Below are 144,179 nucleotides of genomic sequence, written 5' to 3'. Positions count from 1 at the left end.
AGTAGAAATAATTTTACAATAGAGTTGAACTAGCTGTATAGGCTAGTTAAAATAATTTTACAATATAGTTGACCTAGCTCTATAGCCTAATACAAATGATTTTACACAAGAGTTGAACTAGTTCTATAGCCTATTACAAATGATTTTACACTAGAGTTGAACTAGCTCTATAAGCTAGTTCAAATAATTTTACACTAGAGTTGTACTAGCTCTATAGCCTAGTACAAATAATTTTACACTAGAGTTGAACTAGCAATATAAGCTAGTTCAAACAATTTTACACTAGAGTTGCACTAGCTCTATAGCCTAGTTGAAATAATTTTACACTAGTGTTGAACTAGCTCTATAGCCTAGCATAAATAATCTTACACTAGAGTTGAACTAGCTCCATAAGCTAGTTCAAATAATTTTACACCAGAGTTGAACTAGCTCTATAGCCTAGTACAAATAATTCTACACTAGAGTTGAACTAGCTCTATAAGCTAGTTAAAATAGTTTTTCACTAGAGTTGAGCTAGCTCTATAAAATAGTTCAAATAATTTTACAATAGAGTTGACCTAGCTCTATAGCCTAATACAAATGATTTTACACTAGAGTTGAACTAGCTCTATAGCCTAGTACAAATAATTTTGCACTAGAGTTGAACCAGCTCTATAAGCTATTTCAAATAATTTTACACTAGAGTTGAACTAGCTCTATAAGCTAGTTGAAATAATTTTACACTAGAGTTGAACTAGCTCTATAGCCCAGTACAAATAATTTTACACCAGAGTTGAACTAGCTCTATAAGCTAGTTCAAATAATTTTACACTAGAGTTGAACTAGCTCCATAGCCTAGTGCAAATAATTTTATACTAGAGTTGAACTAGCTTTATAAGCTAGTTCAAATATTTTTACAATAGAGTTTACCTAGCTCTATAGCCTAGTACAAATAATTTTACACTAGAGTTGAACTAGCTCTATAGCCTAGTACAAATAATTTTACACTAGTGTTGAACTAGCTCTATAGCCTAGTACAAATAATTTTACACTAGAGTTGAACTAGCTCTATAGCCTAGTACAAATAATTTTACACTAGTGTTGAACTAGCTCTATAGCCACGTATAAATAATTTTACACTAGAGTTGAACTAGATCCATAAGCTAGTTCAAATAATTTTACACTATTGTTGAACTAGCTCTATAGCCTAGTATAAATAATTTTACACTAGAATTGAACTAGCTCCGTAAGCTAATTCAAATAATTTTACACTAGAGTTGAACTAGCTCTATAGCCTATTTCAAACAGTTTTACACTAGAGTTGAACTAGCTCTATAGCCTAGTACAAATAATTTTACACTAGAGTTGAACTAGCTCTATAAGCTAGTTGAAATAAATTTACACTAGAGTTGAACTAGCTCTATAGCCTAGTACAAATAATTTTACACTAGAGTTGAACTAGCTCTATAAGCTAGTTGAAATAATTTTGCACTAGAGTTGAACTAGCTCTATAAGCTAGTTGAAATAATTTTACACTACAGTTGAACTAGCTCCATAGCCTAGTACAAATAATTTTACACTAGAGTTGAACTAGCTTTATAAGCTAGTTCAAATAATTTTACATTAGAGTTGAACTAGCTCTATAGCCTAGTAGAAATAATTTTACAATAGAGTTGAACTAGCTCTATAGGCTAGTTAAAATTATTTTACAATAGAGTTGACCTAGCTCTATAGCCTAATACAAATGATTTTACACAAGAGTTGAACTAGTTCTATAGCCTATTACAAATGATTTTACACTAGAGTTGAACTAGCTCTATAAGCTAGTTCAAATAATTTTACACTAGAGTTGTACTAGCTCTATAGCCTAGTACAAATAATTTTACACTAGAGTTGAACTAGCAATATAAGCTAGTTCAAACAATTTTACACTAGAGTTGCACTAGCTCTAAAGCCTAGTTGAAATAATTTTACACTAGTGTTGAACTAGCTCTATAGCCTAGCATAAATAATCTTACACTAGAGTTGAACTAGCTCCATAAGCTAGTTCAAATAATTTTACACCAGAGTTGAACTAGCTCTATAGCCTAGTACAAATAATTTTACACTAGAGTTGAACTAGCTCTCTAAGCTAGTTAAAATAGTTTTTCACTAGAGTTGAGCTAGCTCTATAAAATAGTTCAAATAATTTTACAATAGAGTTGACCTAGCTCTATAGCCTAATACAAATGATTTTACACTAGAGTTGAACTAGCTCTATAGCCTAGTACAAATAATTTTGCACTAGAGTTGAACCAGCTCTATAAGCTATTTCAAATAATTTTACACTAGAATTGAACTAGCTCTATAAGCTAGTTGAAATAATTTTACACTAGAGTTGAACTAGCTCTATAGCCCAGTACAAATAATTTTACACCAGAGTTGAACTAGCTCTATAAGCTAGTTCAAATAATTTTACACTAGAGTTGAACTAGCTCCATAGCCTAGTGCAAATAATTTTATACTAGAGTTGAACTAGCTTTATAAGCTAGTTCAAATATTTTTACAATAGAGTTGACCTAGCTCTATAGCCTAGTACAAATAATTTTACACTAGAGTTGAACTAGCTCTATAGCCTAGTACAAATAATTTTACACTAGTGTTGAACTAGCTCTATAGCCTAGTACAAATAATTTTACACTAGAGTTGAACTAGCTCTATAGCCTAGTACAAATAATTTTACACTAGTGTTGAACTAGCTCTATAGCCACGTATAAATAATTTTACACTAGAGTTGAACTAGATCCATAAGCTAGTTCAAATAATTTTACACTAGTGTTGAACTAGCTCTATAGCCTAGTATAAATAATTTTACACTAGAATTGAACTAGCTCCATAAGCTAATTCAAATAATTTTACACGAGAGTTGCACTAGCTCTATAGCCTATTTCAAACAGTTTTACACTAGAGTTGAACTAGCTCTATAGCCTAGTACAAATAATTTTACACTAGAGTTGAACTAGCTCTATAAGCTAGTTGAAATAAATTTACACTAGAGTTGAACTAGCTCTATAGCCTAGTACAAATAATTTTACACTAGAGTTGAACTAGCTCTATAAGCTAGTTGAAATAATTTTGCACTAGAGTTGAACTAGCTCTATAAGCTAGTTGAAATAATTTTACACTAGACTTGAACTAGCTCCATAGCCTAGTACAAATAATTTTACACTAGAGTTGAACTAGCTTTATAAGCTAGTTCAAATAATTTTACATTAGAGTTGAACTAGCTCTATAGCCTAGTAGAAATAATTTTACAATAGAGTTGAACTAGCTCTATAGGCTAGTTAAAATAATTTTACAATAGAGTTGACCTAGCTCTATAGCCTAATACAAATGATTTTACACAAGAGTTGAACTAGTTCTATAGCCTATTACAAATGATTTTACACTAGAGTTGAACTAGCTCTATAAGCTAGTTCAAATAATTTTACACTAGAGTTGTACTAGCTCTATAGCCTAGTACAAATAATTTTACACTAGAGTTGAACTAGCAATATAAGCTAGTTCAAACAATTTTACACTAGAGTTGCACTAGCTCTATAGCCTAGTGAAAATAATTTTACACTAGAGTTGAGCTAGCTCTATAAGCTAGTTCAAATAATTTTACACTACAGTTGAACTAGCTCTATAAGCTAGTTCAAATAATTTTACACCAGAGTTGAACTAGCTCTATAGCTTAGTACAAATAATTTTACACTAGAGTTGAACTAGCTCTATAAGCTAGTTAAAATATTTTTTCACTAGAGTTGAGCTAGCTCTATAAAATAGTTCAAATAATTTTACAATAGAGTTGACCTAGCTCTATAGCCTCATACAAATGATTTTACACTAGAGTTGAACTAGCTCTATAGCCTAGTACAAATAATTTTGCACTAGAGTTGAACCAGCTCTATAAGCTATTTCAAATAATTTTACACTAGAGTTGAACTAGCTCTATAAGCTAGTTGAAATAATTTTACACTAGAGTTGAACTAGCTCTATAGCCTAGTACAAATAATTTTGCACTAGAGTTGAACTAGCTCTATAAGCTAGTTCAAATAATTTTACACTAGAGTTGAACTAGCTCCATAGCCTAGTGCAAAAAATTTATATACTAGAGTTGAACAAGCTTTATAAGCTAGTTCAAATATTTTTACAATAGAGTTGACCTAGCTCTATAGCCTAGTACAAATAATTTTACACTAGAGTTGAACTAGCTCTATAGCCTAGTACAAATAATTTTACACTAGTGTTGAACTAGCTCTATAGCCTAGTATAAATAATTTTACACTAGAGTTGAACTAGCTCCATAGGCTAGTTCAAATAATTTTACACTAGTGTTGAACTAGCTCTATAGCCTAGTATAAATAATTTTACACTAGAGTTGAACTAGCTCTATAGCCTAGTATAAATAATTTTACACTAGAGTTGAAGTTGCTCCATAAGCTAGTTGAAATAATTTTACACTAGTGTTGAACTAGCTCTATAGCCTAGTATAAATAATCTTACACTAGAGTTGAACTAGCTCCATAAGCTAGTTCAAATAATTTTACACTAGAGTTGAACTAGCTCTATAGCATAGTACAAGTAATTTTATACTAGAGTTGAACTAGCTCTATAAGCTAGTTCAAATAATTTTACACTAGAGTTGAACTAGCTCTATAGCCTAGTGCAAATAATTTTACACTAGAGTTGAACTAGCTCGATAAGCTAGTTCAAATAATTTTACACTAGAGTTGAACTAGCTCCATAGCCTAGTGCAAATAATTTTACACTAGAGTTGAACTAGCATTATAAGCTAGTTCAAATATTTTTACACTAGAGTTGAACTAGCTTATAATGCTAGTTCAACTCTAGTGTAAGAGTTGAACTAGCTCAATAGCCTAGTACAAATAATTTTACACTAGTGTTGAACTAGCTCTATAGCCTAGTATAAATAATTTTACACTAGAGTTGAAGTTGCTCCATAAGCTAGTTGAAATAATTTTACACTAGTGTTGAACTAGCTCTATAGCCTAGTATAAATAATCTTACACTAGAGTTGAACTAGCTCCATAAGCTAGTTCAAATAATTTTACACTAGAGTTGAACTAGCTCTATAGCATAGTACAAGTAATTTTATACTAGAGTTGAACTAGCTCTATAAGCTAGTTCAAATAATTTTACACTAGAGTTGAACTAGCTCTATAGCCTAGTGCAAATAATTTTACACTAGAGTTGAACTAGCTCGATAAGCTAGTTCAAATAATTTTACACTAGAGTTGAACTAGCTCCATAGCCTAGTGCAAATAATTTTACACTAGAGTTGAACTAGCATTATAAGCTAGTTCAAATATTTTTACACTAGAGTTGAACTAGCTTATAATGCTAGTTCAACTCTAGTGTAAGAGTTGAACTAGCTCAATAGCCTAGTACAAATAATTTTACACTAGTGTTGAACTAGCTCTATAGCCTAGTACAAATAATTTTACACTAGAGTTGAACTAGCTCTATAGCCTAGTACAAATAATTTTACACTAGTGTTGAACTAGCTCTATAGCCTCGTATAAATAATTTTACACTAGAGTTGAACTAGCTCCATAAGCTAATTCAAATAATTTTACACTGGAGTTGAACTAGCTCCATAGCCTAGTGCAAATAATTTTACACTAGAGTTGAACTAGCTTTATAAGCTAGTTCAAATATTTTTACAATAGATTTGACCTAGCTCTATATCCTAGTACAAATAATTTTACACTAGAGTTGAACTAGCTCTATAGCCTAGTACAAATAATTTTACACTAGTGTTGAACTAGCTCTATAGCCTAGTATAAATAATTTTACACTAGAGTTGAACTAGCTCCATAGGCTAGTTCAAACAATTTTACACTAGTGTTGAACTAGCTCTATAGCCTAGTATAAATAATTCTACACTAGAGTTGAACTAGCTCTATAGCCTAGTACAAATAATTTTACACTAGAGTTGAACCAGCTCTATAAGCTAGTTCAAATAATTTTACACTAGAGTTGAACTAGCTCTATAAGCTAGTTGAAATAAATTTACACTAGAGTTGAACTAGTTCTATAGCCTAGTACAAATAATTTTACACTAGAGTTGATCTAGCTCTATAAGCTAGTTCAAATAATTTTACACTAGAGTTGAACTAGCTCCATAGCCTAGTACAAATAATTTTATACTAGAGTTGAACTAGCTTTATAAGCTAGTTCAAATAATTTTACACTAGAGTTGAACTAGCTCTATAGCCTAGTAGAAATAATTTTACAATAGAGTTGAACTAGCTATATAAGGTTGTTAAAATAATTTTAAAATAGAGTTGAACTAGCTATATAGCCTAGTACAAATAATTTTACAATAGAGTTGAACTAGCTATACGCATGAAGCTGCCTCCTGCCCTCCTCCATAATTTCCATAAGTGTCCATCATTTCCAAACGCACAAGGACCTGCGCCTCAATCTCCTCCCTCGTTTCCCTCAGCCCTCTGCCATCTCTTCTCCATCCTCCCAAAGAACTCCTCCCAAAGAAACGGTGTTCCAAGCACGTCAGTCCTCGATTCCATTGAAGGAGACCATCCCCATCCATGCCCTTGCGCCAGAAGGTTCCCCTGCACACCATGGTTCCATTCAGGAAAGAAGGAACATGTCCCGTCGATCACACGCGAAGAATTCAGCATGTTTGTCTATACTGTTCATCGAGTTCGTCAGATCGATTCGTCGCACTCGATGAGCTTCTATCCAATTCCTTTTGTGCGACTTCAAAACATCATTCAAATTATTTCCTAGACATCATAGTTCCTCCTATTTTTATCGTTGGGCCCGTGGATGCTATCCGTCGCACCGTAGGTCATGGTCACATTTCCATTGTTTTTGTTCATCGTTCGATCTCCCCAGTAGAAGAAATGTTTTATATGGTTGTAGCAATCCCGTAGTGGAGTTAGGTTACTTGTTTGGTTAATCGAGTTTTGTTATAGATTTTTGGTTGTTTATCGGACTATTTATTAATATGTTATTTTCTTGTGTTCTTGATATGAGTAGGAGTGTGTGCTAGGTATCTCATAATTTGTGTGTCTCGTATATATTTGATTGCTTAATTTATTTATTTTACCGATTATAGTTATGTGATATTTCTTTTGTGGGGTATGTAGTCGTATGATATTACTATGTACAAGTTTCGGCAAATTATTATTATGTGTGGTAGTTGATCAGTGAACTTTTATGTTGGTTTGATATTTTTATATGTTCATGACATGCCTAGGAGTCGCTCATAATTATTTCATAATTTTAGATGTTAGATGTGACTGACTAGATTTATTGTAAGGATTTTTTTACTTACCTATTATATATTTGTAAATTGTCTCATGTGATATTGCTGTATAGCATGTAGCCCTATCTTATGCATGTGTACAATTTTTGTTGAATGTTCGCCATGCTTAAATTCAATAGGATTATTCTAGGCTTCGCTTTGTTCATTGAAGCATTAATTACTTCATGTCTTGTTTAGTTTTAATTATTGCTTAGTATTGATATATCTTAGATATGGTTCACATGTTCATTTCCATCCATGTCACATGTTATTTTATTGGTTTGAAATCATGCCATGCCTATGATAGTTGTTTAGGTATTTGTCATGTGTGTTCTTGCATAGTTTTCTTTATGCTAGGTTATAGATGTTAAATAAAGTGTTATATTACTTTAGAACAATTCCATTATAGTTTCCTGTGGCATAACACATTTTGTGTAGTTGTTCCTCTATTTTCGTACATGTCGCCATCCTAGATTACATTGTTGGTTCCTTTATGTCATAATTTAGGTCTTAGTGCTATATAGAATTTGTGCTCGTGGCATAGAACTTAGTTTATTACTTCTTAGTAATTATCCATTTACTTACCTAGGCAGTAGTTATGCAGGATGAATTGCTTGTCATATTTTGTTAGCACTTTCTCAAAGTCGTGTGTGTTCCATTGGATGCTTTACATGTGTTATATGAGTGTTAGTTTGTACTTTATGATCACACATATGGTTAGCCTTTGCCTGTTAGAGATACATGTTTCCAGTGTATGATCTCATATGACTTAAGTTTGATGCTTCATCAATAACCCGCATGATGATGCAACTGCATAACTAGATTGTATAGCATGTATGTAGCAGTTCATGTATTAGATCATGCCTAGTGGTGTATCTATGTCTTTGCAACTATAGATTGTAACAAATAGACGTGCATGTCATTTTCACTCATTCTAGTATAGTACGTTGCTTGATGTCATGATCTGGTTGTCTAACTTGCCTAAATGCTTAGTATGACATGGCCATGTGCTTATAGGACATAACTATGTCCATGTGCTTATATGAGATAACTAGTATGTAAGGTTGTGTGCTCTTGCCATTCTTGATGTTCATGTTAGTTGATATCAACTAAGTTATCTCATTGTTGCGAGTTGTATTATATTAGTATCATACTTTGGCATCTTGTGTGATGATCATTCATACTTAGCGTTATACATTTGTACCTAGTTATTACATTGTTGTATATCTAGATGCCGTCCATGCAAGTGATCTTTCATATTTTATGATATTCCAGGTGTTATAGTTGTACTTGTGTTGCTCTTATATGATTGACTTGTCTCACGTAGTATTATGAGTGCTTTATACTTGTTGTGATAGTTCATCTCATGTTTAGGATAGTTGTACATCCTTTTGTTCCATGTGTTGTATAGTTTCTTATTAATTCCTTTACAAATGAATTGGTTTGATATAATAGACTTGATCCTATTTATTTTAGTAATGTTTTATGGCTAGACCTAGATCAACTAAATCCATGTTGTTGAATGGTATTTGATTGCTTAACTAGTATGGTTTACAATGTTGGTTTAATTATCATATGGATTACTTGCTTTTGAATATAATAGATGATGTATATGTTTGGATGCTACTGATGACCATTATAAATATTTAGATTATGTCTAATTATTTATTTGTGGTTAACTTTTACCTTGAACATGTCATGTTGTGATTGCGTAGTTAAATGCATAAGGTGGTTCCATTCCATATGTGTTGTTGCCATTGTGTTGGTGTTATAGTAGTTCCTTAAGTCGTGATGTGTGGTGGGAACTATTAGTTAATATTAGAACGTTGGTATTGATCGCCAAGCCTTCCATAGTTGTGTCAACCTAAACCTTGTCACTATGTTGAATCCTCTCTACTTACCTCCCTATCATGCTATCTCATTTTAGAATCTCCATCTGATCGATATCTCGCTATCCATCCACTCTTAATTTGTTTTGGATGTTATTTGGTTTTACTATTGTTTTGGTATTTATTTGTTTTCCATTTGCTATCGTTACGACGATTAGGGAGTGGCGAGGTTGGACATGGACAGAAACAGGTTACCGAAGAAGGACACAACAACGAAGGCATGCCTCCTTCTTTGATCATACTTATCCTATGTTTACAAAATTGCATTGTGTTTTATGGTTACTATATGCATGCTATTTTAATTCTCGTAGCTACTGTGTCGATTGACACATTACCCTGATCCGCTTGTCGCCTATTCACTTGACACCCGAGTAGAATTATATAGTATTCTGGTAGATTAGAAATGCTTAGACATGCTTATTACCCTATAGGTGCTTTGTTGAATGTCCTTTTAGTCATTGACACTTGAAACTTATTTCTTGAGCTCGCTGAGCTAGGCAAGTTGGCCTTGTTGACCTTCTCTATCCTCTTCTACTCTGGGTGAAACTTACCATCTGAATAGTGGCGCAGGCGACAGCTGAATCAAGGATTGAAGGAGCGATTGGCTGCCCTTCACGAGTTGAAGGGGACAATCAGTCGTCCGTGCCGCTTAAGGCCTAATAAGTCTTGGATTTGAAGATTGTGATAACAGTACAGCCACATGCTATATGGGCACTGGCTTGGTCAAGTAAACTAGTCAGCCTTAGGTGTCGATGTCGCTGTACCGCAGATGGGATAGCTGCCTTGTGGGGAGTATCCTCGGCACAGATGGGGGGACCGGTTTGAGGACGTACTCTCAGTTCCGTGCGCCAGACCCGGTGGGCATGTCACATCTTTGGGGGATCTAGTCCAAAGACCTCGTCACAATCTCCCTGCTGGTATACCAGATGGTGTACTACGCTAGCGATGGCTAGTGGCAACAAGTCGGGATTGTGTCGTGTGGGTAAAGTGTACAACCTCTGCAGAGTGTAAAACTATTCGAATAGCCGTGTCCATGGTCAAGGACAGCACATGAATCTTTCTTGACATACAGGACCTGTTTTGCTTATTCCCTCTTTACCCCTATTCTTGGAACCTATGAAGAGTGTGAGTTGATCGAGGATCCTCACTTCGATGAAAGTTATTCTGGAGATAAAACACATTCTCATCAAAAACTGCTCTTATCCAACTGCTTTATTTGTCAAACAAAATTAGCTTTATGCAAATGAGCCATACAGCCTTCCTTTGAAGCCACATGTAGCTACTAGGTCCTTCCCCGTGGGAGGCATGTTGAGTACGTAATGTACTCATGGCAATAATTTGGTTGACAACAGAGTTACCTAGAGAAGAAGATGATGACTACGACTACTATGGCGATCTGTAGAAGTGAGGTCACGTGGACTACATCGACTGCCTGTGGCTGAGATGGAGTCACTACACATTGTACTTTCCTCTGTTTTTCTGAATGTAGTAAATGTCATGAGATATTTCGCTAGGTTTGTCTTGTGACAATATATATTACTTGTAATACTTTAATGTATTGTGCAATGATATCATTTCACTGTGTTGTCAACAATGATCCTGGGTTGACAAATATACACGGAACGATCTAGAAGCTAATTCCGGGTTCTCACAAACTAGTTCTATAAGATAGTTCAAATAATTTCACACTGGAGTTGAACTTGCTCTGTAGACTAATACAAATAATTTTGCACTAGAGTTGAACTAGCGTATAAGCTAATTCAAATAATTTCACACTACAGTTGAACTAGCTCTATAGCCTAGTACAAATAATTTTACACTAGAGTTGAACTAACTCTATAGCCTAGTACAAACAATTTTACACTAGAGTTGAACTAGCTCTTTAAGCTAGTTCAAATAATTTTACACTAGTGTTGAACTACCTCCATAGCCTAGTACAAATAATTTTACACTACAGTTGAACTAGCTATATAGCCTAATAAAAATAATTTTACACTAGAGTTGAACCAGCTCTATAAGCTAGTTTAAATAATTTTACACTAGAGTTGAACTAGCACTATAAGCTAGTTGAAATAAATTTACACTAGAGTTGAACAAGCTCTATAGCCAAGTACAAATAATTTTACACTAGAGTTGAACTAGCTCGATAAGGTAGTTCAAATAATTTTACACTAGAGTTGAACTAGCTCGATAAGGTAGTTCAAATAATTTTACACTAGAGTTGAACTATCTCTATAAACTAGTTGAAATAATTTTACACTAGAGTTGAACTAGCTCTATAGCCTAGTACAAATAATTTTACAGTAGAGTTGAACTAGCTCTATAGCCTAGTACAAATAATTTTACACTACAGTTGAACTAGCTCTATAACCATGTTTAAATAATTTTACACTAGAGTTGAACTAGCTCTATAGCCTAGTACAAATAATTTTACACTAGAGTTGCACTAGCTTTATAATCTATTTCAAATAATTTTACACTAGAGTTGAACTAGCTCTATAAGCTAGTTGAACTAATTTTACACTAGAGTTGCACTAGCTCTAGAGTCTAGTACAAATAATTTTACACTAGAGTTGAGCTAGCTCTATAACCTAGTTCAAATAATTTTACAGTACAATTGAACTAGCTCTATAAGCTAGTCCAAATAATTTTACACCGGAGTTGAACTAGCTCTATAGCCTAGTACAAATAATTTTACACTAGAGTTGAAGTAGCTCTATAAGCTAGTTAAAATAATTTTACACTAGAGTTGAGCTAGCTCTATAAGCTAGTTCAAATAATTTTACACTAGAGTTGTACTAGCTCTATAGCCTAGTACAAATAATTTTACACTAGAGTTAAACTAGCTCTATAAGCTAGTTGAAATAATTTTACACTAGAGTTGAACTAGCTATATAGCCTAAAACAAATAATTTTACACTAGAGTTGAACTAGCTCTATAAGCTAGTTGAACTAGCTCTATAAGCTAGTTGAACTAATTTTACACTAGAGTTGCACTAGCTCTATAGTCTAGTACAAATAATTTTACACTAGAGTTGAGGTAGCTCTATAAGCTAGTTCAAATAATTTTACAATATAGTTGAACTAGCTCTATAAGCTAGTCCAAATAATTTTACACCAGAGTTGAACTAGCTCTATAGCCTAGTACAAATAATTTTACACTAGAGTTGAATTAGCTCTATAAGCTAGTTAAAATAATTTTACACTAGAGTTGAGCTAGCTCTATAAGCTAGTTCAAATAATTTTACACTAGAGTTGTACTAGCTCTATAGCCTAATACAAATAATTTTACACTAGAGTTAAACTAGCTCTATAAGCTAGTTGAAATAATTTTACACTAGAGTTGAACTAGCTATATAGCCTAGTACAAATAATTTTACGCTAGAGTTGAATTAATTCTATAAGCTAGTTCAAATAATTTCACACTGGAGTTAAACAAGCTTTATAGCCTAGTACAAATAATTTTACACTAGAGTTGAACTTGCTCTATAAACTATTTCAAATAATTTTACACTAGAGTTGAACTAGCTCTATAGCCTAGTACAAATAATTTTACACTACAATTGAACTAGCTCTATAAGCTAGTTGAAATAATTTTACACTAGAGTTGAGCCATCTCTATAAACTAGTTCAAATAATTTTACTCTAGAGTTGAATTAGCTCTATAAGCTAGTTGAAATAAAGTTTTCACTAGAGTTGCACTAGCTCTATAGCCTAATACAAATAATTTGACACTAGAGTTGAACTAGCTTTATAAGCTAGTCTATACCTATACTAATTGCTGACTCCCTAGAAATTCTCACGTTAATTAGTAATTAGGGGCCGTTAATCTGGTGGGCAAAATTATTACGACGTAGATCAATCGTACCAGTTTCCACCTTAATAAAAAAATAAACATGCATTCTGCTCCTCTCTCCCAATCTCTCACGACTCCCATCTCCAAATATCTCACAATCTCTTACGACTCCCCTCTCCAAATATCTCCTCTAGGTTAGCAAAATAAAGAAAACACTTCCAATATCTCCCCTCACGTCCCAATATCTCTCCTCACGTCCCATGTATGCGGCCACGCCATGGCCGCCCAAGCCGTCGATCGATCGAGTCAGGCTTTGCTTCTCACACCCATGTACGTCACCGCCATGGATGCCCCAAGCCTTCTATCTCAATCAGCCAATCAAAATACATGTACAACACGACAGGCGGCGAATCTCTGCCTCTTCTGCTTCCAAAGCATATCTTCTGGACTGTGGTAGGAAACTGTCGCTCCCTTCTATCATTGAAAATAATTCCATTACCATCGTCTCTCTGTTCTCCCATACAAAAAGGTCCATTGTTTGATGCAAGAAGATTGGGTCGTGGATCAGGTATGCTCAAAAAGCTTATTCCTATGCATCATGTTTAGGTCGTCCATCAATAATCAATAAATTAAAGAAAACCGAGGCTAGGGCTGCCGTTGCCAAAGGATTTTCCTCTTGGAATACCAATGTAGACATGCAACCAAACCCTAGCTCATTCATGCCTGCCCTCAATGCCCGCCTCCACATGATTGATAAGGTCCGCCACTTTGATTTTTGATTACCAATGTTGTCGTGCACAACCAAAGCAGTCGCCCAATATTGGCGCAATCCCAGCCTCGACGACTCATCCGAGTGCTTCACCGAGATAGGCACGTATGAGGCATTGAGGCCCAACCGATTGGTGTTGCGAGTTAGATGAAACTATATGCAAGATACACATATGTACAGAAGCTAGCAAGCTGCTCAATCTATTTGTGCGCAGTCCAAAGTAGTCGCCCAATATTGGCGCAGTCCCAGACTCGACGACGCAGCCCAGTGCTTCACCGAGATACGCAGGTATGTCCAAAGCAGTCGCCCAATATTGGCGCCATCCCAGCCTCGACGACACAGCCGAGTGCTTCACCAAGATACGCACGTATGAGGCATTGAGGCCCAACTAATTGGTGTTGCGAGCTAGATGAAACTATATGCAAAATACACGTATGTACAGAAGAGGTAGCAAGCTGCTCGATCTATTTGTGCGCAGTCCAAAGCAGTCTCCCTATATTGGCGCAGCCGAGACTCGACAACGCAGCCGAGTGCTTCACCAAGATACGCATGCATGAGGCATAGAGGCCCAGCAGATTGGTGTTGCCAGACAGATGAAGCTATATCTAAAATACATGCATGTACAGAAGCTAGCAAGCTGCTCGATCTATTCCGCTGGAAGACTTAGGTATACAATGCAAATCCCTTAGATCAGTTTCGCAAAACAGACGCACACGAGGACACAGTACTTTGCCATAGAGACTTCTGACGTTACATGCTTGGTTGAATCTAGCTAGCCTGTACATGCACATATTTCATAGTACGGCAGGGAAGAACTTGGCCGATTCAACGACTGCGAGCGTGTTCTCGGTGGATTCTGATAATCTAGCTACGAGACTATGAGCGATGGTTTTCTTATTCCTGAAGATTTATAGATGCTTCAGTTATATGCATGCAAATGCAATCTGCATGGCAGTGGCTACATTTTGAAATTTGGAAGTTTATTGAGATCTGGGTAATAGATACCCTCAATCATGTGAGTGCTTAGCCAACAGGAGGTTTGTTCTATTGCACCAGTCTTTCATACTTGAAGTACAACACACTATGTTTCTTTTGATTTGTTCTTGCTTCTAGACTAGAGTGCATGCATATATATCATGTGTAAATAACTTCATTGTTTTCTTCTGACTTCTATGTACGTAAAGCACAACAGATGGCTCACTGGGACTGTTTCGGGGATGTGCATTGATTAATTATCACATCATTAGGAGATGGCTCTAACCTCATCTACATACTAGCTAGATATCTTTTTTCTTACTATCACAATCAGTTTTTGGAAGAACTTGGTCAATTCAATGAGTGCGAGCGTGTTCTCGGTAGATTGTTATCGTCTACAAGACTACGAGCGATGATCGTTTTATTCCTAAAGATTTATACATGCTTCAGTTTAATGCATGCAATCTGCATGGCAGTGGCTAGATTCAAATTTGGGAGTTTATTGAGATCAGAGTAATAGATACCTTCAATCATGTGAGTGCTTGGCCAACAGGAGGTTTGTTCTATTGTACCAGTCTTTCATATTTGAAGTAAAACACATTCTGTTTCTTTTGATTTGTCCTTGCTTCTAGACTAGAGTGCATGCATATATATCATCTGTAAATAACTTCATTATTTTCTTCTAACTTCTATGTGCGTAAAACACAACAGATGGCTCACTAGGACTGTTTCGGGGATGTGCGTTGATTAATTATCACATCATTAGGAGATGGCTCTAACCTCATCTACGTACTAGCTAGATATCTTTTTTCTGACAATCACAATCAGTTTTTGGAAGAACATGGTCAATTCAATGAGTGCGAGCGTGTTCTCGGTGGATTGTTATCGTCTACAAGACTACGAGTGATGATCGTTTTATTCCTGAAGATTTATACATGCTTCAGTTTAATGCATGCAATCTGCATGTTAGTGGCTAGATTCAAATTTGGGAGTTTATTGAGATCAGAGTAATAGATACCTTCAATCATGTGAGTGCTTGGTCAACAGGAGGTTTGTCGTATTGTACCAGTCTTTCATATTTGAAGTAAAACACATTATGTTTCTTTTGATTTGTGTTTGCTTCTAGACTAAAGTGCATGCATATATTTCATGTGTAAATAATTAAATTATTTTTTCTGGACTCTATGTACGCAGAACACAACATATGGCTCACTCGGACTGTTTCAGGGATGTGCATTGATTAATTATCACATCATTAGAAGATGGTTCTAAACTCATCTACGTACTTAATATGTATTTGTCAGTACTACAATCAGTTTTTGAATTCGGGCATGGGGAACTTAGTTTTGTTTTCATGGAAATAGGCCACACCTAATTCCGTAACCAGCGCTTGATTCCCTCAATCCTTTTTTTATCTCACATCACATGAATCGTGTTAAGCTCTTATATGCCTTCTAATTTGTCTTATTTTTCTTAGGTAGCCAAAGGATAATATTGTTGTTGGATGTTTGATCATGCTGGTATGTTTTTATCAAGTTTTCATAAGGTATTCATTTTTAATTGACCATTTTATCAAGGACTATATCTTATACTCTTTTTTATACTATTTAACAATCAAATTTCTAAGACATTAGTCAATATGGATTTCTAGAACTAACTATTGTTTAAACAGCTGCGTATATTATATGTTTTTGCAAGGGAATATAAGCATATATAAAATTATGAACTCTATTCTTAGAAGAACTTCGATCAAATTAGTTATTACATGATGAAAAATATTTAAAGACGTTTTCAACATAAATAGGCACAATTAACAGTATTTTCCATTTATATTTGATATCAAGCATATAAGATGTTCAAAAAATTCTGAAGTTATGTGATTATGAAAAAGTTTTTCGTAAAAATTCTCGGTTACCGTGCATTATCACTCGACCATGTCGAAAACTTTGCTATATATTAATATTCAAAGTTAGAGAAGTTTACCTGCGCATTTTATATGTGCCATGCATTTACTACAATATGCCAGTTTGAGTTTTAAATTGCATGATCATATATCATTGAAGATATACTAGCATACATGAAAAATATTTAGGGAAATGGAAATCAAATGGATCCACTAACCAAATTTTGTGTGGTTTAAACATATTCTAAATAGTTACCTGCATAAAATGTCACACCTATGCGAAATAAAGTAAGTAATGCATTCTATGGCTCCACATCCTTCCCAAATGAGACCAACAAACATATTATTAGGGAAATCCTTCACGCATAATTGCATCTTCATACAATGAATTTTGAGCAACTTAATAGATTATGGTTGTAGCATATACATTTCTTTTGTAAATACCAATGTCTATAAATGTATATGCTTCACAAACATCTCAACTGTAGTTATTCATAAAAGAAACCATATTCTTCATAATATAGATTGAAATAAAATATTAGATAACCGGCCCGTGCGAATGCACGGGTTGACAACTAGTATATAATTACTAATTGGAGGCACCATTAAAGTCGTCTCATTAATCCACATCATCAAAATTATCTAAACCGTTGGATTATAAAACTTACGTACAAGATAAAAGAAAAACTTATGTAAAACGGATGGTCCCATCCCATAAAAAAAGGCATCTGACACGTCCGTTGTTGTAATGGAACAAATAAAGCCTCCAACCGTTTGTGTAAAAAAAGAAGGAAAGTCGCCATCCCCTAAAAAACTCCCACGAAAAAGGAAAAACAAAATCCACGATCCTGCTGATCGCCAGTAAAAGTCTCCATCAAGAAAACGGCCGAATAAAATCTCCATGGACTCCTCCACTTTGACGTAGCCTCCCTCCTTTCAATCCTGCTCTCCTACCAATGGCCACTGGAGACAATTCTTCTCCATGAAATCAGGTGTGCGCTCTCGACTCTCCTAATCGTGTTTCTCTTGAACCTTTGAATCTCACCTTGCAAGCAATCCGTCAGCTATATTACGTGTTCCACCTCAAGCTTTCAATCTCAATTTTTAAGTAGAGCAACCAATCGTGTGTATGTACATCATCTGTTCTCCCCGCCATGGGCGGCGCCATTAGCAGTGTACCACCAAGCCCTGGCTGCCCTGCATCAATCTGAAAAATAGGTATGATCCAATCCATCTTCTCCTGTTGTAATCATGTTTCTCTCAACCTTGGAAAAATGATTGTTATCATCCATCGAACATAGGTGATTCTCTGTAAAAGGTTCAGATTTTGCACCGGCCAGTGTGTTGCTTAGTACGAGAGAAGGAAATAATCTGAGTACGTATATGTACACAGTACCAGCCATCAGGATACACCTATCGACGGGATCAAGGTAGCGGTGCTGCTTTAGCCTCCCTGCTCCATGCCTAGGTTGGCCATTGTACCTCCTGAATTTCGCCTCTTGCAGTGCCCAATGGAGAGGTGCAGCTTAGCCATCAACAATTTGATCCTTGGATTTGAAAACGAAGAATCCTCAGCAGCAAATGCATTGCGAGGCCAAGGGATCGCTAGCTATGTTTGCTAATGTAAATTCTCACGTGTCTTCTCTGATTTTGGTTATTTTGTACTTCTCCTGAAAATTACAAGGCCACTGTACCATGCAAATTCGATCCTCTATATAAATGAAACCCTTAAAAATCACTTCTCTTATCTAAATATCTTCGTCGGACATACTGTTACGCTCTTCTGAATTAGCAGAGATTTCGATGATAATTAATTTGCAAGAATGCCGAAGTCAGTACCATGTATTATATGTTATAAAGGAATTTGTGTGAGCAACTTATCTCTGCACAACTTTCTAGATAATTCATACAAGAGTTCTATTTTTCAAGTGCACTGCACAGTACACACAATGGTGCTAACTGTGGCGCACATACTAGATTCACTGATTTACTTCTCTCTTGCTGCACTGATATTTGTAGGCTTAAGATTGCTCAAGGAATATTCACCTTTTTTTAGAACATCTAGCAATAATCACATAGTTTGACAACTCTTACTATTCTTGCCCGTTAGTATCTCAGCTCCACTTTGGCTTTTTTTCCTCACTTATCTCTTGGTTTGTGATCAAATGTATTGTTATATCTTATGAAAATGAACGGACTGGACCTGTCTGCGGCTCTGCGCAACTTATGAGTATGGCAAAAGTGAGACCGGTTTGCAAAAAATGGAAAGAGGTAGTAAAACAGGGATTAATTGAACTCCTACTAACATATGATGCCCATTGTTTACATACCAGAATATATTTGGGAGCGACCAATTGTAGCTCTAAATTTCTATATGTCACCGAGTCTGGAACAGTAGTCCTCCAAACATGAAAATGTGCCTTTTGTTTTTAGTTTCTTGGAACAATGATCTGCTATTGTTCCACTGGATTTTTTTTATGCAAACATACAGATAAAAAGGGTTATTACTTAGGAACAAATCCTTTTGCCCTGGGACACAATATATATTTGTTACTATTGCATGTGTTATATCTTTCTAAATAAGTTATTCAAATAAAGCAAATGTGACTCTTAGCTTATGGATTGTTAAATTTAACACATAAGTTATGTTATGATACAATTTTCATTATCCTAACAAGTAAGGGGAACCGCCTCACAAGACTATCATGTTGAGGAGCTATAAGTAAACAGGTACATTTCAGATGTTGTGTCCTGGAAGAAGAAAGTTCCTCCATCAAATCCAATGCTTTCTGATACGAAACCCGACATGTTTTGGCCACACCGGCTGTGAGTTTGCTCAGATTATCTATTGTTATTAACATGCTCTCTGTATTTGGTATTTACCAATATTATCATTCAGAAATGCTTACTTGATTACAAAACTGCAGCTATGTTCAGCTATGAACTCCTAATTAAATTGCTGCGTTGTGTTCTTGATGACACGGTGTACCACCTTTTAGTGACTACACTTGGATAATACAGAATGAGTCCCAAGAAAATTCGTGTTTATGATATTAAGAAAATGCTAGCAACTCATGGCCTCATGTTTGTTTAGCTATTTGGTAGAATGACATGATTATATATACATCATGTTGTCGTCTCTGCCTTCAATAATTATGACCTATATTTGAGAATGTAATGTGCAGCTCAGTTTGTGGTTGTTTACATGATTGTGTATTTTTAAAATATTACTAACATATGATTTTATTTCACTGCAGAAAACATCTATACATTTAATATAGTTGCGAGAGTTATCGAATGTTGAAACTTCTTCAAAAGTCTGTAATAAGAAAATTTTATTTCTACCTGACCTTTTGGTACATGTCAAAGAAAATATCCACATTAACTTGATAATAAAACCAACACTATCATACCATTAAATAAATTGAAATGTTATATGTGTATATGGTTAAACGAACTATCTGTTGTGCTTTAATAATAGACTTCCAAGTGCTAAATACAAAGTATGATACTCCGTAGTTAGTTCTTTTTTAAAAAAGTATCTGACAAACCAATGTTTTTCAAATTGTTCTACTAAGTTGTAATATAAAAAACTAGCCCGTGCAGTAGCACGGGTTGACGACTAGTATACATAATTACGATCACGATGAACAAGATGCATAGGGTAATACTTTCGATGAAATTCCAGCTTCAATCTTTTATAGTCCCATGATCTCATATCATCACATAGCCTATACCATATCAATGCATCTCCCTTCAAAGATAAAGGGAAGACCTTCTTCTTAGCAACATCATCGGTTATACCTGCAAGCTTAAATAATCCACAAACTTCATCCACATATATTAAGTGCTCATCAGGATGCTTTGTTCCATCTCCTGTAAAAGGGTTAGCTAGCAGTCTTTCCATCATACCTGAAGGAAATTCAAAAGGAGTTTCATTTTCAATAGGTTCAGTAGGTTGAGGAGCAACTCTTTGCTCTACTGGACGGGGTGAAGATACCCCGAACAAGCCCCTCGGAGAATTACTTTCCATAGTAACAAGTGACAGTAAATTTCACCACACTATATAAATTTTTCCTTACCAAATTCCACCTACCAAAGGCGCTACACTCCCCGGCAATGGCACCAGAAAAGAGTCTTGATGACCCACAAGTATAGGGGATCTATCGTAGTCCTTTCGATTAGTAAGAGTGTCGAACCCAACGAGGAGCAGAAGGAAATGATAAGTGGTTTTCAGCAAGGTATTCTCTGCAAGTACTGAAATAAGTGGTAACAGATAGTTTTGTGATAGGATAATTGTAACGAGCAACAAGTAACAAAAGTAAATAAAGTGCAGCAAGGTGGCCCAATCCTTTTGTAGCAAAGGACAAGCCGGAACAAACTCTTATAATAGGAAAAGCGCTCCCGAGGACACATGGGAATATCGTCAAGCTAGTTTTCATCACGTTCATATGATTCACGTTCGATACTTTGATAATTTGATATGTGGGTGGACCGGTGCTTGGGTGTTGTTCTTACTTGAACAAGCATCCCACTTATGATTAACCTCTACTAGTCGTCAACCCGTGCATTCGCACGGGCCGGTTATCTAATATTTTATTTCAATCTATATTATGAAGAATATGGTTTCTTTTATGAATAACTAGTTGAGATGTTTGTGAAGCATATACATTTATAGACATTGGTATTTACAAAAGAAATGTATATGCTACAACCATAATCTATTAAGTTGCTCAAAATTCATTGTATGAAGATGCAATTATGCGTGAAGGATTTCCCTAATAATATGTTTGTTGGTCTCATTTGGGAAGGATGTGGAGCCATCGAATGCATTACTTACTTTATTACGCATAGGTGTGACATTTTATGCAGGCAACTATTTAGAATATGTTTAAACCACACAAAATTTGGTTAGTGGATCAATTTGATTTCCATTTCACTAAATATTTTTCATGTATGCTAGTATATCTTCAATGATATATGATCATGCAATTTAAAACTCAAACTGGCATATTGTAGTAAATGCATGGCACATATAAAATGCGCAGGTAAACTTCTCTAACTTTGAATATTAATATATAGCAAAGTTTTCGACATGGTCGAGTGATAATGCACGGTAACCGAGAATTTTTACGAAAAACTTTTTCATAATCACATAACTTTAGAATTTTTTGAACATCTTATATGCTTGATATCAAATATAAATGGAAAATACTGTTAATTGTGCCTATTTATGTTGAAAACGTCTTTAAATATTTTTCATCATGTAATAACTAATTTGATCGAAGTTCTTCTAAGAATAGAGTTCATAATTTTATATATGCTTATATTCCCTTGCAAAAACATATAATATATGCAGCTGTTTAAACAATAGTTAGTTCTAGAAATCCATATTGACTAATGTCTTAGAAATTTGATTGTTAAATAGTATAAAAAAGAGTATAAGATATAGTCCTTGATAAAATGGTCAATTAAAAATGAATACCTTATGAAAACTTGATAAAAACATACCAGCATGATCAAACATCCAACAACAGTATTATCCTTTGGCTACCTAAGAAAAATAAGACAAATTAGAAGGCATATAAGAGCTTAACACGATTCATGTGATGTGAGACAAAAAAAGGATTGAGGGAATCAAGCGCTGGTTACGGAATTAGGTGTGGCCTATTTCCATGAAAACAAAACTAAGTTCCCCATGCCCGAATTCAAAAACTGATTGTAGTACTGACAAATACATATTAAGTACGTAGATGAGTTTAGAACCATCTTCTAATGATGTGATAATTAATCAATGCACATCCCTGAAACAGTCCGAGTGAACCATATGTTGTGTTCTGCGTACATAGAGTCCAGAAAAAATAATTTAATTATTTACACATGAAATATATGCATGCACTTTAGTCTAGAAGCAAACACAAATCAAAAGAAACATAATGTGTTTTACTTCAAATATGAAAGACTGGTACAATACGACAAACCTCCTGTTGGCCAAGCACTCACATGATTGAAGGTATCTATTACTCTGATCTCAATAAACTCCCAAATTTGAATCTAGCCACTAACATGCAGATTGCATGCATTAAACTGAAGCATGTATAAATCTTCAGGAATAAAACGATCGTCACTCGTAGTCTTGTAGACGATAACAATCCACCGAGAACACGCTCGCACTCATTGAATTGACCATGTTCTTCCAAAAACTGATTGTGATAGTCAGAAAAAAGATATCTAGCTAGTACGTAGATGAGGTTAGAGCCATCTCCTAATGATGTGATAATTAATCAACGCACATCCCCGAAACAGTCCCAGTGAGCCATCTGTTGTGTTTTACGTACATAGAAGTCAGAAGAAAATAATGAAGTTATTTACAGATGATATATATGCATGCACTCTAGTCTAGAAGCAAGGACAAATCAAAAGAAACAGAATGTGTTTTACTTCAAATATGAAAGACTGGTACAATAGAACAAACCTCCTGTTGGCCAAGCACTCACATGATTGAAGGTATCTATTACTCTGATCTCAATAAACTCCCAAATTTGAATCTAGCCACTGCCATGCAGATTGCAAGCATTAAACTGAAGCATGTATAAATCTTTAAGAATAAAACGATCATCGCTCGTAGTCTTGTAGACGATAACAATCTACCGAGAACACGCTCGCACTCATTGAATTGACCAAGTTCTTCCAAAAACTGATTGTGATAGTAAGAAAAAAGATATCTAGCTAGTATGTAGATGAGGTTAGAGCCATCTCCTAATGATGTGATAATTAATCAATGCACATCCCCGAAACAGTCCCAGTGAGCCATCTGTTGTGCTTTACGTACATAGAAGTCAGAAGAAAACAATGAAGTTATTTACACATGATATATATGCATGCACTCTAGTCTAGAAGCAAGAACAAATCAAAAGAAACATAGTGTGTTGTACTTCAAGTATGAAAGACTGGTGCAATAGAACAAACCTCCTGTTGGCCAAGCACTCACATGATTGAGGGTATCTATTACCCAGATCTCAATAAACTTCCAAATTTCAAAATGTAGCCACTGCCATGCAGATTGCATTTGCATGCATATAACTGAAGCATCTATAAATCTTCAGGAATAAGAAAACCGTCGCTCATAGTCTCGTAGCTAGATTATCAAAATCCACCGAGAACACGCTCGCAGTCGTTGAATCGGCCAAGTTCTTCCCTGCCGTACTATGAAATATGTGCATGTACAGGCTAGCTAGATTCAACCAAGCATGTAACTTCAGAAGTCTCTATGGCAAAGTACTGTGTCCTCGTGTGCGTCTGTTTTGCGAAACTGATCTAAGGGATTTGCATTGTATACCTAAGTCTTCCAGCGGAATAGATGGAGCAGCTTGCTAGCTTCTGTACATGCATGTATTTTAGATATAGTTTCATCTGACTGGCAACACCAATCCGCTGGGCCTCTATGCCTCATGCATGCGTAACTTGGTGAAGCACTCGGCTGCGTTGTCGAGTCTCGGCTACGCCAATATAGGGCGACTGCTTTGGACTGCGCACAAATAGATCGAGCAGCTTGCTACCTCTTCTGTACATACGTGTATTTTGCATATAGTTTCATCTAGCTCGCAACACCAATTAGTTGGGCCTCAATGCCTCATACGTGCGTATCTTGGTGAAGCACTCGGCTGTGTCGTCGAGGCTGGGATGGCGCCAATATTGGGCGACTGCTTTGGACATACCTGCGTATCTCGGTGAAGCACTGGGCTGCGTCGTCGAGTCTGGGACTGCGCCAATATTGGGCGACTACTTTGGACTGCGCACAAATAGATTGAGCAGCTTGCTAGCTTCTGTATATATGTGTATCTTGCATATAGTTTCATCTAACTCGCAACACCAATCGGTTGGGCCTCAATGCCTCATACGTGCCTATCTCGGTGAAGCACTCGGATGAGTCGTCGAGGCTGGGATTGCGCCAATATTGGGCGACTGCTTTGGACTGTGCATGACAACATTGGTAATCAAAAATCAAAGTGGCGGACCTTATCAATCATGCGGAGGCGGGAATTGAGGGCAGGCATGAATGAGCTAGGGTTCGGTTGCATGTCTACATGGGTACTCCAAGAGGAAAATCCTTTGGCAACGGCAGCCCTAGCCTCGGTTTTCTTTAATTTATTGATTATTGATGGACGACCTGAACATGATGCATAGGAATAAGCTTTTTGAGCATACCTGATCCACGACCCAATCTTCTTACATCAAACAATGGACCTTTTTGTATGGGAGAACAGAGAGACGATGGTAATGGAATTATTTTCAATGATAGAAGGGAGCGACAGTTTCCTACCACAGTCCACAAGATTTGCTTTGGAAGCAGAAGAGGCAGAGATTCGCCGCCTGTCGTGTTGTACATGTATTTTGATTGGCTGATTGAGATAGAAGGCTTGGGGCAGCCATGGCGGTGACATACATGGGCGTGAGAAGCAAAGCCTGACTTGATCGATCGAAGGCTTGGGTGGCCATGGCGTGGCCGCATACATGGGACGTGAGGAGAGATATTGGGACGTGAGGGGAGATATTGGAAGTGTTTTCTTTATTTTGCTAACCTAGAGGAGATATTTGGAGAGGGGAGTCGTGAGAGATTGTGAGATATTTGGAGATGGGAGTCGTGAGAGATTGGGAGAGAAGAGTAGAACGCATGTTTATTTTTTTATTAAGGTGGAAACTGGTAGGATTGATCTATGCCGTAATAATTTGGCCCCACCAGATTAACGGCCCCTAATTACTAATTAACGTGAGAATTTCTAGGGAGTCAGCAATTAGTATAGGTATAGATATAGATAGATTGCAAGCATCCGCAACTACAACAAAAGTATTAAGGTAAACCTAACCATAACATGAAACATATGGATCCAAATCAGCGTCTTACGAAGCAACCCATAAACTAGGGTTTAAGCTTCTGTCACTCTAGTAACCCATCATCTACTTATTAATTCCCAATGCCTTCCTCTAGGCCCAAATAATGGTGAAGTGTTATGTAGTCGACGTTCACATAACACCACTAGAGGCTAGACAACATACATCTTATCAAAATATCAAACGAATACCAAATTCACATGACTACTAATAGCAAGACTTCTCCCTTGTCCTCAGGAACAAACGTAACTACTCACAAAGCATATTCATGTTCATAATCAGAGGGGTAATAATATGCATATAGGATCTCAACATATGATCTTCCACCAATTAAACCAACTAGCATCAACTACAAGGAGTAATCAACACTACTAGAAACCTACTAGCACCAATCCCGGGCTTTGAGACAAGAATTGGATACAAGAGATGAACTAGGGTTTGGAGATGAGATGGTGCTGGTGAAGATGTTGATGGAGATTGCCCTCTCCCGATGAGAGGAGCGTTGGTGATGACGATGGTGATGATTTCCCCCTCCCGGAGGGAAGTATCCCCGGCATAACAGCTCTGCCGGAGCTCTAGATTGGATCTGCCAAGGTTCCGCCTCGTGGCGGCGGAGTCTCGTCCCGAAAAGTTCCTTCTTATTTTTTTCTCATCGAAAGACTTCATATAGGAGAAGATGGACGTCGGAGAGCCACCAGGGGGCCCACGAGGTAGGGAGCGCGCCCCCCACCCTCGTGAGGAGGGTGTGGGCCCCCTGGCCTTCATCTTTGGCGAGGATTTTTCTTTATTTGTTTTAAGATGTTCCGTGGAGTTTCAGAACTTTTGAAGTTGCGCAAAATAGGTCTCTAATATTTGCTCCTTTTCCAGCCCAGAATTCTAGCTGCCAGCATTTTCCCTCCTTATGTAAACCTTATAAAATAAGAGAGAATAGCCATAAGTATTGTGACATAAAGTGAAATAACAGTCCATAATGCAATAAATATTGATATAAAAGCATGATACAAAATGGACGTATCACCCTTCATTATTGACCAAGTTCTGACCGGTGGAGCGTACCGTCTACGGGATCCATCGGATAATCGAATCGAGCCAAACCCATGGAACGCAGCCAGACTCCGAAGATTCTACGCCTAGCGCCGGACTATATGTTCGTCTCCTCACCCCCGTCAATTTTTTGCATATCTGTCTTTTTCTCTCTTCCTCTCCTTTTTTCTAATCCCGGCCCTAAAAGGCTAAACTTGTGTCTTGATTGCACAATCGTGTCGCGCTTGCCGCGCTCATTATACACGGGGGCTTCTTACACAGAAGCTTAATATAATTATTTTCTAGGCTTTATGTCCCGCACATATGTCATTCTTCCGCATGTATCTTTTTCGCCATTATATGCATCGATATGACTTAAGTTTTGGCCAAGATGGGTTGCCTGGCTCTTGTATTTATGCCCTATGTTCCCGTTAATTTGGCTAGGGCATAAGGGGAGCACCTCTGCGATTGTTACTGCCGGGTCAGCCGGATGTGTACCTCGGACTGGGTGAAGCCGAAAGCTAGCGTTCTTAAGGGAATATTCGGTCGGCGAACAAAAGATGATTTTTATTTAATTTGAAAAATACCCCCAGATGTTTACAGACTGCGTTCCTTTTCACAGTTCAGACATGCACATTAGGGCATGCATACCCAGGGAAAGGAACCATTAATGGAACTATTCTCCCTGGAAGATGTTTCTTACTACCCATGTAATATAATATAGCTAGTTGGGTACTTGTCTTTTCAAGCACTTATGAACCCTACGCCTGGTTTCCATGCATACCCCAGTTTTTATATAATCGAGCAGGTATTCTGATACACTCCGGACTATCTGGTCCAGAGGTCGAAGCGAAAAGGTCCGCCATGACAAATGATTTACAATCCGGCTAGGGACATTACATATGTCACTTGAAGTACACAGTCACTAAGACTGATTCAATTCTTCTTCTATACCATCCAAAAGGCTGTCTAGCCTACAATCCTATTGTGAATACTTTGCGGCTAATTCTACTTGATCATACACTAAACTGACGGCGATCTCCTTCCCATCAGGCCCCACAGGTCCGACCTCGGCCATGTGGTTTGGGTCCGCTTTGGTGTATCGCGTCTTCACCATAGCCCAGGCTTCCCTCGCAACTTGTCGGCAAGCTAATATGTTCCATAATCGGAAGCGCCGCCGTGCTCCCTCGAGCTTCTCAACAAGCTCTCACATGCCTCCCGGTAGGGATGCGGACGGCCACAAGGCTTGGGCAACACCCTGCATCACCTGCCAAACTTGCTCGTGCAGTTGTGAGAGCTCTGGTAGAAGATCACCCGAAGACCCGGGCATCTCTTCTGCGGGACGACCCATTAGCATACCCGCAAACACAACTCTATTAGTCGGCTTCATCGCCGAACTCCTTTAAAACTTTGTTCAAGCACTTACTAAAAATGCCGCGCCGAAGCCGCTTATTCTCCTTCACGGAGTCCGCCAGCTGGTCCCGGACATCTTTCAGTTCCTCGCCCAGCCGGGTATTGGCGTCTTGGAGATTGTTTTTCTCCTGCCTGACTCGCTTAAGAATGCGCTCACCAGCACTTAGCTGTCGATCAGTACGTGACGCATTCACCACTACGGCTTCCGGACTCACTCCGGGGTCATCTGCAACATCTATTGTTAGATTTGCATACATGCCGCATACTACCTGGTACCTCTCTTCTTTGCAAGGGAAACAGGTGTTACTAGAGGGACCCTTCTCGGACTCCCTCAACGTGGCAACAGCGGCCCCTAGCTGGGCCTTGTACTCTTCCAGCTCTTGAGACAATTGGGAATTCTTCTTCGTAAGAACCTACTCAAATAAATGATCCTTAAATCAGTTGTGTCAACTGTTTCAAGTCTCAGGGGCTACTAATACATATAATCGTCAGATTTACTTACCCGTATATCCCTTACATACTAATCCGTGGCTCTGTCTAGACCATTTTGAGAAGCACGGATGTACGCATCTCCAAAATTGAAGGCATCAAATGCCTCTGGTGAGAAACAAGCGTCACGGACTACGGCCCGGCGACGCCTGTGATTCATGGCGCTCTCCACTTCGGAATTCGTAGCGGATAGTCTGTCTGCATCCTTTGTAGGAGGAACATCCGGCGTCTGCCTCGCGTTAGCTTCTGCCTCTATGTCCGGCCCTGGAGCCCGACTGGTCGAGGCGTGATCGGCTGCCTCTCTGGATATAGTCCGGCGGGCGTTTTTTCTAGGAAACACGGATCTCGTTCTATTTTAATCAAAATGATGACCACGGAATGAGGTTTTGTGTTATACCTCAGTGTTGGCGTCTCCGTCCTGACCGCCTTCCTTTTTTGCCTACCCGGCTTCGGTGCCTCTTGTTGGCGAGTTGCTGCAAGTTTGGCACGGCGTCCCGAAGGCCTTCCCTTTAAGATACCATACGTGTACGGTAGGTGAAGTGCATAAAAGGGGATCCTTTTTTGGGAGTTGGGACTTTGGTTTTTCTTACGTGCGACGCTGGGAGTAGTCCCGGATAGTCGGCCGTTATGGCCACCATGGCGTCATCGCAGCTCAATTGTTAGAATTGCATGTCTATCACACGAATATGTCCGGATCCTCTTCAAGTCCGGGATCGAGGGCCCGGCTAGGGTCCTCGGGTTGTGGAGCTGGGCTGTTGACCTCCTTTATCTCTTTTCGCAGTTCCTGCCATGAAATGGCAAGGTGAGTACCTACGATGAACAGTGCGGGAAGGTTGAGAGTGAAAAGGGTACAACTCACCTAGCTTGGAGGGTTGTACATGGAGAATCCGTCCCGTGGTTTAATGTGGATGAACTCCTCTTCCTCTCCCTTGAACAACTCGGACAGAACTTTTGCTAAAGCAGCAGGTGAGTCCAGTCCCTTGCACCCGCAACGGGTGGCATCGTCTTCCCCGTTAAAACACCACAGGGGGTGCCCTCGATATTGAAGTGGTTGCACCCCCCGCATTATGCATATTGACATAACCTCGATTATTGTCAACCCTGATTAAGCCAGCGCTTTTATCTGGTTCATCAGATAAAGACTTCTCTGTTATCTTCCTCCTGGGGGCTCCATGGGTGCCAACTTTGACGTTTCTTCAGAGGAGCATTGTCGAACTCAGGAAGACCCCGCCGAACAGGTCTGGAAGAGGGACGTCCTCCATGTTAAACCACTCTGAAGGCCAGTCTTCGGATGTCTTCTTTGGAGTACTGGACGGGTATCCGGTCTCGGCGATGCGCCATATTTCAGCTCCGCCCACTAGATAAAGTGACCCCTTCTGTGTGCGGGGCACAAGGCAGAATAGCCTTTTCCACAGCTCAAACTGAGCCTCGCAGCCCAAAAACACCTTGCAAATGGCAACATAGCCGGCGATGTGTAATATGGAAGCAGGGGTGAAATTATGCAACTGGAGGCCGTAAAACTCCAGGAGTCCGTGGAGGAACGGATGAATTGAAAATCTGAGTCCCCTTAGTAAGTAAGGGACAAGGCATACCCGCTCCCCCTTGGAGGGATTGGGGAAGCTCTCTGCTTGCTCCCCGCCATTATAAGTGGCGAGCCTGGCTCGGACGGGGACCTGTTGACACCAGATTTTGGCACGGCGAAGAACTTAATTAAGATGGCCTCAAATGGAGAAGTGCTCAAAGTGAGAAACTTCCGTATCATCAAAAGGTAAAACTTTGATATTTGGGCCATAGTCATCCGGTCTCATCTCTAAGGCCGAAGTTGTGTTTGAAGTACTTAGATTTTGTATTCAGAACACTATTCGGCTGATTATGCCCCCAAGACTACCCCATATTGAAAACTGATCTACATGAATCGTCTTCGTCTCGTCAAAACGATCGATTTTGATATAAAGATCGTCTCAATCCGAGGTCATATGCAAAAGTTAGAGCCCGCACGGCGCGACCCTCCACTGAGCAAAAATATGACGCCCGGAACCAGACACATATGTGGGTATGTCTAATGTGCTGCGTGAATAATTAGCTGTCTTGCATGACCGGTTTGACCCTCGAGATGACCTCTGATGAAAAAACGTTCAACATGAAAGTTGTTCGCCTCGTCGAAACGGTCAAGACTGCTTTTGGGTTCGTTTCCATCCGAGGTCGTTTGTCACCACAAAAAGGACCCTCAAAGTACAACCAGTTTAAACCGAACAGTTTTAGAAAGTTCGGATTAAACCAGTCCGAATTTGACTAGGGTTTTGGACGTGAATTGATGTAATTTTCTTGTAAGAAAATCCTAGATAAATCCTTTGCTTGTACGGGAAGTCTATCCGCCTCTTATATATGTTGGGGGTGACGGCCGATTGAAACAACACACAATCGAACAAATCTATCTACATCTTTTACCTTTACTTTTTCTTCTCCCTTGTTCTTCTTCTTCCTCGTTCTTCGTTCGTTCTTCTTCATTGCAGGGTGGCGAACCTCGAGGCTCTAGGGGCGGTGAGGCCGACCTAGGGCAGTCCATAGCCGCCGCACGTCCAGACGGGGTCCCTCCCGGGCGCATGGGGTTTCGGGTCTACAAAAGCGCCCGCCGGATTGCTTGCGTACCGCGCTTCCGGCGGGTCTCCTTTGACGTGAGCTGCGGTGCATCACCCCCGGCATTGGAGGTACACGGTGACGTGTTCGTGTGCGAACACACTTTTTGGGGACTCCGCTGGGGACGAAGTGTTGAACGGTCTCCGGCCCGTTCTTGCTACGAAGAGATCGTCATCTAGGGTTTGACATCAACAAGGGTAATATGAATACCCAGTTCACTTATGTAGATGCAAATAATGCATATGTTGTTGCTAGATCGTCTAATGAGCATAATGTATCAGCTAGCCCTAGTTTTATCAATAATGTATCTAATTATGTGCAACAGCCTATTCAGAATAATCTTCATGCTTCAACTTCATATAATTTCAGCAACATGCAACATATGTATCCCAACTCCCATGCATCGGCAACCCCACAAATCTATATGCCGATGAAAAACATGATGAGTTCGGTTAATCAAGTTGAGATACCCCATCTAGGAACTTCCAATAGAATGCAACAAAGTGTTTCAACTTTTTATTCATCGACAAATAACTTGTACTTTGTTAATCCAAACGTGCCGGTGGATAGGGGAATTAGCCATGCTACTACTAGTTATTCGGCCAATTACCCTCAAACATCATATGCTACACCTCATGCTACTAATTTTCTGGCACCATATGCAACTGTTGATGTCCATAATTCGGCTCCCCACCTTCATGGTTAGGGCCGAATAAGTGAAACTTCTACAGGAGCACAAATGCCTTCACCTACTACCATGGCATATCATGTCCCCCCAACACAATTACAGAATTTCGGTGACATATCATTACCGAAAGAGTCTAAAAGTGTCGGGGGGCAATTCTATCCAGATTGGGTCATTAAGAAAAATCTTACGTCTTTTTGGGATGAATGCAATGTTTTTCTACATGAATTAATAAAAGAGGGAAAGCCTATTAATTCTACTGCAATCCAAGCTAGATTATGCCAAAAAGAGAAAGCATTGGGTGTGGATAGAATTATCAAAAAAGATGGTGATTCGGATAATAAAGTTATTTCGGCTATTGAAAAGACCGAATCAAATATTACATATGCCGAATCTATTCTAGAAAAACAGGATGACAAGGTGTTGGGGTGCTATTCGAAAGAGGAACAACCTATCGTTCAAGTAACGCAACTATCATGCTTTCCCAACGTGTTTGAAAAGGTATGTCTAGCAAGTGATTTACCTATCTTCCGATTTGGTCGCAACTTTATTGTTAATGCTTCTATAAGAGAAATTCTCATAAGTAATTTTGAAAGATCAAAGACGAAGGGAAATTTACTTGTTAGCAATAAAACTGTTATAGAACATATCGGTCAGCCTATTGTGCCATTTATAAAGACAGATAGTGACCTATTATTGCACCCAAAGTTTTCCCCATTGCTTTATCAAAATTTCATATCTAATTGGGTAGCTTTGCTTGTTTCTTACTTGGCTTGCACTTGGTCTCAACTGAGACATGTGTATTCTAACTATTTTTGTTTCAGAAATTTAAAGCCATGGTCAAATTCTTTTGAAAAATCTGATGCTAATATAATATCTTATCCAAATACATCAGAGATAGGGTGTAAAACACAATGCATAGCCGAATGGGGAGATTCTAAATCTGAACCATTTGTTTGCTCAACTCCAAAGCCGTTTGCACACCAAGATCGGCTAGAAAATATGAAGTATACCTTCAATTCAAGCATGTGTGATCAAATATTTGATTTGTTGCTGAAAAATAATTACATTAAAGTTCTTAATCACCATGTGAAGCCATCAATCCAAGGACGAATGTATTGCAAGTTGCATGATTCGTCCAAGCATAATTTTGAGGACTACAACATGTTTCGTCAAATAGTTAAATCGGCCATTGATAAAGGACGATTAAAATTTGTTGAAACACCAAGGGATGACCAGTCTAGTCTGATTGGTCCTAATGGAAAAAGGTTTTTGAATCGGCTGCTTCAAGACGATTCCTTTAAAGATGAGAAGGTAAAAACTACAGGTAATGGGATCAAGCTTCCAAGTAAAAAAGTTGTTCAAGAGCACAATGAAAATATTCTTGAAGGCATGAGTTCTATCAAAGATACAATGAAGACGCCAAGGACAAGGGGGCAACAGGAAAATCCATAGATCCATGCAAGTCAAGACAAAGGAGATAAAGGCCGCAATAAGCACAAGTGCAAGAAATCCAAGGTCACTTTTGCACAATTATTAGATAAATATCAAAAGAAGAGTGAAGAGAAAAGTGCTTATCCGCCAACTAATGGAAAAGCATCAAGATCACCCCCTAGGCGCAAACCCGAGGATTGGTATTGGAAAAATGAGAATTCTAATGCGGTATATTCATATCCATATTTTGTGCCGCCAATGCCAATGCTATGGATACCTTCCTATGATCATGTAAATGCATATCCACCGTGGGACAAGTATGATACAAGGGCGCATTCTTCATCTTATTTTAGACCATCTCACAAACATTATGCAGCTCCAAAAAGATCAACATGTGAACAATCACATGTCAAAGACCATTTCAATAATAAGGAATCGGTCCGGAGCTCAAGGAACAACAAAGAGGTGGTCAAACAAATTTATCGTGTTAAAAAAGATGGTCGTAAGAGTGCTACTTCAGATTTGATCTCAAATGAGAAGGAGCCAATTAAAGTATTGACATTGGCTACTAATGGCGATGAGGCAAGTCAATCAAGTACCAAATCTGAAGATAAGAAGTTGAGAGTGCTCATGGTAAAACAAGAATTGCCATTGCTTCAAACAAAATCACAGCCTGGGTGCCCACTCGGCTTATCATATTGGCAAAAGAAGAAATTACAAAAACTTAGTGCCCAAGAACTTGAAGAAAGGAATATGGCATGGGTTACCAAAGGAAGTATTCAAAATAATAATTATGTGCAAGCTTCCTGTCGGTGTCAAAACCGACGGATCTCGGGTAGGGGGTCCCGAACTATGCGTCTAGGCGGATGGTAACAGGAGACAAGGGACACGATGTTTTTACCCGGGTTCGGGCCCTCCCGATGGAGGTAAAACCCTACTCCTGCTTGATTAATATTGATGATATGGGTTGTACAAGAGTAGATCTACCACGAGATCAAGGAGGATAAACCCTAGAAGCTAGCCTATGGTATGATTGTTGTTCGTCCTACGGACTAAAACCCTCCGGTTTATATAGACACCGGAGAGGGCTAGGGTTACACAGAGTCGGTTACAATGGTAGGAGATCTACATATCCGTATCGCCAAGCTTGCCTTCCACGCCAAGGAAAGTCCCTTCTGGACACGGGGCAAAGTCTTCAATCTTGTATCTTCATAGTCTAGGAGTCCGGCCAAAGGTATAGTCTAGCTATCCGGACACCCCCTAATCCAGGACTCCCTCAGTAGCCCCTGAACCAGGCTTCAATGACGATGAGTCTGGCGCGCAGATTGTTGTGACACCCCAAAAATTTGGCCTTGTTTTAATGAATTAAAATTTTTGCCAGGAATTAAAACTTTGAATTTCTAAGCTCCATTTTGATTTTTAAATCATTTCCTTCCCTGTTATGATGAGTTTTTCCCAAAGAGAAAACTTTTCGAATATGTCATTGGACATACTTAATCTCTCAAGAGAAACTTACCCTTATTTAATATAACTAATTAAATAATTAAGTTGCTTGATCTTTACTTTCTTGAAAATGGTTTTTCAAGGTTAAATGGCCATATTTGAACTACAACCATTTGATAGATTCACTTAAAATTCCCACAAAAATTTGGAGATGTCATGTGATGTTTTTAAATCACTTTTATACAAAAATATCTTTTATTCATGAAATATTTTGGTCCAGAGTGCAATTTGCACTACAACCCATTTAAATAATTCTTTCTAGCCTCCACCAAAATTATGGGATATTGGTAGTAGCATATGATTCAACATTATGCAAAAACCTAGTGCTGTTCTTTGAAAAATTTGAGTGAATCAACCTCTTTTCCATTCTGGTCCAGCCTTGTGATTTCTACTGCAACCCTATTAAATTTTGCTCCAATGACCTTGTGCTTTCTCCTACTTGTAGTCCTCCATGTTAAACCCTTAAGTCCAGGAGCATGCACCTTTTGGATCATTTTTGGTTCATGAAATATTGCTATTTATTTCCTGTCCAGAATTTAAGTTTTGTAAAACTTGCACTAACAAGTTGCTGCATTTGACCAACTAACCCCACCACCCTCTTGTACATCCGAAGAGACCCCAATCTGGAAGTTTTGGCCACCCCAAGAGTTGCCTAGGTGCATGTGGCATTCTATCGAGCACCCTGTAGGCATGACCAGTTTTGACATGAGTTTTGGCATTTCACTGTGAGCTTGCACCTCTGATCAAACTAGCATGTCCACTAGACTCCCAGTTGCTCCTAACCTCGATCTGGTAAACCCCAACCTCACCTGCGACCTGTAGCATGCCCCGGCATTGTGTCGAACATCTCCCGTGCGTGCACTGGACGCGCCCAGAGCGCGCGTATTGCACGATGCCGCGCCCAGAGCGCGCGTATTGCACGATGCCGCGCCCGAGCCGACACGCTGGCCCCCCTGGCTTTGGCCCACACGGCAGCACCTCGCCACGCACTCCCCGCCTCGCAGCATCGCGCCAAACCACCCTGGCACGCTACAGCGCCGCCGCCAGGGCATTCTTGGGGGCACTCCGGCGTCCGCAGTGGCTCCAGCCACGGGCAGCGCCGCCCAAACCCCTCCCGCTCGCCACCTAGCCCCTGGAGCAGCGCGAGCTCATCCGCAGCCATGTCCTCTAGCGCTCGTCGCCGCCACGATGCCCTGCTGCTACAGAACGTCGGTTCGCCGGAAGCTTATCCACGGCCGCCGCGGAACCGCCTTGTCTCGCTTATAAATGGACGCCCCGGGCCGTTCCCGCACACTGGCAACCTCAGGCCACCCCAATGATGCTTCCCCAGCTCGCCAATCAACCCAGGAGAGCTTTCTTCCCCATCTCCGGTAACTCCTGCCGCCGCCACTGCCCCGGCCATTCCGGCACCACCAGGGCCTCCCCCTCTCCATTCTCTTCGCCAGAAACTTCCTCATCCTCCCGTGAACCCATCCCCCTACTCAATTTTGATCGGGAACCACCGTAGCCCCAAATCCATCTTGCTCCCAAAGCTTCCCTCCGCCGTGGAGCTCGCCGCCGGCGATATCCTCCACCTCCGACGACCCTACGACTACCGGAGTAACCACCTCGGCCCCCTGAATCCACTGGTGGCCTCAGCTTTCCGAACGGAGCCACCATTCGCCGGCGATGATCGCCGGAGCCCCGCTCCACTCGGGCAGAGGAGGGAGACGACGCGGGCGACTGGTCAAACCTGACCAGTGGGCCAGGCGGGCCCACCGTCAGAGACCCAGCGCCGGTCCACGTGGTTAAGTGGAGGAGTAAAGCCTCAAGTACGCCTCCTCTGCACCGAAAGCGTAATCTCGTTTGAAACGTTTTCTTTTTCTTTTTTTTTTAAAACAGATTTGACCAAATCTTTGACTGGCTATAACTTTTTAAATATAACTCCAAATGAGTTGATTCTTTTTCCTACCTTCCTCAAATTTGGTCTAGTTTATTTTAAGATTTATTTGAAAAATTTTCAAACAACTTTTTTGTACTGTTTTTGAAATGTGTGTTAATTCAAATATATTTTTAAATAGGATTTTGGGGAGAGAGAAGAAACTTTCAAAAGTTTTGGAGAGCACCTCACCCCTCCACAACTTAAAGGCAAGCATTCTGAACCCTGGCATAATGTTTTTGGTGTGTTATTTGACACGTTTATAACACCACCTTATTTCAGAGGACTTGTTATTTCATGTGACATGATCATTTGCATGGAAGCATATTAGTGATTTCCTTGCTGTTGGAAATGAATATTATTGTGATGGTAATCATCCTCATGTGCCTTGCATGCATGCCGGAAAGGAATCCGGGAAAGCCTCGGCCTTGGGTAGGCGTGAGCTTGTCGCCGGTCCCCGTCGGGACGGTTATGTCCGGTATGGCATGGTAAGGTATATTGAGTGGTGATTTTGTTGATTGAAATATATTTGTTTACATATCATGCAGGGAACTTATAAACCTCCTGAGTCGACCGTAGACCGAGTCTTGTTTCCAGTAACCCCCATACTTGCTATGTACTACCACTTGTCCCTGCCGCACGTAGGGTATGGTTCAGTAAGTCGTCAACCCCTTTCAAGCACACACCGTACAGAGAGGCCATGGTGGAAGATATCGGTTGTAGCCGGTAGGCATGGCACCTGGTCCGGGGGCATGGGTGTTTCCGGTTGGGACCAAGAGGGGAGGCCACCCCTTAGAGCGCGCGATATAAATTTGATACCATGCTACGCGAGGTTGTAGCCTCCCCACTTAGAGTTTTGCTTAACAAGTGTCGTGGGTGATTCCAGACACCGATGAGTTAAGCTGGTGTGTGCAAGTTAGGCGTGTTTTCAACTAAAAGACCGTAAACGGAATTAGTCCCGATGGACTAAAGGAATCCGTTACTAGTGGGTAAAGAGTACACCCTCTGCAGAGATTAAAACCTATTCGAATAGCCGTGTCCATGGTTAAGGATTACAGTCTGGGATGGGTCAAGTGTTGTTCTTAGTGTCGGTCTTCGGAGGAGAAATTGTTAAACCAGAACTTGGACCGTGACTTGTGACTTGTGAAGATTATGATTATTATCTTGTAATGGACTAACCCGTTGCATTAATTATATTATTGAGTATCCCTGGGACGGTTCTACCTCCTGGATATTCATTGTGATTATTTATCTTGTAAGCCCTTTATGTGGTGTCGCTCAGACGCCCGACTGTGGCATTTCTTTTAAAGCCCTTTATGTGGTGTCGCTCAGACGCCCGACTGTGGCATTTCTTTTAAAGCCCTTTATGTGGTGTCGCTCAGATGCCCGACTGTGGCATTTCTTTTAAAGCCCTTTATGTGGTGTCGCTCAGACGCCCGACTGTGGCATTTCTTTTAAAGCCCTTTATGTGGTGTCGCTCAGATGCCCGACTGTGGCATTTCTTTTAAAGCCCTTTATGTGGTGTCGCTCAGATGCCCGACTGTGGCATTTCTTTTAAAGCCCTTTATGTGGTGTCGCTCAGACGCCCGACTGTGGCATTTCTTTTAAAGCCCTTTATGTGGTGTCGCTCAGACGCCCGACTGTGGCATTTCTTTTAAAGCCCTTTATGTGGTGTCGCTCAGACGCCCGACTGTGGCATTTCTTTTAAAGCCCTTTATGTGGTGTCGCTCAGACGCCCGACTGTGGCATTTCTTTTAAAGCCCTTTATGTGGTGTCGCTCAGACGCCCGACTGTGGCATTTCTTTTAAAGCCCTTTATGTGGTGTCGCTCGGACGCCCGACTGTGGCATTTTTATTCCCACTCTATTACCTCTTATTCACGTTGCATGATAATAACCTGCTTGCATGCATAAAAGGTATTTTATTTATGACTGACGATGTGATCATAAAATTTTTTTCGCGCATGATTATCAATTATATTATACCTGTGTTCTTAATGTTTGCGAGTACATTCAAAGTACTCACTGGCTTGTCCCTGGCTTTTGTCTTGGCCAGATTTCTGCATGGAGAGGAGCGTTGCGGTGACAGCCCCGGAACCTAAGCAACGGTGATAGCAGCCTCGCGAAGATAGGAGTTAACCTGGTCAGCTGTTCCCGTGGGAAATGGAGTCCCATAGACACTGATGTCTCACAAACCGCTTCCGCCATCAACCACTAGAAAACCATTTGATGTACTCATAGGCCACAATGGTCTTGTACTACACATTTTGTACTTTTGCTTGGAATTTCTGTATCCAGTTTGAGCCTCATCAGCTAACAGTAATCCTGGGGCTGATGAGCACGACGGTCTTTTCTGGAAATTTATGTCTGGAAAACCGGTGGTGACAGACTTGGTATCAGAGTCAGGCTGACCATTGGCTAATCCTATCTTAGCCGGGTCTATAAACTTAGGCAAACCAACCCACCAAACCATAACCACACCCCAGCCAAGCTTCTCGTGCAAGATAGCCACACAGTGACCCAACACTTTTTGGCAGTCGGTGCCCAACCTATCAACCTAACCTGTCGCTCATGCGCCAGTGATCGAATCCTAAATAGTCCTTTCTCGCAAGCGTGCGAAGGAAGACTCCGTCCCCTTTCTCTTATAAAAAGGGGCACGCTAGCCCCAACACAGCACAGCACAGCCTCTACCCCAAACCGAGCCACAATGCCTGGACCTGTCGTACACAATGAGACCACAGCAACCAACCTTGGAGGCTTTGTGACCATACTCGCAAACCTCACCCGTCATGCCTATGCATTAGAAGAGCCCCCAGAATATGTTGTGTACCAAGGACCCATGAGCGGTGAGAGCCGTCAATTCTGGGCCATTGTACACATCTACGGTAGGGGTCTAGAGCCCGAGCGCCCCTACAGGTTCACCAGAAGGACAACTTCCTTTGAGCTTCAAGCCATCCAACTAGCTGCTCGAGAGGCTATAGTTCATCTCCGGCACTTGTCGCCCAGAGTTAACTGTCGCTCGTTCCGCTTCTACCCCAGACGTGAAGGGTATGGTAGACCACCCCAACCTGCCAACGGAGATCATGAGACGGATCCTGCATTGTTGCACCTAGTGCGCTATGTAAGTGCACTAGAGGAACTATGCGATCAAATCACTATTGATCTAATCGCAGCTCGAGGAGAGCTGGTTCGTCGAGCCCCGGCAAGAGAAGAGAACGAGCCCAACACCGACAACCCAGTCGTGCTGTTTGGACACCCGATCGAGTCCCTGAGATCTGCCCCAGCCATCGGCCCAGGTGCTGCGATAACACCAGAGGTGCTTCGTCGCATATTGGGAGCACACTCCAACGGGATTATGGCCAACAATCCCCGAGATGGTCCTCATCGCTACCCAGAGCCTGCAGCCCCTCAACCCACTCCAGCTAATTCCGACGACGAGACCCGTGGAGGAGCCTCAAGGCACGCCCGCTTGGATGTAAACGAGGTAGACTAAGACACCCGAGTCGTATCGAGTCCCAGTGTACACTCGCTTTGTAATCGTGTGATCTTGTAATTAAATGCCGCCTGTTGTCGTGCCTCTGTTTTTATGGTAGCCTTGCTTGGATACGCCAGTATGCAGTATAAGATTTCTATCCCAGGCACAGTTACCGAAAATCACCCCGTCAACCCCACAGTAACACATCACTATAGTGAAATGTGTGAATCTGTGGCTTGACCCCGACCCTTGGAACAGAGCTGAAAAATTTTCTTTACCATTCACCTCCATAAAAAAATTACCCAGCTCCGGTGCTATAAAAAGGCCACCGTGTGACCTTGCCAAGCATCTCTCACCTTGTGCACCACCCTCACAACCATTTCCTAGCCATGCCGAGCCCTAGCATTTATCTGAGAACCCCAGATGCAACCCCAGGTAGTTTTGTCAAGATATTGCGGGATTTTACCTGCAGTACCATGGGCGCTACCCAGCCACCCCAGTACGAGCTGTTCAAATCAAGAATTACCCCTTCCACCTCGAGATATTGGGCAGCAGTACACATCACTCCCGTAAACTCAAACCAAGATCCAACGGAGGTCTCCTTCGTGGGGAAATCTATGCCAACCCCACATATGGCCATAGAAGCTGTTGCATACGAAGCGCTTGCTCGCCTTCGATTCGTGGTACCCTATGCCAGCGAACGAGGGTATTATTACTTCCCGAGCCGTGCAACGCCCGGAGGAGTGACATCTTTTCCCGGTGGACGCATTGAGAGAGACCCAGTCTTGGCCAACCTTGTCCAGTACGTCATCGCTCAAGAGCATTTATCCCAACGTGTGATGGGTTATCTTCAGAGCCTCGCAGATTTAAATCCTCAGATCGCCATTGGCAGAGCACTAAGGCCCGACCAGGAAAGACACGTGCATCGACTGGTCAATCCACTTTCCCCGACAGAAGAGGAGTGTATCCCAGTACCAGAGACGTTTTCTAGGGACCCCGTCCAGTTACCGTTTCCATTTTAGACGTCGCTGCGGTGTTCACTATTGCAACATTTATTTATGTGTGTGACTTATGCCTAATGCCCTGAGTTTGTACGACAAGTTAATTAATTGGCTTCTACTAATGGATGTAGTTTTTGTTGTGGTTTATGCTCTTTTAAAATTAACTGCTTTCCTCGCAAAATCCTGGAGTGAGATTTCCTTTCCCTGAGTTGCTACATCTACACTTTCTCACGGCGTGGATTTATTATTTTCACACAGCACCACGGCAGCAGACTCACAACCATAATCATTCGGACACATACCCTGTTTGCAAAACTTTGCAACGGTGTTGCATCCAGCTAATCACCCCCTAACAACAGTTAGCACCCGACACACCCCATCTACTCCTCATGATCACCACCACCGCGGAGAGCCAACACCCGAGCAGCAGCGTCACGACGATCGTCGAGGATCATCACGTACAGGAGCACAGAGAGCCCCAGTAGTGTCGCCAGCCCTCCAAATATCAGGATCACAAACCAGTCCGGCATCGCCTCCGCCATTAGAGCCTCACCCAAGCTTCTGTAAGCAGAAATGGAGAAAGGAGGAGAAGGAGAAGTGAGGCCAGGTGTGAGGAAGAAGAGAGGGACACCCCGGCCGTTTTATAGCTCGAGCTCGGTGTACGGTGGGCGAAGTCCACCAACGCCGCTCGTCGCCCGATCGCCGGTGTTCGGAGACGAATCCGCAAGCAGTGCCGACAGCACGCTGGCCCGCGAGGTGAGTGCACGCTGCACCGGCAGCTAGCACGCCGCGCACTACCGCGGTACGGCCTAGATACCCTACGCGCTAAACGTCGCCGGTGGAGAAAGCGCGGGGAAGCGCGCGGGAGAGAGGAAGAAGAGAGAACCAGAGGGAGAAGAAGAGACTGACAGTGGACCCCGGGTCCACCTGTCGGCCAGAGAGAGCACTGTGCTCTCGGGTACGACCAGCGTATATTTAATATTAGAAGTTATTCTAAATTTATATCTAGCGTAGAATCCCACGTTTTTGTCCCGAACCGTAGATTTGTTTCCACGCGACACCAGTTTTCACACTGTGGTTTTTCACCACTTATTGCCCTCTCACTGTAGCCACATTTTTACTGCTTATTGTTCTTCTTAAAACAGCTTTTAACAAATCTCGAGGACGAGATTTTTCTTAAGGGGGGTAGTGTTGTGACACCCCAAAAATTTGGCCTTGTTTTAATGAATTAAAAATTTTGCCAGGAATTAAAACTTTGAATTTCTGAGCTCCATTTTGATTTTTAAATCATTTCCTTCCCTGTTATGATGAGTTTTTCCCAAAGAGAAAACTTTTCAAATATGTCATTGGACATATTTAATCTCTCAAGAGAAACTTTCCCTTATTTAATATAACTAATTAAATAATTAAGTTGCTTGATCTTTACTTTCTTGAAAATGGTTTTTCAAGGTTAAATGGCCATATTTGAACTACAACCATTTGATAGATTCACTTAAAATTCCCACAAAAATTTGGAGATGTCATGTGATGTTTTTAAATCACTTTTATACAAAAAATATCTTTTATTCATGAAATATTTTGAGCTCTACACTCAATTTTTCTTCTCTGGTCCAGAGTGCAATTTGCACTACAACCCATTTAAATAATTCTTTCTAGCCTCCACCAAAATTATGGGATATTGGTAGTAGCATATGATTCAACATTATGCAAAAACCTAGTGCTGTTCTTTGAAAAATTTGAGTGAATCAACCTCTTTTACATTCTGGTCCAGCCTTGTGATTTCTACTGCAACCCTATTAAATTTTGCTCCAATGACCTTGTGCTTTCTCCTACTTGTAGTCCTCCATGTTAAACCCTTAAGTCCAGGAGCATGCACCTTTTGGATCATTTTTGGTTCATGAAATATTGCTATTTATTTCCTGTCCAGAATTTAAGTTTTGTAAAACTTGCACTAACAAGTTGCAGCATTTGACCAACTAACCCCACCACCCTCTTGTACATCCGAAGAGACCCCAATCTGGAAGTTTTGGCCACCCCAAGAGTTGCCTAGGTGCATGTGGCATTCTATCGAGCACCCTGTAGGCATGACCAGTTTTGACATGAGTTTTGGCATTTCACTGTGAGCTTGCACCTCTGATCAAACTAGCATGTCCACTAGACTCCCAGTTGCTCCTAACCTCGATCTGGTAAACCCCAACCTCACCTGCGACCTGTAGCATGCCGCGGCATTGTGTCGAACATCTCTCGTGCATGCACTGGACGCGCCCAGAGCGCGTGTATTGCACGATGCCGCGCCCGAGCCGACACGCTGGCCCCCTGGCTTTGGCCCACACGGCAGCACCTCGCCACGCACTCCCCGCCTCGCAGCATCGGGCCAAACCACCCTGGCACGCTACAGCGCCGCCGCCAGGGCATTCTTGGCGGCACTCTGGTGTCCGCAGTGGCTCCAGCCACGGGCAGCGCCGCCCAAACACCTCCCGCTCGCCACCTGGCCCCTGGAGCAGCGCGAGCTCATCCGCAGCCATGTCCTCTAGCGCTCGTCGCCGCCACGATGCCCTGCTGCTACAGAACGTCGGTTCGCCGGAAGCTTATCCACGGCCGCCGCGGAACCGCCTTGCCTTGCTTATAAATGGACGCCCCGGGCCGTTCCCGCACACTGGCAACCTCAGGCCACCCCAATGACGCTTCCCCAGCTCGCCAATCGACCTTCCCCATCTCCGGTAACTCCTGCCGCCGCCACTGCCCGGGCCATTCCGGCACCACCAGGGCCTCCCCCTCTCCATTCTCTTCGCCAGAAACTTCCTCATCCTCCCATGAACCCATCCCCCTACTCAATTTTGATCGGGAACCACCGTAGCCCCAAATCCATCTTGCTCCCGAAGCTTCCCTGCGCCGTGGAGCTCGCCGCCGGCGATATCCTCCACCTCCGACGACCCTACGACTACCGGAGTAACCACCTCGGCCCCTTGAATCCACTGGTGGCCTCAGCTTTCTGAACGGAGCCACCGTTCGCCGGCGATGATCGCCGGAGCCCCGCTCCACTCGGGCAGAGGAGGGAGACAACGCGGGCGAGTGGTCAAACCTGACCAGTGGGCCAGGCGGGCCCACCGTCAGAGACCCAGCGCCGGTCTACGTGGTTAAGTGGAGGCGTAAAGCCTCAAGTACGCCTCCTCTGCACCGAAAGCGTAATCTCGTTTGAAACGTTTTCTGTTTTTTTTAAAACAGATTTGACCAAATCTTTGACTGGCTATAACTTTTTAAATATAACTCCAAATGAGTTGATTCTTTTTCCTACCTTCCTCAAATTTGGTCTAGTTTATTTTAAGATTTATTTGAAAAATTTTCAAACAACTTTTTTGTACTGTTTTTGAAATGTGTGTTAATTCAAATATATTTTTAAATAGGATTTTGGGGAGAGAGAAGAAACTTTCAAAAGTTTTGGAGAGCACCTCACCCCTCCACAACTTAAAGGCAAGCATTCTGAACCCTGGCATAATGTTTTTGGTGTGTTATTTGACACGTTTATAACACCACCTTATTTCAGAGGACTTGTTATTTCATGTGACATGATCATTTGCATGGAAGCATATTAGTGATTTCCTTGCTGTTGGAAATGAATATTATTGTGATGGTAATCATCCTCATGTGCCTTGCATGCATGCCGGAAAGGAATCCGGGAAAGCCTCGGCCTTGGGTAGGCGTGAGCTTGTCGCCGGTCCCCGTCGGGACGGTTATGTCCGGTATGGCATGGTAAGGTATATTGAGTGGTGATTTTGTTGATTGAAATATATTTGTTTACATGTCATGCAGGGAACTTATAAACCTCCTGAGTCGACCGTAGACCGAGTCTTGTTTCCAGTAACCCCCATACTTGCTATGTACTACCACTTGTCCCTGCCGCAGGTAGGGTATGGTTCAGTAAGTCGTCAACCCCTTTCAAGCACACACCGTACAGAGAGGCCATGGTGGAAGATATCGGTTGTAGCCGGTAGGCATGCCACCTGGTCCGGGGGCATGGGTGTTTCCGGTTGGGACCGAGAGGGGAGGCCACCCCTTAGAGCACGCGATATAAATTTGATCCCATGCTACGCGAGGTTGTAGCCTCCCCACTTAGAGTTTTGCTTAACAAGTGTCGTGGGTGATTCCAGACACCGATGAGTTAAGCTGGTGTGTGCAAGTTAGGCGTGTTTTCAACTAAAAGACCGTAAACGGAATTAGTCCCGATGGACTAAAGGAATCCGTTACTCGTGGGTAAAGAGTACACCCTCTGCAGAGATTAAAACCTATTCGAATAGCCGTGTCCATGGTTAAGGATTACAGTCTGGGATGGGTCAAGTGTTGGTCTTAGTGTCGGTCTTCGGAGGAGAAATTGTTAAACTAGAACTTGGACCGTGACTTGTGACTTGTGAAGATTATGATTATTATCTTGTAATGGACTAACCCGTTGCATTAATTATATTATTGAGTATCCCTGGGACGGTTCTACCTCCTGGATATTCATTGTGATTATTTATCTTGTAAGCCCTTTATGTGGTGTCGCTCAGACGCCCGACTGTGGCATTTCTTTTAAAGCCCTTTATGTGGTGTCGCTCAGACGCCCGACTGTGGCATTTCTTTTAAAGCCCTTTATGTGGTGTGGCTCAGATGCCCGACTGTGGCATTTATTTTAAAGCCCTTTATGTGGTGTCGCTCAGACGCCCGACTGTGGCATTTCTTTTAAAGCCCTTTATGTGGTGTCGCTCGGACGCCCGACTGTGGCATTTTTATTCCCACGCTATTACCTCTTATTCACGTTGCATGATAATAACCTGCTTGCATGCATAAAAGGTATTTTATTTATGACTGACGATGTGATCATAAAAAAAATTTCGCGCATGATTATCAATTATATTATACCTGTGTTCTTAATGTTTGCGAGTACATTCAAAGTACTCACTGGCTTGTCCCTGGCTTTTGTCTTGGCCAGATTTCTGCATGGAGAGGAGCGTTGCGGTGACAGCCCCGGAAACTAAGCAACGGTGATAGCAGCCTCGCGAAGATAGGAGTTAACCTGGTCAGCTGTTCCCGTGGGAAATGGAGTCCCATAGACACTGATGTCTCACAAACCGCTTCCGCCATCAACCACTAGAAAACCATTTGATGTACTCATAGGCCACAATGGTCTTGTACTACACATTTTGTAGTTTTGCTTGGAATTTCTGTATCCAGTTTGAGCCTCATCAGCTAACAGTAATCCTGGGGCTGATGAGCACGACGGTCTTTTCTGGAAATTTATGTCTGGAAAACCGGTCGTGACAATTGTCTTCGGCATTGCAAGGCGGGTTCCTCCTCGAAGTACTTCATAGAAGATTTTGAACACAAAGGTAGTGTCCGGCTCTGCAAAATAAGTTCCCACATATTGCCATAGAGAGAATAATATTTACACAAATCTAATCTGCTAACGTATTCTGTAGCGTGACATCACACCACGGCCAAGTCTTTATTCGAATCGTTTTACTATCCCACCTCAGCGCGTTTAGCGAGGCGGTTTCCTTGGCACGTCTTGTCAAAGCAGAGATCGTGTCCCCTTATTCCAGGATTCTCATCCATACGGCGTGGGTAACCCAACCGCGCCATTGATTATGGCGCTAGGGAGATAAGCGAGTTTTACCAGGCTGGTGGGGACGCATAGTCGCGTCCACCCATATAAGGGGATGAGGATCCACCTTTTCATCCACGCCTTCTTCCTCCTTTGCCTATCCATTTCCGCGCACTCGAGCTCCAGCGCCCAAGTCTGCACACCCCACCTCAACCTTCTCCAGCCATGTCCGGAACGGGAGGCAAGTGGATGGTCTCCTCCGTCACGGAGGGACACATCAAAAAACTGAGGAAGGCAGGATACTTGTCTAACAACATTGTGCACCGGCTTCCCGAAGAGGGGCAGCTCATCCCCACCACTAGGCCCCATGAGAGGGTGGTGTTCCTCCCCCATTTCCTCCGCGGACTGGGTTTCCCTCTCCAGCCATTTGTCTGGGGGCTCATGTTCTACAATGGCCTGTATTTCCACGATCTGGCCCCGAACTTCATCCTCAACATCTCGGCGTTTATCGTCGTGTGCGAGGCTTTCCTCTGCATCCGTCCCCATTTCGGCCTATGGCTCAAGACTTTCAATGTCAAGCCGAAGGTGGTGCACGGCACCCATGCGGAGTGCGGAGGCGCCATGGTGGGCAAGATGCCCAACGTCCTATGGCTCGAGGGCTCCTTCATGGAGACCCTAAAGGGGTGGCAATCGGGGTGGTTTTACATCACCGAGCCGCGCGACCCTGAATGGGTCGCAGCCCCCGAGTTCCGATCCGGAAATAGACGGGCCTGTCGTGGGGTAAAAAAGGAGAGCGGACGGGACTCCAAACATGCGTCCAAACCCTGGTGGACAAGAAGCTCAAACTTGTCAACGTAGTCCAGGTTATGCTCATTCGTCGGATCCTCCCGTGTCAACAACGGGCTTTCAACCTGTGGGAGTTCGACCCAGCGCAGCACCGAACTCTGAGCAGGCTCTTCGACACGACATACAAAGATGCCTGGAAGGTGCTTTTGAAGGGCGCCGAGGCCCCCGCATCCGCTACCGAGGATCGCCGATTCAGCACACAGCGTCACGCTAGTGCGGTAAGCTGTTTTTACCTTTTACAGGGTATTAGTATTTCATAGTTTGACTCCATGCGGGATCTAAGCTCCCTTACCTTTGACAGGATTGGCAGGAGACGTCTGGACAGATCAACTGTCCGGCAACTTTGCCCGAAGGCCCAGCAGACGCTCGCTTGGCGAAGCTGCTGGTTCCGGCACCCTATGTGGTGCCGGAGAAGAAGGCCAAGAAGAAGGCCACGGGGACTCGAAAGAGTGCCCGGCGCCTGGAGGTGTCTGATTCATCATCCGACGACTCCAAGACGCACTCCTTCCGTTAAGACGAGGAGGAGGAAGAAGAGACCTCTCCCCCTCCAGCGGGGGGAGGGAAGAAAAGGAAGGCCACCCCAACTGGGGAGGCCGAAGGGTCCAAGAAGGGGAAAACCCTTCCTCCGGACTACTCTACCAACACCGACGACGGCGAAGAGGAGTGGCCGCTCAGGGCCAAGACCCTGGCGAAATCGTAAGTATCCGGATACCAGAGTGATTCATAGTATTCCTCCATTGCACAGCTTTTCCTTACGTCGAACATGTTTATGCAGTCCACCCAAAGACCGGCTCGACGTGTCGTCGAGCGGTTCCCTGGATTCATCGGATGTGAATTCGCTTCCGACGGCTACCTCCCCTCACCCTACGGACGACGCCGAGGTGGCGTCCCAACAGGTTCCAAGCCAGGAGGAGGTGGTCCTGGAGGCGCCGCAAGGCGACCTCCCGGACTCCAGGCGTAAAGGGGATAGAACCCCCAAGGGCTCCAAGTTCGGCCTTGAGCCGGACACCGTGCCGGAACCTTCAACGGTTCCAGACTCTGGTAGGCAGCCTCCTTCTAAGAGGAGCAAGCCTACCGAGCCGGCGACCTCCGTCCAACCGGAGGCACCGGACAATTTGCTGGAGGTGCTTAACGGCGCCTCCATCGACGAGGAGCACCGCACTATTATGAGTGTGGTGATCCAGAAGGTTCAGTCCGCCAAGAGCGGACTGATTGAAGCCTGTGCCAGCCTTCTAACAGGCTTTGAGGTCAGTAAAGAATATGTAAAAATATTACCGCATAGACAGTAGCCCCTGACGCTCTGTTCGGCGTTCGGAAAGAAACGCCGAATAGAGGATCTAATAACATTCGCAGGAGTCTAACATAATCAAGTCAATATGCGTATGCAGGCTTCGCTGCTGGCCTCCGCCGCACTTACTGCGGAGGTGGATACGCTGAAGCAAAACCTCGCGCGGTCCGAGAACGAGCTCGGCCATGCCAAGAGGCAACTCGAGGAGAAGGAAGGTAAGTAATACCTTGCGCAAGTATATAGAGAAGATGTGGTTGCAAAAAATGACAGGATCAACGTGCTATTATAGGGGCCACGACCGAGGTGGCAACCCATAAGAAAGCGCTGTCCGAGGCCGAAAACAGAGCGGCCGCGGAGCGCACAGAGACAGGGAAGCAAGAGGCGCGGGTGGAGGAGGTGCAGAAAGAGCTCCAGGCTCTCGTGAAAAACCACGAGAGTTTGGAGCTTGACTCAAAGACGCAAGCGTCCGAGCTTGCGGCAGCCCTCGAAAGCGCGAAGTCTGCCAAGGCCGAAGTCCAGAAAGCCCTCCAAGAAATTGAAGCGATGAAGAAGATAGCGGCGGGTAAGGCATTCATTATGCTAAGCAAGCACGTGAAAAGTGAATTACTTGTTACTTACCCAAGTCCGGAGCTCTCCAGGAGCATTCGCAGATTTGCCCCGCAGTGCGTCTGATGCCGCCGCCTACTACCGATTCAAGGAGGGGAGCTCGACGGAGAAGGTGTTCTGGTCTCAGTATGCTGAGGCCGGACACCAGGTGCCTTTGAGCGACCAGCTGAAGCAAATGGTCGAGCTCCACAAGGTGGCCGAACAGGCCATAAAGGGCCTCATAGTTCGGCTTTGGCCTAGAGAGGCTCTGCCTGGGAGCTACTTCGGGCTGGTGAGGCGGCTGGTGGATGCCTGTCCACAGCTTGAAGTAATCAAGCGCTCCGTCTGCATCGAAGGTACCCGTAGGGCGCTTTCCCGTGCTAAAGTGCACTGGGGCAAGATGGATGCGGAGAAGCTGGTGAAGGACGGGCCGCCGCCGGGCAAGGAGCATCACGTCCCGGAAGCATATTATGAGGGTGTCCTGAAGGGTGCCCGCCTTATAGCGGATGAATGCTCCAAAGATGTAATTTTTGAGTAAACTCGCATTTGTGATCCTGTACGCTGAAAACTTGTTCATTTGCGCTAAGCAACGCTTTTGAATTTAAAATATTACCTTCTGTGCGGCCGTTTATCAAATTTGAGAGATGGCGAGTCGTCGGCTTCTGCCCCCATGACACGAGTGCTGGGGTGTTCGGGATAAACATGAGCGCTCTTTTTCCCATTCTTGGGTCCTTCGAGGGAGGCGCTCAACACAACGAACAAGGCAATCGGACTATAATGCTTGAACACTCTCACTTAGCCATAGAATTCTATAATTTTAAATTTCGGCGAAGCCCCTAGTGTTCGGAAGACCGAGTTCGGGGCGCTATCCACGCCTAGGCTTGACAAAGCCGACTCCTCGCTCTAAGCGGCATAAGTCTTTAGGGACTCAAAAACCTCTCGAACAGCGACCAGCTCTTGCATCATCATGACGGTCAGTTTTAGCTTTCTCTACTGAGGTGCTTAGCCCAGCTCAACTGGGACACAATCGTAGTAGTTCTCCTAGTGCTGCCTTAGCCGATATAACCGAACGTAAGGTACCAAAACATAGGAGCCGGGCAAACCCAACTATTGACCCAAGACATGATTCGGAGCCGATGCATATAATGCTATAAGTTCGGGGTGCCGCACTTGTGAAAGTGTTCGGACTTCTCACACCGTATTGTGGGGTACTTAAGCCCCTAGCGTATTGGCCGTACCCAAGTGTACGGGTGCAACATGTCATTAATGAACATATATTCGTAAAAAAGAGTAATGCAATAATAGACGGAAGCTATGCATTGTTTATTTAAAAAGGCTGCGATCAAAGCAGAACAATACAAATAGTGCGATAAGCAAAAGATGGGACTATTTAACATGTCCTTTCCAGGGGCGAGCTGCGGAATGGTATGTGAAACAGGTATACTGCTTGTTATAGAGACCACCTTAGAGTTCCGTAGTGCGGCGTAGCTTTCTGCTCCCCTGGTTGTTGTATTGTTTGTGCGGTAACTGTACTGCCGAACAGGCCTTCCGAAGAGTGGAGTCCTGAAAGTAAGAGAAAATGAAGAAGTCGGCAGCCCCTAGTGCGGTTTAAGCCGTGTTTCGGGCGTGCCGTGATGGTGCCCCTCCCCCTTTTCCCATGGTATTTCCAGAGCATAGTTATGTACGTGCAACACTGGTTTCGCAAGTTCACGAGGGCTGGGGTTGGGGCTGCATTGCTACGCTGCTCGGAACATGCCAGGCGGTCTTGTTGTAGGTTACTCCGGGCGTGCTTGACGGTGTCCAGACGTTTAATGGCCGGACTGGAGAATTGCCTTGAGAGGCTGCTTTGTACTTCCGCTGCGATAGCCGCCGTATGCTCCTCCGTTCAGAGAGAGCGTTCGGTGTTTCCATTGACCGTGATGACTCCTCGAGGGCCTGGCATCTTGAGCTTGAGGTATGCATAGTGCGGCACCGCATTGAACTTGGCAAATGCGGGTCGCCCGAGCAGTGTGTGATAGCCACTGCGGAACGGGACTATGTCGAAGATTAACTCCTCGCTTCGGAAATTATCCGGAGATCCGAAAACCACTTCAAGTGGAACTGATCCTGTACAGTTGGCCTCAACACCTGGTATGACGCCTTTAAAGGTCGTTTTAGTGGGTTTAATCCTCGAGGGATCGATGCCCATTTTCTGCACTGTATCCTGGTAAAGCAGGTCCAGGCTGCTACCGCCGTCCATAAGGACTCTAGTGAGGTGAAATCCTTCAATAATTGGGTATAGAACCAATGCGGTGAATCAGCCATGACAGATGCTAGTGGGGTGGTCCCTTCGATCAAAAGTGATCGGGCAGGAAGACCATGGGTTGAACATTGGGGCGACTGGCTCCATCGCGTATACGTCCCTTAGCGCACGCTTCCGCTCCCTCTTGGGGACGTGGGTTGCATATATCATGTTCACCGTCTGCACTTGTGGGGGAAAACCTTTCTGTCCACTGTTGTTCGGCGGCCGGGGCTCCTCCTCGTCATCGCTATTCAGCCCCTTGTCTCTGCTTTCGGCATTTAACTTGTCTGCCTGCTTGAACACCCAACAATCCCTGTTGGTGTGATTGGCGGGTTTTTCTGGGGTGCCATGTATCTGGCATGAGCGGTCGAGTATTCTGTCCAAACTGGACGGGCCCGGAGTATTTCTTTTGAATGGCTTTTTCCGCTGACCGGGTTTAGAGCCTCTGAATCCGGCAATAACTGCCGTATCCTCAGTATTGTCGCCGTTAATACGGTGCTTTTGCTTGTTGCGACGCGACCTGCCACTGCTGTCCTTGGTATCCGAATTACCAGGCCTCTTAGTCATGTTATTGCTGCAAGCTAGCCAGTTGTCTTCTCCCGCGCAAAAGCGGGTCATAAGTGTGGTGAGGGCTGCCATTGATTTCGGCTTTTCCTGTCCTAGGTGCCGTGCAAGCCACTCGTCGCGGATGTTATGCTTGAAGGCTGCTAGGGCCTCTGCGTCCGGACAGTCGACGATTTGACTTTTCTTGGTTAGGAACCGTGTCCAGAATTGTCTGGCCGATTCCTCTGGCTGCTGAATTATGTGGCTAAGGTCATCGGCGTCTGGTAGTCGCACATAAGTGCCCTGGAAATTGTCGAGGAATGCGGTTTCCAGGTCCTCCCAACAACCAATTGATTCTGCTGGCAAGCTGTTAAGCCAATGCCGAGCTGGTCCTTTAAGCTTGAGTGGGAGGTATTTGATGGCATGTAGGTCATCATTGCGGGCCATGTGGATATGAAGGAGATAGTCCTCGATCCATACCGCAGGATCTGTTGTGCCATCGTATGATTCGATGTTCATGGGTTTGAAACTCTCGGGGATTTGATGATCCATTACTTCATCTGTGAAGCATAGTGGGTGTGCGACGCCTCTGTATTCGGCTATATCACGACGCAGCTCAAACGAGCTTTGTCTACTGTGTTCGGCCCGGCCGGATTTACTGTATCCGGAGTGACGATTACCGTCTCGTGCCGTGGGGCGCCCATGCGATCCGTAGATCAATCTTGTTTGCCTTGCCTTGTCCTCTAATATATCTCGCAGGTCTGGCGCATTCTCCCATGCCTTGGTATTTTCTGAGCGGCGCCGTGGTGCGGCTTGAGTGGAGGGCCAAGAGGCCTCTCTGTCACGGCCACGGGGTGGCCGGTCGGCCACATCATGCGCTGCTGATATAGGTTTAGGTGCTTCCTCCTCTAATCGGGGTAGCAACCTCCGCTTTGGGTAGCTCTTGGAGGGGCGTTCGATTTCATACTCTTCGGCCGCAAGGACTTCAGTCCATCTGTCGGCTAGCAAATCTTGATCAGCTCTAAGCTGTTGCTGTTTTTTCTTGAGGCTGCTCGCCGTGGCCATAAGCCTGCATTTGAAACGCTCTTGTTCGACGGGATCCTCCGGCACGACAAATTCATTGTCGTCGAGGCTTGCCTCGTCTTCGGAGGGAGGCATATAATTATCGTCCTCGACCTCTCTGTCTGCCGCTCTCTCATGACGGCTGGATTCTCCATCCTCCTGTGCTGAATCTTGCTGGAGGTGGTTGTCTTCGGCACTGTCCGGGGTGTTATTATCTCCCGTGCCGGAATCACCATTTTTGCTTTGGCAGGATTTAGAGCGGCGCCGCTGACGCCGGCGCTTAGCCTGCTTCTTGGAGGGGTCATCCTCCACTGTTCCATCGCCATTGGCTTCTTTTGGTGTGTCCACCATGTATATATCATATGACGAGGTGGCTTTCCAGTTCCCTATAGGCGCTGGTTCTTGATCGTCTCCTGCATCGGCGTCCATACCGTCGATGTCTTCGGATTCGAAGTCGAGCATGTCGGTTAAAATCATCGACAGTGGCTACGAAGTGGGTGGTGGGTGGGCTTTGAATTTCTTCATCATCTGCATCCCAACCTTGCTGACCATAGTCCGGCCAGGACTCTCCTGATAAAGAGAGAGACTTTAGTGAATTCAGAATATTGCCGAAGGGCGAGTGCTGAAAGATGTCCGCGGTGGTGAACTCCATGATCGGCGCCCGATCGGGTTCGATCGGTAGGGGCGCGGAGGGCTCGGAGTCTGGAGAGGAGTCCGGCTCCTTGGAGTCACGGGCTTCGCAGAGAATAGGGCTGGTGTTCGGCTCGATCGCCGTAGAGATTGCAGCCCCCGAGGCAGTGTCCAACCACCCATCCTCGATTGGCGTAGTTGGCTCCGAATTAAGGGTCGGAGCTGATGCGGGTGCGGCCTCCAGGGCACTGTTCGGCAGCAGAGCTAGATCATGCCCATCGTGACAGTGCGGCGCGCTCGGCTGTGGCTCGAATCCGTCGAAGATCAAGTCTCCGCGGAGGTCGGCTGTGTAGCTCAAACTTCCAAATCTGACCTGATGGCCAGGGGCGTAGCTTTCGATCTGCTCCAGATGACCAAGCGAATTGGCCCGCAGTGCAAAGCTGCCGAATACGAAGATCTATCCGGGGAGAAAGGTCTCACCCTGGATCGCATCACTGTTGATGATCGGAGAAGCCATCGGGCCTAAAAGTGACGACACAGAGGAACTCTCAATGAAAGCACCAATGTCGGTGTCAAAACCGGTGGATCTCGGGTAGGGGGTCCCGAACTGTGCATCTAGGCGGATGGTAACAGGAGACAAGGGACACGATGTTTTTACCCAAGTTCGGTCCCTCGCGATGGAGGTAAAACCCTACTCCTGCTTGATTAGTATTGATGATATGGGTAGTACAAGAGTAGATCTACCACGAGATCAAGGAGGCTAAACCCTAGAAGCTAGCCTATGGTATGATTGTCCCTACGGACTAAAACCCTTCGGTTTATATAGACACCGGAGAGGGCTAGGGTTACACAGAGTCGGTTACAATGGTAGGAGATCTACATATCCATATCGCCAAGCTTGCCTTCCATGCCAAGGAAAGTCCCTTCCGGACACGGGACGAAGTCTTCAATCTTGTATCTTCATAGTCCAGGAGTACGGCCGAAGGTATAGTCCGGCTATCCGGGCACCCCCTAATCCAGGACTCCCTCACTTCATTTACAAGGAGTGCGGCAAATGTGAAGAAGGAAAAGAGTGAAAACTATGAAGGACCAAGCCGAAGGTTTCAACATCTTTGGTCCACACATTATCCATTTTCTTTAACAATGTCGTTGATGCCTATTCCATGGAATTTCTCATCAGGTATGATTGGTTACCCTCAATGGGCTTATTTTAAATCATGGATGCAATATAATTTCTTACATCATGAAAGGATATTACCAAATCATCATATGTTTGATTAGCTTTACATTTGTTGCTAATCCAAATGGCTGATATATACTTCTCGTCCTAAGCACATAAGATGGACGATGGACTATTGACATCGTCCTTAGGAAAAGCATCGTGCAAGTTATTTTTCGGCACACAAGTTTGCCGAAAAACAGGGGGCATGTGTTGACACCAGATTTTGGCACGGCGAAGAACTTAATTAAGATGGCCTCAAATGGAGAAGTGCTCAAAGTGAGAAAGTTCTGTATCTTTGAAAGGATAAACTTTGATATTTGGTCCATAGTCATCTGGTCTCATCTCTAAGACCAAAGTTGTGTTCGAAGTACTTAGATTTTGTATGCAGAATACTATTCGGCTGATATGCCCCCAAGACTACCACATATTGAAAACTGATCTACATGAATTGTCTTCGTCTCGTCGAAACGATTGATTTTGATATAAAGATTGTCTCAATCCGAGGTCATATGCAAAAGTTAGAGCCCGCACAGCGCGCCCCTCCAGTGAGCAAAAATATGACGCCCGGAACCAGACACATATGTTGGTATGTCTGATGTGCTGCGTGAATAATTAGCTGTCTTTTATGAGCGATTTGACCCTCGAGATGACCTCTAATGAAAAAACTTTCAACATGAAAGTTGTTCGTCTCGTCGAAACATCCAAGATTGCTTTTGGGCTCGTTTCCATCCGAGGTCGTTTGTCACCACAAAAAGGACCCTCAAAGTACAGCCAGTTTAAACCGAACAGTTTTGGAAAGTTCGGATAAAACCAGTCCGAATTTGACTAGGGTTTTGGACGTGAATTGATGTAATTTTCTTGTAAGGAAAGCCTAGATAAATCCTTTGCTTGTATGGGAAGTCCAGCCGCCTCTTATGTATGTTGGGGGTGACGGCCGATTGAAACAACACATAATTGAACAAATCTATCTACATCTTTTACCTTTACTTTTCCTTCTCCCTTGTTCTTCTTCTTCCTCGTTCTTCGTTCGTTTTTCTTCATTGTAGGGCGACGAACCTTGAGGCTATAAGGGCGGTCAGGGCGACCTAGGGCAGCTCATAGCCGCCGCATCCAGATGGGGTCCCTCCCGGGCGCGTAGGGTTTTGGGTCTACAAAAGTGCCCGTCGGATTGGTTGCGTACCGCACTTCCGGCGGGTCTCCTTCGACGTGAGTTGCGGTGCATCACCCCCGGTGTTGGAGGTACAAGGTGACGTGTTTGTGTGCGAACAGGACCATATACGCCAGAGGGAGAAATCCCTGGGTCTGCAACTCTACTAATCGGCTGTGCGGGACGGAACACTTCTCTCAATCGCCGGGCTTCGGGCTACGGGAGTGAGAGGAGGAGTTGCGGTGGCTGGCCATGATGGAATGGATTTTTCCGAGCGCGCTCCGATGGATTCTCGCTGTGGGAAGATGGTGTGGTTTGGATCTAAGAATCCCCATCCATTTAATAGACGATTTATTTACTTGGCTAGGGGGGCGAATGTAAAAATGCCCTGGCTCCTCGCATTCGTTCGACACGTGGAAGATAGCCCTATTTGGGCGCAGAAGCCAAGAAGTCCAACATTTATGGGGCCGGACACTACTTAACAGATATTCAAGATTTGGAGAAGAACCCTCCTTGCAATGCCGAAGACAATATTGCGCGCCGGACTCAACGTCATTGAAGCCTGGTTTGGGGGCTACTGAGGGAGTCCTGGATTAGGGGGTCTCCGGACAGCCGGATTATATCCTTTGGCCGGACTATTGGACTACGAAGATACAAGATTGAAGACTTCATCCCGTGTCCGGATGAGACTCTACTTGGCGTGGAAGGCAAGCTAGGCAAGACGGATATGTATATCTCCTCCCTTGTAACCGACCTTGTGTAACCCTAGCCCCCTCCGGTGTCTATATAAATCGGAGGGTTTAGTCCGTAGGACAACATACAATCATACCATAGGCTAGCTTCTAGGGTTAGCCTCTACGATCTCGACGATCTCGTGGTAGATCAACTCTTGTAATAATCATATCATCAAGAACAATCAAGCAGGACGTAGGTTATTATCTCCATCAAGAGGGCCCGAACCTGGGTAAACATCGTGTCCCCTGCCTCCTGTTACCATCCGCCTTAGACGCACAGTTCGGGACCCCCTACCCGAGATCCGCCGGGTTTGACACCAACAGCATGTCACTTACCTCTTGAGCTAGAACATAAGGCATATTGGGCCATTAAAGAGCTCAATTATGATTTCAAACTTGCCGGTGAGAAGAGGTTATTTTACATTAGCTCCCTTGATGAATGGAGAACCCATGCTTATGATAATGCCAAGCTATTTAAAGAAAAAGTTAAAAGATGGCATGACAAAAGGATACAAAAGCGTGAGTTTAATGTAGGTGATTATGTATTGCTATACAACTCTCATTTAAGATTTTTTGCAGGCAAACTTCTCTCTCAATGGGAATGTCCTTACGTTATCGACGAGGTCTATCGTTCTGCTGCCATAAAAATCAACAACTTTGAAGGCACAAATCCGAAGGTGGTGAACGGTCAAAGAATTAAACAGTATATCTCAGGTAATCCCATAAATATTGAAACCAATGTTATTGAAACCGTAACCCCGGAGGAATACATAAGGGACACTTTCCGGAATGTTTCAGACTCCGAAAAGGAATAGGTATGTGGTACGATAAGTAAACCGACTCCAAAACAGTTCTAATGGCAATATTTCTTTGTTTTGGAATATTTAGAAAAATAGAGAAATAAGAAGCAGACCGGAAAGGACACGAGGCTTAAACGAGGGTGGGAGGCGCGCCCTACCCCCTGGGCGCGCCCCCTGCCTCGTGGGCACCTTTTGCGCTTTCTGGACTCCGTTTTCTTGCACGATACTTCTTTTGGTCGGTAAAAATTCATTATATAATCTCCTGAAGGTTGTGACCACCATATCATGCGAAAAATCTCTTGTCTTTGTTTCAAGTTGTTTCTGCCGCAGATTAGAGCAAGATGTCTTCTCAAGAGTCAGTCGGGGAGAGTCGGGTGTCTCATCCGACACCAGGTCCAGGGGCAAACAGCAATGCCTGTCACTTTGGACCCTCAACGGAGGAAGATATGGAAGATGACTTGAAAAGGATAGATGCCATGGAGGAGGATCAATAAGTTACTTCTCGTCCCCAGACAGGATTCACGATGGAACCACAGAGCTTAGCTATTACAAACTTGGTCATCCCTTCCAATGTTAGATTTCTTTCTTATGAAAATATGAAAAAGAGTGTTACTTGTTCTCCCGCAGCTATGCAACATCCTTGGGTGAAAGGAGCTTTAGCCGTCACTGGCAAGCTCCGTAAGGAAATAATGAACCTCAAGCAGCAAGTCAATAAGCTCGAGGAAGGGAATCGTATCCTGAGGGGCATCATCACCAAGAATATCACAACACCATCCCCGAAGAAGGAGACATAATCACATGGGTATGGGCACTCCCCTTGGCAACTGCCAAGCTTGGGGGAGTGCCCCGGTATTGTATCACCATCACTTTTATCTTTACCATTTTTCTTAGTTTGATCCTTTTGATAATATATTGATCTAGTAGAATAAAGTTTTAGTATGATCTAGTTGTGAGTTTTGCTTTATGTTCATTCTATGCAATCGAGTCCGTGAGCTATATATAATAAAGATTAGTGTTGAGTCAAGGGCTTGATTATTTTGCCATGATCTAGACAGAATAAAATAAAAAGAGAAGAAATAAAAAGAAACGAAGAGATCATATGGATCTTATGGAAAGTAATGAGCTCACATATAAAGAGTACGATGCGTAAAAGTTGTTGAGAGTTGACAAACATAGTTTTGGTCATCGTTGCAATTAATAGGAAGTAATAAAGAAAGAGAGGTTCACATATAAATATACTATCTTGGACATCTTTTATAATTGTGAGCACTCATTAAAGTATGACATGCTAAGAGTTGACGTTGGACAAGCAAGACAACATAATGGGTTATATTTTCCTTCATCTGAGATAAATTATATTGTCATGGATCATCCAACATGTTGAGCTTGCCTTTCCCTCTCTTGCTAGCCAATTTCTTTGCACCAAGTAAAGATACTACTTGTGCTTCCAAAGTTTTGCCATGAGAGTCAACCATATCTACCTATGGATTGAGTAAGATCCTTCAAGTAAGTTGTCATCGGTGCAAGCAATAAAAAATGCTCTCTAAATATGTATGACTTACTAGTGCGGAGAAAATAAGCTTTATACAATCTTGTGATATGGAAGAAATAAAAGCGACAGACTGCATAATAAAGGTCCATATCACAAGTGGCAATATAAAGTGACGTTCTTTTGCACTAAGATTTTGTGCATCCAACCATAAAAGCGCATGACAGCCTCTGCTTCCCTCTGTGAACGGCCTATCTTTCACTTTTATCTTCTACCTTACATAAAAGTCATGGTGATCTTCACCTTTCCTTTTTACATTTTATCCTTTGGCAAGCATAATGTGTTGGAAGGATCCTGATATATATAGCTAATTGGATGTGAGTTTTCATGAACTATTATTATTGACATTACCTTTGAGGTAAAACGTTGGGAGGCAAAACTATAAGCCCCTATCTTTCTCTGTGTCCAATTAAAACTCCATACCCATAAGTATTGCATGAGTGTTAGCAATTGTGAAAGACTAAATGATAGTTGAGTATGTGGACTTGCTGAAAAGCTCTTGTATTGACTCTTTCCTATGTTATGATAAATTGCAATTGCCTCAATGACTGAGATTAGAGTGTGTTGGTTCTCAATAAAGTTTATGATTCATACTTGAAATTGTGATTGAATTGTTACTTTAGCATAAGAGATCATATGACAATATATATATATATGTTGATGTTCTAAGAATGATCATGATGCCCTCATGTCCGTATTTTATTTTATCGACACCTCTATCTCCAAACATGTGGACATATTTTTTGATTTTGGCTTTCGCTTGAGGACAAGCGAGGTCTAAGCTTGGGGGAATTGATACATCCATTTTGCATCATGCTTTTATATCGATATTTATTGCATTATGGGCTGTTATTACACATTATGTCACAATACTTATGCCTATTCTCTCTTATTTTACAAGGTTTACATGAAGAGGGAGAATGCCGGCAGCTGGGATTCTGGGCTGGAAAAGGAGCAAATATTAGAGACCTATTCTGCACATCTCCAAAAGTCCTGAAACTTCACAGAAGCTATTTCCAAAATATATAAAAAATACTAAGCGCAAGAAGTTCCAGAGGGGGGCCACACCCTGGCCACGAGGGTGGGGGCGCGCCCTACCCCCTGGGTGCGCCCCCTGCCTCGTGGGCCCCCTGGTGGCCCCCCGATGCCCATCTTCTGCTATATGGAGTCTTTCGTTGAGGAAAAAATCATAAGCCAGCTTTCGCGATGATACTCCGCCGCCACGAGGCGGAACCTTGGCGGAACCAATCTAGGGCTCTAGCGGAGCTGTTCTGCCAGGGAAACTTCCCTCCGGGAGGGGGAAATCATCACCATCGTCATCACCAACGATCCTGTCATCGGGAGGGGGTCAATCTCCATCAACATCTTCACCAGCACCATATCATCTCAAACCCTAGTTCATCTCTTGTATCCAATCTTTGTATCCAAACCTCAGATTGGTACCTGTGGGTTGCTAGTAGTGTTGATTACTCCTTGTAGTTGATGCTAATTGGTTTACTTGGTGGAAGATCATATGTTCAGATCCATTATGCATATTAATACCCCTCTTATTATGAACATGAATATGCTTTGTGAGTAGTTACATTTGTTCCTGAGGACATGGGAGAAGTCTTGCTATTATAGTAGTCACGTGAATTTGGTATTCTTTCAATATTTTGATGAGATGTATGTTGTCATCCCCCTAGTGGTATCATGTGAACGTCGACTACATGAACCTTCACCATTGTTTGGGCCTAGAGGGATGCATTGGGAAGGAATAAGTAGATGATGGGTTGCTAGAGTGACAGAAGCTTAAACCCTAGTTTATGTGTTGCTTCGTAAGGGGCTGATTTGGATCCATATGTTTCATGCTATGGTTAGGTTTACCTTAATACTTTTGTTGTAGTTGTGGATGCTTGCAATAGGAGTTAATCATAAGTGGGATGCTTGTCCAAGTAAGGGAAGTACCCAAGCACCGGTCCACCCACATATCAAATTATCAAAGTACCGAACGCGAATCATATGATCGTGATGAAAACTAGCTTGACGATAATTCCCATGTGTCCTCGGGAGCGCTTTCCTTCATATAAGAGTTTGTCCAGGCTTGTCCTTTGCTACAAAAAGGATTGGGCCATTTTGCTGCACCTTACTTACTTTCATTACTTGCTACCCGTTACAAATTACCTTATCACAAAACTATCAGTTACAGATAATTTCAGTGCTTGCAGAGAATACCTTACTGAAAACTGCTTATCATTTCCTTCTGCTCCTCGTTGGGTTCGACACTCTTACTTTTCAAAAAGCTACGATAGATCCCCTACACTTGTGGGTCATCATGTTGCCATCCTATGATGTTTTGAGTAGATATCCTTTGTCTTTGGGTTGATTGATGATGTAGATTGGTACGAGCTGTATGTTTTATTTTGGTGTTGTCCCATTGTGCCCTCCGTGTCGCAATACGTTCATGATTTTCTTATAGTGGGTTGCTTGAGTGACAGAAGCATAAACCCAAGTATGGGGGTTGTTGCGTATGGGTTAAAGGGTACTTGATGCTTTAATGCTATAGTTGGGTTTTACCTTAATGATCTTTAGTAGTTGCAGATGCTTGCTAGAGTTTCAATCATAAGTGCATATGATCCAAGAAGATAAAGTATGTTAGCTTATGCCTCTCCCTCATATGAAATTGCAATGACGACCACCGGTCTTGTTAACAATTGCCTAAGACAATTCCGCACACCGATCCATCATTATTCCACACTCGCTATTTATAATATTTAGTAATATATTCTAACTTTATGATAACAACACCAACTTTTATATTTTATCTCTCCGATACCATGCAAAATTATCCTCTTCATACCCACAACGTAGTTTTATTTCTCTTTTCTAGTTGGAAGCAAACGTTCGGTGTACGTAGAGTCGTATCAGTGGCAGATAGGGCTTGAGAGAATATTGATCTTACCTTTAGCTCCTTATGGGTTCAACATTCCATACTTATCACTTCCACCATTGGGAATTTCTATGATGATTCCCTGCACTTGGGGATTATCAAGCTCTTTTCTGGCGCCGTTGCCGGGGAGCAATAGCATGAGGTTGATATTCTCGTGTGTGCTTGTTTGCTTTCTGCACTAAGTAGATTTTGTTTTTCCATTTTTGTTTCTGTTTAGTTTTGGGTGAAACATACAAAAAAATTAAAGAAGGAAAATACAAAAAAATTTACTTGCCTCTCATACCTAAAAAGTTTTTCAATAAGAGGAGTGATTGGAAGATTATGCATTGAAGAAATGATGGTCGACCTTGAGCACTTGTGTTCATGCTCATGGAAACAATGTAAAAAAATTCATAGAAGCTTCTCTGAAAATAATTATCCCCTTGTATATATCCATTGTATTATAAAAATAATGTGCCAAGCTTCGGTTTTAGGATGATTAGATTGCTTGTTTACTATGTACAGTACAAAAACAGAAACTTTGGCTGTAGCAAGTGATTTTACATTTTTTTACTGGAAAGTCAAATGGGTCTGAAACCTTTTGCACATTACTTCTCTACAAATTTTTTAAATTTTCATATTTGCTTAGAATTTGTTGGAGTTACAGAAGTTTAATAAACTTCCATATTACTACAGACTGCTCCTGTTTTTGATAGATTTTGTTTTCTGTGGGTTGATCGCTTATTTTGATGAATCTATGGCTAGTATCGGGGGGTATGAACCATGGTGAAGATGGAATACAATAGATATAGTTCTAATATTAAATTGGAATGAGTTTGCAACAGTACCTAAAGGTAGTGATTTGCTTTATTATACTAATGGATCTCACAAACTTTTTGTTAAAGTTTTGTGTGGATGAAGTGCTCGAAGAACGAGGAGTTACCGATGTGAGAACAATAAAGAGAGTCAAGAGCTCAGGCTTGGGGATTCCTAAGGAACCCCAAGAAATATTCTAAGTATACTCAAGCATCTAAGCTTGGGGATGCCCTGGTTGGCATCCCATCTTTCTTCTTCAACAATTATCGGTATACCTTAGTTTTTGTTTTGTTCACATGATTTGTGTTTTTTGTTTTTCCTTTAAGAACCATGCTAGTATGAGATAGCCCTTCATTGGTTTATAGAATTCTTCATGTGCTTCACTTATATCTTTTAAGTATGATCTTATAGAATTGCTCTTTGTGCTTCACTTAAATCTTTTGAGTATGGTTTTATAGAATGCTTTGTGTGCTTCACTTATATATTTTGAGCTTGTATATTGGTTAGTCTATATTAATTATAGAATGCTCCATGAACTTCACTTATATCTTTTTGAGTATGAATAATACTATCATCTAAAGTGGATTTAGAAGAAGTTTGCTCCCACTATTCCGAATGAGGAGAATTTTGCTTATGCGGAGAGTAGTAAAATTTCTATGCTCGTAGATCATGAAAAGAATGATTTATGTGATGGTTATATTGTTGAACTCATTCATGATCCTACTGAAAATTATTATGAGGGAGGAATACATGTTTGTAGGAGTTGCAATAATATCAAGTTTCCTCTCTATATGCTTAAAGTTTTGAAGTTATACTTGTTTTTCCTTCCTATGCTAGTTGATTCTTGTTCCTATAAATTATGTGCTCAAAAAATACCTAGGAATAGGATGTGTGTTAGATTTAAATATGATAGTCAAATTCTTAATGATGCTCTCTTTATGTTTCAATTCTTATCTTTTATGTGAGCATCATTGAAATCATCATGCCTAGCTAAAAGGCATTAAAGAAAAGCGCTTGTTGGGAGACAACCCAATATTTACCCTTACTGTTTTTTGTGTGTTCTCATGATTAAGATACTGTATTAATCATGTATTATAGCTTTTGTTTCAATAAAGTTCCAAGTAAGACTTTGGGAAGACTTGGGTGAAAGTTAATGTGATCTTGCTGTAAAAAACAGAAAACTTTGCGCTCACGAGATTAGCTGCCATTTTTTACAGAAGAGTGTGATTGAGTTGATTATTTTTTCAGAAGATTAACAAACAAATTCCTCACGTCCACCAATTTATTTAAGAATTTTTGGAGTAGCAGAAGTATGGTTGGTGTTCAGATCATTACAAACTGTTCTGTTTCTGACAGATTCTGTTTTCATTGCATTGTTTGCTTGTTTCCTAGTTTCTATGGATTATATTTCTCAATATAAATTGTAGAAATGATATGGTACAGTAGGAATTGTGTGAGAAAAATTATGAGCCTTTTCTTTGACAGTACCAAAGTGAATGGTTTACTCTTTATCATACTAACCTATCTCACAAAGTTTCATTAAGTTTTGTGTGATTGAAGTTTTCAAGCTTTGGGTGAGATATTGATATGAGGAGAATAAGAAGTGGAAAGACCCTAAGATTGGGGATGCCCAAGGCACCCCAAGGTAATATTCCAGGAAGACTCAAGCGCCTAAGCTTGGGATGCCCCGGAAGGCATCCCCTCTTTCGTCTTCAAAACTATCGGTATACCTTACTCGGAGCTATATTTTTATTCGTCACATGATATGTGTTTTGATTGGAGTGTATTTTCCATTTTACTTCCTGTTTGAATAAAATCATTGGATCTAAAATCTTGAATGAAAAAGAATCCTCCCATGGCTATTTAATTATTTGACTGCTCAGTATTCTTCACTTATATGTTTTTGGAGTAGTTTGTCATTTACTCACGTGCTTCACATATATCCTATGAGTAAATGGTTGAATGAATTGAATATAATAAATCTGAATTTATATATGTTTCATATGCTTACAACATGGGGAGTAATGACTTCACACATAATAAGTATAGGTAGTAAACTTATTGGAAGTTAGCAAACGCAGAATTGGTCACTTGAACAATTCATGAAAGAATATTGAAGGAAGAGAGATTTCACATATAAATATACTATATTGGACATCTTTTGCAATTGTGAGCACTCATTAAAATATGACATGCTAAAAGGTTGATGTTGGACAAGGAAGACAACTTAATGGGTTATGTTTTCCTATATCCGAAATGTTCTATTGTCTTGGATCATCCAACATGTTGAGCTTGCCTTTCCCTCTCATGCTAGCCAAATTCTTTGCACCAAGTAGAGATACTACTTGTGCTTCCAAATATCCTTAAACCCAGTTTTGCCATGAGAGTCCACCATATCTACCTATGGATTGAGTAAGATCCTTCAAGTAAGTTGTCATTGTTGCAAGCAATACAAATTACTCTCTAAATATGTATGATTTATTACTGTGGAGAAAATAAGCTTTATACGATCTTGTGATGCGGAAGAAATAAAAGCGACGGACTGCATAATAAAGGTCCATATCACAAGTGGCAGTATAAAGTGGCGTTCTTTTGCATTAAGATTTTGTGCATCCAATCATAAAAGCACATGACAACCTCTGCTTCCCTCTGCGAAGGGCCTATCTTTTACTTTTATCTTCTACCCTTATACAAGAGTCATGGTGATCATCACCTTTCCCTTTTTACACTTTTTCCTTTGGCTAGCACTTTGTGTTGGAGCGATCCGGATATATATATCCACTTTGATGTAGGTTTTCATAAATTATTATGTTTGACATTACCCTTGAGGTAAAAGGTTGGGAGGCGAAACTATAAGCCCCTATCTTTCTCTATGTCCGATTAAAACTTTGAACACATAAATATCATGTGAGTGTTAGAAATTGTGAAAGATTAAATGATAGTTGAGTATGTGGAGTTTGTTGAATCAAAGCTCTTACATAGACCCTTCCCGAAAATAAGATGAATTGCAATTGTTTGATGGCTAAGAGCACGGTTTGTTAGTTTTCAAGAAAGTTTATGATCTATACTTTAACATGTGAATAGCTTGTTACTTGATCATGAAAACTTTTATGATATGAGCTACTGTTATGACATATAATGATGCTAGAAAAGGTGATTGAAATTATCATTGATCAAACTTGTGCACCTTCTAGCATTCACACTTCATAAATTATTTCTTTTATCGTTTACCTACTCGAGGACTAGTAGGAATTAAGCTTGGGGATCCTGATACTTCTCCAATGTATCTATAATTTATGAAGTATTCATGCTATTATATTATCCATCTTAGATGTTTTATATGCATTTATTTGCTATTTTATATGATTTGGGGACTAACCTATTAACCTAGAGCCTAGTGCCAGTTTCTGTTTTTTCTTTGTTTTTGAGTTTTACAGAAAAGGAATACCAAACGGAGTCCAATTGACGTGCCATTTTTTGACGATTTTTTATGGACCAAAAGAAGCCCCCGGAGTAAAAGAGTTGGGCCAGAAGAGTCCCCGGATGTCCACAAGGGTGGGGGGCACGCCCTACCCCCTGGGCATGGGCCCCTATCTCATGGATGATTCGGAGACCCCCCCCCCCCCTATGTGAAACTGACGCCAAAAATTCCTATAAATACATAAACCCCCAGAAAATAACCTAGATCGGAAGTTCCACCGCCGCAAGCCTCTGTAGCCATGAGAAATCAATCTAGGACCTCTCTGGCACCCTGCCGGAGGGGGGCATCATCACCAGAGGCTATGGAGGAGGATCTCGAAGGGGCCATCATCACCATGAAGGCCAAGGACTAGAGGGAGAACCTCTCCCCATCCAGGGGGAGGCCATGGAGGAGGAAGCACAAGGGGGAGAACCTCTCCTCCTCTCTCTTGGTGGCACCGGAGTCCCATCAAGAGGGGAATCATCGCCGTAGTGATCGTCTTCATCAACATCACCATCAATATCAAAACCCTCATCTCTTTTACGCGGTCCACTCTACCACACCCCGATGTAATCCCTACTTGAACATGGTGCTTTATGCCACATATTATGATCCGATGATGTGTTGCCATCCTATGATGTTTTAAGTAGATATCCTTTATCTTTGGGTTGATTGATGATCTAGATTGGTACGAGTTGTATGTTTTATTTTGGTGTTGTCCTATTGTTCCCTCCGTGTCGTGCAAGCATGAGGGATTCCCGCTGTAGGGTGTTGCAATACGTTCATGATTCGCTTATAGTGGGTTGCTTGAGTGACAGAAGCATAAACCTGAGTTAGGGGGTTGTTGCGTATGGGATAAAGGGGACTTGATGCTTTATTGCTATGGTTGGGTTTTACCTTAATGATCTTTAGTAGTTTCGGATGCTTGCTAGAGTTCCAATCATAAGTGCATATGATCCAAGAAGAGAAAGTATGTTAGCTTATGCCTCTCCCTCATATGAAATTGTAATGACGACCACCGGTCTTGTTAACAATTGCCTAAGACAATTCCGCACACTGATCCATCATTATTCCACACTCGCTATTTATAATATTTAGTAATATATTCTAACATTATGATAGCAGCACCTACTTTTATATTTTATCTCTCTGATACCATGCAAATTTATCCTCTTCATACCCACAACATAGTTTTATTTCTCGTTTCTAGTTGGAAGCAAACGTTCGGTGTACGTAGAGTCGTATCAGTGGCAGATAGGGCTTGAGAGAATATTGATCTTACCTTTAGCTCCTTGTGGGTTCGACACTCCATACTTATCACTTCCACCATTGGTAATTGCTACGATGATTCCCTGCACTTGGGGATTATCAAGACATACTAGGGATGCTTTGTTTGTCTATGTATCCACACATGTACTAAGTTTCTGGTTAATACAATTCTAGCATGAATAATAAACATTTATCATATTATCAGGAAATATAAGTACAACTTTATTATTGCCTCTAGGGCATATTTCCTTCAGTTATATGATAATACGTTGTTGTTCTAAAGATGATCATGATGCCCTCATGTCTGTATTTTATTTTTATCGCCACCTCTATCCCTAACATGTGGACATGATTATCGATTTCGGCTTTCGCTTGAGGACAAGCGAGGTCTAAGCTTGGGGGAGTTGATACGTCCATTTTGCATCATGCTTTTATGTTGATATTTATTGTAGTATGGATTGTTATTTCACACTATGGTACAATACTTATGCCTTTTCTCTCTTATTTTACAAGATTTACATGAAGAGGCAGAATACCAGCAGCTGGGATTCGGGACCGGAAAGGAGCAAATCTGAGATACCTATTCTGCACAACTCCAAATGTCCTAAAACTTTACAGAGTATTATTTTGGAATATATAAAAAATATTGGGCGAAGAAATACCAGAGGGGGCCCACCAGGTGGCCACAAGCCTGGGGGCGCGCCCTACCCCCAGGGCTTGTGGGCCCCCTGGCGGGTCTCCAGTTCCCGTCTTCTGCTATATGAAATGTTTTGACATAGAAAAATCATAAGGAAGCTTTTGGGACAAAGCGTCGCCGTCTCGAGGTGAAACCTGGGCAGAAGCAATCTAGGGCTCTCGTGGAGCTGTTCTGTCATGGAAACATTCCTACGGGAGGGGGAAATCGAAGCCATCGTAATCACCGACGATCCTCTCGTCGAGGGAGGGTCAATCTTCATCAACATCTTCACTAGCACCATCTCCTCTCAAACCCTAGTTCATCTCTTGTATTCAATCTTTGCCTCAAAACCTCAGATTGGTACATGTGGGTTACTAGTAGTACTGATTACTCCTTGTAGTTGATGCTAGTTGGTTTATTTGGTGGAAGATCATATGCTCAGATCCTTAATGATATTCAATACCCCTCTGATCCTGAACATGAATATGCTTTGTGAGTAGTTACGTTTGTTCCTGAGGACATGGGAGAAGTCTTGTTGTAAGTAATCATGTGAATTTGGTATTCGTTCGATATTTTGATGAGATGTATGTTTTCTTTGCTCCACTGGTGTTATGTGAACGTCGACTACATGAAACTTCACCATGATTTGGTCCTAGGGGAAGGCATTGTGAAGTAATAAGTAGATGATGGGTTGCTAGAGTAACGGAAGCTTAAATCATAGTTTGTGTGTTGCTTCGTAAGGGGCTGATTTGGATCCAGATGTTTCATGCTATGGTTAGATTTATCTTAATTCTTCTTTCGTAGTTGTGGATGCCGTGATAGGGGTTAATCATAAGTGGGAGGCTTGTCCAAGTAAGTACAGCACCCAAGCACCGGTCCGCCCACATATCAAATTATCAAAGTAATGAACGCGAATCATATGAGCATGATGAAAACTAACTTGATAGTAATTCACATGTGTCCTCAAGAGCGCTATGCTATAAAAAGGATTATCCTTTGCTATAAAAAGGATTGGGCCACCTTGTTGCACCTTTTCTATACTTGTTACTTGTTACCCATTACGAATTATCTTATCACAAAACTATTTGTTACCGATAGTTTCAGTGCCTACAGAAAATACCTTGCTGGAAACCAGTTGTCATTTCTTCTGCTCCTCGTTGGGTTCGACACTCTTACTTATCGAAAGGAATATGATTGATCCCCTATACTCATGGGTCCTCATGGATCCTCAGTGCTACAGTAATACTAGTTACCTTGTATGGTACTCATAGCATTTGATATATATGTTCTGTAGGCAGTTCTCCCTAAATTTATGAAACTCCTCCATGCAAGATTATAATTCATTCTATGGTCCTGCTTCACCATTTCCACAGAGTGGTCTTTTCCACAATTAAGGTCCTTAGACCAGAACCAAGCATTTAGTTCAATGGATCGCCATTAGCTCAAATTGTCTTCGGTCCTCATATATATCTTTACCTACCATGTTAGAGGTCAAATATTTCCTAAACAATACATGTTACCTATGTAGGAATTGAGATCATGTTGCCCGGACCCTTAAATTGGACAATGCATAGAGTTCACCACATCATAACAACATACTAGATAGATCACACTAGTACGAATGCAAACGACGACATATAGAATAGGCACAAATTAATCTTACCAATTACCTACATCTCCCACACCTAGGGGGAATTACTCAAACATCATAAGAGGGGACTCAATCACAACAAACATAAAACCCCTGAAAACCATATTGATAGTACCGGGAAGATCCACAATAAGATGAAATGGGTAATTCAAATAGTCTTGATCTCCAGATGAGGTTGAGTAGAGTTACAATTGTTCTCCCCAATTGGAATTCCTCTTACAATAGTCAAACGGGTGATGATGATCATGGAGATGAAACAACAAAAACTAAGAAGATCTTCGATGGTTCCTTAGATCCTTTCTTCTCCTAATATGGGTGGTGTGGTGGCGGCAGGGGTTCTCTTCCCCTCTCGGGTGCTTCACGAAAGTGGCTTGTATAGATGTGGTGGAGCTGATGGCAGTCCATACTACCGCTCATACAGGCGCTTGCAGTCATATGGAACGTTGTCTATTGCCCTATTGCACCTAATGACTTGAGTCTCTTCAGGAAAGCTGCTCCAATTGGCTTGATTTCCAGCAATCCTCCTTGGTTTCCTTCCATAATTGATATTTCCTGCCAAACATTGGGGAAATGGATTTTATTCTCCTTCGAGGGATTAGCATTAGGTATATCTGAAGAGTAATAAAAAATTCCAATGAAACCAAGCAAGAATCACTACTAAATCATCACAAATTCTTGAGCTATCAAGAGTCTCTCAAATCTTGCCCGTGACGTTAACGGGACATGAAGAGCCAGCGGTGGGCCGGCTCATGTTGGCTCTGGGCCACCTCAAGCAAGAAACTTGGACCCAGCTGGCCCAAGCGCGGCCTCAATTGGTCGGCTGGACATCGACGAAGGAAGAATGCAGGGCCTGATACGTCTCCAATGTATCTATAATTTTTTATTGTTCCATGCTATTATATTATCCATCTAGGATGTTTTATATGCATTTATATGCTATTTTATATGATTTTTTGGACTAACCTATTAACCTAGAGCCAGTGCCAGTTTCTGTTTTTCCTTGTTATTGAGTATCGCAGAAAAGGAATATCAAACGGAGTCCAATTGACCTGAAAATTTACAGAGATCATTTTTGGACCAGAAGAAGCCCACGGAGTGTCGAAGACGGACCAGAAGAGTCCCGAGGCCACCACGAGGGTGGGGGCGCGCCCTACCCCCTGGGTGCGCCCCCTGCCTCGTGGCCGCCTCGTGGACCCTCCCTGACTTGTTCCCGACACCAACGCCTCTTATATATCCCCAAACTTCCAGAAAATAACCTAGATCGGGAGTTCGGCCGCCGCAATCCTCTGTAGCCACCAAAAACCAATCTAGACCTGTTCCAGCACCCTGCCGGAGGGGGGAATCCCTCACCGGTGGCCATCTTCATCATCCCGGTGCTCTCCATGACGAGGAGGGAGTAGTTCACCCTTGGGGCTGAGGGTATGTACCAGTAGCTATGTGTTTGATCTCTCTCTCATGTTCTTGATTCGGCATGATCTTGATGTATCGTGAGCTTTGCTATTATAGTTGGATCTTATGATGTTTCTCCCCCTCTACTCTCTTGTAATGGATTGAGTTTTCCCTTTGAAGTTATCTTATCGGATTGAGTCTTTAAGGATTTGAGAACACTTGATGTATGTCGTGCATGTGCTTATCTATGGTGACAATGGGATATTTACGTGATCCACTTGATGGATGTTTTGGTGATCAACTTGCGAGTTCTGTGACCTTGTGAACTTATGCATAGGGGTTGGCACACATTTTCATCTTGACTCTCCAGTAGAAACTTTGGGGCACTCTTTGATGTTCTTTGTGTTGGTTGAATAGATGAATCCGAGATTGTGTGATGCATATCGTATAATCATACCCACGGATACTTGAGGTGACATTAGAGTATTTAGGTGACATCAGGGTTTTGGTTCATTTGCATCTTAAGGTGTTATTTCACTACGGACTCTTGAATAGATCGATTAGAAAGGATAACTTTGAGGTGGTTTTGTACCCTACAATAATCTCTTCGTTTGTTCTCCGCTATTAGTGACTTTGGAGTGACTCTTTGTTGCATGTTGAGGGATTGTTATATGATCCAATTATGTTATTATTGTTGATAGAACTTGCACTAGTGAAAGTATGAGCCCTAGGCCTTGTTTCAACGCATTGCAATACCGTCTTCGCTCACTTTTATCAATATTTACCTTGCTGTTTTTATATTTTCAAATTACAAAAACCTACATCTACCATCCATATTGCACTTGTATCACCATCTCTTCGCCGAACTAGTGCACCTATACAATTTACCATTGTATTGGGTGTGTTGGGGACACAGGACACTCTTTGTTTTTTGGTTGTGGGTTCTTTGAGAGAGACCATCTTCATCCTACGCCTCCCACGGATTGATAAACCTTAGGTCATCCACTTGAGGGAAATTTGCTACTGTCCTACAAATCTCTGCACTTGGAGGCCCAACAACATCTACAAGAAGAAGGTTGTGTAGTAGACATCAAGCTCTTTTTTGGCGCCTTTGCCGGGGAGGCAAGTGCTTGAAGTTATATCTTTAGATCTTGCAATCGAATCTTTTTGTTTCTTGTTTTATCACTAGTTTAGTCTATAAAAGAAAAATACAAAAAATGGAATTAAGGTTGCCTCATATGCTTCATCTTTTTCATGTCTTTCATGAAAATAAGGATTCCGATAATTGTGCCAAAGTGTTAGAAGAAGAATGTATTAAAATGTTTGGCACTAAATCTTTGGATGATGGGCATGATTGCAATGTTGTTAGTTTGAATTCTTTGAATACCCATGATGCTAATGATATGCAAAGCCACAAGCTTGGGGATGCTATGTTTGATGAAGATGGTATATTTTGTCCCCCAAGTTTTGATGAGCAAATTTATTATGATGAAAGAATCCCTCCTCTCTATGATGATTATTGTGATGAAACATAGGCTATAAAGAATAATAATATCCATAAAACTTTTCATCATGATTTTAACTTTCAATTGGATTATGCCTCGCATGATAGTTATTTTGTTGAGTTTGCTCCCACTACTATTGATGAGAATAGATTTGCTTATGTGGAGAGTAATAAAATTTCTATGATCATAGATCATGAAAAGAATGATTTATGTGATGATTATATTGTTGAATTCATTCATGATGCTACTGAAAATTATTATGAGGGAGGAATATATGCTTGTAGGAGTTGCAATAATATCAAGTTTCCTCTCTACGTGCTTATAGTTTTGAAGTTATGCTTGTTTTGATTTCTTATGCTAGTTGACTCTTGTTCCCATAAATTGTTTGCTCACAAAATCCCTATGCAGAGGAAGTGGGTTAGACTTAAATGTGCTTTTCATATGCTTCATGATGCTCCCGTTATGTTTTAATTCTTATCTTTTATGTGAGCATCATTGAAATCATCATGCCTAGCTAGGGGCGTTAAACGATAGCGCTTGTTGGGAGGCAACCCAATTTTATTTTTGTTCTTTGCTTTTTGTTCCTGTTTAGTAATAAATAATTCATATAGCTTCTGTTATGATTGTGTTTTTTATGTTTTAATTAGTGTTTGCGCCAAGTAAAGCCTTTAGGATCTTCTTGGGTGATTGTTGTTTGATCTTGCTGATAAAAACAGAAAGTATGCGCTGACTAAAATAATTTTCATTTTTCACCAGAGAGTGATAAAATACCAATTCCAACTGCAGTAGATCAATATACAAATTTTCCTGGTCTTCCTAATTTGTCAGAATTTTTGGAGTTACAGAAGTATTTGAAACATCCAGATTGCTACAGACTGTTCTGTTTTTGACAGATTCTTTTTTCGATGCATAGTTTGCTTGTTTCTAGTTTCTATGGCTTATATTGCTTAATATAAATTGTAGAAATGGTATGGTACAGTAGGCATCATGTGAGAAAAATTATGAATCTTGTCTTTACAGTACTTAAGTGGTGACTTGCTTTCTTATACTAACGGAGCTTACGAGTTTTCCGTTGAGTTTTGTGTTGTGAAGTTTTCAAGTTTTGGGTAAAGATTCGATGGACTACGGAATAAGGACTGGAAAGAGCCTAAGCTTGGGGATTCCCAAGGCACCTATCGGTGTCAAAACCGGTGGATCTCGGGTAGGGGGTCCCGAACTGTGCGTCTAAGGCGGATGGTAACAGGAGGCGGGGGACACGATGTTTACCCAGGTTCGGGCCCTCTCGATGGAGGTAATACCCTAAGTCCTGCTTGATTGATCTTGATGATATGAGTATTACAAGAGTTGATCTACCACGAGATCGTAGAGGCTAAACCCTAGAAGCTAGCCTATGGTATGATTGTTGTTCTACAAACTAAACCCTCCGGTTTATATAGACATCTGAGGGGGCTAGGGTTACATAGAGTTGGTTACAAGGGAGGAGATCTACATATCCGTATTGCCAGGCTTGCCTTCCATGCCAAGGAAAGTCCCATCTGGACACGGGACGAAGTCTTCAATCTTGTATCTTCATAGTCCAACAGTCCGGCCAAAGGATATAGTATGGCTGTCCGGATACCCCCTAATCCAGGACTCCCTCAGTAGCCCCTGAACCAGGCTTCAATGACGATGAGTCCGGCATGCAGATTTGTCTTCGGCATTGCAAGGCAGGTTCTTCTTCCGAATACTCCATAGAAGATTTTGAACACAAGAATAGTGTCCGGCTCTGCAAAATAAGTTCCACATACCACCGTAGAGAGAATAATATTTCCACAAATCTAATCTGCTGACACGTTTAGCAACATGACATCATGCCATGGCCCGGTCTTTATTCGAACCGTTTTTCTCAACCAGCACTGCACATATCGCGAGGCGGTTTTCTTGACACGTCCTGTCAAAGCAGAGATCGTGCCTCCCTTATCATGGGATTCTCATTAATACGGACGTGGGTAACCCAATCGTGCCCATTGGTATGACTCCTTGTTTTTAGGCAAGTCCCAAACGGCCACGAGGAGGACGCTTGATATTCACCCTCTTTATAAAGAGGCCAAGGCTTGTCCTTTTTTCCCTCTCGTGCTCAATCGAATCCTTCCCCCGCCTTGAGTTCCAACACTCAAGGCTCAGTTCAGGCGCTTTGGACCTTCAACCATGTCCGGATCCAACCTTCAAGGTCGGTGGATGCCTTCCTCTGTCACAGAGGAAGACATCAAGAAGCTAAGAGAGGCCAGGTATTTGACCCTCGAAATCTCGCACAGGCTGCCTGCTCGAGGGCAGGTCATTCCCACTCCCGAACCCGGCGAGAGCGTTGTATTCATCTCTCACTTCCTCCGAGGGCTAGGCCTCGCTCTGGATCCCTTTGTTAGGGGGCTCATGTTCTATTATGGGCTAGATTTCCATGACCTAGCACCGGATTCCCTCCTTCACATCTCGTCGTTCATCCTCGTGTGTGAGGCCTTCCTCCGCATTACCCCACACTTCGGCTTGTGGCTCAAGACTTTCAATGTGAAGCCGAAGATGATCGAGGGGCGACATGCACAGTGTGGAGGTGTTGTAATAAGCAAAAGTGCTGATGTTCTGTGGCCAGAGGGTTCCTTCCCAGAGGTGTCCGGTTTATGGCAATGGGAGTGGTTTTATATCACAGCTCCCCGAAGTGCCAAGTGGGTAGCCGCCCCTGCCTTTTGCTCGGGCCCCCACCACAACTAACGTCATGGATCAACAAGGGGCTGAACTAGGGTCCAGTAAATGATGTGCCGATATTGCAGAGTCGCATCCGAAATCTTCTTGAGAGAGATGTCAGCCTGGTCACGGTAATGCAAGTCATGCTAGTTTGTCGAGTCCCGCCTTGCAAACGTCGACCCCTCCGTATGTGGGAATTCAACCCGGAAGGACCGCGAACTATTTAGCACTTCCTCGGCATGACGCTCGAAGAGATGTACAAATTGTTCTTCGGACCACAAATAAAGTGTCCGGACACCACCGAGGATGCGGGTCTAAGCTGTAATCGCCCAGATATCCAAGTAAGTAATCCCGTGGCCGAACATGCTGTCTTTTTATTTATCATAACATTATTCTGAAAAGTCGCTCCTCTACCAGGACTTGGTAACAAAGGCGAAGATGATCAGGTGTTAGGCCCCCCTTCCCAAAGGCTCAGCAAATCCAGTACTAGCCAGAATGCTCGAGTCGGTGCCTTATCATGCGCCCTCAGGGGAAGATAAAGGGGGGAATAAAGAGGCTGAAAGCAGGCCTCACTCATTATTCATCCAAATCGGGGGAATTAGCACCTCCGCGAAGGAGGGTAACTAGGGAGAAGAATCTGAAATTCCCTCTCCCCAAGGAAGGAAGAGGACCACCTCTGAAGACCCAGAAACAAAGGTTTCCAAACGGGGGAAGAAATCTTCGCCAGAGGGTGCTGCCTCGGAGGGTACTCTTGCCGCACAGTGCCCGCAAGGGGATCATCCCTCTACCGAGCTGTAAGTAAACAAAAAGTACTTAATAGTAAAAATATCCTACATTACTTCTGAAGACAATAACCGAAGCATATGTCTTGTAGTTTGGGTCATAGTCCTTCTCGACAGAGTTTGTCTTTGGGGGATCTTCTTCTGGAGATGATGGAAAGCAAAACACCTCCCCCTGCCACCCCGCCTCCTGAGGTGGGCGACCCTGAAGTGTCGTCGCGGAGGGTTTCTCCTGATCCGCCAAGGCCAGAGGGTAATCCTTTGGCCACCCGAACTCCTCAGTATTCGGCTCCTAAAGAGAGCAACAGAAAGAGTCCGGAACCATCTAGTGTGCGATCAGACGCACTGAAGAATATTCTAGAGCAAGCGGCCATCTCAGAAGTGCATCATACGCTAATGGGTACGGTGATTGAGAGGATTTCATCCGCCGAAAGCGGGTTGCACGAAGATTTTATGAGTCTGCTAAAAGGCTTTGAGGTACATGAAATAGTGTATGTTTTTGACAGTACCGCATATGTTAGGTGTGCCCTATGCAGATAGTAGCCCCTGAGACTCTGGTTGCTGTCGAGAACGGCGGCAAACAGAGGATCATAGTCCCAGGTAATAATCAAGCTGCCTTCACGTGCAGGTGGCTAAAGGTCCGGTGGCTAGCCGGACTGGTGAGTTTGCCGAGGTGAAGCGGGAATTTGATGCGGCATATGCCGACATCGTGATTGTCAACAAGCGGCTCAACGAGGCACAGGGTATGTGATTTCTCCGGTGATCAACACATAGTAAGAGGAGCATGATGCCAGTATCTTTAATATGTTGTGACTACAGATGGAGCTGCCGCCGTGGAGACCCTTCGGGTGGAACTTGCCCGAGCCAAGGAACAAGCCAGGAATAGTAATGCGGCCGCTCTAAAGGCGGTCGAAGAGCTGAGGGCCGAACAAGCTGCACATTGCCAAAGCAAGGAAAAAATAGCCAAAATGGCTGTTGAGTTGAAAGATGCCGCCGACCGTTACTAGCTTCTTGAAAAAGAAAGCCGAGCGAAGGTAACGGACCTGGAGAAGGCCATGGTAGCAGCCAAGGAAGCCCGCTCCAAAATCAGAGTGGCGAAGGAGGAGCTGCGTCAGGATGGAGATATCGCGGCTGGGAAGCCCTTTTTGTTGCGGACAAAGTTCGGAGATTCGAAGTATGCCCCACATGATCAACTATAGAGTTCTGCAGACGCATACGTGGATTTGGCAGCAAGTGCTGCTGTTACGGCCGAGTACTTCAAGGATCAAAAAGATCATGAAGTGGAAAAGTTGTTCTGGTCACAGTTCCATGTTCCAGTGCATCCGCTGCTGTTGATGAGCGAATGGCCGAGTGGGCCGAGCTCCATAGGTTGTCCGGTCTTGCCATGAGGTCTATTGTGGATCATCTGTGGCCGGAAGGGCCAAGGTCGAATAGTTATTTTAGTTTAGTGCAACAGTTCCTTGGTGCTGTGCCGCACATCGACGCTATGAAGAGGTCGGCATGCATAGAGGGTGCGCGTATGGCACTTGCCCGTGTCAAGACATACTGGGCACAGATGGAGTCCACCGCTATTGCCATGCAGAGTTCGGCCGCAAGCCGAGTATCTGCCGAGCACTACTTTGAAGAAGTCCTTGAAGGCGCTCGTTCAATAGAGGCTCAGTGCTCGAAGAATATTATGTTCTAGTGACATGTATTCCCATTGTAAAAACAATGTTTTATTGAATTATAAGGGCTGTGTTTATACTTTTGCCTGAAAGTATTATGATGCCTCCTGTGCGGCCGTTTATGCATATATGTATATAACCTGAAAGTTTGCAGTCGTCGGCTTCAGCCCCCACGCATATAATGAGGGGGTGTTCGCAAAAAACGCGTATTCACACTTGATCCAACGTCTTGGTCCATTAAGAACGTGGTAGCACAGCGAACGAGGCAATCGGACTATATCGCTTTAACACTTTCACTTAGCCATAGGAGTTTGACGGTGGGACTACTATATAGCCCCTGGTACTTCCGCGCTCGTCCAAATACGGGGAGCGTACGTACATGACCGGGAAATGGCCCTTCGTTAATGCCGAGGAATCCTGAAGATTCCGCTAAGTCATCGAGTGGTTGACCAGTCTCGCGCTTTATCATGACAGTCAGTTTTCGGCTTTCTCTACTGAGGTGCTCATCCGGATGAACCAGGGCACAATTGCAGTAGTTCTCCCGGTGCCGCCTTAGCCAATAGAGCGGAACGTAAGGTAGCAAAACACGGGAGCTGGGCAAACCCAACATTTGACCAAAGACATGATTCGGAGCTGTTGCATATAAGGCCAAACTCGCGACGCCGAACACTTCCTAAGGTATTCGGTCTTTATAACATATGTCGGGCTGAACAATGCCCTTAATAATAAACCTCGAGTGTCCAGGTACGTGCAATATTCTAACGTGGCGAAATGCCAATAACGTCAGCATCCTTCTTGGTTGTATTGAGTATCCAGAGGATGTGAACAACAAGAGACAGTAAAAAAGGTTTACGCATGGTATTAATCTGAAAATAAACCTTTGAGCGGGTCCCTGCTGCACGTCTGTGCCTCTGTCTCCATTGTGCCATGTCCTGGACGGGTGTAGCATGATTGTCATCTATAAAAGAGAAGAACTTACGTGAATGTTGTCGTGCCAAAAATTTGGTTATTCTCAATAAACCATTAAAATTCAAGATAAGTCAGGTTGAGCCGAACTAGCCCTGATTACACGCAGGAAGCCCTTGGTACCGTCTATGAGGGTTTAACCATCAAACCAATCTCAGGTATATCTAGTGATGCGCCGGAATCGTCTAACCGTGTCCGTGGTCTTGACGACCTGTCATTTATTCTGGTTTGTGAGGCCGTCTAGTGCTCGGCTGTTAAAGCCGCCGCACGTTCTTCCGCGCGTAGAGAACGCTCAATATTTCCACCAACTGTGATGGTGCCACGTGGACCAGGCATCTTAAGCTTAAGAGAATGTGGTACTGCATTAAAACGAGCGAAAGCTGTTCTTCCGAGTAGTGCTTGATAGCCGCTTCGGAATGGAGCAATGTCGAAGTATAACTTCTCACTTCGGTAGTTGTCGGGTGAACCGAATACAACCTCTAGTATTAGAGAGCCCGTGGAGCGGGCCTCTGGGCCTCGTATTACTCCCTTGAAGGTAGTATTACTGTGGCTGATTTTTGTCGGGTCTATCCCCATTTTGCGGACTGTGTCCGGATATATCAGATTTAGGCCACTACCGCCATCCATCAGGACTCGTTTGAGATAGTATCCGTTTATTATTGAGTCTAACACCAAGGCAGCTAATCCTTCATGCCGGATGCTTGTCGGGTGATCCCTGCGATCAAAAGTGATCGGGCAGGCCAACCAGGGGTTGAACTGAGGGGTGACGGGCTCTACGGTGCGTATGTCTCGGAGTGCATGTTTGCTTCTCCTCTTTGTCACGTGGATCATGTTTACTGTTTTAACCTCTGGTGGGAATTCTTTCTGTCCTCCAGTACTTAGCTGGCAAGGTTCGTCCTCGTCTTCCCTTGGTGTCTCCCTCCCCTTGTGTTCGGCGTTTAGCTTACCGGCCTGCCTGAAGACCCAGCATTCTCTGTGGGTGTGATTTGCAGGTTTATCGGGGGTGCCATGAATCTGACATAGTTTTTCTAGAATCTTGTTTAGGCTAGACGGTCCATCTCTGCTGTCTTTGAAAGGCTTTTTCCGCTAACCTAGTCAAGAGCCCCTGAATCCGGCGTTTACCGCCGTATTATCTGGGTTGTCTTCTTTATTTCAATGCATGCTTTTACTGCGTCGTGGTTTTCCATTGTCATCCTTGACTTCGGATGTGCTTGGGTTGCTAGTGCTACTGCGGGCTAACCAGCTATCTTCGCCCGCACAAAAGCGGGTCATGAGGCTTGTCAGGGCTGCCATTGTTCTCGGTTTTTCTTGGCCGAGGTGTCTGGCGAGCCATTCATCTCAGACGCTTTGCTTCAAAGCTGCTAAAGCTTCGGCATCCGGACAGTCGATGATTTGGTTCTTCTTAGTGAGAAACATGTTCCAAAGCTTCCGGGCTGACTCTCCGGGCTGTTGAATTATATGACTTAAATCGTCAGCATCCAGAGGTCGGACATACATCCCTTGAAAATTAGCCCAAAAAGCATCCTCGAGCTCCTCCCAACCTCCAATTGAGTTTTCGGGGAGGCTTTTCAGCCAGTGCCGAGCTGGTCCTTTAAGATTGAGGGGCAAGTACTTGATGGCGTGGAGATCGTCTCCGCGAGCCATATGGATATGGAGGATAAAGTCCTCAATCCAAACCCCAGGGTCTGTGGTCCCGTCGTATGCCTCTATGTACACTGGTTTGAATCCTTCTGGAAATTCGTGGTCCAGCACCTCATCGGTGAAACATAGGGGGTGTGCGGCACCCCTGTATTTGGATGCATCATGGCATTCAGATGGTTGTAGTATTCGGTTTTGATTTTTTGCCGGAGCATGCTTACTAGATCCATAGATGGATCTGGTCATACTGGATTTTTGGCGCAAGTCCTCGCGTAGATCATTTGTTGACTTATGTGCGGCCTTGTTAGCCGCTCTATCGCGGCCACAAGGTGGTTGATCCAGCGAGTTGGCCGTTTTATTTTTCGGCTGTGTGGGCTCTAAGGCCTCATCGTCGAATTCAAGTAATAGCTTGCTCTTTGGATAGCTCTTTGTATGGTAACTTTCACCATACTTTTCTTCGTTGTCGAGCACTTTGTTCCACCTGCTGTTGAGCACATTTTGTGCGGCCTTAAGCATTTGCTTCTGCTTCTTCAGACTCCTTGTTGTGGCAATAAGCCTTCTGTGGAGGTTCTCTTGCTGCAAATGCATTTCTGGGATGATGTGTGCATCTTCATCCGGACTATTTTCCTCCCCAGAGGGGATTTGATGAGGTTTATCCTCGGCGTCGCCGTGTTCGGACATCGGATCCGTACTATGCTCGCTGTTTGCAGTTTCATCGTGCTCCGCCGCTGGGTCAATGTGGTTGTCATTTCCTCTGGAGTCGACTGGAGTGTCATTTTCTCTTGCGATGTTATTGCTGTTTTTGCCGAGGCGGGATTTTGAGCGGCGCCTACGCCGACGCTTTGATTGCTTCTCGAGGGAGCTATTCTTCACTGCATCCTGCTGTTCTTCATCATTGTTTTCTTTGGGTGTATCCACCATGTATATGTCATGTGGTGAAGTGGTTGTCCAGCGTCCTATGGGCACTGATTCCTGTACCTCTCCTGCATCATCGTCTATGCCGTCGATGTCTTTGGAGTCGAAATCGAGCATGTCGGTTATATCATCGACAGAGGCAACTAAGTGGGTGGTGGGTGGGCAGCGAATTTCTTCGTCGTCCGCATCCCATTCTAGCCGGACATAGTTCGGCCAAGGATCTCCTGACAAGGAGAGAGACCTTAATGAATTTAGCACGTCGCCGAAAGGTGAGTGCTGAAAGATATCCGCGGAGGTGAACTCCATGATCGGCGCCCAATCGGATTTGATAGGCACAGACGCGGGCGGCTCGGAGTCCGTGGCCGGAGACGAATCCAGTGGTTCGACAACATGGCTCTTGAGGGAGTCCTGGATTAGGGGGTGTTCGGATAGCCGGACTATACCTTCGGCCGGACTCCTGGACTATGAAGATACAAGATTGAAGACTTCGTCCCGTGTCCGGAAGGGACTTTCCTTGGCGTGGAAGGAAAGCTTGGCGATACGGATATATAGATCTCCTACCATTGTAACCGACTCTGTGTAACCCTAGCCCTCTCCGTTGTCTATATAAACCGGAGGGTTTTAGTCCGTAGGGACAATCATACCATAGGCTAGCTTCTAGGGTTTAGCCTCCTTGATCTCATGGTAGATCTACTCTTGTACTACCCATATCATCAATATTAATCAAGAAGGAGTAGGGTTTTACCTCCATCGAGAGGGCCCGAACCTGGGTAAAAACATCGTGTCCCTTGTCTCCTGTTACCATCCGCCTAGACGCACGGTTCGGGACCCCCTACCTGAGATCCGCCGGTTTTGACACCGACATTGGTGCTTTCATTGAGAGTTCCTCTGTGCCATCGCCATCAGGAAGGATGCCTCATCCCGTCTTTAAAGACGACACCATTGCTAAGGGAGCTTTGGCTGTCGGCCAAACTCTCCGGCTAGGTGGTTTCCTGATGACCGCCTGTTCGGCTGCTGCGCCGACGATGACCTCTCGGGTCATCGAAAGCAATCTTCACGTCAGCTCGGAATTCGCCGAGCAGCTAGATCCAATGGAGCTCTCTTCCCTAAACGAGCTCTTGGATCGTATCGCCGCCCTGGGAGTCACTGCGGATTGTGACCAGATTGGGCCTAAACCCGATCTGAGAGAGATTGACTCTCCCCAGGTCACCCATCATGTTGCCGTGGTAGAGGGACAGTGCGGCGACCCATCATCTATCTTAAGGACTAGCTATGTCCAGATTCCCGATCCCTCCAAGCCGGATACCCACGGAGGGGAGGACATCACTCAGGACCTGAACTTAAAGTCAGGCGACGGGCTAGATTCATTGGACAGCATCTAAGAATCCAAACTTCTGAGTTCAGAAACTCCTTGGCCTCTGGGTCTCAGATTGGGTGAGGTTTCGGATTTGATTCCACCCACCCACCCGTACATAAGCGATCTATCCCAAATTAGGCAAGAGCCCGAAGAAACAGTACATCATTATTGGGCCAGATTCCTCCTGGTTATGAACAGGATAAAGGACTGCCGCAAGGAAGACGCAATTTCATTCTTCTGCAATAATTGCACGGACTAGAGAATCCTCAACGCCATAAGTCGCCGTGATATTACATGCTTCGCTGACTTGGCGTCCATAGTAAAAAAGTACTATGCGTTGGAAAGCACCTGAAAAACCGAAATAAAATTTTGGGACAATCCGGCCCTGAATACAAACCCAATCCGAAATAAAAGGGTGCATCATCGCCAGACACCCGGGTTCAATACCAAAAAGCAAAATCCCTCTATAGGGCACGGAACCGTACTGGAAGGATGGGTTAATGAACCCTGTAAAATTCACAGTGCAGAGGGCGCCACACCAACTCACAGCCTTAGACCATGTTGGATACTCCGGCAGGTGGCAAAAATTGGCGAAGATCTTCTAATTCCAGAAGCCACAGAAAGCCACCCCAGAGACACCAGTACGGTATTAACAGTCTTCGAGACTTTCGCATCAAATAATATGCGAAAAAGAACACTCCGCAGCCTTGCCGAAGTCTACCAAGTAGCAACAATAAACCCATGGAGTGACACGGCTATTACTTTTAACGCCAGTGATGAACCTAAATTCCGAACAGCCCGAGCACCAGTCGCATTGGTCCTCAGTCCAATAGTGGACAGCTTTCGTCTTACCAAGGTACTCATGGATGGCGGCAGCGGATTGAACCTCATTTATGAGGAAACCCTTCAAAAAATGGAAATAGACTGGAACCGCATTAAGCGAAGCAGCACAACCTTTAGAGGAATAATCCCCAGTCGGGAAGCGAGCTGTACAGGAAAAATCACACTAGATGTGGTGTTCGGCACGCTGGATAATTACAGGTCCGAAGAGGTCACGTTCCAAGTGGCCCCATTCAGTAGCGGATACCATGCTCTGCTAGGGCGGGAAGCGTTTACAATCTTCGAAGCAATACCCCATTACAGGTACATGACGCTCAAGATGCCCTGGCCTAATGGAATCATCACTCTCGCTAGTGATCCGGACATAGCACTCCGTGCCAAAAACAAGACAGCCGCACTGGCCCTCGAGGCGCTATCCGAAGCCCTAGCGGCTGAGGAACTGACTGCGCTGTGCTCCACGGTGAATAGGGATGATGTGATACTCGACAAAAGATCCAAGTCCACCTCCTTTAAACCGGCGGACGAAATAGTCAAATTCCAGGTCCATCCAACGAACCCCAATAAAACAGCTTCCATCAGGGCACAGTTAAACCCTGATGTAGACGCCGCACTGCGAGAGTTCCTACGAGAGAACTGGGACATTTTCGCCTGGCACCCTTCAGACATGCTAGGAATCCCACGCAGGCTGGCCGAACACAACTTAAATATCCTAAAAGGATTCAAGCCAGTCAAACAGGCTCTTCGGCGTTTTTTCGAACCTAAGAGACAGACCATGGGAGAGGAACTAGCCAAGCTATTGGAGGCCGGATTCATCAAAGATATAAAACACCCGGACTGGCTAGCAAACCTGGTGATGGTACCAAAGAAGGACAAATCCTGGCACCTGTGCGTTGATTTTAAAGACCTTAACAAGGCTTGCCCAAAGGATCCCTTCCCCCTCCCCCGTATCGATCAAATTATCGACGCTACCGCAGGACACGATTCGTTGTGTTTCCTCAACACATACTGCGGCTACCATTAAATAAAGATGGCAGAGTCAGACCAAGCCGCAACGGCATTCATCACACACTACAGAAATCTAGTACTTTGCCGTCTGCCATGGCGGACGACAAAGGCAGGGAAGGCTGACGGCAAAGCACTTTGCCGTCCACGACGGACGACAAACAATGACGACAAAGATAGGGTCGGCAAACAGGTCCTTTGCCGTCGGCTTTTTATGGCGGACAGCAAAGAACCCTTTGCCTACAGCTGCTGACGGCAAAGAGGGGGGACGGCAAAATGTTGCACGTCCGCCAGCGTTACTCCGTTAGGCGGCTAATGGCGGCCTTTGCCATCCACCAGCGGACGACAAATTTGAGCGCCTCTTTGCCGTTCGCCAGACGATGTCAGCTATACGTCAGCGCCCGCTCTTTTTTGCCATCCGCCCGGCGGACGGCAAAGGCAAAGTCTTTGCCATCAGCTTGGCTTTGCCGTCCTCCACGGTAGGCAAATTGGCCAAATGGTCCATCCCCAGGAAGCACAGGTGGGCGCCACGTGCCCCCTTTGCCGTCTGCCGCGGACGGCAAAGAGCCTGCACTGCCTCTTTTTTGTTCTGTTTTTCTTATATCCAACAATTATCACAACAAATATTTCACAGCACATATATATCCATCACATAAATATCCAGCACATATATATCCATCCATACATACATAGTAGGTTGCACATAGTTCCATCGATCCATACATATTACAATATGCAAAGTTTCATCATAGCAAGCGAGCAGAATACAAGAGTGCATCAAAGGAAAAAACAGGAAAATGACAAATTAGAAAGTTAGAAAAAGAAGACTAGAAGAAGAATTAGACTAGAAGAAAAAGAATAGAAGAAGAAGACTAGAAGAAGAAGTATATGCCATATATTAGCTAACTTAGGTGAAATGTATCGTTTATGAGCTAACCTAGGTCAAATGGGTAGTTTATGAGCTATCCTAGGTGAAATGTATCATTTTGGAGCTAAGTTAGGTGAAATGGGTCGTTTATGAGCAAACCTAGGTGAAATGGGTTGTTTATGAGCAAACCTAGGTGAAATGAGTCGTTTATGAGCAAACCTAAGTGAAATGGGTCGTTTATGAGCTAAGTTAGGTGAAATGAGTCATTTATGAGAAAACCTAGGTGAAATGGGTCGTTTATGAGCTAACCTAGGTGAAATAGGTTGTTTATGAGCTAACCTAGGTGAAGTGGGTCATTTATGAGCTAACCTAGGTCAAATGGGTCGTTTATGAGGTAACCTAGGTGAAATGGGTCGTTTATGAGCTAACCTAGGTGAAATTGATCATTTTGGAGCTAACTTAGTTGAAATGGGTCGTTTATGAGCTAACTAAGGTGAAATGCCACGTTTTTGAGCTAACTAAGGTAAAATGGATCATTTTTGAGCTAACTTAGGTGAAATGGGTCATTTTGGAGCTAACCTAGGTGAAATGGGTCATTTTGGAGCTAACCTAGGTGAAATGGGCCATTTTAAAGCTAACGTAGGTAAAATGGATCATTTAGGAGCGAATCTACGTAAAATGGGTCATTTTAGAGCTAACTTGGATAAATTGGATCACTTGTAAGCTAACTAAGGTAAAATGAGTCATTTTAGAGCTAACTTAGGTAGAATGGATGGTTTATGAGGTCAGTAAGCTTATTAAGTCATTTTGGAGGAAAAGAAGCTAACTCTAGGTCATTATGGTAAGCATATTGGAGGAAATAAAGCTAAGTCTAGGTCTTTATGCATTTGTTAAGCAAAACACTAGAGAAACTTACCGTGATCACGGAGGTGTAGGAGCGGGCTGGCTCGCACCGGTAGCTGGAGAAGGATCGTGCGATGCGTTTCTGGAGTTAAGCTGCACCAAAGATCATTTCCAATGTCTCGTTAGCATTATGACACTCAAATGTTAAGACTAGCAAGTAATGTCCATTCAAATTAAACTCACCGTGCTCCCAGGAGCAATCACTGGCATCGGCGGAGCGGTCTGACCGGACTTCTCGCACACAGACTGCACATTTGGTTTTCACAACAGAGTCATACTAGTTAGTAATGAGACTCAAATGTTAAGACTAGCAAGTAATCTGCAGAAGAAACTTACCACAAGGAGCTCGTACATGGCCCTTGCCTGCATGTCATTCCGTGCCCTCTCCTGCTCCAACATCTTTGTCGTCTTCTCCTCCAACTCCCGCTGCCTCTCCGCCGCCTCCGCCAGAAGTTTCTCCGTTCTATCTCTCTCACTCTGTATAGCAGCCTGCAACACCACTCACATGACCATTTGTAATCATTGATGGAAGCGCACACAATGTAATGGAGAAAGATAGCTGAGTATGTATAACTAACCTTGAAGGCGAGTTGGACTAACCGTTCACGAGGCCTTATCTCAGGAGCGGAGCTCGACTGGCGCGCCTTGATCTCCAGGAGAGTGCTAGGACAACGGATAAGTCCATCTCCCATGGCTATGGAGCCATGGGACCTCCCGCCACCAGATATCATCAGCAGCTCTGTATCAATGGGACCCTGGCTCGGGTTAAAGTCCTCCCCTTTCCTCGCCTTCCCCGGATCTCTATATTGCACGAGCTTGTCGTGGGCGGAGATGTTGGTGAAGTTCTTTGGATCATCAAGGTCAGACGCAGAGAATGCCATGACTTTCTTGTAAGGGCCGGTGTGGGCCATGGCATACAAGTCGTACACCTCTGGCACCTTATCCGCCTTATTGTAGCGTGCCCGAAAGAGAGAAACAAAGTAAATTAGCAATTAAAGGGCTAAAGCTAGCATGATGAATGAATTGCATGAATCATGAAGCAAACAACATACCCAGTTCCGCCCGTACTGAAATAAGTTGGAGCTCCTTGGTGGTGTGGCACACCTTCCATTTGGGCACGTTTGTCCTTGGCCTCTTTGTGGGTGGCCAGCCATTCTTTTGAGCACCACGCATTGACCAACACCTCCCAACAATCCATCCGATCCGCACACCATCTCAGAGGGGCCTAAGTTAGCAAATAGAAACTTGAGCGCTATGGCTATGAATTACTAAATGAAGGAAGTAAGTACAAGGCCTTAAGAATTACCTTCATGTACTTCTCCTTACTCAAGAACTTATCGCGGCACTCCTGCCTGGGCTTCTTGATACCACGCCCGGCGTAGTAGTCTCGAACAGCCTGCACCCGAACCTCATGCTGTAAGTTCTGAAGTAGGCGCTTGCACTCCTTGTGGATAACATGATCCGCCTCCTCCTCGTATCCCTCCTCACACCTGTAAAATGTCTGCAATCAAATGAGACAATATTGATTAGTACAATTAATAACTAGCTAGTTGAAGATTTTTAATTGTGTAAAGGAGCAATTACCCAGAACTTTTTGATCACGACGTCTGCCCTCGTCTTGCACAAGACACCGTCGATAATCTCACCCGGCGGGGCCGGGGTAACCAAGTAGTGCTCCCAAGTCAATCCAACCTCTGGAAGCCGACCCTCACCAGGCAACGTGACAAACCCCGGGAAGTCTTGCCGAATCAGAACTCCAAGGACGGAGTTGGGCCGGCGGACACTTTCATGGTGGTCCCAACCCCTGCAGCATGACAAGGCCAACACATCAGTTATTTGAAGAAACGTGAATGCAGAAGGTACAAAAAGATTAAATGCACTTACCTCTCCCCATCAGGGAAAATCAACCACCTCTGCTCGTGGGTCGCCGGCACGGACGGGAGCCGTGTAGCACCACACTGGTAGACGTTGCCCCCCTCCTCCCCCTCCTCATCAGTTGGCTCCCCGCCATCATCAGCATGGCCAGTCAGCTCCCCGCCATCATCAGCGTGGCCACTCGGCTCCTCAGGATGACCGACCAGGTGCCCCATCCAGACGTGTGCTCCTCCGGGGTCTCGTGGGCCGAAGGCCCGTTGACCCGAGGCTCGTGGGCCGAAGACCCATGGACCGGAGGCTCGTGGATCGGAGTCCGTGCAGCCTCCTCCTCAGACGAGTCCACCCTAGCAGTCACGTGCTAGGGTGAAACAGCTGGGGGCGGCGGCGAGGAAGGCGCCGTAAGAGTCACCCTACCTCCTCTCCTGCGACCACGTGCTCCACCTCCTCTCTTCTTCTTACCTCGTCCCCTGTTGGGCACCGCGGTCGACGAAGAAGGGCCCGGCGGTGACGACATACTGTCCAGCAACGCTCGGCGGAGAGGTGCGTGTGGAATGGAAGTCCTCGCACCATGCGCCGACGAAGGAGGGGCCTCGGCGCGCTCCCGACCAGCGCCCACCATCTTTCAACACCTGCCATGAAAAAGAATAAATGAAATTAGTACAACATAAAAAAAAGTACCGACGTGAATAATAATATGTATATCACTTAAGTGTATCATCATCAAGTATAACATAAAAAAATTGAATACCTGACACTACTAATAATCTCGATTAGTATCATCAATAAATGCATAATCATCATCATCATCACTATAATCAATGATGGGCTCATAGGGTTCATTGGCATCAACATGTGCAAGGCCACCTTGACGTAATCGGTCAAGCATTGACAGGTCATCCGCAGTAGTAACCTCTTCTTGTTCCGGCTCTTCTTGTTCCTCCTCTGGGGTGATGTCGGATTCATTGTCGCTGTCTACTTCAATGTTTTGGGGTGAAGTATAGCGGTTCTTGAAACACTTTTTGGAAAGACGTGTCTCTTGGAAGAATTCTCCTTCATATGTGTCTGGGTTAACGTGAGTTTCATAATCCTCTTCCTTTGGGGGAGAAAGTCTAGCACGTGGCGGCACATCATAAACGACATCCCAACCTTTCAGATTTGGATTAGTTTGGCAGGCCCACGGTAGATAGAATACTTGGGTCGCCTATTGAGCCGTAATATAGACATCAGGAACATCTAAATGGGTGCTTTGGTTGATTTGAACTAGCCCTCTATGTTCATGAGTCCTTCTAGTCTCCTTCGGCTGAAACCAATAACATTTGATGACTACGACATTCGGTGGGTTTTCACAATAGAACAGAAGTTCATAAATTGCTTCAACTCTCCCATAATACTCGGTACCTCCTTCGCCAATAACAGATACACAACAATTTGTAGACTTTCGGTCGGCCATAGATAGCTCTTTGCCATAGGTACGAAGGCGATACCCGTTGATGTCGTACTTGTCAAATGAACGGACATTATAGTCAAAACCATTAGCGACTTGTCTCAATTCGGCATCCATAGACTCTGAATTAGCCTACAAGTTTAATATGAAAGGATTGTTGCATTATGCACAAATTAGCGAATGAAATGAAATTGTCTAATAGAAATTACCGTTTGTTTGAACCAAGAGATGAAACCGGGATAGCCACCTCCTTGCTTTGCGAGAAGCTCATACTCTTCGACGGAATCCTTTTGGATCTCCGCTCCATACGAGAATATGGCAACGTATCAACTGTATGACATATCCAGGAATAAGAGCAGTTCAAAGGAAACAGAAGTTGCGAAACAATGCACCAAGAACTTACTCGATGTATGGCCGCACTTCTATCAGGTTGTTGAAGATATACAATGAAATGGTCCGCCATTCTTCGTTATCCAAAGATACTGGATGTGAAACACTAACTGGTCCGAGATTCCCTTTGAATAGGCTGAGGTTGGATCCATGCTTTTTAGGCTCGTCAGCATTGTACCGAGGCTTCGGATTATGCAAATGACGATTTTTGGCTTCGTAGTGCGCTGTTACGAAGTTTGCCGCCTCCTCTATGATCAATGCCTCAGCCATCGATGCTTCAATTCTACGTTTATTTTTACATTTTTCTTGAAGCGTCTTCTGCATCCTCTCAGTTGGGTAGCACCAACGATTTTGCATGGGCCCCCCCAATCTTGCCTCGGTCGGGAGATGCAAAATCAAATGCTGCATTGGATTAAAGAAGCCCGGTGGAAAGATCTTCTCTAACTTGCAGATCAACTCCGGCGCCAACTCTTCCATTTCTTCTAGCACGCCAGGAGATAGTTCTTTCACACAAAGAACACAGAAGAAATAGCTTAGTTCTGCCAGTACTAGCCATTCATCCTCAGGGATGAAGCCACGCAACATCACCGGCATTACCCGCTCAATCCATATGTGCCAATCATGACTCTTGACACCAAATATCTTCAGTTTATCAAGATTCGCTCCCCTCTTTAGATTCGCTGCATACCCATCGGGGAACATCAACTGCTATTGCACCCACAAGAGAATTTCCCTTATAGCTGGCCTTCCAAGATTGAACCATGCCTTTGGCTTCGTCCAGTTCTGCTTTCCTTTCGGTTCTTTCATGTTTTGTAACGGCCTATCACATAGCGCCCCCAGATCGACTCTAGCCTTAGTATTATCCTTTGACTTCCCATCTATGCCGAACAATGTACCAAAAAGTGCCTCGGCGATATTCTTCTCAGTGTGCATCACGTCGATGTTGTGTGGGCAAAGGAGGTCTTTGAAGTAAGGCAGATCCCATAAGCATGTTTTGTGAGTCCACGTGTGCTTAGTATTATACCCCTTGAAGTACCCTGGACGTTGTGGATCTGGCTCGAGAGCTTTTAACTAATCCAGGGTCTGTTGGCCTGTCAGTGCAGCTGGTGCAGAGTTTTTGACAACTCTACCCCTGATGAAGTTCTTCTTGTCTTTCCTGAACTTATGGCGAGGATCCAGGAACTGTCTATGCATGTTGAAGCAAGAAAACTTGTGACCGGCCTGAAGCCAATGAAACTCAAGAGCTCCCTTGCATGTGGGGCACGGGAAACTTCCATGCACACACCAGCCAACGAATAGCGCATACGCCGGCAAGTCATGCGTCGAGTACATGTACCAGACCCGCATTATGAAGTTCTGTTTGCTAAAGGCGTCGTATGTCTTGAACCCATTATCCCAGGCTTCTTGCAATTCGTCCTTAAGCGGCTGCATGTACACATTCATATTTTTCCCCGGATAGTTGGGTCCTGGAATTATCAACGTCAGGAAAATGTTCTTTCTTTGCATAATCTGTCTGGGGGGAGATTGAGTGGAAAGACAAATACGGGCCAACAACAGTATTGGTCTGCCGTCATACCAAACACACTGAACCCATCCGTGCTGATGCCGACTCGAGGATGCCTCGGATCTGCCGCTTTGTCAGCATGTAATTCATCAAACTTTTTCCACGCAACACCATCCGATGTGTGTACCATCATCAGATTCCCATCTGCATCTAGTTCGGTTCTTTTGCCTGTTTTGTGCCATGTCATCTGTCTGGCCGTCTCTTCGACCATGAAAAGACGTTGAAGTCTTGGTACGATTGGCATATATCGAAGAACACTAACGGGGATTTTGGTCTGTGTCTTCTCACCCATACCGTTGTCTACCACAATATACCTGGAAGACTTGCAAATGGGACAATAGTTCAAGTCCGCATAGTCAAGCCTAAATAAGGCACATCCTTTCTCACAGGCATGTATCTTCTCATAGGGCATCTTCAGTGCACGGAGGATTTTGTCCGACTGGTACAGGTTTGCAGGCATTACATGGCCTTTGGGTAGAAAGTGTACAAATACTATCATAATTGCATCATAGCATTCTCTGCCCAAGTTGAACTGAGCCTTCAGAGCCATTACTTGTGAGATGGCATCCAACTGACAAAGCTCAGTGTGCTCGTGGAGCGGACGTTTTGAAGACTCCAACATTTCATTGATGGCCTTTGCAGATTCCTCCATCTCCTCGTCCGAATCCTGAGCATCATCAGAGTCTTGCACCATGTTTTCCATCCCGGTACCATGCTCGTCGGTGCGACGACGATCCACCTCAGCTCAGTCAGGTTGGGCAGATTCACCATGAAATGTCCACACCGTATAATCGGGCGTAAAACCACTCTTCTGTAGGTGTTTGCCCATTTCAGCCTCTGTCTTCTTTTCCCAATTGCCGCACCGGAAACAGGGGCACCAGGTTTTCTTTTGGCCATTTGCAAATGCGGCTTGCACAAACCCCTTGGTTTTTGTGAACCATTCAGCGCTCCATTTGTTCTGACCAGTGTGACCGGTATACATCCACGCACGATCACTCATCTTGACTTTCAGAGCTACTAGACACACAACAATTATATATGTAATTCACCATGTATATATTCATCAGTTGATCTACTTTGTCAATTTTATTACGTCCATGCAACCTACACTCTAATAGGTAATGATAGGTCCTAATCCCACCCATCTATGTGTAGATTGGGTTCATTTTCCCATGCTATGCTCCGGATCCGACGCAAAATTTTGGCAGCACCTCCCCGCTATTCTCCTGATACAAGTCTCTGCAATAAACAGAGAGGATGTGTACCCGGAGAACAACAGGGGAGGCACTAACGAAATTTATGCGTCGGATCTGGAGCAAAGCATATGGGAAAACGAACCCAATCTACACATACTCGGTCTGTCCATGGATAGCGTTGGACAATTCGAAAGAATCAAGGTTATAAATATGCAAATGCATGCATATTTATAACTATGACGCTTTTGAACGGGAGACACATATTGGTTACGCATACTGATGATTCAAGACACATATATAGCTAGCTATCAAGTTTCATCGGAATAGATCAAATAATTAATGGGGGAGGAGGACTTGTCATTTGTGCTCACCCACGAACGAAGGGGCAGAGCTCGTCAAACGCACGGCGAGGTCGTCGAACACCAAACCTCGCAGCGATGAAACAACTGCACATTTAAAACTACACGATCAACACAATTATATATGATGTTTTTCATAACAAAATCGAAAAATATATGACCTAACTAATAATTCACAAATATATGACCCCATCGGCCTCTGGAAGGCCAAAGAACACCTTTTCGGGAGGTGTCGGGGGTCGGGGTGTCCTGTCGGTGTCGGGGTGCCGTGTCGGGGTCGGGGTGCTATTTCGGGGTCGGGGGGTCGGGGTGTCGTGTCGATGTCGGGGTAGTGCCGTGTCGGTGTCGGGGTGTTGTTTCGGGGTCGGGGTGTGGTGTCGGGGTCAGGATGTCGGGTCAGGCTCGGGGTCGGGGTGTCGGGTCAGGCTCGGGGGGTCGGGGTGTCGGGGTGTCGGGGTCGGGGTCGGGGTCGGGGCCGGGGTGTCAGGGTCGGGGTCTCGGGGTCGGGGTGTCGGGGTCGGGGTCTCGGGGTCGGGGTGTCGTGGTCGGGGTCTCGGGGTCGGGGTGTCGTGTCGGGGTGCCGGGTCGGGGTCTGGGTACCGTGTCGGGTCGGGTTTTTTTCCTTTTCTTCTTCTTCCTCTTCTTCCTTTTCTTCCTTTTTTTCCTTCTTCTTCTTCTTCTTCTTCTTCTTCTTCTTCCTCCTTTCCTTTTCCTCTTCTTCTTCTCCTCCTCTCCTCTTTTTTCTTCTTCTTCTTCTTCCTCTTCTTCTTTTTTCTTCTCCTCTTCTTCTTCTCCTCTCCTATTTTTCTCTTCTTCTTCTTTCCTAAAACTAAACTAAACCTAAACCTAAAACAAAAAAAAACAAAAAAAGGAAAAAACTAAATCTAAACCTAAAACTAAACTAAAACTAAACCTATAAACCTAAAACTAATCCTAAAAATAAAACTAAAACTAAATCTAAACTAAACATAAACCTAAAACTAAAAAAATAGAAAAAAGGAAAAAAGGAGGCATAGAGCTCACCTGGGTGGAGGAGGGGTGCGGGGCGGCCTGGGGTGGCGGAGGATGGGGGCGGGGCGGCCTGGGCGGCGGAGGAGGGGGGCGGGGCGGCCTGGGGCGGCGGCAGTGGCGACGGGGCTTGGCCCGGCCGGGGCGGCGGGGCGCGGGGGTGCCGGGGCGCCGGGGCGTGGCGGCGCCCAGGCGGCAGGGCGGCGGGGGCGACGGGGCGGGGGGGCGCTGGGGCGGCGGAGGGGTGGTGGGGCGACGAGGCGCTGGGGCGGCGGCGAGTAACTCGGGAGAGAAAGAGAGAGAGAGGGGCGGGGTGGGGCGGCCGTTAACGTTAGTGGGGCCCTCCCTCTTTGCCGTCCGCCCCCTTCGCCGTCCGCCTTTTTTCTCTTTGCCGTCCGCTAGCGGACGGCAATGAGGGGGGGCCGTTAGGTTTTTTTTAGCAGCTCGTCAGTGGGGCCCCTCCCTCTTTGCCGTCCGCTAGCCGACGGCAAAGAATCTTTGCCGTCTGCTAGCCGACGGCAAAGAACTGGCTGATGGCAAATTAGGTCTTTGCCATCAGCCAGTTCTTTGTCGTCTGCTTTTTGGTAGCTGATGGCAAAGAGCTTCTTTGTCGTCTGCTAGCTGACGGGAAAGAGCTAGTAGATGGCTTCAACACAATGCCCTTCGAGCTCAAAAACGCCGGCGCAACATATCAGCGCATGATTCAGACATGTTTGGCAAACCAGATCGGCAAAACAGTGGAGGCATACGTAGATGATGTGGTCGTTAAAACAAGACATGTCGAATCTCTAGTAGACGACTTGAGGTTAACATTCGATAACCTCTGAACATACGACATCATGCTCAACCCGGAAAAATGCGTTCGGCGTTCCAGCCAGAAAGCTCTTGGGCTTCATTGTATCCGATAGAGGAATTGAAGCAAATCCAGCCAAGATCCGAGCTCTGTCACAATTGGATATCCCGAAGGACCTCAAACAAATACAAAAATTAACCGGATGTGTGGCGGCTCTAAGCCGCTTTATCTCCCGCTTGGGAGAAAAGGCCCTACCCCTTTACCATGTTGGCAACAAACTTAGTCTTGGTCGCGCCAAACATTGGCGGACCAATGCTATTATACATTGCAGCAACCCATCTGGTCGTAAGCGCAGTTCTCGTCGTCGAATGAGAAACGGACGGACACAAATTCCCCCTTCAAAAGCTGGTCTACTATGTGTCCACTGTCCTTACTCCGTGCAAGTCACGATGCCCGCATTATCAAAAGATTGCGTACGCGGTATTTATGGCATCCCGGAAGCTGCGACACTACTTTCAAGAGTGTTCAATAACACTAGCCTCGGAAGTGCCACTTAACAATATTATAAACAACCGTGACGCGACGGGCCGGATTGCAAAATGGGCCATTGAGCTCCTCCCGTTCGACATAACTTACAAGCCATGGCGAGCTATCAAGTCGCAAGTTTTGGCCGACTTTGTCGCAGAATGCACGGAGGCCGAACTCCCTAAAGAGTACGGCACATATTCAAACTGGGTCATGCACTTCGACGGCTCCAAAATGTTGGCCGGTCTAGGGGCTGGCGTCATTTTGATGTCCCCCACAGGAGACACAATTCAATATGTACTCCAGATAATGTACACAGACTCCAACAATGCAGCCGAATATGAGGCCCTTTTACATGGTCTCCGGATGGCAGTATCCATGGGCATTCAACGCGTAGAGGTGCGCAGGGACTCGAACCTCGCAATATCCCAAATAAATGGAGACTTTGATGCCAAGGATCCAAAAATGACAGCTTATCGCAACACCGTCCTAAAAATGTCAGCTCAGTTCGAAGGGCTCGAATTTCACCATATAGCCCAGGAAAATAATCAGGCGGCAGATGTCCTGGCACGCATCGGCGCAAAACGCGATGTAGTCCCCCCCCCAACATCTTCTTGGAAAGGCTGTTCAAGCCATCCGTAGTATGGGAAGGGGAACCTGGCAATAACAGCCCGGACCCAACCGCACTGCCCAACACCGAACACTCTGACATAATTGGAGGCTCTGCCAATGAAATAACACCTTCAGCCCACGTAATAATGGCCGTCATCGCCCCGTGGACAGAACCATTCCTCGCCTACCTTACAAGGCAGGAACTCCCCGAGGACCAAAATGAGGCACGCTGCATAGTGCAGCGATCTAAAGCCTATAAAGTCCATGAGGGAGAGCTTTATAAGAAAAGCACTACCGGAGTCCTTCAAAGGTGCATCTTCGAAGAGGAAGGGCGGAACCTCCTAGCTGAAATTCATGCCGGACTCGGCGGTCATCATGCTGCAGCTCGGTCCCTTGTAAGCAAGGCCTTCCGTACAGGCTTTTATTGGCCGACGGCCCGGGCAGACGCCCAGGACTTAGTCCAACGATGCATCGGTTGCCAGCTTTTTTCAAACCAAAGCCATATGCCACCCACTGAGCTCCAAACTATCCCCATCACTTGGCCCTTCACGGTCTGGGGGCTTGACATGGTTGGACCCCTTAAAGGCGGAACCCACAAGAAAAAATACTTACTGGTCATGGTGGATAAGTTCACCAAATGGATAGAAGCCAAGCATGTTAAGACGATCGAATCTGGACTGGTGATAGACTTTATATCCGGGGTTGTACACCGTTACGGCGTCCCCCACAGCATCATCACTGATAACGGCACGAACTTTACAACCGACGAGGTAAAACTCTAGTGCAAAAACATGGGCATCAAGCTCGATTATGCTTCCGTCTATCACCCACAAACTAACAACCAGGTCGAACGTGGAAATGGTCTTATCATGAGCGGCATCAAACCCAGATTAGTGCGGTCCCTTAAGGAATCTAATACGCACTGGGTAGAGGAGCTCGACTCCGTACTCTGGGGGCTGTGGACCACATCGAATCGCACCGCTGGATACACACCATTCTTCATGGTGTATGGCGCAGAGGCAGTTTTGCCCTGCGACATAATTCATGACTCACCTCGAGTGCACATGTACGAAGAAAGAGAAGCCGATCTTGATCGGCAGGACAGTTTGGATGCCTTGGAGGAAGAGCGTGACGTGGCAAAAGCCCGTTCCACATTCTATCAACAGCAGGCTCGCAGATACCAAAGAAGAGAAGTACAGGCCAAAAATTACAACGTTGGCGAATTAGTTCTACGCCCGCCGGACAATAAAAAGGAAAACCTCAAGCCCAAGTTGGAAGGTCCCTTCATAATTGACCAAGTCCTGACTGGTGGAGCGTACCGCCTGCGAGATGCATCGAATAACCGACTCGAGCCAAATCCATGGAACGCAGCCCATCTCCGAAGATTCTATGCCTAGCGCCGGACTCTGTGTTCGTCTCCTTCCTCTATCCATTTTTTATATACTTTCTGTCTTACATTTCTCTCCTTCTCCCCTCCCTCTCTCTTATAGCCTTTAAAGGCTCATAAAGTGACGCGCTATCCGCGCTCATTAAACCTGGGGGCTTCTTTGAACAGAAGCTTATTTATACGGGCTTCATGCCCAACACATGTGTCACACTTCCGCATGTACCTTTTATTCACCATTATATGCATCGATATGACTTAAGTTTTGGCCAAGCTGGGTTGCCTGGCTGCTGTGCTTACCCCTACGTTCCCGATTGTCCGGCTAGGTGGTAAAGGGAGCACCTCTGCGATTGTGACTGCCGGGTCAGCCGGATGTGTACCTCAGACTGGGTGAAGCCGAAAGCTAGCGTTCTTAAGGGAATATTCGGTCGGTGAACTAAAGATGATATTTTTTTCACTTATTTATCTATACGCCCCCAGATGTTTTTCCTACGTCTCTTTTCATAGAATGGACATGCACTTTAGCGCATGCCTCCCAGGGAAAGGAACACCTAATGGAACTATTCTCCCTGGAAGATGTTTCTTACTAACCATGTAATATAACATAACTAGTTGGGCACTTGTCTGTTCAAGCACTAATGACCCCTACGCCTGGTCTCCATGCATACCCCGGTTCTTATATAACCATGAGGGTATTTGGACACACTCCGGACTATCAGGTCCCGAGGTTGAAGTGAAAAGGTCGGCCATGAGAAATGATCTACAATCCGGCTAGAAGGCATTACACATGTCAATTAAAATTACATAGTCAATCTGACTGATTGTATTCCTCTTCAATACCATCTAACAGGCTGTCTAGTTTACAGGCCTATTGGGAATACTTTGCAGCCAATTCTACTTGGTCGTATACTAAGCTCACAGGGATCTCCTTCCCATCGGGCCCCACGGGTCCGACCTCGGCCATGTGGTTTGGGTCAGCCTTCGTGTACCGCGTCTTCACCATGGCCCAGGCCTCCCTGGCGCCTTGACCGCAGGCCGACATCTTCCACAATCGGAACCACCGCCGCGCTTCCTTCAGCTTCTCTACAAGCTCTCCAAGGCCTTCGAGCATGGAGACGGATGGCCACAAGGCCTGGGCGACGCCTTGCATCACCTGCCGAACTCGCTCGTGCAGTTTTGAGAGCTCGGGAAGAAGGTCACCCATAGAACCGGGCATTTCCTCTGCAGGACGACCTGTTAGCATACCTACAGACATTACTCTGTTAGTCGACTTCCTCGCTGAACTCTTTTTTCAAAGTTCGTTTAAGCACTTACTAAATATGCCATGTCGAAGCCGCTGATTCTCCTTAACGGAGTCCAATAGTTGGGCACGAACATCCTTCAGTTCAACGCCCAGCTTGGTGTTGGCATCTTGGAGATCGTTCTTCTCCCGAACTTCGGCGCCATCTGCAATTTCATTTGTCAGATTTGCACCCACGCCGCACTTCGCAAAATACTTATCTTTTGAAGCGTATATTACCAGAGGGTGTCTCCTTGGGCTCCCCTGCCGCGGCTAGTGCGGCCTCAAGTTGGGCTTTGCACTCTTCCAGCTCCTGGGACAGTAGGGTATTCTTTTTTGTAAGATCCTGCATAACAAATGATCCTTAAATCAGTTATTCTAACTGTTTGAAGTCTCGGGGGCTACTGGTATATATATAATTACCAAAATTTTCTTACCCGTATGTCTTTTACATATTGCTCCGTGGCTCTGGCTATACCATTTTGAGCGGCACGGAGGTACGCATCTCCCGAATTGAAGGCATCCAATGCCTCTTGGGAGAAATAAGCGTCGCGAAGAACTGTCTGGCGACGCCTGTGGTTCATGGCACTCTCCACCTCGGAATTGGTGGCAGACAGCCTGTCCGCATCCTCTGTCGGAGGAGCGTCCGGTGCGCGCCTTGTGTTCGCCTCCGCTTCCGGACCAGGCTTTGGAGCCTGGCTGGTGGAGGCGCGATTGGCAACCTCTCCGAATATAGTCTGGCGAGGTCTCTTCGTCCTGAAGAGAGCACGAGCGTTAATATGCCTTGAAGGAATAACACCTGGGAATAAAATGGCACGCTATACCTTTGCGCCAGCGTCTCAGTCCGGACTGCACTTCTTTTCAGCCCGCGGGGCCTTGCCGCCCCTCGTTGGCTAGTCGCCATAGGCTCGGCCTCCCGTCTCAAGGACCTCCCCTGCAAAACACGGTTGTCATACGGCAATCGAAAACACGCGAGGATAGATCCCTTTTCAAAGTGCTGGGACTTCGATCTCAGTTACCTGTGAGGTTGGGAGTAGCCTTGGGTAATCGGCCGTAATGGCCACCGAGGCGTTGTCCTTGCTCAATTGATGAAACACCCCATCAATTAGCTCCATAGATAAGTCCGGATCCTCTTGAGAGGCCGGGTTGAGGGACCGTCCTGGATCCTCGGGTTGTGGAGGAGGGTTGTTTATTTCTTTAACAGCCTGGCGCAGTTCCTGTGTTGAAGTCGTTAGTCTGAATATTTAACGATGGGAATATAAAACGGATGGGCAAGTAAAAGTGTCCACTTACCCAACTTGGGGGATTGTACATAGAAAATCCACCGTGTGGGTTGACGCGGAGAAATTCCTCCTCTTCTCCCTTGTACAAAGCGGACAAGATCTTTATTAGAGCGGCAGCCGAATCCGGCCCCTTACGGCCGTGGCGGGTGGCATTGTCCTCCCCGTTGAAGTCCCACATGGGGTGGCCTCTACACTGAAGTGGCTGCACCCCTCGCATGCTGCATGCAGCCATGATCCCGATCATGGTCAGTCCGGAATGAGCTAACAATCTTATTCGGCCCATCAGGTAAAGAACGTCCTTGTCACTTTCCCCCTGAGGGCTCCATGGACGCCAGCTTAGGCGCTTCTTTAGGGGAGCACTGTCGAACTCAGGGAGGCCGATCCGGACAGGATCCGGCAGCGGGACGTCCTCTATATAAAACCATTCCAAAGGCCAGTCCTCGGACGCCTTCTTTAGGGTTCCGGATAGATATCCGGTCCCGACGATGCGCCACACTTCGGCTTCGCCCACTTGATATACTGACCCCTTCTGAGAACGGGGCACAAGGCAAAATAGCCTTCTCCACAGCGCGAAATGACCCTCGCAGCCCAAAAACAGCTCGCAAAGGGCTACGAAGCCCGCGATATGCAATATGGAGGCAGGCGTGAGGTTGTGCAGCTGGAGGCCATAGAACTCCAGGAGCCCCGGGAGAAACGGATGAATTGGAAATCGGAGCTCTCTTATTAAGTAAGGGACAAAGCATACCCGCTCTCCTTTGGAGGGATTGGGGGCGCTCTCCGCTTGCTCTCCGCCATTATAGGTGGCAAGTCCGGCTCGAACTGGGACTATATAGGCTGGGGGGAGAAATCCCTTGGTCTGGAGCATCACTAGCTCGCTGTGCGGGATGGAGCATCTCTCCCAATCTCTAGGCTGAGGGCTGGAAGGGCGAGAGGTGGAGCTGCGGCGGCCGGCCATGATAGAATGGACCTCTGTTGGATACGCTCTGATGAATACTCGCAGAGGGGAGAAGGTGAGGTTTGGATCTAAATCCTCGTCCCCTTAAATAGGCGGCTCATTCACGCGGCTAGGGGTGTAAATGTAAAAACACCCTGACATTTTGTATTCGTTTGACACGTGGAAGACAGCCATTATTGGGCGTAGAAGCCAAGGAGCGCTACATTTAGAAGAAACCGGACATTATTCAACAGGTACACGGAATTTGGAGGAGAACCCGCCTTGCAATGCCGAAGACAATCTTCGCGCCGGACTCGTCATCATTGAATCCTGGTTCGGGGGCTACTGAGGGAGTCCTAGATTAGGGGGTGTCCGGATAGCCCGACTATACCTTCAGCCGGACTCCTGGACTATGAAGATACAAGATTGAAGACTTCGTCCCGTGTCCGGAAGGGACTTTCCTTGGCGTGGAAGGCAAGCTTGGCGATATGGATATGTAGATCTCCTACCATTGTAACCGACTCTGTGTAACCCTAGCCCTCTCTGGTGTCTATATAAACCGAAGGGTTTTAGTCCGTAGGGACAATCATACCATAGGCTAGCTTCTAGGGTTTAGCCTCCCTGATCTCGTGGTAGATCTACTCTTGTACTACCCATATCATCAATATTAATCAAGCAGGAGTAGGGTTTTACCTCCATCGAGAGGGCCCGAACCTAGGTAAAAACATCACGTCCCTTGTCTCCTGTTACCATCCGCCTAGACACACAGTTCGGGACCCCCTACCCGAGATCCGCCGGTTTTGACACCGACAGCTCTCGTAAGGGGTGAAGTAAGTATCCGGCTCCATCGCCACTGAGAGTGCGGCCTCCATGGTGGGGTCTATCCCCCCATCATTGGATGGTGCAATTTGCTCCAGATTGAGGGCCAGAGTAGTTGCAGGTGTGACATCCCGAACAATATCCGATGGCAGAGTTACGTCATGCTCGTCGTGATTGTGCGGCGCACCTGACATGGGCTCGAATCCGTTGAAGATCAAGTCTCCGCGTATGTCGGCAGTGTAGTTTAAGTTTTCGAACCTGACCTGATGGCCAGGGGTGTAGCTCTCGATCTGCTCCAGATGGCGAAGCGAGTTGGCCCGCAGTGCGAAGCCGCCGAATACGAAAATCTGTCCGGGGAGGAAAACCTTACCCTGGATGTCGGGACCCCGATCCTAAGTCACACCGATCTAGCATGTAACACATCATATCACTTTGCGGCCTCACGCACGGTATTCCCACGGGTGCCACCTTACCTGGCCTGGGACCGTTTGCGCCTTTTGGCTCACGTATATGATAGTGTCGCTAGCATCCATATGACAAAGAACCCGGGCCGACATTGCTAGTCGTGAACCCAAAGCGGTGCTAACCTATGGGGACAGGCATACATGAATCACATCGAGCATGTCGGTCAACAGCATATGAATCCGGGCTGTAGCACTGGGCTAACAGGACTCCGGGGAACCCGGGCTGTAGCAGGCTAGGCAGGACTCCGGAAGTCACCGCGTGACATTTCCCCGAAGGGACAGACACAGGAACGAAGTGAAACACATGCCGGCCAGTCAAGTGTCCTGAGCAGTAGTGCTGGGCTAGCAGGACTCCGGTGAACCGGGCTATAGCGGACTACTATGGCTCAAGGAAGCACTAGACTACATTTCCCCATAAGAGAGGCTGCCAAGGATAAACAACTAGATTGTCGGATCCCACGCATAGCAATACACGTTACACGTACGCATAACATGCAAGTATGTGCTGTACAACATGGCATCACAACATAACGCAAACTCATATAGATAAAGGCCCAAAAGAGCCACATAGCATTAAGTACAAGCAAGGGTCACATGACCCATCATTCGAAGCATACAAGCAACAAGAGGAAGCATTACATGTCTGAGTACAGACAACTACAAATGAAAAAGGCTGAGGAGCACGACTATCTACAACATCCGATCAAGATCGTAGCTGAGGTACAAGCTACGTGTCGAAGTCCACGTAAACTAGTAAGACCGAAGTCTCCGCTGCAAAAACATAAATAAAGCAACATGAGTACAAAGGTACTCAGCAAGACTTACATCAGATCCTATCATACATGCACTTGTATCAAGAAGGTAATGTGGAGTTTAGTTGCAGCAAGCCAGCTTTGACTCAGTGGCTATCCTGTACTACGACTGCTGGTAACTCTTTTGTGGTGGCGCACACGAGTCCACTAATCACCACGTCAACACACTACTATGGATTCATTCCCGTCTTCCTACAAGAAGGCCATCCATAGCACTCACACTTGTCTTGAGCATTTTAGAGTATCCACTTCAAGTTGTCTATGTACCACGTAAGCATCCAAGAAGTCCGTAACCGAGGACACGGCTATTCGAATAGATCATGATAACCCTGCAGGGGTGTACTTCTTCACACACGCTCTCACCACTTATCACCATGTACACGTCATGTATCTCAGCAACCTTCAAGCGGAAGCCTGGCGAGGGTGTCGGCCATGACCTGACTAACCACACAAGACTCTAGTCCAGGTTTATCGCCTATTCGGGTTCCATCCGCAAGGAGATCCGGCCGGGATGTCGCTCACGGCCCCAAACGATGTGTGCAGGGTTCCCAAGCCCACCTCGTCGGATGGATCTACGCTTGGTACACCGTGCCACTTGTGCCTAGTCTATCCCAAGCCCACCTGGCCGGGTGCCACTTGGTAGACTACTAACACTACCTACAAACACCAGAAACTAATGCAACTCCTGGACAAAGATCAAGTTGGTTAATAAGTCGAGAGAGCTTTGAGTGACCGGAGCCCAATGTGTGGTAGTAGCTAGTCATTGGACAACATACACAGAACTCAGTGCTTAAGGATGGTTCCAGTGAGACAACGCACCATGTACTCCTACATGGCCTCTCACCGCTACCTTTACCAAATCGTGTTCACACGCTTAACTCTCAGCACCAGAACATATCGTACCACTCCAATTCATTCCCGATGAATCAGACCTGACACAACTCTAAGCAATAGCAGGCATGGCATGGCAAGAACACAACATGGCTCAATCAACCCCTACACATGCTAGTGGGTTTTAACTATTTACTGTGCCAATGACAGGTCATGCAGAGGAATGGGTTCAACTATCGCAGAATAAAGTAGCAGTTGAATCGTTGCTGTCCTAATGCAATAATGAGAGCAGGAGCGAGAGAGTAGGATTGTATCAGAATGAACAAGGGGGTTTGCTTGCCTGGTAGATCAACAGGGGGGCACTGCTCCGCTGATAGGTACTTTCGAACACTTTCCGGAGCAGGACCTATCGAGAAGGAACGGTGTCGGAAATCAAACACAAGCATATGCAACATTATTATGCATGAACATGGCATGAGTATGTGATGTTTTTTGAGCTAATGCAACTAGCATTCATTTGGTTAAAGTCCATTTGAACTAAAGATTCAAATGCAACTCCAAAATAAGCTCTTAAATATGCCATAAGTGTGTTTTCATATATACAGCATGTATATATGGTTTGTCATGCATGAAAATGGTACAGATGGATAGATTGAATTTTTCTGATAATTTTTCATATATAAATTAGTTCAATCTGAGCTACGGTTGAATTTCTATGAATTTTTGAAGTTTTGAATATATTCTGGAATTTCTGAATTATTCTAAATCTAGAAAAGGATTAATTGCGTCAGCACCGCGTCATGCTTGCGTCAGCAAGTCAATACCGCTGACTGGTCAAACCTGACGACCGGGTCCCACATGTCATTGGCTCATTGTTAACTGGGAGTTAATCCTGTGTTGACTGGGATTTGACCTGTTGCGGGGCCCACCTGTCAATGTCTGTTAGAGAGGGGTTAGTGTTGATTAGCGCCTAACTAAATGTCCACGTCAGCCCACGGGAGTTCGGCCGGCGACGACCTCAACCGCGGCGGAAACTCGCCGGAAAAGAGCTACGGGGCTCGGTTTTGCGCGCCGGAGTGGACCAAATCGACAGCGGCGGCAGCTTTTGCGGCGGCCGGAGTTCGGCCTCGATCAGAATCACGGCTGCAGTGTGCAAAAGACAAGGGGGAGAGGGGGATTTGAGGTGGGAGCTCACAGCGGAGTTGCTGAGCAGGCCAGTGGGCTCGGGGAGGCGATGAAGACAGCGAATCGGAGTCGGCGGTCGGCGGCGTCCGAGGAGGAAGACGATGGCGACGGCGGCTCCACAGGGCGTCCGACGTCTTGTGGCTTGACGGAGAGGAAGAGGGAGATGCGGCGAAGCTCTCGGGCTTGTCGGAGAGGCGAGGGGGAGGCGGTGGCTGCGGCTATGGCGAACGGCGGTGACGGCAGCGCTCGGGCACGGTGAGAGAGAGCGAGGGAGAGGAGAGGAATGGGCACGGGAGAGTGAGAGGGGAACGGGGCGGCGCGTGGCGTCGTCCAGGGAGGCCAGAGCGACGAGGAGGGGAAGCAGGAGGTGGCGGGGAGACGTGGCCACAGCGTGCGTCGTGCCCGGCTTCTCCTCTGCCTACTGGCAAGAGGTAGAAGACGGGGCTGCCCCTGGTGGGCTGGCCAGCTGGGCGCCAGGTAAGTCAGGTAAAAGTTTTCTTATTTCCTGTTTTCTTTTCTATTTTCTGACCTTTGTTTTGATTTAATAAAAATACTAAATCAAGTTATTTTCTTCTGAAACTTTTTGCAGGGGCCTAAAGGATTATTCCAAAGCCCCTCATCAAAATTCGGAATTATTGGACAATATTTTATATATATAAAAATATTTATCCAACGCAAATAATTACTGGATTAATTCCAAATGGCCAAAATAAATATTTATGAGCCCCTAAAAATATTGGTTTGAATTTTACCTCTGCTCAATATTTTCAGAGAGAGACATGAACATTTTCTTGAACCTTTTTGGAGAAATATTTAGCTGGGTCATTTCCAGAAATGATTCTGAGGGTTTTACAAATCCCCATTTCAAATTTAAATGGAATTTAAACATGATGCACACATGAGTAGCTAGCCTAGGTCATACCAGAACTAGGGATGTGACAACTCGCCCCCACTTGGAAGAATCTCGTCCCGAGATTCAGGAGTCGGCGGGAAGGAAGCAGGGTACTCAAGTCGAAGACGATCTTCACGCTCCCAAGTAGCTTCTCTCTCGGAATGATGAGACCACTGAACCTTGAGAAACTTGATGTTATGACGTCGGGTGACACGCTCTTCTTGATCAAGGATGCAAACAGGGTACTCTCGATAAGTGAGGTTATCTTGGAGATCAAGCGTTTCGTGGTCCACTCCGCGGATGGGATCCGAGAAGCAACGCCTGAGTTGAGAGACGTGGAAGACATCATGTACTCGAGAAAGATGTGGGGGTAGTTCCAACTGGTAGGAAACCTCTCCTCGTTTAGCGAGAATGCGAAAAGGACCAATGTAACGAGGAGCCAACTTGCCTTTGATATCGAAACGATGGGTACCCTTCAAGGGAGTAACCCGAAGATAAACCTTGTCGCCAACTTCATAAGCCACTTCCTTATGACGACGGTCATACTGGCTCTTTTGACGAGATTGGGCTGTTTTCAAATTCTCACGAATGACGCGAACTTGCTCTTCTACCTCCTGGATCATATCCGGTCCAACGAATTGTCTTTCACTGGTTTCTGACCAGTTCAAAGGTGTTCGACATCTTCGTCCATAAAAAATCTCAAAAGGAGCTTTCTTGAGGCTGGTTTGGTAGCTGTTGTTATAAGCAAACTCGGCGAAGGGAAGACACTTCTCCCAATCCATACCGAATGAGATAACACAAGCTCTAAGCATGTCTTCAAGAATCTGGTTGACCCTTTCCACCTGACCACTTGATTGAGGGTGGAAAGCGGTACTGAAGGAAAGATGGGTGCCCATGGCACTTTGGAAACTCTCCCAGAAATGAGAAGTGAAAAGACTACCATGGTCTGAATTGATCTCTAGTGGAACACCATGAAGTGATACTATTCGAGAAATGTATAAGTCAGCGAGCTGACTAGCAGTGATACTCTCTCGAACGGGTAGGAAGTGAGCCACTTTGGAAAGACGATCAATGACTACGAAGATAGCATTACTCCCTCTCTTGGTCCTGGGAAAGCCGGTGATGAAGTCCATACCAACTTTATCCCATTTCCACTCAGGAATAGCTAAAGGTTGAAGAGTTCCAGCAGGTCTCTGATGCTCTACCTTCACGCGACGACAAACGTCATAGTTAGCAATAAATTGAGCAATTTCTCTCTTCATCCTAGTCCACCAGAACCTCTGGCGTAGGTCCTGATACATCTTAGTACTACCAGGATGAATCGTGAGAGGAGATTCATGTCGGGACCCCGATCCTAAGTCACACCGATCTAGCATGTAACACTTCATATCATTTTACGGCCTCACGCACGGTATTTCCACGTGTGCCACCTTACCTGGCCCGGGACCGTTTGCGCCTTTTGGCTCACGTATATGATAGTCTCACTAGCATCCATATGACAGAGAACCCGGGCCGACATGACTAGTCGTGAACCCAAAGTAGCATTAACTTACAGGGACAGGCATACATGAATCAACCTCGAGCATGTCGGTCAACAGTGTATGAATCCGGGCTGTGGCACTGGGCTAACAGGACTCCGGGAACCCGGGCTGTAGCAGGCTAGGCAGGACTCCGGATGTCACCGCGTGACATTTCCCCGAAGGGACAGACACAGGAACAAAGTGAATCACATGCCGGCCAGTCGAGTGTTCCGGAGCAGTAGTGCTGGGCTAGCAGGACTCCGGTGAACCGGGCTGTAGCGGACTACTATGGCACATGGAAGCACAAGACTACATTTCCCCATAAGAGAGACTATCAGAGGTAAACAACTAGGTTGTCGGATCCCACACATAGCAATACACATTACACGTACGCATAACATGCAAGTATGTGCTGTACATCATGGCATCACAACATAACTCAAACTTATTTAGATATAAGGCCCAGAAGAACCACATAGCAATCAATACAAACAGGGGTCTCATGACCCATCATTCAGAGCATACAAGCAACGGAAGCATTACATGTCTGAGTACAGACAACTACAAAAGGAAAAGACTAAGAAGCCTGACTAAACACGACCCTCCCAAGGGTACAAGATCGTAGCTGGGATACAAGCTACTTGTCGAAGTCCCTAGGGTAACCAACTGCAAAAAATAAATAAGCAAACGTGAGTACAAAGGTACTCTGCAAGTCTTACATCAGAACTATCTACATATGCAACATTATCAACAAAGGGGGTGGTGGAGTTAACAGCAGCAAGCCAGCTTTGACTCAGTGGCTAACCTATACTACGAGTATCAGAAACTTCTTTGGGGTGAGAAGACGCACACGAGTCCACATATTCACCATATCAATACTCCACTATGGATCCGTTCCCGTTTCCCTACGAGAAGGCCATCCATAGCACTCACGCTTATCTTGCGTATTTTAGAGTGTCCACTTCAAGTTGTCTATGTACTACATAAGTCCTCCAAGTTTCCATATCCGAGGAAAATGGCTATTCGAATAGATAATATTGACCCTGCAGGGGTGTACTTCGTCACACACGCTCTCGCCACTTATAGCCATGTACACGTCATGTACCTCGGCAACCTTCAAGCGGAAGCCGGGCGAGGGTGTCGGCCACGACCTGACTAACCACACAAGTCTCTCATCCAGGTTTATCGCCTATTCGGGTTCCATCCGCAAGGAGATCCGGCCGGGGTGTCGCTCACGGCCCCAAACGATGTGTACAGGGTTCCCGAGCCCACCATTCGGGTGCCACTCGGTACACCGGGCCACGGTGCCTAGTCTGTCCCAAGCCCGTCCCGTCGGACACCACTTGGTAGACAAGTAGCACTACCTACAAACACCATTCAAGTGGATTAATAAGCCGAGAGGGGCCGGATAACCGGAACCCAATGTGTGGTAGTAGCTGTACTTGGATAACATACACAGAACTCAGTGCTTAAGGACGGTTCCAATGAGACAACCCACCATGTACTCCTACATGGCCTCTCATCACTACCTTTACCAAAACGTGTTCACACACTTAGCCTTTACCGGTAGGACATGTTCACCACTCCGATTCATTCCCGATGAATCAGACCTGACACAACTCTAAGCATAGCTGGCATAAGGAAAACAGGCATGGATGAGCAGGCACATCAAGGCTCAAGCAACTCCTACTCATGCTAGTAGGTTTCAACTATTTACTGTGGCAATGACAGGTCATGCAGAGGAATGGGTTCAGCTACCGCAGCAGAAAGTAGCAGTTTGAATCGTTGTTGGTCTAATGCAGTAAAAGGAGCAGGAGCGAGAGAGTGGGATTTTATTGAGATGCTCAGGGGGTTTGCTTGCCTGATAGATCCACGAAGAAACACTGCTCCTCAGACAGGTCCTCGGGACACCTTCCGGAGCAGAACCTATCGAGAGGGGACGGTGCCGACAATCAATAAACAACCATATGCAACAGTATGATGCATGAAGATGACATTTCAAATATGCTATGATTTTCCCTAATGCATGTAGCATCAATTTGGTTGAAGTCCATATGAACCAAGGATTCATATGCAAACCCCAATTTAAGTATATAACATGCCGTTATTACATTTTCACTTATACAGCAAGTATAAGTTGGTTTTTCATGCATGAAACTGGCATAAATGGATTCCTTGCATTTTTCTGATAATTTTTCATATATAATTTATCTGATTTGGAGTTACGGTTGAATTACTATGATTTTTAGAAGTTTTAACTATTTTCTAGAATTTCCTGATTTAAATTAATACCAGAAAATGATATAATGCGTCAACTCTACGTCAGCATGACGTAAGCGAGTCAACGGGGCTGACCAGGTCAAACCTGACCAGTGGGTCCCATTGGTCAGTGACCCGGTCAGCTAACTAAGTTAGTTAGTCCTAGCTAACTGGGCAGGGCCCACTAGTCAGTGACTGTAGTAGCTAACCTAGTTAGTTAATTAGCGTTAACTATAGTAATTAGTCGGGCGGGGCCCGCAGGTCAGTGAGAGAGAGGGGGGGAGGTCAACTGGGCTGTGGGGGTCAACCCACGCCGGAGTTTACCCTACGCTCGTAGCCGGCAAGGCCAGAGACGGCGGAGAGGCTCGGGATTCCTCCTCCGGTGACCAAATGGCCGGCGGAGGGCATCTACGTGGAGCTGGGAGTGCGCCGCATCCATCTGTGTGAACGGAAGGGGCTCAAGTGGCCCGAGCTCGCCGGAATCAAGCTCACGGCGGCGGCCGGAGTTCGGACCTCGACGGAAACGAAGCTACGGTGGATGGGAGGATGAACGGATGCTCGTTTTGGGCTCCTGGGACCACGCTGAGCACAGACACGCGCTCAAACGCGGGCGGCAGCAACTGTGGCCGCGGCGGCTACGTGGCCGGCGGAGCAAAGCTCTCGGCCGCGACGGCGAAGCTGTCTAGAGGGAGGAATCGACACTGGGAGTAGAGGGAAACGACGGAGGGGCTCACTTCGAAGTCGAAGAGAAGGTCATCGTCTCGGGGGAGTGGCCGGAGCAAGCGAGGCGGCGATGGAGATCTCCGGCGTCAGGAGGTTGAAGACGACGGCGTGGAGGCGCTCGGGGGCGTCCGGCGCTGCGTGGCCTGGAGGAGAGGACTAGGGCGACAAGGCGGACCTCGTGGGTACGTCGGGGAGGCGATTGGAAGGCGGTGGTCGCGGTGGCGCACGTCGGTGCCCTCCGATGCGCTCGGGACAGAGGGGAAGAACGAGACAGAGGAGAGGAGAAGAACGGGGGAGAGTGAGACGCGAGGAAGGTCCAGGCGACGACGGGGAGCGGCAAGCAGGAGCTGGCGAGGCGCATGGCCGGCGCGCGGCGTCGTGCCTGGCTTCTCCTCTGCCTACTGGCAAGAGGTAGAAGACGGGGCTGCCCCTGGTGGGCTGGGCCGCCAGGTGGGCTGGCCAGCTGGGCCGCCAGGTAAGAACAGGTAAGTGTTTCCTATATCCTGTTTTCTTTTTCTATTTCTGACATTTGTTTTGTAATTAAAAGAAATGCTAAAACATTTCCATAAATGCTGAAAATAATTGTGGCATCTAGATATAATATTCTAGAGGCCCTCACCAATTCCCAACATTTTTGGAGCCATTAAAAATATTTATATAATTTAAACAGCTCCAAATCAAATATTTATGCATTGATTCAAAAATCCAAAATGAGTAGCAAAAATGTGCACCACCTCTGGTTGTTGTTCCCAACATTATCCAAAGAGCATGAACATTTTTTGAATAGTATTTTGGGTTCATTGATAATCCATTTTAAAATTGAACCTATTTGAATTTGCTTTGGTGCTATGGTTTGAAACATCCCCATTTCAGTTTCGTTTGAAATTTAAACATGATGCACAAAGCAAGCCAAGGACCATACCAAAACTAGGGATGTGACAACTCGCCCCCACTCAAAAAAATCTCGTCCCGAGATTCAGGAGTTGGCGGAAAGAAAGCGGGGTACTCAAGTCGAAGAGGATCTTCTCGCTCCCTAGTAGCTTCTCTCTCGGAATGATGAGACCATTGAACCTTGAGAAACTTGATGTTATGACGTCGAGTGACACGCTCTGCTTGATCCAGAATGCGAACGGGGTACTCTCGATAAGTGAGGTTATCTTGGAGATCAAGCGTTTCGTGGTCCAATCCGCGGATGGGATCCGAGAAGCAACGCCTGAGTTGAGAGACGCGGAAGACATCATGAACTCGAGAAAGATGTGGGGGTAGTTCCAACTGGTAGGCAACCTCTCCTCGTTTAGCGAGAATGCGAAAAGGACCGATGTAACAAGGAGCCAACTTGCCCTTGATACCGAAACGACGGGTACCCTTCAACAGAGTAACCCGAAGATAAGCCTTGTCGCCAACTTCATAAGCCACTTCCTTATGACGACTGTCATACTGGCTCTTTTGACGAGATTTTGCCGTTTTCAAGTTCTCACGTATGATGCGAACTTGCTCTTCTGCCTCCTAGATCATATCCGGTCCAAAGAATTGTCTTTCACCGGTTTCTGACCAGTTCAAAGGTGTTCGACATCTTCGTCCATACAAAATTTCGAAGGGTGCTTTCTTAAGACTGGATTGATAGCTATTGTTATAAGAAAACTCGGCGAAAGGAAGATATTTCTCCCAATCCATACCGAATGATATAACGCAAGCTCTAAGCATGTCTTCGAGAATTTGGTTGACCCTTTCCACCTGACCACTTGACTGAGGGTGGAAAGCGGTACTGAAAGAAAGATGGGTACCCATGGCATTTTGGAAACTTTCCCAGAAATGAGAGGTGAAAAGACTGCCACGGTCTGAATTGATCTCTAGTGGAACACCATGGAGTGACACTATTCGGCAGATATATAAGTCAGTGAGCTGACTAGCAGTGATACTCTCTCGAACAGGTAGGAAGTGAGCCACTTTGGAGAGACGATCAATGACTACGAAGATAGCATTATTTCCTTTCTTGGTCCTGGGAAAGCCGGTGATGAAGTCCATACCAACTTTGTCCCATTTCCACTCGGGAATAGCTAAAGGTTGAAGGGTGCCAGCAGGTCTCTGATGCTCTGCCTTAACGCGATGACAAACGTCACAGTTGGCAATATACTGAGCGATTTCTCTCTTCATCCTAGTCCACCAGAACCTCTGGCGTAGGTCCTGATACATCTTTGTACTACCGGGATGAATCGTGAGAGGGGACTCATGGGACTCCTTAAGGATCAGTTGCTGCATCTGTTGACATTTGGGAACCACCAAACGGTTACCAAAGTAAACAACACCTCGTTCATCCATAGAGAAACAGTTGGCAACTCCCTTGGAAATATTCTTCTTGATACGGGAGATTCCTGTATCATGCTTCTGAGCCTCTATGATCTGATCCGTAAGGGTAGGTTTCGCCACCAAGGTAGAAAGGGAACCACGAGGAGCTATGTGAAGGTTAAGCTTACAGGAGTCCTCATGGAGGGGTGGTTGACATTGTTGCAACATGAGGTTGTTGCAATAGGATTTACGACTTAAAGCATCAGCCATGACATTGGCTTTGCCTGGGGTGTAGGTGATTCCTAAGTCGTAATCCGAGATCAACTCCAACCAACGTCTCTGTCTAAGATTCAGATCCGGTTGGGTGAAGATATACTTGAGACTCTGATGGTTAGTGTAGATTTCGCAACGGTTACCAAGAAGGTAATGTCGCCAAGTCTTAAGTGCATAGACTACGGCTGCAAGCTCCAGATCATGTGTAGGATAATTTTCCTCATGTGGATGCAACTGTCGAGATGCATAGGCAATCACATGACGATCCTGCATAAGAATGCAACCTAGTCCTTGACGCGAAGCATCGCAATAGGTAACAAAGTCTTTGGTGAAATCGGGTGGCACCAGTATGGGTGCAGAAGTTAGGCGTCTTTTCAGTTCCTGAAAACTGTGCTCACACTGTGGGGTCCACTCAAACCTTTTATCTTTCTTGAGAAGCTCCGTGAGGGGTTTGGCCACTTTGGAGAAGTTTTCAACGAAGCAGCGACAATAACTGGCTAGACCGAGGAAACTCCTAACTTGTTTGACCGATTCGGGTGGAGTCCAATCGAGAACGGCTTTAACTCTTTCGGGATTGACAGCAATGCCCTTACCAGAGATTATCTGGCTGAGATAGGTCACTTCTGGCAACCAAAATTCGCACTTGGAGAACTTGGCATAAAGGCGGTTCTCTCTGAGTTTTTCTAGCACAAGTCTAAGATGTTCGGCATGCTCTTCCTCGTTCTTCGAGTAAATAAGAATATCATCGAGATAAACCACGACGAACTTATCCAAGTACTCCATAAAGATCGAGTTCATCAAGCGAGAGAAAGTAGCTGGAGCATTGGTTAGGCCAAAGGACATGACGGTATACTCATACTGGCCATAACGAGTGACAAAGGCCGTTTTGGGGATGTCCCCATTTCTGATCTTGATTTGGTGGTAGCCTAACCTCAAATCCATCTTGGAAAAGACTGAGGATCCAGCGAGCTGATCATACAGGTCGTTGATCCTGGGGAGCGGATACTTGTTCTTTATCGTGACCAAATTAACGGGACGATAATCTACAACCATCCGATCCGTACCATCCTTCTTATTAACGAAGAGGACAGGACAAGCCCAAGGAGAAGAACTGGGACGGATGAAACCCTTTTGCAAGGACTCATCAAGTTGTTTCTTAAGCTCGGCTAACTCCAAAGGTGCCATCTTGTATGGTCTCCTAGAGATTGGAACAGTCCCTGGGATAAGTTCTATGACAAACTCTACATCTCTGTCAGGTGGGACACCTGGCAGTTCTTCTGGAAAAACATCCGGGAAGTCGCGGACTACCGGAATATCTTCAAGGTCTGGAAGAGGGCTGGCATTAAGAGAATAGAGTTGACGCCTTGCAACTCTAGTGGAGACAGTGACTATTTTGCCAGATGGATGTGTAAGTTGAACAGATCTAGTGTAACAATCGATCTTGGCATGATGAGCTGTCATCCAGTCCATACCCAAGATGATGTTAATATCTGCGGACTTGAGAGATATCAAAGAAGCAAGGAATACCAGTCTGTCAACAAGGATTTCATTACCATGGCTTATTCTGGTAGTTTGCCATCTAGACCCCGGAGTTTGGATTTCCAGTGGAGTTGGCATATCACAGAATGACATGTCGTGCAAACGAGCATAGCCTTCAGAGATGAAGGAGTGAGATGCTCCGGTATCAAACAGAACCGAAGCTGGATGGCAATTGACAGGGAGGGTACCAAGAACGACATCCGGATCACCATGAGTGTCTTTAGCTGAGACGTGATGCACACATCCACGTTCAGTGGGAGCTGACTTGACACTAATCATCTTGCGTGATGGATTACCACGGCCAACAGACCTCACAGACTGGGGTGGAGTATAACTAGACTGAGGGCAGTCACATGCATAGTGTCCTGGTTCTCTGCAGGTGAAGCAAGTTCCTGAGGTAGGACGTGGACCTACATTGGCAAGTGGTCGACTAATAGGCCTGGGTGGAGCACGTTGCTGAGTTGGGTGAGGCATCACATCGGATGGCCTCGGTGCATATCCAGGTGGAAGAGCTGAGTTCGGAATCCAAAGCCGTCGCTTTTGAGAGCCAGAGCGGGAGGAAGAACCCAGATCACGGTTGTGCTTACGAGACTCCTCGTAAGTGAGTTGAGCGGTCTCTGCATTAGTGGCCTTGTTCACAAGAGCCTGGAAAGTATCACAATGATGCAGGTGGAGATCACGACGCAACTCAGGGTTGAGACCCTTCCGGAACCTATCCTGCTTCTTAGCGTCCGTGGACACTTCTTCAGTAGCATAGCGGGCGAGGTTTCCAAACTCTCTACTGTAAGCATTAACAGGAAGCTTACCCTGGGCAAAACTACAGAACTCTTCCTTCTTGCGGTCAATTAGAGCCTGAGGAATGTGATGCTCACGAAAAACCTCGGTGAAATCCTTCCAGGTAGGAATCCGACCAGCTGGAAGCATAGCCTCATAGCTCTGCCACCAGATACTAGCAGGACCTTCCAGGTGATATGTAGCATAGGTGACCTTGTCACCTTCATCCACGTTCGCAGAAAACATCTTGTGAGTGATGCTCCGGAGCCAGTCATCTGCATCGAGTGGCTCAATGGAATGATGGAAGGTGGGTGGTTTCAGACCAATGAAGTCGGTGATGGAAACCAACTTCTTACGCTGATGTGCGGTGTTCTGCTCAATCTGTGCCAGCAAGCGGTTAGTCTCACGCTTGTTCCTCTCGGATGCTAACAAGAACTCTACCATCAAAGGCTGGTCAGGAGGATCCTCGTCCCTACCATCTCCGTGATTCTTGCTATAAGCAACTGAACCTCAGTTAGTAGACGACATCCTGGCACAGAAACCAAGGAAACAAGGATGGAATTAGCATTGACATAGGGATGTGGAATGTAATGCAAAAGCATTGGAAACTCTTGAAATCCTGGGAAAATTTCGGCAGCATAACGGCTGTAAATGCTCAAAAGGATTTTTGAGACATTCATCAAAGGAGTAGCATAATCAATCAGCATCATAATATCAAGGTTCTGGGTCAAACTGAGGACACACGGAAGTAGCAGAACTGTAAGGAGACACCACCCAACAATCCTAAGACTTTACGGTTTAGTAACGCGTCATCCTGAGAGATAGAGGAGAAGCCTAGGCCTTAACCCTCGTAGAAAAGAAGAGGCTGACTCAGAAAGAATGACATGAGGTAAAGGAGTAAAAGAGCCTTACGTTCCCTTCCACAATCAATTCCCCTATATAACTAAAGCATTACTAGACTCAACTTCGACCAGTTTGGCTTGGTAATCCTACAGTCAGCCTGGCTCTGATACCAACACTGTCGGGACCCCGATCCTAAGTCACACCGATCTAGCATGTAACACTTCATATCATTTTGCGGCCTCACGCACGGTATTTCCACGGGTGCCACCTTACCTGGCCCAGGACCGTTTTCGCCTTTTGGCTCACGTATATGATAGTGTCGCTAGCATCCATATGACAGAGAACCCGGGCGGACATGACTAGTTGTGAACCCAAAGTAGCACTAACTTACAGGGACAGGCATACATGAATCAACCTCGAGCATGTCGGTCAACAGTGTATGGATCCGGGCTGTAGCACTGGGCTAACAGGACTCTGGGAACCCGGGCTGTAGCAGGCTAGGCAGGACTCCGGATGTCACCGCGTGACATTTCCCCGAAGGGACAGACACAGGAACGAAGTGAATCACATGCCGGCCAGTCGAGTGTTCCGGAGCAGTAGTGCTGGGCTAGCAGGACTCCGGTGAACCGGGCTGTAGCGGACTACTATGGCACATGGAAGCACAAGACTACATTTCCCCATAAGAGAGACTATCAGAGGTAAACAACTAGGTTGTCGGATCCCACACATAGCAATACACATTACACGTACGCATAACATGCAAGTATGTGCTGTACATCATGGCATCACAACATAACTCAAACTCATATAGATATAAGGCCCAGAAGAGCCACATAGCAATCAATACAAACAGGGGTCTCATGACCCATCATTCAGAGCATACAAGCAACGGAAGCATTACATGTCTGAGTACAGACAACTAAAAAAGGAAAAGACTAAGAAGCCTGACTAAACACGACCCTCCCAAGGGTACAAGATCGTAGCTGGGATACAAGATACTCGTCGAAGTCCCTAGGGTAACCAACTGCAAAACATAAATAAGCAAACGTGAGTACAAAGGTAGTCAGCAAGTCTTTCATCAGAACTATCTACATATGCAACATTATCAACAAAGGGGGTGGTGGAGTTAACAGCAGCAAGCCAGCTTTGACTCAGTGGCTAACCTATACTACGAGTATCAGAAACTTCTTTGGGGTGAGAAGACGCACACGAGTCCACATATTCACCATATCAATACTCCACTATGGATCCGTTCCCGTTTCCCTACGAGAAGGCCATCCATAGCACTCACGCTTATCTTGCGTATTTTAGAGTATCCACTTCAAGTTGTCTATGTACTACATAAGTCCTCCAAGTTTCCATATCCATGGAAAACGGCTATTCGAATAGATAATATTGACCCTGCAGGGGTGTACTTCGTCACACACGCTCTCGCCACTTATAGCCATGTACACGTCATGTACCTCGGCAACCTTCAAGAGGAAGCCGGGCGAGGGTGTCGGCCACGACCTGACTAACCACACAAGTCTCTCATCCAGGTTTATCGCCTATTCGGGTTCCATCTGCAAGGAGATCCGGCCGGGGTGTCGCTCACGGCCCCAAACGATGTGTACAGGGTTCCCGAGCCCACCATTCGGGTGCCACTCGGTACACCGGGCCATGGTGCCTAGTCTGTCCCAAGCCCGTCCCGTCGGACACCACTTGGTAGACAAGTAGCACTACCTACAAACGCCAGAAACTAGTTGCAACTCCTGGATAGAGATCAAGTGGATTAATAAGCCGAGAGGGGCCGGATAACCGGAACCCAATGTGTGGTAGTAGCTGTACTTGTATAACATACACAGAACTCAGTGCTTAAGGACGGTTCCAATGAGACAACCCACCATGTACTCCTACATGGCCTCTCATCGCTACCTTTACCAAAACGTGTTCACACACTTAGCCTTTGCCGGTAGGACATGTTCACCACTCCGATTCATTCCCGATGAATCAGACCTGACACAACTCTAAGCATAGCTAGCATAAGGAAAAAAGGCATGGATGAGCAGGCACATCAAGGCTCAAGCAACTCCTACTCATGCTAGTGGGTTTCAACTATTTACTGTGGCAATGACAGGTCATGCAGAGGAATGGGTTCAGCTACCGCAGGAGAAAGTAGCAGTTTGAATCGTTGTTGGCCTAATGCAGTAAAAGGAGTAGGAGCGAGAGAGTGGGATTTTATCTAGATGCTCAAGGGGGTTTGCTTGCCTGATAGATCCACGAAGAAACACTACTCCTCAGACAGGTACTCGGGACACCTTCCGGAGCAGAACCTATCGAGAGGGGACGGTGCCGACAATCAATAAACAAGCATATGCAACAGTATGATGCATGAACATGACATTTCAAAGATGCTATGATTTGCCCTAATGCATGTAGCATCAATTTGGTTGAAGTCCATATGAACCAAGGATTCATATGCAAACCCCAATTTAAGTATATAACATGCCGTTATTACATTTTCACTTATACAGCAAGTATAAGTTGGTTTTTCATGCATGAAACTTGCATAAATGGATTCCTTGCATTTTTCTGATAATTTTTCATATGTAATTTATTTGATTTGGAGTTACGGTTGAATTACTATGATTTTTAGAAGTTTTAACTATTTTCTGGAATTTCCTGATTTAAATTAATACCAGAAAATGATATAATGCGTCAACTCTACGTCAGCATGACGTAAGCGAGTCAACGGGGCTGACCAGGTCAAACCTGACCAGTGGGTCCCACTGGTCAGTGACCCGGTCAGCTAACTAAGCTAGTTAGTCCTAACTAACTGGGCAGGGCCCACTAGTCAGTGACTGTAGTAGCTAACCTAGTTAGTTAATTAGCGTTAACTATAGTAATTAGTCGGGCAGGGCCCGCAGGTCAGTGAGAGAGGGGGGAGGTCAACTGGGCTGTGGGGGTCAACCCACGCCGGAGTTGACCCTGCGCTCGTCGCCGGCAAGGCCAGAGACGACGGAGAGGCTCGGGATTCCTCCTCCGGTGACCAAATGGCTGGTGGAGGGCATCTACGTGGAGCTGGGAGTGCGCCGCATCCATCTGTGCGAACGGCAGGGGCTCAGGTGGCCCGAGCTCTCCGGAATCAAGCTCACGGCGGCGGCCGGAGTTCGGACCTCGACGGAAACGAAGCTACAGTGGACGGGAGGACGAACGGATGCTTGTTTTGGGCTCCTGGGACCACGCTGAGCACAGACACGCGCTCAAACGCGGGCAGTAGCAACTGTGGCCGCAGCGGCTACGTGGCCGGCGGAGCAAAGCTCTCGGCCGCGACGGGGAAGCTAGCTAGAGGGAGGAATCGACACTGGGAGTATAGGGAAACGACGGAGGGGCTCACTTCGAAGTCGAAGAGAAGGTCGTCAGCTCAGGGGAGTGGCCGGAGCAAGCGAGGCGGGGATGGAGATTTCGGCGTCGGGAGGTTGAAGACGACGGCGGGGAGGCGCTCGGGGGCGTCCGGCGTTGCGTGGCCTGGCGGAGAGGACTAGGGCGATGACGCGGACCTCGTGGGTACGTCGGGGAGGCGATTGGAAGACAGTGGTCGCGGTGGCGCACATCGGTGCCCTCCGATGCGCTCGGGACAGAGGGGAAGAACGAGACAGAGGAGAGGAGAAGCACGGGGGAGGGTGAGAGAGGCTTGGGGGGGTGCGTGGCGACGCGAGGAAGGTCCAGGCGACAACGGGGAGCGGCAAGCAGGAGCTGGCGAGGCGTGTGGCCGGCGCGCGGCATCGTGCCCGGCTTCTCCTCTGCCTACTGGCAAGAGGTATAAGACGGGGCTGCCCCTGGTGGGCTGGGCCGCCAGGTGGGCTGGCCAGCTGGGCCGCCAGGTAAGAACAGGTAAGTGTTTCCTATATCCTGTTTTCTTTTTCTATTTCTGACATTTGTTTTTTAATTAAAAGAAATGCTAAACATTTCCATAAATGCTGAAAATAATTGTGGCATCTAGATATAATATTCTAGAGGCCCTCACCAATTCCCAACATTTTTGGAGCCATTAAAAATATTTATATAATTTAAACAGCTCCAAATCAAATATTTATGCATTGATTCAAAAATCCAAAATGAGTAGCAAAAATGTGCACCACCTCTGGTTGTTGTTCCCAACATTATCCAAAGAGCATGAACATTTTTTGAATAGCATTTTGGGTTCATTGATAATCCATTTTAAAATTGAACCTATTTGAATTTGCTTTGGTGCTAGGGTTTGAAACATCCCCATTTCAGTTTCATTTGAAATTTAAACATGATGTACAAAGCAAGCCAAGGACCATACCAAAACTAGGGATGTGACAATTCATGCGCCTCCTTAATGATTAATTGTCGAAGATGTTGATTCTTGGGAACCACCAAGCGACTCTCAAAGAAAACAACACCACGATCATCTATAGAGAAACTACCACCAAGTCCCTTGTTAATGTTTCTCTTGATCCGGGAAATTCCCGTATCCTGCTGCTGAGCAGAGATGATTTGATCCACAAGGGTAGGTTTTGCCACCAAGTTAGAAAGGAATCCGTGAGGACCAAGGTGGAGGTTAAGCTTACATAATTCCTCATGGAGAAGTGGTTGGCCCTGCTGCAACATGAGATTTTTGCAATAGGACTTCCGACTTAGTGCATCAGCCATGACATTCCCCTTACCTGGGGTGTAGGTAATCCCTAAATTATAATCTGAGATCAACTCCAACCAACGTCTTTGCCTAAGGTTCAAATCTGGTTGGGTGAAGATATACTTGAGACTCTGGTGATCGGTGTAAATCTCGCAACGTTTACCGAGAAGGTAATGTCGCCATGTCTTAAGTGCATATACTACGGCTGCAAGCTCTAGATCATGTGTAGGATAATTCTCCTCATGTGGATGCAACTGTCGAGATGCATAGGCAATCACATGGCGATCTTGCATAAGAATGCAACCTAGTCCCTGTCGTGAGGCTTCACAATAGATAACAAAGTCCTTAGTGAAGTCCGGTGGCACAAGTATGGGAGCAGAAGTCAGGCGTCTTTTCAGTTCCTGAAAACTATGCTCACACTATGGGGACCACTCAAACTTTTTATCTTTCTTGATAAGTTCCGTGAGAGGTTTGGCCACTTTGGAGAAGTTCTCAACGAATCGGCGACAATAACTGGCTAGACCAAGGAAACTCCTAACTTGCTTAACTGTTTCAGGCCGAGTCCAATCAAGAACGGCCTGAACTCTTTCGGGATTGACAGCAATGCCCTTACCAGAGATTACGTGGCCGAGATAGGTCACTTCTGGCAACCAAAATTCGCACTTGGAGAACTTGGCATAAAGGCGATGCTCTCTGAGTTTTTCTAACACAAGTCTAAGATGTTCGGCATGCTCTTCCTCGTTCTTCGAGTAAATAAGGATATCATCGAGGTAAATCACGATGAACTTATCTAAGTACTCCATGAAGGTCGAGTTCATCAAGCGAGAGAAAGTAGCTGGAGCGTTGGTTAGACCAAAGGACATGACGGTGTACTCGTACTGACCATAACGAGTGACAAAAGCCGTCTTAGGAATATCCCCATTTCTGATCTTGATTTGGTGGTAGCCTAACCTCAAATCCATCTTGGAGAAGACTGAGGATTCAGCGAGGTGATCATACAGATCGTTGATCCTGGGGAGCGTATACTTGTTCTTTATCGCGACCAAATTAACGGGACGATAATCTACAACCATTCGGTCCGTACCATCCTTCTTCTTGACGAAGAGGACGGGGCAAGCCCAGGGAGAAGAACTAGGATGGATGAAACCCTTTTGCAAGGATTCATCGAGTTGTTTCTTAAGCTCGGCTAGTTCTAAGGGTGCCATCTTGTAAGGTCTCCTAGAAATTGGGGCGGTTCCGGGGATAAGATCTATAACAAACTCTACATCTCTGTCAGGTGGAATACCTGGCAGTTCTTCTGGAAAGACATCCGGAAAGTCGCGGACTACCGAAATATCTTCAAGGTCAGGAAGAGGGCTGGCATTTAGAGAATATAGTTGACGCCTTGCAATTTTGGTGGAGACAGTGACTACCTTGCCAGAGGGGTGTGTGAGCTGAATAGACCTGGTGTAACAGTCAATCTTGGCATAATGAGCTTTCATCCAGTCCATACCCAAAATGATGTTAATATCTGAAGACTTGAGGGATATCAAGGAAGCTAGAAATACAAGTCTGTCAACATGTATTTGATTGCCATAACTTATCCTAGAAGTTTGCCACTTGGATCCAGGAGTTTGAATGAGTAGTGGGGAGTGCATATCACAAAATGACATGTCGTGCAAACGGGCATAACTTTCGGAAATGAAGGAGTGAGATGCCCCGGTATCGAATAGAACCGAAGCTGGGTGACAGTTGACAAGGAGTGTACCAAGAACGACATCTGGATCATCATGAGCGTCTTTAGCTGAGACGTGATGCACACGTCCAAGTTCAGTGGGAGCTGACTTGGCACTGATCACCTGGTGTGAAGGCTTACTACCACGGCCAACAGACTTCTCGGGCTAAGGTGGAGCAACAATGGTTTGAGTGCAAATACGGGCAATGTGGCCTGGCTCTCCGCACTTGTAACAAATCTTCGAGGTAGGACAAGGAACCGCATTGACAAGTGGTCTACCAATAGGCATGGGTGTAGCATATGGTTGAACTGGGTGAGGTGCCACACAAGAAGGCCCTGGTGTATAACCGGGTGGAAGAGCGGAGTTCGGAACCCAAATCCGGCGCTTCTGAGAACTAGAACTGGAGGAAGAACCCAAATCACGGGTGTGCTTACGAGATTCCTCGTAGGTGAGTTGAGCTGTCTCTGCATTAATGGTCTTGTTCACAAGAGCGTGGAATGTATTGCAACGATGCAAGTGGAGATCACGACGCAACTTGGGGTTGAGACCCTTCCGAAACCTAGCCTGCTTCTTGGCATCTGTGGACACTTCTTCTGTAGCATAGCGGGTGAGGTTCTCAAACTCTCTACTGTAAGCATCAACAGCCATTTACCCTGGGTGAAACTACAGAACTCTTCTCTCTTGCAATCGATGAGGGCTTCAGGAATGTGATGCTCGCGAAAAGCCTTAGTTAAATCTCTCCAGGTAGGAATTTCACCAGCTGGAAGCATAGCCTCATAGTTCTGCCACCAGAGACTAGCAGGACCTTCCAGGTGATATGCAGCATAAGTGACCTTGTCACTTTCAGCTACGTTCGCAGAACGCAGCTTGTGTGTGATACTATGGAGCCAGTCATCTGCATCGAGTGGCTCAATGGAATGATGGAAGGTGGGTGGTTTCAGATCAATGAAATCCTGGATGGTCGCTGACTCTTTGCACCGATGTGCGGTGTTCTCCTCGATACATGCCAACAAGCGGTTAGACTCACGCTTGTTCCTCTCCATCTCTATCATGAACTCTGCCAATGAAGGTTGGTCGGGAGGATCCTCATCCCTACCATCTCCGTGGTTCCGGCTACGAGCAATAGAACTTCGGTTAACCGGCAACATTCTGAAGAATGAAACCAAGGAAGACAAGGATGGATTCAGCATCAACTATAGGTTGCAGAGGGTAGCACAAGAATTTAGTATCTCTCAAACTCTTAGAACAATTCCGGCAGCATAACGGCAGTAGAATGCTCAAAATGAAACATTCTGCAAAGACGGGTAGCACCAACCTCAACATCATCACTCAAGGTTCAAAAATATTACTAAACAGGCTACACCGGAGATACTCGAACTGGGATATGACTCTGCTCAACCAATCCTAAGAGACTATGGAGTAGTAACACGTGATCCTGATAGACAGAAAAGAAAACCTAGTTCCTTAACCCCGTAGGAAAGATAGGATGACTCAGATCAGAAGGGCATGAGATATAAGGAGTAAAAAGAGCCTTACGTTCCCTTCCACAATCAATTCCCTTACATAACTAAAGAATTTCTAGACTCAACTTCGACCAGGTTGGCTTGGAAATCCTACAAACAGTCAGGCTCTGATACCAAAGCTGTCGGGACCCCGATCCTAAGTCACACCGATCTAGCATGTAATACATCATATCACTTTGCGGCCTCATGCACGGTATTCCCACGGGTGCCACCTTACCTGGCCCGGGACCGTTTGCGCCTTTTGGCTCACATATATGATAGTGTCGCTAGCATCCATATGACAAAGAACCCGGGATGACATGGCTAGTCATGAACCCAAAGCGGTGCTAACCTATGGGGACAGGCATACATGAATCACATCGAGCATGTCGGTCAACAGCATATGAATACGAGCTGTAGCACTGGGCTAACAGGACTCCGGGGAACCCGGGCTGTAGCAGGCTAGGTAGGACTCCGGAAGTCACCGCGTGACATTTCCCCGAAGGGACAGACACAGGAACGAAGTGAAACACATGTCGGCCAGTCAAGTGTCCTGAGCAGTAGTGCTGGGCTAGCAGGACTCCGGTGAACTGGGCTGTAGCGGACTACTATGGATCAAGGAAGCACTAGACTACATTTCCCCATAAGAGAGGCTGCCAAGGATAAACAACCAGATTGTCGGATCCCACGCATAGCAATACACGTTACACGTACGCATAACATGCAAGTATGTGCTGTACAACATGGCATCACAACATAACGCAAACTCATATAGATAAAGGCCCAAAAGAGCCACATAGCATTAAGTACAAGCAAGGGTCACATGACCCATCGTTCGGAGCATACAAGCAACAAGCGGAAGCATTACATGTCTGAGTACAGACAACTACAAATGAAAAAGGCTGAGGAGCCCGACTATCTACAACATCCGATCAAGATCGTAGCTGAGGTACAAGCTACGTGTCGAAGTCCACGTAAACTAGTAAGACCGAAGTCTCCGCTGCAAAAACATAAATAAAGCAACATGAGTACAAAGGTACTCAGCAAGACTTACATCAGATCCTATCATACATGCACTTGTATCAAGAAGGTAATGTGGAGTTTAGTTGCAGCAAGCCAGCTTTGACTCAGTGGCTATCCTGTACTATGACTGCTGGTAACTCTTTTGAGGTGGCGCACACGAGTCCACTAATCACCACGTCAACACACTACTATGGATTCATTCCCGTCTTCCTACGAGAAGGCCATCCATAGCACTCACACTTGTCTTGAGAATTTTAGAGTATCCACTTCAAGTTGTCTATGTACCACGTAAGCATCCAAGAAGTCCGTAACCGAGGACACGGCTATTCGAATAGATCATGATAACCCTGCAGGGGTGTACTTCTTCACACACGCTCTCACCACTTATCACCATGTACACGTCATGTATCTCGGCAACCTTCAAGCGGAAGCCTGGCGAGGGTGTCAGCCATGACCTGACTAACCACACAAGACTCTAGTCCAGGTTTATCGCCTATTCGGGTTCCATTCGAAAGGAGGTCCGGCCGGGGTGTCGCTCACGGCCCCAAACGATGTGTGCAGGGTTCCCAAGCCCACCTCGCCGGATGGATCTACGCTGGGTACACCGTGCCACTTGTGCCTAGTCTGTCCCAAGCCCACCTGGCCGGGTGCCACTTGGTAGACTACTAACACTACCTACAAACACCAGAAACTAATTGCAACTCCTGGACAAAGATCAAGTTGGTTAATAAGTCGAGAGAGCTTGGAGTGCCCGGAGCCCAATGTGTGGTAGTAGCTGGTCATTGGACAACATACACAGAACTCAGTGCTTAAGGATGGTTCCAGTGAGACAACCCACCATGTACTCCTACATGGCCTCTCACCGCTACCTTTACCAAATCATGTTCACACGCTTAACTCTCAGCACCAGAACATATCGTACCACTCCAATTCATTCCCGATGAATCAGACCTGACACAACTCTAAGCAATAGCAGGCATGGCATGGCAAGAACACAACATGGCTCAATCAACCCCTACACGTGCTAGTGGGTTTTAACTATTTACTGTGCCAATGACAGGTCATGCAGAGGAATGGGTTCAACTACCGCAGAATAAAGTAGCAGTTGAATCGTTGCTGTCCTAATGCAATAATGAGAGCAGGAGCGAGAGAGTAGGATTGTATCAGAATGAACAAGGGAGTTTGCTTGCCTGGTAGATCAACAGGGGGGCACTGCTCCGCTGATAGGTACTCTCGAACACTTTCCGGAGCAGGACCTATCGAGAAGGAACAGTGTCGGAAATCAAACACAAGCATATGTAACATTATGATGCATGAACATGGCATGAGTATGTGATGTTTTTTGAGCTAATGCAACTAGCATTCATTTGGTTAAAGTCCATTTGAACTAAAGATTCCAATGCAACTCCAAAATAAGCTCTTAAATATGCCATAAGTGTGTTTTCATATATACAGCATGTATATATGGTTTTTCATGCATGAAAATTGTACATATGGATAGATTGAATTTTTCTGATAATTTTTCATATATAAATTATTTCAATCTGAGCTACGGTTGAATTTCTATGAATTTTTGAAGCTTTGAATATATTCTGGAATTTCTGAATTATTCTAAATCCAGAAAAGGATTAATTGCGTCAGCACTGCGTCATGCTTGCGTCAGCAAGTCAACAACGCTGACTGGTCAAACCTGACGACCGGGTCCCACATGTCATTGGCTCATTGTTAACTGGGAGTTAATCCCATGTTGACTGGGATTTGACCTGTTGCGGGGCCCGCCTGTCAGTGTCTGTTAGAGAGGGGTTAGTGGTGATTAGCGCCTAACTAAACGTCCACATCAGCCCACCGGAGTTCGGCCGGCGACGACCTCAACCGCGGCGGAAACTCGCCGGAAAACAGCCACGGGGCTCGGTTTTGCACGTGGTTTGCGTCTACGGGTAGCTGAAGGTCTCGCGCATCTAGAGGAGGCAACGGCTCGCGCCGGAGTGGACTAAATCGACGGCGGCAGCAGCTTTTGCGGCAGCCGGAGTTCGGCCTCGACCGGAATCGTGACTGCAGCATGCAAAAGACAAGGGGGAGAGGGGGATTCGAGGTGGGAGCTCACGGCGGAGTTGCTGAGCAGGCCAGTGGGCTCGGGGAGGCGCTGAAGACGGCGAATCGGAGTCGGCGGTCGACGGCATCCGAGGAGGAAGACGATGGCGACGGCGGCTCCACAGGGCGTCCAGCGTCTTGTGGCTTGACGGAGAGGAAGAGGGAGATGCAGCGAAGTTCTCGGGCTTGTCGGAGAGGCGAGGGGGAGGCGGTGGCTGCGGCTATGGCGAACGGCGGTGACGGCAGCGCTCGGGCACGGTGAGAGAGAGCGAGGGAGAGGAGAGGAATGGGCACAGGAGAGTGAGAGGGGAACGGGGCGGCGCGTGGCGTCGTCCAGGGAGGCCAGAGCGACGAGGAGGGGAAGCAGGAGGTGGCGGGGAGACGTGGCCATGGCGCGCGTCGTGCCCGGCTTCTCCTCTGCCTACTGGCAAGAGGTTGAAGACGGGGCTGCCCCTGGTGGGCTGGGCCGCCAGGTGGGCTGGCCCGCTGGGCCGCCAGGTAAGTCAGATAAAAGTTTTCTTATTTCCTGTTTTCTTTTCTATTTTCTGACCTTTGTTTTGATTTAATAAAAATACTAAATCAAGTTATTTTCTTCTGAAACTTTTTGCAGGGGCCTAAAGGATTATTCCAAAGCCCCTGATCAAAATTCGGAATTATTGGACAATATTATATATATATATATAAAAATATTTATCCAATGCAAATAATTACTGGATTAATTCCAAATGGCCAAAATAAATATTTATGAGCCCTAAAAATATTGGTTTGAATTTTACCTCTGCCCAATATTTTCAGAGAGAGACATGAACATTTTCTTGGACCTTTTTGGAGAAATTTTTATCTGGGTCATTTCCAGAAATGATTCTGAGGGTTTTACAAATCCCCATTTCAAATTTAAATGGAATTTAAACATGATGCACACATGAGTAGCTAGCCTAGGTCATACCAGAACTAGGGATGTGACACTGGACCGCATCGTTACTGATGATCGAAGGAGCCATCAAGCCTTATGGTGATGGCACAGTGGAACTCTCAATGAAAGCACCAATGTCGGTGTCAAAACCGGCGGATCTCGGGTAGGGGGTCCCGAACTCTGCGTCTAAGGCGGATGGTAACAGGAGGCGGGGGACACGATGTTTACCCAGGTTCGGGCCCTCCCGATGGAGGTAATACCCTACATCCTGCTTGATTGATCTTGATGATATGAGTATTACAAGAGTTGATCTACCACGAGATCGTAGAGGCTAAACCCTAGAAGCTAGCCTATGGTATGATTGTTGTTCTACGGACTAAACCCTCTGGTTTATATAAACACCGGAGGGGGCTAGGGTTACACAGAGTCGGTTACAAGGGAGGAGATCTACATATCTGTATTGCCAGGCTTGCCTTCCACGCCAAGGAAAGTCCCATCTGGACACGGGACGAAGTCTTCAATCTTGTATCTTCATAGTCCAACAGTCCGGCCAAAGGATATAGTCCGGTTGTCCGGAGACCCCCTAATCCAGGACTCCCTCAGCACCCCAAGGTAATATTCAAGGACAACCAAGATCCTAAGCTTGGGGATGCCCCGGAAGGCATCCCCTCTTTCGTCTTCGTTCATCGGTAACCTTACTTGGAGCTATATTTTTATTCACCACATGATATGTGTTTTGCTTGGAGCGTCATTTTATTTCATTCTGTTTTGATTGTTGTTTGAATAATATCCTAAGATCTAAAATTCTTACATGTTAGAGAGTCTTCACATAGTTACATAATTATTCAACTACTCATTGATCTTCACTTATATCTTTCGGAGTAGTTTGTCGTTTGCTCTAGTGCTTCACTTATATTATTTTGAGAGTCTTTTAGAACATCATGGTAATTTGCTTTGGTTATAAAATTAGTCCTAATATGATAGGCATCCAAGAGGAATATAATAAAAACTTTCATATAGAGTGCATTATGAGAAGTTTGATACTTGATAATTGTTTTGTGATATAAAGATGGTGATATTAGAGTCGTGCTAGTTGAGTAGTTGTGAAATTGAGAAATACTTGTGTTGAAGTTTGCAAGTCCCATAGCATGCATGTATGGTAACCGTTGTGTGACAAATTTGAAGCATGAGGTATTTTCTTGATTGCCCTCCTTATGAGTGGCGGTCGGGGACGAGCGATGGTCTTTTCTTACCAATCTATCCCCCTAGGAGCATGCGCGTAGTGCTTGGTTTTGATGACTTGTAGACTTTTGCAATAAGTATGTGAGTTCTTCATGACTAATGTTGAGTCCATGGATTATACGCACTCTCACCCTTCCACCATTGCTAGCCTCTCTTGTGCTGTGCAACTTTCGCTGGTACTATGGTCTACAATGGAGCTGATGTGAGTATAGGTACTCTATCAGAGATAGAAGGAATGCAAGTGCATTGGATTATAGAAACAACTGACTAATTTAAAGCTCAAATGCAAAGGAATTATGATTTCCAAATCAAGGGATCAGAAGCCAATGGTCTGATTAAGGATGCTTAAGGTGAATAGGCTTAGGGGTACTATCGATGGCAAATTGATTGGTCGAGATCCAGCTCATGTTTAAATGACGTCTGAGCCAGAAGGATGAATTCTAGGATCTGAATGGGGATTGCGAGCATTCGCAACATATTGAATCAATGGACTCAAAATGGTAGTGACTACAAATGCCAATACGATTACTATACTTATGGGACTAACCATAATGTAAGCAAGCAAGAATTTCAAGAGCAATAAGCTACTAAGAATTTTCGGAAGATCGAATAGTATTACGAAGAATTTTGTGAAACACATTATCAACTAGGAATGAACAAATCCTCAACCAGTGTCACGAATTATTCGTAGGGGTATTCATGCCACAAATATCTATAAGGTAGTGGCACAAAGTATTCTCGGAACAATAGAGAGAATTTCGGGGTATCTTGTAATAACAAGATCAACTGGGAATAGAAGTAAGAACGACAGGTGCATGTATTTATCCATAGGGATATTTTGGTGGTAAGAAATTGCAAAAGCAATGGGCACATAGTCTCGAGAGAACTTCAGAGAGTATCTTCGGAATGTTCTGGTGCAAAAATTGATCATCTGGAGTGAGGGGCTCTCCAGGAGAAAGTATTTTCGATAACCAAAAGTTAGTTTTTTTTGCAAAATCATTTAACCCGAATATAAGAGAGATCAGAGTCCCAGAGTATAGACGAGGAATAAAAGATCCTAATACCACCCAGTGGCGACGTGGGCCCGTAAGCCACACAACCATGTTAGTAAAAGTTTTGCAATGACTAGACTCAACTTCGGCCAAGGAGTTGGAAGGGGGCTACCTACAGGCAGTCGGCTCTGATACCAACTTGTGACACCCTCGATTCAATCATACACTAATCATACATGCAAATGTGTATGATCAAGATCAAGGACTCACTGGAAGATATCACAACACAACTCTAGACACAAATTAAAATAATACAAGCTTTATATTACAAGCCAGGGGCCTCGAGGGCTCGAATACATAAGCTCGAATGCACAAGAGTCAGCGGAAGCAACATTATCTGAGTACAGACATAAGTTAAACAAGTCTGCCCTAAGAAGGCTAGCACAAAAGCAACAACAATCGAAAAGGCAAGGCCTCCTGCCTGGGAGCCTCCTGACTACTCCAGGTCGTCAGCGGCCATAACGTAGTAGTAGGCACCCTCGGGGTAATAGTAGTCATCAATGGTGTCGTCTGGCTCCTGGGATCTGTCATCTGGTCGCAATAATCGGGTATGGGGGAAAAAGAGGTAGCGAAGCAACTGTGAGTACTCATCCAAAGTGTCGACATTCTGGGAACGAGGGTCCCCAGACTTGCCTGCCTGCGGCCTACGGCGTGGCTCAAGTGGGGGCCCAGCGCAGCCCATCTTCATCAGCTCAAGCTCAAGACCCTCGCGAGGGACCAAGCCTCGTGGGGCGGACGATAGGAAGCTTCCTCAGAGGCAGCCTCGTCAGGCAGGCTTGCGAGGAGGCGGAGAGATCAAGGCAGGGGTACCTCACGAGGAGCCCGTGACGCAAGCCATGACGATCGAGACCAGTCGGGTGCCAGGCAGGCGCCGGCCTGCGCAGTGTCCTTGTTTCCCCTTTGGTGCAAAGGGGGCAAGCATAGGCCAAGGCACCGGGCAAAGGTTGTCATTCTGGTGCAACGAGACCAAGACCAGCAGAGCGGCAGGACGGCGGTCACCGTGGAGCCCAAGACGGCATCATCACCAGTACTTTTGGCAGCCAAAGACCACCTTTGGCCAGGATAACTTGTACTATATGTTCCCCTTCAAAATGGTCAATTGTTGGCGCCCTTCCCGCTCATTATTTGGGGAGAGGCCCAGGGTCTCTATAAATAGAGCTAGCCACCACAAAGTAGAGAGACCCCGGAGAGATCAACACACCCAGAGGGCTAGAGATCTGATAGAACCCTAGCAGAGAGAGAGATGGGCGACTGAACTCACCCAAGCAGTTCATCGCACCAGCTCAAGAACACCTCTCGCGAGGCTATTCTTCCCTTGTACTGTTCATCATTAGCCCCTGAGGCAATCCACCACACCACACACTAGAGTAGGGTATTACACCACAACGGTGGCCCGAACCAGTATAAACCTTGTGTCCCTTGTGTTGTTCGTTGTTTCCAGTTTAGATCACGCAAGGAGATTGGACGTACATCGGTAGGGGAGAGATCTCTGCGCGCACCCCAGTGTTCGAACCTCAAGGGTCTGCCGGAACCCAAAATCCGACATTTGACGCGCCAGGTAGGGGTGCGCCAGAATCTTTCTTCCGCTGTTGGCGTACGATCCTCCGTCGTGTCCATGGCTGATGGTCGTCGGGCTCGCGCCGAGCGCTGGGCTGCTCTCGCCACCTGCGTCGCTCAGACGGCGCCCGTCGGCAGACGTCCTCGTCGTTCCCCATCGCCTGCCGCCAACACCGCCACCGGCCCGGCGGGGAACGAGCAGCAGGCCTCCTCCCAGCATCCTTCGGTGCGGCGGGAGGGCCGCACCGCCACACCGTCGCTGACTCCAGCCGCTTCGTCGTCCCACGCCCGTCGCGCCCCCACGGACACGCACGCCGCGCTGCTCATGGCAAGAGAGCTCTTGCACTACTGCCCCGTCGACGACCTCTACGAGGACTGACTCGGCCGCATCACCGAGCTCGTCAGCGCCGCAGGGGGCTCCCCCTTGCCGTCCCTCTCGCTGCCTCGCTCTCCATTCCACGCAGGAGGAGGGGATCAGGAGCCGCCTCCACCACCTCCTCCCCAAGAAGGCGCCTTGGCTCCAAGGCGCGCAGCCCCAGGGTGAGACCCTCCGCGTCCGGCACCTGCGCAGCAAGAAAGGAGCTGCCAAGAGATCCATCGTCCCTAAGAAGGTGCTCACGCGCTCCCAGCGCCGGCGCGCCAAGATCACGTCCCTGCGCCTCCACGCCAAGACCCCATGCTGCTCCAAGCGGCGGCGCGCGGTAATCCCCAGGAACAAGCCCAGCGCCAGCAAAAGGCACCGGTGGCCATGACAGGCTGCCGCACCCTCACCCCCGAGCTACATGGTGTCGCATGGCTAGGCAAATTCAAGCCTGACCTGCCCCCTCGCTACGATGGCACGACGGACCCTGTGGAGTTCCTACAGCTCTAGGAGCTATGCATCGAAGCCGCCAACGGAGACGAAAGGATCATGGCGAACTGGTTTCCCATGGCGCTCAAGGACGGGGCCCGCACCTGGCTCCTGAACCTGGCTCCTGGCACAATCTCCTCCTGGGATGAGATGCGCACTCGCTTCATCGCCAACTTCCAGGGCCCTCGCGACTGGCCCCCGGCCGTGAGCGATCTGCGCCGCATCAAGCAGCAGCAAGGGGAAACCCTGCAGAAATACATCCAGCGCTTCAACAACGCTCGCCTCAAGATCCCCAAGGTGACTGAAGAAGCCATCATCTCGGCCTTCTCCAATGGCGTACGCGACATCAAGATGAAGGAGGAGCTAGCAATTCATGAAGACCTATGCACATCCCTGGAGCTGTTCAACTTGGCGACCAAGTGCGCCAGGGCTGAGGAAGGGCGCCTTTCCCTCCTCGAACTCCCGGCTGCCAACCCAGAAGAGAAGAAGCCCAAGGCCAAGGACGTGAAGCGCAAGGGGGCTGCCATGCTTGCAGCGGAACCAGACACCAAGTGAGGCAGGGATCAGCCTGAGTCATCCAAGGGCAGCCGGTACTGTGTGTACCACGACCTCCACACCCACAATACCAATGAATGTCAAGAGCTCAGGGCCGTGAGAGATGGACGTGTCAGCCGACGCCCCGAGCGTAACGACAGGGGCTATGGCCGAGGAGGAAGAGGTGGCGGACGATGGGAAGACCGTGGCCCTCGGCAAGGGTGGCGTGACCGACCTCGCGAGGATCACTGGCAGGACCAGCCTCGCGAGGGAAGCTAAAGAGATCAGCCCTGTGAGGATCGCCCGTACGGCAACGCTGGCCTTCCTCCTCTGCTGCCACCGCCAAGGAGGAACGAAGACCAACATCAAGACGAGGGGGCTGGGGGCTTCCAGGAGCCGCGCACAATCGCTTGCATCTTGGGTGGCATGCAGGCCCCAGCCTCAGAACGCATTTTCAAGCAGTTTGCTCACGAGGTGAATGCAGTCCTCCCCAAGCTTGAGTCCACGCGCCCTCTCAGGTGGTCTGCGTGCGCTATCACGTTCAGCTCAGTGGATCAGCTCAAGTGCGCGGCAACGGCCGGAGTCCTCCGGATGCTTTGCTCCCCAGTCATCAGCAATGTACAGGTCACCAGGACCCTCATTGACGGCGCAGCAGGACTCAACGTCCTGTCCGTCGAGACGTTTGACAATCTCCAAGTGTCGTACGATCAGCTTCAGCCAACCAAGCCATTCTTAGGAGTCACTGATGGTTCCACTGTTCCGATAGGGCAGGTTCGCCTTCTAGTCACCTTCGGGCAGCGCAACAACTACCGCACGGAGCTCATCGACTTCGACGTCGCCCACATCCGTCTGCCATACAACGCCATTCTCGGGTACCTAGCCCTGGCCAAGTTCATGGCAGTGACTCACCATGGGTACAATGTCCTCAAGATGCCAGGAAGCGGTGGAGTCATCACTGTACCCTGTGAAGAAAGGGACGCAGTGTGTTCACTTGAGCGTGCGTTCCAAGCCGCAGCAATCGAAGACCCGGGCCATAGGAACGGAAGGCTTCCCGAGGCGACCCTTAAGAAGAAGAAGGTTTCGCCTGACACAAGCCATAAGGAGGCAGGCACCGCCGGAGGTGTTGCGTCAGGATCTGTGCCCAATCAGGGAGCGCCACCCTCTCTCGCATAGGAAGGCGCGCCCGGCGCCCTCTTCAGGCAGGGCTCGAGGGCTCTTTCTTGGAGAGCCACCGACCTTGCCGAGGTCGTGAGGGAGCCGCTCGGGCACCACTTGGAGGGGTGCTTCCAGGCACGTTTCCCTCATGAAGGTACAAGGCAAGGAAGACCAAACCCTCAGGAGTTCATCCCAAGCAACACCCAGGAGCTACAGGAGTCGAGAGTCATGCGCGGCAGCCGCCGTTTACCCACCGTAGCCCCACATCAAGCAAGGATGGTGGGTTGCGCGTCTGCATTGACGTGCCAGGGCTGAACTGAGCCGCGTCTCAGGAGTACCTCTAGCCTTCACGCGTGGGGCGTTGCGAGGGTCCACCTCACAACTACGTTCGCATGCCTTTTAGCCTGCCGAACGCGGTCGCCTCTCATCAGCACCTGCTGACGAGCATTCTGGAGGCTCAGGAGGTCAGGCATCGTGCGGTCCTGGCGGAGATGGAGATGGCCCGCGGGAACCCACCTGTGCCCCCGGAGCCTCCTGAGGCTCCTGGGCCTGGGGGCTCGTGAGGATCCACGTCTTCATCGCACATCACCCGCTTCTTCAGCATCACTTCATATTCAACGGCACCAGGTGACATCTTTCTAAGTCTCGTTTTTAGCTGGGAGCGCCCACAGGGCCGCATCATTCCCAGGCCGTGTGGGTCCGTCCCTGCGGCATGTATCTGTTTTGCTTATGCTCTTTACTTACCTTGTTGGGGGCGCCCCTCGGGCTGCATCATCCTCGACCTGCTCGGGCCTGGCCCAGCGGCGTTTGCTTTTCCCGAGTCTACTTAAAATGAATTTGCTCTTTCGCGCTTAATTGTCACCTACTGCTTATCGCGGACTTCTCCGCCTTCATGCAAAGCGCTTGCACGTTAAAACGGGGGTACCTGAGCATCGCGACTCACGGGCTCCTACTAGCTCTCCAGCCCTCACCCCCTGGCCTTGACCCACGGCATCGCGGCCTATCATACCAGCGGCGGCTGAGCTAGCTCGAGGGCCGGGACCTGAGGACGTAGAGCATTTGCATTCTAACCACCCTGCAGGAACACACCATTGATAAAGGCCCAGAGCCAGGCGCAACTCGCCTCGAGGTAGGGCCTCGTGAGTCCCGCGCTGGCTCACGAGTGCCCAGATACACCTCTCCTAGCCCTACCGTGCCGGCCACGTGTCAGGGCGGGGCTGTACATGCCCCGCAGGCTCCTCCCGGAGGGGAGCCCCCTCCCACGTACCAGTGGAAGCACCATGCTCCATGCTGGCTGATGACACTACCGGGGAGCGGCTATGCCCGTACACATACGGAAGCGCTATGCTTCGCGCTGGTGATAAACAACTGAGGGTGGCCTACGGCCGTACCAACCTCAGGGAGCCCAGAGCTCAGTGTCCGGCACCATCACAACGCCTCCCCTCGGGAGCGCCGCGCGAGGGGGTTGGACACGGGGGCTACGCCCTGGTCTTGCCCGAGTGCAGGCCACCTAGCCAGGTCCCTCGGACCTGGTCGTCACGCGCCCCTCCCCGAGAGGAGCCAAGGTACGGAAACCGGTTTGAACGTCAAGGGGGACTCCTGAGCATCACGACTCAGGAGCCCAACTTGCCCCGTAGCCCCTCACTCCTTAGTCCCATCCTGGTTTCCGGTCGGGGCTAACGCTGGGTGAGGTATGCGCGGGGCCGGGCCCTGCCGACGCAAAACGATCAATCCACTCCTTGTTCCCCCCTTTCCTACTTGCTGCTTGTGCGTCAAGGGGGACACCTGAGCATCGTGACTCAGGAGCCTAACTTGCCACATAGCCCCTCAATCCTTAGTCCCGTCCTGGTTTCCGGTCGGGGCTAACGCTGGGTGAGGTATGCGTAGGGTCAGGCCCTGCCGACGTAGAGCACGAGCATGTAGGGGAGAAAAATGCAAATCAGGAAATTCAAAGCAAATATTACAAGCCATAGATTGTTTCACGACGCCAAACACAAGTTTAAATGCCTCCGTGAGGCATGGTGCATGTTGCAGGAATAAAAGCAGGACAGAAGCCGCGAAGGGATCACTCTCCAGTGGCGCTGCCTCCTGGGGCCGCGGAGCTGGCAGCACCGCGCGCGGGAAAGATGCTGAAGGCGCGGAACCTCCCCAGCAAAGCTTCGACTCGACCTTTCACGGCCTCAGCGGCAGCGGCGGCAAGGTCGCGGCTCATGGGCTCCAGCAGGCTGTCGAGGTCGACGTTGGGGTCGCGTAGGTAGACGTGGCTGAGGACATGCGTCAGTGCCGCCGAAGACAAGGCGCATGCCTCGGCCTCGGCCGTGGGGCCAAGGTCGTCTACGACATCTTCAAGTGCACAGATCAAGAAGGGAAGCAGCTTGGCGGGGCCGTCCTCCACGCCGGCCAACGGCTCCTCCAAGCCGCTCTCGTAAAGCATATTCAGCGCGGCACGAGCCCTCTTCTCCATCTTCGCGAAGGCCACCCGATCTTCTGCCAGGACCTTAGCCTTAGCGTCCAGCTCGGTCCTCTCCGCCTGCAGCGACCGCTCCAGCGTCTCCAATCGTCCATGGCGGTCATCAAGCTCGACATCCCGGTCCTTGACGGCAGCCTCCCGAGCCTTCATCTCCTTCTCTTTCTCCTGGCGGCCGTGGACCTCCTTGGCGAGCTCGTCGCGCAGGCCTTGCTGCTCGACCTCCAGCTCCTTGCAGCGAGCCTTGGCAGCCGCAGCGTCGCCTAGGGCAGCATCGCGAGCGGCCTTGGCTTGGTTGGCGGCCTGCTTCTCCCCATCGGAGGCCGTCACAGCCTGGCTCAGCACTGCTCGGACGGAGGCAACGGAACGGGCCCAGCCAGAAGCTAGCTCCAAGTGCCCGGCCACTAGGCTAGGGTCCGCACTCAGAAGATCCTCCCGCAGCTGGCTCAGCTCGCTGGCGACCTGGTCGAAGATGACGGCAGAGGGGACAGAAGGAGTGGGAACTGGCGGAGAGGGCGAAGAGGACGGCAGCGTGATCACGATTTGGCAGGAAGGAACCCCCTGGGCCTTGGCTGCCCCGGCTGCAGCATCGAGCACAGTCGACTCCAGGGTCAGCGGGGCCATGGGGGCTGACTCCTCGCCGAAGCGTCCTAGTCGGCCTCGCGAGGACGACCGGGCAGGGGAAGCGCGAGCCGCGCTGTCTTTCCCCTCAGTGGACGAAGGCGCCATCTCGGCAGGTGGACTCGCCCCAAGCGGGGCCGCAGAAGCCCCTTTCAACCTCTTCACCGCATGCGCCGGTCTAACAAAAGAATATGGACGTCAAGCCTCGGTGGCAGAAACCAAGCAAAGCAGTAATCTTCGGTTGAAATATATATGATATACATGTCATGCAGGGAACTTATAAACCTCCTGAGTCGACCGTAGACCGAGTCTTGTTCCAGTAACCCCCATACTTGCTATGTACTACCACTTGTCCCTGCCGCAGGTAGGGTATGGTTCAGTAAGTCGTCAACCCCTTTCAAGCACACACCGTACAGAGAGGCCATGGTGGAAGATATCGGTTGTAGCCGGTAGGCATGCCACCTGGTCCGGGGGCATGGGTGTTTCCGGTTGGGACGAGAGGGGAGGCCACCCCTTAGAGTGCGCGATATAAATTTGATCCCATGCTACGCGAGGTTGTAGCCTCCCCACTTAGAGTTTTGCTTAACAAGTGTCGTGGGTGATTCCAAACACCGATGAGTTAAGCTGGAATTAGTCCCGATGGACTAAAGGAATCCGTTACTCGTGGGTAAAGAGTACACCCTCTGCAGGGATTAAAACCTATTCGAATAGCCGTGTCCGTGGTTAAGGATTACAGTCTGGGATGGGTCAAGTGTTGGTCTTAGTGTCGGTCTTCGGAGGAGAGATTGTTACACCAGAACTTGGACCGTGACTTGTGACTTGTGAAGATTATGATTATTATCTTGTGATGGACTAACCCGTTGCATCTTTTATATTATTGAGTATCCCTGGGACGGTTCTACCTCCTGGATATTCATTGTGATTATTTATTTTGTAAGCCCTTTATGTGGTGTCGCTGAGACGCCCGACTATGGCAATGCTTGTTATTTATTTTATAAGCCCTTTATGTGGTGTCGTTCAGACGCCCCACTGTGGCATTTCTTTTAAAGCCCTTTATGTGGTGTCGCTGAGACGCCCGACTGTGGCAATGCTTGTTATTTATTTTATAAGCCCTTTATGTGGTGTCGCTCAGACGCCCGACTGTGGCATTTCTTTTAAAGCCCTTTATGTGGTGTCGCTCAGACGCCCGACTGTGGCATTTCTTTTAAAGCCCTTTATGTGGTGTCGCTCAGACGCCCGACTGTGGCATTTCTTTTAAAGCCCTTTATGTGGTGTCGCTCAGACGCCCGACTGTGGCATTTCTTTTAAAGCCCTTTATGTGGTGTCGCTCAGACGCCCGACTGTGGCATTTCTTTTAAAGCCCTTTATGTGGTGTCGCTCAGACGCCCGATTGCGGCATTTTATTTCCCACTCCATTATTGCTTATTCATGTTGCATATAAATAACCTGCTTGCATGCATAAAAGATGTTTTATTTATGACTGACGATGTGATCATAAAATTTTTCCGTGCATGATTATCAATTATATTATCCCAGTGTTCATAATGTTTGCGAGTACATTCAAAGTACTCACTGGCTTGTCCCTGGCTATTGTCTTGGCCAGATTTCTGCATGGAGAGGAGCGTTGCGGTGACAGCCCCGGAAACTAAGCAACGTTGATAGCAGCCTCGCGAAGATAGGAGTTAACCTGGTCAGCTGTTCCCGTGGGAAATGGAGTCCCATACACTGACGATTCGCAAACCGCTTCCGCCATCGACCACTAGAAAACCATTTGATGTACTCATAGGCCACAATGGTCTTGTACTATGCATTTGGTACTTTTGCTTGGAATTTCTGTAACAAGTTGGTGCCTCATCAGCTAACAGTAATCCTGGGGCTGGTGAGCACAACGGCCATTTTCTGGAAATTTATGTCCGGAAAACCGGTCATGACAGACTTGGTATCAGAGCCAGGCTGACCATTGGCTAATCCTATCTTAGCCGGGTCTATAAACTTAGGCAAACCAACCCACCAAGCCATAGCCAATCCCCAGCCAAGCTTCTCGTGCAAGATAGCCACACAGTGACCCAACACCTTTTGACAGTCGGTGCCCAACCTATCAACCTAACCTGTCGCTCATGCGCCAGTGATCGAATCTTAAATAGTCCTTTCTCGCAAGCGTGCGAAGGAAGACTCCGTCCCCTTTTCCTATAAAAAGGGGCACGCTAGCCCCAACACAGCACAACACAACCTCTACCCCAAACCAAACTACAATGCCTGGCCCTGTCGTGCACAATGAGACCACAGCAACCAACCTTGGAGGCTTTGTGACCATACTCGCAAACCTCACCCGTCGTGCCTATGCGTTAGAAGAGCCCCCAGAATATGTTGTGTACCAAGGACCCATGAGCGGTGAGAGCCGTCAATTCTGGGCCACGGTACACATCTACGGTAGGGGTCTAGAGCCCGAGCGCCCCTACAGGTTCACCGGGAGAACAACTTCCTTTGAGCTTCAAGCCATCCAACTAGCTGCCCGAGAGGCCATAGTTCATCTCCGGCACTTGTCGCCCAGAGTTAACTGTCGCTCGTTCCACTTCTACCCCAGATGTGAAGGGTATGGTAGACCACCCCAAGTTGCCAACGGAGATCACGAGACGGATCCTGCATTATTGCACCTAGTGCGCTATGTAAGTGCACTAGAAGAACTGTGCGATCAAATCACTATTGATCTAATCGCCGCTCGTGGAGAGCTGGTTCGTCGAGCCCCGGCGAGAGAAGAAAACGAGCCCAACGCCGACAACCCAGTCGTGCTGTTTGGACACCCGATCGAGTCCCTGAGGCCTGCCCCAGCCATAGGCCAAGGTGCTGCAATAACCCCAGAGGTGCTTCGTCGCATATTGGGAGCACACTCCAACGGGATTGTGGCCAACACTCCCCGAGATGGTAATCATCGCTACCCCGAGCCTGCAGCTCCTCAACCCACTCCAGCTAATTCCGACGACGAGACCCGTGGAGGAGCCTCAAGGCACGCCCGCTTGGATGTAAACGAGGTAGACTAGTCACCCGAGTCGTATCAAGTCCCAGTGTACCCTCGCTTTGTAATCGTGTGGCCTCGTATTTAAATGCCGCCTGTTGTCATGCCTCTATTTTAATAGTAGCCTTGCCTGGATACGCCAGTATGCGGTAAAAGATTTCTATCCCAGGCACAGTTACCAAAGATCACCCCGTCGACCCCACAGTGACACATCACTATAGTGAAATGTGTGAATCTGTGACTTGACCCCGACCCTTGGAAAAGAGCTAAAAAATTTCTTTACCATTCACCACGGTAAAAATGACCCAGCTCCAGTGCTATAAAAGGCCATCGCGTTACCTTGCCAAGCACCTCTCACCTTGTGTACCACCCTCACAACCATTTCCTAGCCATGCCGAGCCCTAGCATTTATCTGAGAACCCCAGATGCAACCCCCGGAAGTTTTGTCAAGATATTGCGGGATTTTACCTGCAGTACCATGGGCACTACCCAGCCACCCCAGTACGAGCTGTTCAAATCTAGAATTACCCCTTCCACCTCAAGATATTGGGCAGCAGTACACATCCCTCCCATAAACTCAAACCAAGATCCAACGGAAGTCTCCTTCGTGGGGAAATCTATGCCAACTCCACATATGGCCATAGAAGCTGTTGCATACGAAGCGCTTGCTCGCCTTCGATTCGCGGTACCCTATGCCAGCGAACGAGGGTATTATTACTTTCCGAGTCGTGCAGCACCCGGAGGAGTGACATCTTTTCCCGGTGAACGAATTGAGAGAGACCCAGTCCTGGCCAACCTTGTCCAGTACGTCATCGCTCAAGAGCATTTAATCCAGCGTGTGATGAGTTATCTTCAGAGCCTCGCAGATTTAAATCCTCAGATCACCATCGGCAGAGCACTAAGGACCGACCAGGAGAGACACGTGCATCGACTGGTCAATCCACTTCCCCCGATAGAAGAGGAGTGTATCCCAGTACCAGAGACGTTTTCTAGGGACCCCGTCTAGTTACCGTTTCCATTTTAGACGTCGTTGCGGTGTTCATTATTACAACATTTATTTATGTGTGTGACTTATGCGTGATACCCTGAGTTTGTACGACGAGTCAATTATTTGGTCTCTACTAATGTGCGTAGTTTTTGTTGTGGTTTATGCTCTTTTAAAATTAACTGTTTTTTTCCCTCGCAAAATTCTGGAGTGAGATTTCTCTTCCCTGAGTTGCTACATCTGCCCCTTCTCACGACGTGGATTATTTAATTCCACACAGCACCACGGCAGCAGACTCACAACCATAATCATTCGAACACATACACGGTTTGCAAAACTTTGCAACGGTGTTACATCTAACTAATCACCCCTAACAGCAGTTAGCACCAGGCACACCCCACCTACTCCTCGTGATCACCACCACCGTGGAGAGCCAACACCCGAGCAGCAGCGTCGCGACGATCGTCGAGGATCATCACGCACAGGAGCACAGAGAGCCCTAGTAGTGTCGCCAGCCCTCCAAATATCAGGATCACAAACTAGTCCGGCATCGCCTCCATCATTAGAGCCTCACCCAAGCTTCTGTAAGCAGTAATGGAGAAAGGAGGAGAAGGAGAAGTGAGGCCAGGTGTGAGGAAGAAGAGAGGGACACCCCGGCCGTTTTATAGCTCGAGCTCGGTGTACGGTGGGCGAAGTCCACCAACGCCGCTCGTCGCCCGATCGCCGGTGTTCGGAGTCGAATCCGCGAGCAGTGCTGACAGCGCGCTGGCCCGCGAGGTGAGTGCACGCTGCACCGGCAGCTAGCACGCCGCGCACTACCGCGGTACGGCCTAGATGCCCTACGCGCTAGGCGTCGCCGGTGGAGAAAGCGCGCGGGAGAGAGGAAGAAGAGAGAGCCAGAGGGAGAAGAAGAGGCTGACTGTGGACCCCAGGTCCACCTGTCAGCCAGAGGGAGCACTGTGCTCTCGGGTACGACCAGCGTATACTTAAATTTAGAAGTTATTCTAAATTTATATACAGCGTAGAAAATCTCACGATTTTGTCCCGGGCCGTAGACTTTTCCACGCGGCACCAGTTTTCACACTGTGGTTTTTTTCACCACTTATTGCCCTCTCACTGTAGCCACATTTTACTGCTTATTGTTCTTCTTAAAAACAGCTTTTAACAAATCTCGAGGACGAGATTTTTCTTAAGGGGGGGGGGGGGTAGTGTTGTGACACCCCAAAAATTTGGCCTTGTTTTAATGAATTAAAATTTTTACCAGGAATTAAAACTTTGAATTTCTGAGCTCCATTATGATTTTTAAATCATTTCCTTCCCTGTTATGATGAGTTTTCCCAAATTGAAAACCTTTCAAATATGTTATTGGACTTGATTAACCTCTCAAGAAAAACTTTCCCTTAATTAATATAACTAATTAACTAATTAAATTGCTTAATCTCTATTTTCTTGAAAAATGGTTTTTCAAGGTTATATGGCCATATTTGAACTACAACCATTTGATAAATTCACCTAAAATTCTCACAAAAATTTGGAGATGTCATGTGATGTTATTCAATAACTTTTGTACAAAAATATCTTTTATTCATGTTATATTTTGAGCCCTACACTCAATTTTTCTTCTCTGGTCCAGAGTGTAATTTGCACTACAACCCATTTAAATATTTCTTTCTGGCCTCCACCAAAATTATGGGATATTGGTAATAGCATATGAATCAACTTTATGCAAAAACCCTGTGTTGTTATTTGAAAATTTTGAGTGAATCAACCTCATCTTCATTCTGGTCCAACATGATGGTTTGTACAGCAACCATATTCTTGCTTGCTCTTTAGCTCTTGATTCTTTTTCCTACTTGTAGACAGCCCTACCAAACCCCTAAATCCAGGAGCATGCACCCATTGGCATATTTTTGGTTCATGAAATAATGTCATTTATTTCCTGTCCAGAATTGAAGTTTTGTAAAACTTGCACTAACAAGTTTCTGCTTTTGGCCAACTAACCTCACCACTCTCTCTTGCATCTAAGGAGACCCTGATCTGGAGAATTTGGCCCCTCCAAGAAGAGCCTAGGTGCCTGTGGCATTTTGTCAAACACCTGGAGAGCATGACCAGTATTGACATGAGTTTTGACATTGCACTGTGAGCTTGCACCTCTGATCAAACAAGCATGTCCACTAGGCTCCCAGTTGCCCCTAGCCTGGGTCTGTTAATTGCCAGCCTCAACCGAGACCTCTAGCATGCTTTAGCATTTCGTCGAGCACATTCTGT

Source organism: Triticum urartu, chromosome 7A, assembly GCF_056163025.1.
Source record: "Triticum urartu cultivar PI428250 chromosome 7A, HENAU_Tu73, whole genome shotgun sequence".
Classification (NCBI taxonomy): domain Eukaryota; kingdom Viridiplantae; phylum Streptophyta; class Magnoliopsida; order Poales; family Poaceae; genus Triticum; species Triticum urartu.
This window is presented reverse-complemented; position numbering follows the sequence as displayed.